The following is a 144,179-nucleotide window of genomic DNA, read 5'->3' as shown; positions in this document are numbered from 1 at the left end:
CTCAACCATCTGGCCAACTGAAACCAGGTTCTTAGTGATTTTTGGAACATGAAGTGCATCTGCCAAGTACTTCGTTTTGCCATCCTGCATAGCCAATGGCACTTTACCAACCTGCGTAATTGGGTGCGCAGTATCATCACCTGTTTCAACATAACCTGGCTTATCCAAATTTCTAACATCATGAAACCACTCACCATGACTGGTCATGTGGTTAGAGGCACCTGAATCAACATACCAAACATCATTGTAAGCTGCAGCATCTCCTGACATGGAGTTAACCATATGCTGCATCACAAAAAGGTGCTCATTTCTGTCGTCACCATGCCCACTTGATGATGCATAGTTGCTTTGCTGCAACTTCCCACTTTTGATGTCATTCTGCTTTTTATAGCATGTATTCTCCTTGTGTCCAGGCTTTCCACAATAATAGCATTCTGTGCTGCTATTTACTTGCTGGTTCCTTTGCCATGAACCACGGCCTCTTTGGCTCCCCCTGCCTCTAGAACTACCACGTCCTCCTCCGTAGGACTGGTTTTCCTGTTGTTGCTGTTGGTTCTGATTTCCTGCACGGCCACCAAAACGGCCTCTTCCTCTACCTCTGCCTCTACCTGTATTCGAGTAGAAAGCAGTCTCTTGAGAAGTTGAGGTGGCTGAACCACCATTCCTTTGCTCTTCACTCAGCAAGAGAGCAATAAGTTCCTGAAAATCAGGAAATGTTTCACGGACTCCAATGGATGTCCGAAACTGTGCATAATCTTTCCCAAGACCATTCAAGGTCACGGACACTAAGTCCTCATCATCAACAGGTGCTCCAATGGAGGCAAGAGAATCTGCAAGGCCTTTCACCTTCAAGGAATACTCATTTATATTCAGATTTTTCCTTTGCACATTGTGCAACTCCTGCTTTAGCTGCATCTTTCGTGCTTTGGTATTTGTGCTATACAGCTTCACCAATGTATCCCATGCCTCCTTAGGTGTCTCTAGATCCTGTATATGCACAACCATAGAATCTGAAATGCTAACAGACAGCCAATACAGGCATTTTCTGGCTTTTTCATGCCATTCTTTAAAGGCCTTCAATTCAGCAGGAGTGGGAGCAGCACCCAAAATTGGTTCTGCAGTTTCACCACTGATGTACTCCCAAACTCCCTTTCCCATAAGGAAGTTTGTCACCCTGAACTTCCATGCTTGGAAGTTGTTCTTGTCAAGCTTCTCACTGACAATGGTAGATAGATTCTCAGACATTTTACAAATCACGAATTGCAACAGCAACGTGTAAACACAGCAAATGCCTCACAAGGGCAACTAGCAAAACTTCTGCAAAAAGCCTCACAGGGGCAGATCTGCAACACTGACGAAAGTGGTATTTCACCACATAGTCACTTCCTAGTGACGATTTTGCATCAACAGGCAATAGGCATGAATCTGCAACTCCCAATATCTCTGCACACAGGCATACGATGCAATTTCTGTGGCACCTTTCCACCGACTAGCCGCGCAGTGGTCGCACAGTGAAAAACAGGGCCTTTTTCTGAGTGCCTGCGAAGAACTTCCGCCTTCAAAACGGGCCCCGAAACGACCTCAAATCAAAAAAATAAAGTCACCAAGGGCTTCGAGCATATACTGCGCTCTCGCCACACCGCGAAGGGCCTCTCAATCTGAAACAGTGCACTCCTGCACTTCTGGCTGTGCTACCTGCAGAGGTTTGCTCCCAAACTCGAAATAGGAAAGCAACACTGGTCCTCTTACCAGGACACCACAAACTTGGCTTGCTTTCTTGAGCTCCTTACCACGAACAAGGCTCTGATACCATGTAAAGAATAAGGGAGAGAGATAGGAGACTCAAGTTCAGCTTTCTTCACAACACACAAAAGAGAGAGGACACAAGGTTGGGGGGTGAAGCCTTTCTTCACTTTTGCACACAACAACAATACAATAGAAGAGGGAAATACCCTATATGTCAAACCCTAGAATACGTGGTTCATATGTGAACCCAAACCAAAAACATACGTGGTAGTCTAACTACACCACGAGTACAACTAACATAGGCGGTGACATAAATGATAGTCATCCAGGAGATATATCGGGGGTAGAGCTTGATATCTCAACATACACGAGTAAGCCTCTTGCACAGAGCACTAGACCATCTTCATCATGGAGCTATCCACATCACACAATTGATGATACACCATTCATGACTCTGGACGAGATCCGTGAGTGGAAAGAGAACCTTCTTCAACCATTTCTTGCCACAGGGTATGTACCAATGTATGATGCCGACTCGAGCCTCATTGGCCTTGATAGATCAAATGCACAATCTTCAGAGGTTAGCATGGATCAGTCGTTTCTGATCATGCACATTCCTCGATAAGCCCTCAGCATGAGGCACACTTCTTGGTAAGCCCTCAGCATGAGGCACATTTGGCAGTAAGCCCTCATCATGAGGCATATTTGATGGTAAGTCCTCAGTATGAGGTAGTCTCATCTACATTAGCACAGTCAGATTCATGCATGAATTAGCATTTGGCACCACATATGCCTCAGGGACATCTTATGAATTTTCAGTTGTATTTTAGGCTTCTAGGCCTTTATACTATTAGCTCCTTTTCGACGAGCCTATGATAGCTGCTACATCCCATGCCGATGGATGTTTAGCTATGCACACATCAAACGACCTCCATCTATTGACAGTTGAGCATATAGGTTGGACAGGTTGCCATACCTTGTCATTTGTACGGGCCTCTTATTCAGTAGAGCAGTGTATCATACCTACACCTTCAGCCCTAGATTTTCAGCCCCTGGATCACTCTTCCTACACTGACTATGTGGTCTTCTTAGACCCCACATCATTTGACAGAGATTATACTTCTACTGCAGCATACCTCGCACATTGATATCAGTTCTTTTGGGTTGGTGACACTCTCGTATGTCACAACCTATAGGATCACATCGCCATAGCTACATCAACTAGCTTCACATTCGGATGCCTCTTCTTTAGAGCAGCTGCATAGTCCACAATGACTCATGACATGTTCAGCTTTGACATGTTTAGTACGCAACCATACATGTAGACATTCACACAATCATCTTTTGATCGACCAGTCTTTGATCCAAGTGGACTTGACTTTCTCCATATTTCCTTCCTCTTCCTTTCGGCTTATCTTCTGGGTTTTATTCCCAAAGGCGAAGGATGAACCACAACTTCCATGTTATGTATAGGATCGTAAGTTGTACTCATTGTACATGCTTCTGCTACGTAGTCAATGTGATCACATATGCACATACTACTCTATTTTCTTTCAGTTTTCTTTGTAGTTTTGGATGCTAGCATAAACACCAAACAAAATCCATAAAAAGGTCTTACACATGGACCCTCTACTTACCCAATGCAATTTAAGAGGGGGTGTTAAAGATAGTGTAAATTGCACTATCCGCATAGGGCATAGGGGCAAACCCTAACCCTAACCCTAAGGGGTTCACATGTATATCTTCATGTTCATTGTTAATACACTTAGTGTACAGGTAGCTATATCGTGTGCACTCCTCTCTCTCTCTCTCCCTCTCTCACTTCCGCTATCAAGCACCTCTAGACATAGCCCTTTCAAAGTTGCTTTGGGAGAAAAGAAAGGAGTTAACAAGGCAAAAACTAATTGAGATTTCCATTATAATAAATGGTTTTCTCAAGAATGCCAAGAGACACACTAAAGGGTTATGGCCACCACCAACTTTGAGGAAAGAATATCAGTAAACTTAAGAGAAACTTGTTTTGAAAAAAGAGGAGAAATCATTTACTTGCAATGGCAGAAAATAACAACATATCCAACTTGCACATAATCCAAAGGGAGTTTGGAAAGGAAATAAAATGCAAGTCCAACTGACAAAATAGAGCATACTAGCATGAAATACACTCCATGGATCACTATCTTTGCCTCCTTTTTTGAATCAAACCTCATACAATTGCTGAGTGCAAAAAAGGTGAGAAACTTTGTTTTTTACAAGACCTTAAATGAAGCTCACAAAGAAAAGCTATACATATCTTTCAACCTTATGGCACTAATTGGTGTATGCTAATTTGAACTAGGGAACCACCAAGATCATGCTATTTTTTGAGTTTGATCCAACATAGTTATAGAGATAAGAAGGATAAGCACATCTTCTATTTATAGCATAGAAAAACTCCTTCTCAATCAAAAGATATGGCCTTTGAGATTCTCTCTTATAAGATGAAAACATATCCAAAATATCCCTTTTAATTGCATGAAAATGCACTTGGATAGTGGTAGTATAAGGTTCTGTTAAAACAAAGGTTGTAGGTTCAAATCTTGGATAGAGCATGTCCACTTTTAGCCGGAAAAAGTTATCGAGATCAGAGGCTAGAGACTAAGTATGGCTACGCTCAAAGGCCATAGAGAAAAGGAGATCACGAGGGCGAAGGGATGTCATAGGGGTGAACAAGGAATTAGAAGTGGAGGGAAGGAAAAGGGAGACTATGACACAAGGGGAAAGGGAGAGGGGGAAGAGAAGCATATACATGATAGGAAGAGGAATGTGGAGATGTAGACATCAAGGGAAGTGAACCATACTTTATTGGAAAGAAGGGATGAGAGGGAAATATCAAAATACTAGCTAGGTGGCTTTACAAGAATGAGCGTCTCTCATCAAGGAATAGCCCCTTCCTTTTATAGCCAAAAGAGGGGGTCTCTCCACATTAATGTACCCTCCCACATGCATGGTGTGTGTGGAAAAGTCTCCCATGTGGGCTAGGTGGGTACGCACTCTCAATTGTGTGCGACAACCCTTTGCCTCAATTTTCCACATAAATCAAGCCCCATATCTCAAGTCTATGATACTCCCTTGGTCTCTTTCCAATTTTATAATATGTTCAAACCTCTAGGAGGACAAGTGGAGGGTTGGCACAAGGAATCTTGCCACCTCATCCTACTTTCCCCATTATTTAACTAGCTCTCTTTGTCCTTTACCTCCCCCACATGGGCCTATCCCATATGGAGGGAATAACTCAATATAATAGCCATCTCCACCCATTTTATATTGCTTCTCCCATGGACTTTGAGCCATATCTCACTTAATGCATCCTAGGTGGAGGGGTGGCACATGGAGGAGCCATGCCACCTTGCATTTTATAATATTACTATGATGGATTATGTACAACACATCTTATGTGTCCTCTTCCATGGAAGGGTGGCACATGGTCATGCCCTGCCACCTCAACCTTGGGCCCTATGCACACCATATTTTATTATACTATTGCCACATATACAAACACACATACATATTAATGCCTTTTTCCTTAGACAATTTTATCCATAACAATTCCCCCCCCCCAGGCAGGGAATGCACAGCATTTCCATGCCTGGGACCATCACGCACAAAGAAAGGCTTGAGGTAACGCTTGTTGATCACCTTCTTGCCATATGGTTCATGCAGCTCGTGAACTTGTACAGACCCATTGCTACGTTCTTTGATGACTTTGTATGGACCAGCCCACAGTGGCAGAAACTTCTTATCCATTTGGTGGTCCAATCTATTATCAAAGCATAGCACAACATCCCCCTCAGCAAAGTGTCTTTCCCATCCCTTGCGAATCTTAGCATCCAATCGGGCCTTTTGTCGATTCTTTTGGATCTCTGTTTGATGTAGTGCAAGGCGTCGGGTCTCATCTAACTTCTCAAGTTGTACCAATCTGGCCTCTACATGTTCATCTTCTATCATCCTCTGTTCCTGTGCCAATCTCAAGGCCGGAATCTCTATCTCTAGTGGTAAAACTGCCTCAGTACCATACACCAACTCAAAAGGGGTGTGACCTGTAGATGTTTTATGAGTGATGTTGTAAGCCCACACGGCTTCAGTGACCTTCTGATCCCATTGGCTCCTATTCCCTGCGGCCATTTTTCCCATGGTTTTACAAAGGAGGCCATTGGTCCGCTCTGTTTGACCCATGGATGCTGGATAGTAGATGCTAGAAGTGTGATGATCAATGCCCATGCGATCCATGAGTAACTCTACTGCTTCATTTAAGAATGGACTCCCATGGTCAGAGACTATCTCCATGGGTGTCCCAAACCTTGTGCAGATACGCTCAAATATGAAACTTGAAACTGCCTTGCCATTTGCAGCAGAGAGAGCGATAGCTTCAGCCCACTTAGTGACATGCTGAGTGGCTACCAAAAGATACTTCTTTTTGCGGGCAGTCATGGGCAAGGGCCCGACAAAATCTATTCCCCACTTCTGAAACGGATGGATGGACATCACTGGGTGATGTTGCCCGGGACGCAAATCCTTCCTACCAAAGAATTGACATGGTTCACAGGTTTTGCAATACAAAGTGACATCCTTGAACAATGTCGGCCAATAGTATCCAGCATGTAAAATCTTCTTAGCTGTATAGTCACTGGCATAGTGGCCTCCACAAAATCCATCATGATAATGCTTCAATACCTTAGGCACTTCATCTGCATCAATGGCCCGTCTGAGTACCCCATCCATGCCTTGACGGTACAACACCCCATCAAGGAGGGTATAGCGCCTACTATCTCTGCGGATCTTCTTTCTCTCATAGCTAGTACTTTCTGAAGGAAAGGAGAAAGCGGTCAAAAACTTGTAGATACCACCATACCAAGGATCCCCAACTTCTATGGCTGCTACAAGGGTTACATCAAGGCACTCCTCTAAATCAATCAAAGCATTCTTCAAGTTGGAACAACCCCCTTTTACAATTTTGAAGGAAAAATCATATTCTTGTAGAACTGCCAACCATTTGGCCAACCGGCCCATGGGATTTGGTGATTGAAGAACCTGCTTTGCAAGACTAGTACTAGTGAGTATAAAGAAAGACTTTCCAGCCACATAATGCTTAAATTTCTCAATGCAAAACACCAAAGACAAGGCATGCTTGTCGGCCTCTGAATAGCGTCGCTCAGTGTCGAGCAATTGTCGAGAAGCAAATCGAACGGGATACATGAACCGATCTTCCCCTTGCTGGAGAAGAATACCTGCCAGAGTGTGCTCACCAAACCCAGGATTGATATAGAAGGTCTTTGACCAGTCTGGATTGCGTAGAATGGGTTCTGAAGCCAGAGCATTCTTGATTTGTGCAAAACCAAGATCACAATCTTCACCCCAAGAAAAATCAACTCCATCTTTTAATAGCATAGTCATGGGCCGTGTCAAAGCAGCATACTGATCAATGAAGCGGCGATAGTATCCTGCTAGATTGACAAATGAGCGTACCTGACGTTTGGTTGTAGGTGGGGAGAGTTTGAGGATGGCTTCTACCTTCTCGGGGTCAGGCTTGATGCCCTCGGATGAGACAACATGTCCCAATAACCTCCCTTGAGTGGCTCCAATGGTGCATTTCTCAGGGTTGAGACTGCCATTTGCATCATTGACCCTTTGGAAGGCCAATCTAACCTTCATGATGTGCTCCTTACGTGATGAGAATATAGAGAAATCTTCTGAAAACACCTCCAAGAAATCCCCCAAATAAGGAGCAAACACCATCTACATAAATCTTTGAAAGGTGGCAGGAGCATTGGTGAGGCCAAATGGCATTACTTTGAATGCAAATGTCCCCCAGGGTGTGGCAAGTGTGGTTTTAAGCACATCTTCCTCGGCAATTCTGATTTGATAAAACCCAGAGTAACCATCACAGAAAGTATACATCTCATGACCACTTACCTTCTCAAGAATGAGGTCTTGAAAGGGTAGAGGATGATGATCCCTCTTGGTGGCAGCGTTGAGCTTCTTATAGTCGATGCAGACCCGCCACTCGTTGTTTTTCTTTGGGATGACTACCACTGGTGAAACCCATTCAGTATTGTGAACCGGAACAATAAACCCAGCCTCTACAAGCTTCTGTAACTATGAGCGCAAAGCGTCAGTCTGCAGGGGCCCTAATCTTCTGAGCCACAGGCTTTGCATCAGGCTTGAGCTCTATCTTGTGCTCTATGGCAGTCACATGGCGAAGGTGGTGGTAGCTAGTTGCAAAGAGGTCAGGGAAATCTTTGAACATTTCAAGAAACTCATCTTTCTCACCTGGAGTGAGGTCTGGAGAAAGCATTGATTCGAGCTGTTGAGGACTAGCTGTTATCTTTTCTGCTGGTGGCAGGGTCGGAGACACCCCCATCATGTAAACTTCCTCCTCTGAGAATTCCTCCCCCCCGTCTGATTCTTCCATGGACTCAGACAATGGACTCAGACACTGAGGATGAGAGAGTATCACTGTCATGCTCCTCTTCTTCTTCCGGTTCCATGGCACCAGGTTGCACCGGGATCTTCTCCTTGGAAGCACCAAAAGACATGTGTCCTGTCTTCCAATAGCTGACTGCATCACTTTTTCTCAACCATGGTCTCCCGAGTATGGCTGGGTAACTTCTGCCTGTATCTTCAATGTCCACTACATAGAAATTGACAGTGGTGGTCAGCCCGTTGATAGTGATGGGCAAATCCTTAATGACTCCCATGGTGGCGAGTCGTCGACCATCTGCTACCTTGATTCGAGTGGAGGAACGCCTTGTACATTTCAAATTCAATTTCTTCATGATGCGGGGCACCATGATATTACATGCAGCTCCCCCATCAACACACACATTTTTGACACGGCAATTATCTATGATGACATCTACTGTGTGTGGGTGCCGATCAATTTCTTCAGAGATAGAAGATACCTCTCGTACCTTTCCCTTTTTCTTGCTCTTCCTTGTTGAGAGACCTTGCTGCAGCTCACGTCTCACCTTAGGGCTTAATGCTATTAGTTGAGGGAGTGTGATGCTCAAAGAACGATGAGCAAGGTCTTGAACGACCGAATAGTCCTCTTGCCCTGAGCCGATGGGAAAATCCGAGGGTGACCAATTACTCCTGCGAGATCTTTTGGTCTTCTCTGTTGGTGGGTCTGCCATCTCAGCATCTGAGGGCTCTGAGAAGGACACCTTCTTCCTGGGGTCGCGGGATCTGCTGTTACTCTTTTGCAGGGGCTCAGAAAATAGAACAGTCCGCAACCAGAGCAGTCCAGAGAACTGTCCGCAACCAAAAGTCGCAGCAATCCAGAGAACTGTCACACAGGTGAGCGCAGAAAACTGTCCGCAACCAGAAATCACAGCAGTCCAGAGAACTGAAGTGCAGAAAACTGTCCGCAACCAGAAGTCGCAGCAGTCCAGAGAACTGTCGCGCAGGAGACGCACGAATCGAATGCATGCGCAGTAGCTTAGAAAGAGCATAGATGATATAGTTTTGTTGATGTAACCCGTACAAATAGAAGATTCGCCACCAGCCGTGGAGAATCATATCCCAGTAGCCACACCAAAACTTTTAGCCGGAAAAAGTTATCGAGATCAGAGGCTAGAGACTAAGTATGGCTACGCTCAAAGGCCATAGAGAAAAGGAGATCACGAGGGCGAAGGGATGTCATAGGGGTGAACAAGGAATTAGAAGTGGAGGGAAGGAAAAGGGAGACTATGACACAAGGGGAAAGGGAGAGGGGGAAGAGAAGCATATACATGATAGGAAGAGGAATGTGGAGATGTAGACATCAAGGGAAGTGAACCATACTTTATTGGAAAGAAGGGATGAGAGGGAAATATCAAAATACTAGCTAGGTGGCTTTACAAGAATGAGCATCTCTCATCAAGGAATAGCCCTTCCTTTTATAGCCAAAAGAGGGGGTCTCTCCACATTAATGTACCCTCCCACATACATGGTGTGTGTGGAAAAGTCTCCCATGTGGGCTAGGTGGGTACGCACTCTCAATTGTGTGCGACAACCCTTTGCCTCAATTTTCCACATAAATCAAGCCCCATATCTCAAGTCTATGATACTCCCTTGGTCTCTTTCCAATTTTATAATATGTTCAAACCTCTAGGAGGACAAGTGGAGGGTTGGCACAAGGAATCTTGCCACCTCATCCTACTTTCCCCATTATTTAACTAGCTCTCTTTGTCCTTCTATACCTCCCCCACATGGGCCTATCCCATATGGAGGAAATAACTCAATATAATAGCCATCTCCACCCATTTTATATTGCTTCTCCCATGGCCTTTGAGCCATATCTCACTTAATGCATCCTAGGTGGAGGGGTGGCACATGGAGGAGCCATGCCACCTTGCATTTTATAATATTACTATCATGGATTATGTACAACACACCTTATGTGTCCTCTTACATGGAAGGGTGGCACATGGTCATGCCCTGCCACCTCAACCTTGGGCCCTATGCACACCATATTTTATTATACTATTGCCACATATACAAACACACATACATATTAATGCCTTTTTCCTTAGACAATTTTATCCATAACACCACATACGCAAATTGCCACATCATCAAAGGTGCCACATCAGTAATATGCCATGTCATCAAGATAGCACCAAAACATCGAACACATGGCAAACTACCATGTCCTCAATGATGTTATCAAGGAGGGCCACATCATCATGAGATGCCATATTAGCAAAATGATACATCATCATGAGATGCACCTCAATAAAATGCCATGTCATCAAGAAAGCCATATCATAAAGAAGCACCACATCATCAAACACATGGTGGATTGCCATGTCATCTTCTAGAATGCCAATAAGCAAGGTTCCATGTCATCATCGTGACATGTGAGCATACCACATCAGAAAAATAACACATCATCAATGGGAGCACCACATCAACAAACACGCGTCGACATGAGAATTAAACATGTGGCAAGCACACAGGTTTGCATGTGGCAATCAACAATGATGCCACATGGCAGCAAGATGAGGAGAGAGAGGTGCACAAAGAGAGAGAGAGAGAGAGAGAGAGAGAGAGAGAGAGAGAGAGAGATGGGGATCAGAGAGAGTGTAGTGGATAGAAAAGAGAGAAAGGGGAGAGAGAGGGAGGTAAAGAGAGAGAAGGTGAGTCGAGAAGAGAGTGAGGAGTGGGGAGACAGAGACAAAAGATGGGAGAGAGTGTAGAGAGAGAAAGAACAATTAAAAAAAGACTAAAAGAAGCTAAGTAGGATTCTTAAGAATGACAAGGATATTTACACAGGAGCAACAGAGGAGCTTTCGGTGGTGGAGGCATGATCTTCATAAGCCCTATTTGTGGAAATTTAAGCCCTAGCAACCATACCAAAACTATAGTGGGATTTTGAAACCACCACAAGATAAAGAGTGCAACACATATGCATGCTTTGCAACCAAGATAGGAAGGAGGGAGGAGGTAGGGGCATGACGACAAAGGTGAAGGGAGGAGGGAGGAGGTAGGGGAGTGATGACAAAGGTGAAGGAGAATAGGGAGGAGAGGGAGAAGAGGGAATGGGAATATTATGAACATCAAGGGAAAAATCATAATGAAAGTGAAGGAAGAATTGGAGGGGGAATAGTGTAGACATCATGGAAGAGGGAGCATTTGGAATGGAGGAGGAAAAGGAGGGGGAGGGAGGGCATAAAGATCATGAAACAAGGAGAAATGGAAGTGTGGCTAAATACATGAGCATGATGTCTATACAAGAAATTGGGTGTCTCATCAAGCGATAGCCCCTTCTTTTTATAACCAAGAATGGGGGCTCTCCCAATAAATGCATCCTCCCACATGCATAATGTCAGTGTGGAAGCATCTCCCATGTGAGCAAGGAGGATGCACACTCTCAATATCCTTGCCTCAAGAAACAAACCTCCTTATCCTAAGTCTAAGATATCATATGGATCCCCCTGTATTTCATAATATGCAAAAGCATCAGATGACAAGTGGCGGGCTGGCACAAAGATGCTTGCCACCTCATCCTACTCTTTCCCTTATTGAAATATTCTCTCTTGGACTATACACAACCACTATAACCCACATGTAATGGATGATCCAAGATCCCTTTTGCTTCTACTTCTCATCCATTTTATACTATATATCCCATTGACCTTGAGCCATATCTCATTTAATGCTTGCATGGGACCAGCTAGGTGGATGTGTAGCAAATGGAGATGCCTTGCCACCTCAACCAAATTTGCATAATATATTATTATTGCCTTGGACTATGCACATAACACACCTATGGGTCCCCTTACTTGGAAGAGTGGCACATGGACATGCCTTGCCACCTTAGGTCCATATCACACAATAAACTATACTCCTAGTTCCATATGGACACTTATAATCTTAACATATCACACTTTCTTGGTAACTTTTTCCTTATAACACCACACACACACACACTTCCTACCCCTTCCTCCCCTTTGTTTAAACCTTGGCTCCCTTGTCCCCCCCCACCCCAAATTAACCCCCTCATTCCTTTCTTTCTCTCCTTATTTAATTTCTTTAATTTTTTTCCTCGCCTTTTATAATTTTATAATTTCCCCTTTCCCTTCTCTAATTTATTTTCTAACTAAACTTAAAACCCCCCTTACTTTCCTTTTTTTATAATTTCTTTTTCCTTGCCCCTTATTTGCTCCGTTATATTATTCTTCAAATTTTTAATATTTCTACTTTCTTGTAATTACTTATTCTTTCCAAAAATTTTCTTTATTTTTATTGTCGTTAGCTGTGCCACAGTTCCACTGCCCAATATTATGATGTACGTCTGCAGCTCTACACTCCTTCTAGCATGCCCCACCCCTTGATTACCGCTCTGTGCAACCACCATGGACTCACAGGCTCATTTTTTATGATAGCATACATTTACATTTAATCCCCTCCTTCCCTCTCTCTATGTATTTTTCCCTTCCCCTTCTCTAAGCTTTATAAATTTTTTAATAAATTCCCCCCCCACCACCCTTCTTCTTTCTTTTCTTTAATTCTTCCCTCCCCCCTTACATCATAGGTCCCTAATTTCCTCCTCCCTACATTTTTATGTCCCTTCCCCTTCGTTAATTTTTCATATATATATATAATTTTTTTTATAAACCCCCCCCAAACCCCTTTATTTCTCCCTTATTATTATTTTTAGTCCCCTCTCTCTTCTCTAGATTCACTTTTTCTATAATTCTTTCTCTACAATCTATCCCTTATTATTGGTCACTTTCTCACTTTTTACTCCCCTCCTTCTCTAGATACCTTTTCCTCTCCCCCCCCTTTTTTACATTATCCCTCTAATTTCTTTCCCCTCAATTTCTCCCTTCTATCCTCCCTTAATTACTTCTTGTAGTATCCCTTAAATTTTCATTTACAAAACCCTAAATACCCCCTTTTTTCCCCCTTTTTCCCTAACCTTTTTCTCAACTAAATTCCTTTCCAAAATTCTTTTTCATAGAAAAAATCTCCTTCCTTTAAAATTCCCATGTGCTATACATTAATTATTTGTATGCTCTAATATTAAACCTAGATTAGTAAGATGCTCACAATGATCTACTTTTTTCATATTGTCTCTTGGTACTTTTCTAATAGTAATTTGGAGTAGAAACTTCACTCTGACATTTTCTCACCGCCTTGATTAGCACTAGTTTCTATTATGACCCTGATAACAAGGGAGGAGTGTTTATGACACCTATCTTCCCAACTAAAGCTAAAGCTGGTTCTTACCATTTTTCTTGTTTGATGGTGGCAAGTATGCAGATTCTCCTCTTCAATAAAAGAGATGCTAGCTAGGACTTCACCAGCTTTATACATTCTCGTACGTCTTTTTACCTACTCACTCAAACACTTCCTTTACTATTTAATGTTATATTTTTTCTCTTCCCTAACTCCTTTGTCTTTTAACTATGCAAAAGGGGTTGTTGTCTTGTCTACCACACACATGTCCATTTCCCCTGCAACTTTGGACAGTTGCACATAGTACATTTTTGGTCATCAAGGCTTCTTAGCCTCTTGACTCCTTTCTTAAATTTGTTTTTTTAACATAGTTACATTTTTTATCTTTGCAGAAATACTCTTGGGATACTACACTCTAGTCCAAGTCACTCAACACTCCTCTCCCCAATCCCTCTCCTGTGACTCAAGCAGTACTCTCATGCTTCCAAAAGTCTGAGTTCTTTTCATTCACTAAAACACACAATCTTGAGGCTCTTGCAAAGAACATTCCTTTGCTCATTAGAACACTTTCAATTAATGATTGGATCAAGCCTCTCAAATTTTCATAAAGCGAAAGCGATGGCACCCTCGCCAGACTTGAAAAAGTTGCCTCAAACCTAGCCGCTATCAATCTCAATGGCACAAAGGCTTTGAATGATTACCATACCATCCTCCCTAGCCTCACCAATGACATCCTCATCCTCAATGGTGCCTTTCCCTCCCCATCCCTCACGGGTTAAGCTCCTGCTAACTCTAGTTTTCACAGCTTCATAAATCTTGACCTCCTTTCACTTGAAGACAAGGCTTCCTTTGAAACTCTCTTAGTCCCTCACTCAACCACCAAAACCCCTACACACACACACACACACACACACACACACACACACACACACACACACACACACACACACACACACACACACACACACACACACACACACACACACATGCACACACACACACATACACACAAATGAAATAATTCATGATAGTTCATGTCAAGAGTGAATGTATAATATAGACGAGTCCATTAACTAGGGAGGTATCATTAATGCATGGCTATTCATATACCATGCATATGGAAACCCGAGCATGAATAATGGAAAGAAATGATAGAGTGTCAGAGAGCACTTCATCAAAGAAAGAGTGTTACTTGGTGACATCACACTGCAGCATTGTGATAGCAAAGGGAATGTTGCAGACATCTTTACCAAACCACTCGGTAAAGAGCTATTCGAGAAACACTGACTAGCTCTTGGTTTGACATAGAGGAAGGACATTCCCATTAAAGGGGTGTGATGGAATGTAATGCTCAGTCCTTCTTTGATTCCCTAGAATCATCATCTTGAGGGAAGGCCTACTTCATGATATTGATCTTGAGGGAAGGTGTTGAGAGTTCATGCTCAACATCATGTGATCATGTGTGCATAGCACCATCACGTGATCATATGTGCATAGCACTGACCTTATAGAGTGCTATAAAGGAAAGGGTTAGATCCCCTAACCCTAAAAGGGTTTGTATATATTCTATTTTTTTAACTAAATCTAGTGTACAGTTAGTCATTTGTGGTGTGCTCTCTAGCTGTGCCCTCTCTTCTCATCTCCACTCTTCTCCTCTCCCCTCTTCATATTTTGTCAACTCTTTGGTCCAAGATTTGCTTCCCTCAGTTTGCAAGGCTATACTAAGTCTCTTGGAGTTGACTTGAATGCACCCAAAGCCTTTAATAGCATTCATGAGATGTTATGGTTCGCTTTTGTTTGCCGAAGCAGCATGCTTCGCAAACTTTTCCAGGAAACTATAGCTTCGGAATCCCAATTGCCATATTCTGATTGCTGAGATCTAACAAGTACTTGAAATTGACATGACCATATCTCTTGTGCCATTTTGCAGATAGTGGCATCTGTTGCATTTGAGCTGACATGGCATGCTTATCTGGTACTGAAGCTAGCATTCTATATAAGCATCCTTCCTTGACACCTTTTGCTACTAGCTGACATCTTTTGGATTTATCTCTGATAGTGCATTCATCACTGTCAAAGTTGACTTTGTAATTGTGTTCTATCATTTGACCTACTGACAAGAGGTTTTTGCTGAGCTTCGAAACATGGAGCACATCTTTCACTAATCCTTTTGTACCAATGAAATTGTTCATAGGGATAACACCTGTCCCTTGAACTGGATTCAGTATATTGTCTGCTGTGTAGATGACATTTTTTTGTCCTTCTAATGGTTTCATCTGTGTGAACCATTCCTAATGATTTGTCATGTGAGATGATGCACTATTGTCGATGTACCAAGGATCCTGTTCCACTTGGTCGACTTGATAGCTAAAATCCTCTTTGGGATTGAAATCAGTGTCTAGGTACACTGTATCAGTCTGATGCGATTCCTCGCTTGCAAGAAACATATTCCCATGTTCATTTGCAAAATGACTGTGACTAGAGTGTCCACCACGATGATTTCCTCTGCCTCGGGAATTCCCTCGATTGCTATTGGATTGACTGCCTTGGTGGTACTGCTTCTTGCAGCAACCTCTTTCATAGTTTCCAAACTTGTGATAGTAGTTGCACTGAATATTTGACACATTGGTGGATGCATTCCCTCGTCCTTGGAATCTTCCTCGATTGGAATGATTTCCTCTTTGCTGATTTTGATGTTGCTGAGGATGATGCTGATGCTGATGTTGATGCTGACTTTGATTTTGTTGCTGATGATGACCACTTTTTTTATATGATCTACCTTTGCCTCTGCCTCTGCCTCTACTTTTGTCTGAAGCTGTGAATGCCTGATTATTAGAATGACCTTTACATGCTTGAATGGCCTGAGTCCTGAGTTCTTCATGAAGTAGGACTGACTGAAGTTCTTCCAATGTCAAAATTTGCCGTTGGGATGGCAATACTCTGGACTAGATTCTCGTATCCTTGTCCTAGTCCATTCAAAATGACTTGAACCATTTCTGTGGGGTTCATAGTCTCTCCTGCTGCTGCAAGTTGATTGTTGTAGTCTTTTATGCAGAGTACATAGGCATAACCAGTTTCACTGCTATTGCGAAAACTTTGGTTGATCTGGTTTCTCAAGGTGAGAATCCTGGATGTGTTCTTAGACCCGTAGAGAGCTGCGAACATATCCCATGCTTCTTTTGATGTCTTGACTGAGTTGAGTTGTCCTAGCATGACATCTTGCACATTCTGCTTGATCAAGTGATAGGCATACTTGTCCTTCTTATCCCCTTCTGTTTGAGCTTGGGCAATGGCAGGATCTGCTATTGGTGCGGAAACTATTTGTGTAGATGTAGATCCTGATGTAGATCCTATTGCTGGTGCTGTGACGATAGATGGAGTAGAGCTACTTGTGGCTGGATCGTCCAATGGTCTAGGTGTAGACCCATCGACATACTCCCATTTGTCTTGAAGCACAAGAATGGTCTCCATTCGGTATTTCCATGTACCGTAATTGTAGTTGTCTAACTTAGCAGATGCCTCCAGATTGAGGTTGCTAGTCGACATTGTGCAAGAAATGTACCCAAAAGTGTCGTGAAAATCTTTGTATGAATCAACTGCAGATACATTGACTATGCCAAGTGAAATCTCTGTATCGTCGGTGAAGATAGAACTGCAATATATAAAATCTGATCTGTATTACAAGGCTTGTGGCAATGATCTCGGGAATAGCCAAGAGGCTTTACAAGGCTGAAATGATGTGCACGATGCCGTGAGATAGCCGAATAGGCTTTAGAATAGTGGCATGTGTGTGTGAAATCAAGTGCTATTTGCCCACTGAATCAATCTGCAATGCCTCTGAACTCTGAAGTCTGCTCACTGAATTGATGAATGTAAGGTTTCACGTAATGTAATGATGTGAAACCAAATGTGAGCATATGGACTGTAGGTACTAGTCGGGAATTTTGGGCATGGCTTAGATTGGCAACTTGGGGAAATTCAAAGCGTCCCCTCTATGGCGATCTAGTCTACTCTGATCTAGATCTAAACCAACCATTGATCAATGAAAGAACAACAAATAATTCATTTTCTTTTGTTCTTTCTAAGTGCTGGGTCAGATGCGTTGATGTAGAGGCAAATGTGCATGAAGGAAGTGGTTTTGTCGGCGAGGCCCAAATGTGAGTGTAACTTACACCAAAATGTGTGTGTGATGTGACGAGCGCGTAGAGCACAAAAAAATGAGCGACTTTCCTTTTTGGAGCGCCCTCAAATTCTTCCTGGATCAAGAGATAGGACTTGATCTATGTGGAGGGGCAAAAGGAGTGCAAATGGTGCTCAATGATGATGTGTCCCTGTGGGTCACATGCAGTGATGGTGTGGCACTGTGCCTAACAAGAGGTGTGCTTGTGAAGCTATGTGCTGAGGTGGCAGAAGTGGTCACATGCAGTGACTGTGAAGCACTGTGTGTGCCTGCAGAGGTCAGTGCTGATTGGGCTATTGACGTGGCACAAATGATAATGTCAGCAAGGTGATGTGGCAATGATGATGTGGCACTGATGATGGGGCAAGATGATATGTCCTGATGATGTGGCAATGGTGACGTGTCTTGATGATGTGGTTGCCACCGTGGCAAATGACATGTCAGTGCTGACGTGGAAGTGTGGATAAGATGATGACATGGCCTACTGAGCTGGCAAGGGTGATGTGGCAGCCTCACGGGGCTGCTGACATGTCAGATAAGGTTGACATGGCACTTGCAGATAGGTGTGCCATGTGGCAATGTGTTGGTGGTGCCACGTGTGAATAAGCTAACCAAACTGTGGTAACCCAACCTGAGGTTCAGGTAACTAGCCCTATCCTCAAGTTCTGCCATGTGTTGGAAGGAGGTCGACCGGAATCTTATAAATTCTGACAAAATCTCAAAGATTCTGTCTTCTTCTTCATTGGAGCTCTGCGATGAGACGTTGATGACGGTGTTGAAGGTTCTAAGCCGTTGCTGAGCTGATTGGAAGTAGGTAGTCGCTGGAGACTACCTTTCAAGAATATGGCGACCATTTGTTGGAGATGCGAATGCGTGTTTACTGCGTTGTTGAAGAAGCAGATGACTGAGGACCCGTGAGGCACTGAGGAGCATCAAAGGTCATAGAAGTCATTATAGAGTCTGCCTTTGGTTGCTTGGAGCAATCATGTGTGCATGCGGGTTGGAGGGTATTTGCAAGGTGGGGGTAGCTAGGTTGCACGTACTTAATCTTCCAAGATTTGATGGGTGGGAGTTTTGAAAATTCAAAATTCGTGGGAGTAGCAAAATTTTCAACCGTTGGTTTTCCCCCTCTAGTGATACACGTCAGCAGAATTGGATATCCCTTGGAACAAGTGCAATGTGGCCTAAATTGTTTCAAAACACAAATAGGCCAAAGGGCATACTATCAGGTTTGATGCTGTGTATTATGAAATGCAATGACCTTTGGCATGGTTATGAGCCATATAGCAAGAAAGTGCATGGAAAAAGAAACAATTCAAAATTATAAATAGTGTTGGATTTATTAAAAGATCTTTGCACATGCACAAATTGCACATTTTCAACTTCTTCCATTTTAGGGTGAATCTAGATACCAATACTAAAAACTACCAATGTTTTAAGACCACCATGCAATAGTCCCACTAGTTTGGATTCCAAAATTTTAATCCATTTTGGTTTTCAACAAATAAAAAAAAAGTTACGGAGCATGCCCTCAAATGGGTGTGCATCGCTTTAGCACAACATTGGAGGTCCATTAATCCATGGCTAATGTTCTCATTTAGGTGTGTCCTTGCATTGAGGAGAAGCTCACATAGTGTACTTTTGAATGATTACTTGGTTGCATGTATGCACATAACAAAATTTTGATATTTTTGAGTAAATTACTATATCCTATAGTCTTCAAGATCCATGTTTCCCATGCAACATAGCACTTGTAATGCCTTAATGGTCTTGTTTGAAATCCTTATTCCTTAAAATTTTGGTCTCATATTCAAGTTTGAAATGTGTACTACAACTTGTTGAATTCCGTTGAGCAATGCATAAGTTATGGGTCATGCAAGATACCTATATATAAAAAAGTCCCTGAACCTCATTAAAAAATGACTACACCCAAACAAACAATGACCCGGCATTAATAATTCATAGACAAGTTGGTTGGGTTGCAAGGCAATTGTCCAATTGACCAAACTACATACATACATACATACACACACATACACACACACACACACACACACACACACACACACACACACACACATAGTCACTTAGTGTAATATGTCTATATCATGTGCATTCAATGCTTCTTTTCTAAATCCCTATGTAACCTATTTTTATCATTTCCTTACACCCCCTCTGTAAATTTTCTAAAAATTTTATAAATACCATAATGTAAATATAATTTTTTTCCTAGAGGAATTTACAATGTCCTTATGTCAGAGATACATTACTACTTTTGGAGTCATTTTGGAGGCAATATGAGAGATATAGAATGTATCACACATGTCATTCAAGTCTACACACATGAAAGAGAGGTACAAGAGTGCAAAAATAGGCAACATGCAAGTTTCAACCCTACTGATAGTGCCAAAAGACTAAGAGAAACAGAAAGTAAACAGGCAATGCATGTATACCAAAAGTAAGAGAGACAAATAGCAAAGAAGCTTAATTATGTGTCCATACAAGCCAAGTTCCAAGACTAAAGAGATGTGCAAATTAACTTGAACTATGCAAACAGCTCCTGCAAGCTAAAACAAAAAACGTTAATAGAAATTCTTCATCAAAGATTGTAAACTTTTATAAATGACATATATGCTTCAAAATGTCACAAAAACCATATGTCAGGATAAGTCAAATTGACAAAATATTTTATGACAATACATAACAATTATTTCTTGCCAAATACAAACATGTAGAGCTTTTCTATGTCAAAGATTGGGAACTCTATGAATTGTATATATCCCAAGCTTATTAATTGCTTCTGTGTTTTTGTTGTTACAAGAATTTAACAACACCATGGTTCTTTTCCACATTCATAGAAGAATATAATAAAAGAAAGTCCAACAATGTTCGACGAGATTAGAGATCAATGTAAGCACAAAAGCATAGCATCCAAATGCAAAGGCCAAAGAGAGAAATAGAGAGGAAAGCATCTAGAATTCAAGAAAATACAAGAAGAGTGCTTACTCATTGCAAAATGAAAATGCCAATAATAGCATTTCAAAATGTCACATAGTAATAAGCACTCTATCAAAGATGTCCATGGTACATGTTGGGAGCTTCTGGAACTTTTTAAATATAAAAACCCCTTTTGTGTATTAACTTTTGGGTCTTAATTATATTCTTATGTATATATAAATCTGTAAGTAATGGAATTAATAAAAACCCATTTGTTGAATTCATGTGATAGGGTTACATATGATGAGTGACTCCGAGAGAGAGAGAGAGAGAGAGAGAGAGAGAGAGAGCACATATATAATATAGTAAAACGTACCAATAAATGAAGATATATATTCAGCATCGAAATAAGGGAGGTGCTCTAAAATTTTAAACTAAGGATATTAGATTATATCAGCCAGTCCAAAGAGAAGAAAAGTCACTCCAAAGAGAAGAAAAGCACACATAATCTTTGTAACTCTTCTTAGTCCTTTATAATTTAAAATTAAATCTCGAATTAAAAATGTTTGAATTCCATTTATTAGTTTTAAAGGGGTTCTCTTGTGAACATGGTATCGAAGCGTCTATAACCTTTTGAGAAATAGCAGGAAATTTTATGAAGGAGCAAGGCTCAAGCTTCAACTCGTTTAATTGCTCCACGCTTTAGGCATGGAGATCTGAGATCTCAAGTTTCAAAATCAGTTGTAGTATGTACCATGTTGTACCATGTTGTAGTATGTACGATGTTGTACCCAGTTTCAAAATCAGCTGTAGTATGTACCATGTTGAGCTGAAATTGTATCTAATCTCTAAACGCTAAAAGTATGTAATGATATGTGATCGTGCGGCCTTAAAAGAGGAGGAATAGAGATTACTATCACTCGAGGAGCTGGGAGAGCGTGGGAGTCTGGTACCCCTGGGAGAAACCCACATGGTAGCCACTGAGCCAGGCATAGCCAGGTAGAAAGAGACAGTACGGACCTCCCCACGCTTATCATCAGCTCAAGATCTCAGCTTAGCATGAGCTGGAGTTGCAGTTTCATCCCTATAATTGTGTAGCACTGCCTTGCCCAAGTATTACGATCGGCAGTCGTGAGTTTGACCCTGCTTCTGACGCCCAGCTTCTCACCATGGCTCGTCGATCCTTGGTCGCTTCCATTGCTATCGCCCTTGTCATAGCCTTCCCTGTGTTCCATTGCGCCCTTGCACTCAAGAATTTCACCGCCTACAACTACCTCTCCATTCAGGGCCCCAACAGCACTACTGGCTACAATACCGTCTTGTGCTCTAAGCCTGCCCAGGCCCAGCCCTTCGGATTCGGCCTCACCTACTGCTTCGACATGCCCCTCCTTGCCGAGCATAATCTCAGCTCGCATCTGATCGGCCGCGTCCAAGGCACGTACGTTTTCATACAGCAAACTGGTGGCGCCGTGTTTGTTTGTGAGACCTTCAGGATCAATAATACGTTTCCCATAGGAACCTTCAGTGGAATGGGTTTGGAAGAGATTGGACAATATAGCGGTAAGCCTATCGTAGGAGGCACAGGCCACTACGCTTTTAGAAATGGAGTTGCTTATACTACTCCCCTCAACAGGGGTGTCGACAGCAACAATAATACCTTCTTGTGGTTTCAGTATAGGTTTACGTTCCACAAGGAAAAATAGCTAGAAGGGCCAGCTTAACTTGAAGCTGGCAACGCAGTACGACTCCTTTGTTTTTTTGGGTTATGTATTTTACGGCATGAGGTAATGGCTTCTGGATCACAATTGTGATATCAGAACAGAAGATCGGTGGGTGGCTTTAGTGGTTGCCGGTTTGTAATAAAAGCGACATAGTTTTGGCTTCTGCAATCTGCTTTGAAGTCTAAGATGTTCCGATGGCGTTTCTCTCTCTCTCTCTCTCCCATAAAGTGTCTTCTCTGCTCGGCAGTCTAAGATGTTCCGATGGCGTTCGTCTCTCTCTCTCTCCCATAAAGTGTCATCTGTTTCTTTAAGGTAGGTTATGAAATCTCCTATGTAAGAGCACCCATGGCTACTCCAAAAATTTGGTTTCCACGTTAACAAAAGATAAAGTTTCATACATAAACATCAAATTTGTAAATAATAAAGATCAAGCTTTTGCAATGACATTCAATCCCTTACCTTAGCAAGCATCAATTATTTAGAGTGACCTTCTAACAAGTGCTAACATTCCAAAAAATTGAAATAAAAAGGCTAAGCTTTTCCGTTCCATGCTTCACTCTATATTCGAGAGCATGCACCATTACATCATTAGGCGATTCAAGCATTAATCCATGGCATTTAAGGTATGCATAATTAGGAAGTAAACAAGTAAGTCTTATTATCCATGCTGTTTTTTTTACTTTGTTGCCCACTATGTTCTTTTAGTTCCTTGTGTATCTACATGTGATGAGTCCCTATACCTATGTTTGCCCCCAAATTGTGCAATCATAGTGCTATAAAATGATAAGTTTTATTATCCCATGGTGTAATTTTCTTCATTTGTTGGCCACTTTGTTCTTTTTCAATCTAAACATTGCTTCATCTTCATTTCCTTGTGTATCTAGATGTGATAAGCCTACACCGCTGTTTGGCATAACATTGTTCAAAATACACATCTCATAGTGTTATAGGATGGTGTTAATAACAAAATTAGCTAAGGGGGTTCACTACTAGAAAACCATACATAAAACATGCATTCAAGAGGTAATCATAAAACCTTTGCTTATGTATAGGTGTATAGGTATTAGATTCCCTTTCCCGTATGAAATTTATCGTAATAAGACAATTTTATTGTGAAGAATGTATGTGTCAATGTACGAATAAAGTGCAAACTTGTAGATAGAAAAAGGCATAATGTGATCGAGACATATAAATAGAAAACTGTAAACATAAATCTTGGCTCAAAAAACAAGCATACAAGGGTGAGATCCATCCATTCCAGAAAAAGAAAGACAAACTCATCAAATACTTATATACATATTTTAGTTTTGTGTTCCTTTGGAACTTTTATTTTTGGATTTTGATAATATAGCGAATAGAATCCACATCAAGGTCCAATCCCTAGCAAGTCACAAGTCAATCAAAAGCCTTGAGTGATATTACCAACTCTTGGCAACTTATAAGAGAATTTACACAAAATAGAAGACTTAATCAAACAATAGGTCAAGATTATATGATTTGGCACATTGACCAATTTATGAACGGGTCTCTAGTGAAATTGGTGGGCCTGATTATCAAAAGAAGCTATGTTAAGCAAAAGAGCATGCAAACTATTATGGGATTATTAGTGAAATTTAAAAACACATGTGGACAATGCAATACTACAAATTCAAACTCCAAAGCTTGGAGGCTAGCAACACAAAATGTTTTTAAAAATAAAGAGCGTCTTTAAGTAATGTCAAATTTAAATATTTAAAAAGGCAACACTAAGGGTGTCACCAGGGGAATCACATTACATGATTTGCAAAACCATACCCATATCAATGTAGAAGTACACTTGTACCACAGACTTGATACCTAAAAGCGATGCCTTGAGTTTCATCTCCTTGCCTTGCTCTCATCCATCTCCCTCAAATGTAGATCTTTCTTTCCAAGTCTTGTCCTCTTTCCTTCCATCTCTTGCCTTCCTTCCCTCTTAGCATTTTTTTCTCTTTCCGTCTTGCCCTCCCTTTTGCATCCTCTTTCCCTCTTGGCCTTTTCCATCCCTCTTGCTCTCCCTTTTGCATCCTCTTGCCCTACTTTTTCTATCATTGAGGATTATCATTGGTCTGAATTCTAACTTATATTTATTACTCCTTTATTGATTAATCTTGAGATCTTTATTGATATGCACATGGTTTCCTCTACTTGATGTTGAGGCAAACTTGAATGCTTTTTTGCTTAGAGATTAACTAGTAAAGACCATTTATTCACTACGTTCTCTAGAGATTAGTTCTCATAGAACCTATAGAGGTCCCTATGATAATCATGGGATCAAATGAGTCTCAATGCTAAATGGCCATGTAGACACATATCTCTAGAAAGGAAAGAAGCCCATAGAACCTCGATGAGATAAATTGACTATGAGAAGTTAGTAAGTTTCCATAAGTCATGGTAGAATTGGTCCATCATCATAATTAGACTCCATTAGGTCAACATCACAAGGTACAATGTGTCTTGTAATTTCCTCTCTCACCTACCCAGCAATGTATAACCCATCCCTCCTCACATCCTTCCTCAGTCCTATCTTCAAGATGAGGACAAAGGTGGAGGCACATATTGCAATTGATATCACAATCAGAGGTCGAAATATTATTAATAGTGTGCCCAAAATAACATTTCATTGATAGATGTGCTAGTCGATGGATGTCTACATGCCTGACATCCACATTGAGTCGAAGTATTTTATATTTTTTAAATATTTCATTTATATTTGAAAAATATCATCAATATTATCCCTTTACTAATTTAATTTAAATGTTTTGTGGGAAGCAACATGAAGAAAAGTTAAAAAAAATTCACTATCAAATTAGAGATGGAGTTTAAAGTAGGTTGGTGCCACACTATGCTACTCATGGAAATGCAAAAGCTCTTAAAGATAGGCATGACAATGCTATTTACATGTAGATACTGGGTCCTTATTAAGTAACCCCTATTTTTAGGTTTGTGCATCTTTTGGACATATGTTGTTACTTTGACAACACTTTTATGCTATGTTGTGGTACTTTTGGATTTTTTAATGATTGGTTGATTTCAAGTGAACATTAACCTACTTCTCTTATAGGATTTATAGGATTTTCTCTCTTAACTTTTGTAGGATGTAGTGTGTTGGAAAGATTGTTAGCCTTAGGTTACCTCAACCAATTTGGGTCGAGACCGTGCATGGTTACCACAACTAGCTCAAATGGAGACCACGCATGCAAGCATGGGACCAAAATAACTCCAAACAACCAAGTGGCACATCCCTAATGTACTAGAAAGGTCAACACAAGGGTCAACTTTAGCTTGGGTATAGCTAATCGTGGAACTATTTTCGGGGCCATTTTGCCACTTCTTTGCCTGCAGCCCATGCAAATCATAGGTTGGCTTAGAGAGACCACCGTGCTAGTTTTTGGTGTAATAATGAGATGCAATCTATCATTCTAAGCATCGCCTCAATGCAGTCTTTGGCCTGACCACCTGTCATTGCCAAGAACTCAAGGTTGTCTTAGAGAGACCATCGCGCTGGTTCTTGGAGTTATATATTTGTGTACCAAGGAAAATGTATTCCGTTGTGCAATCAAGCAGAATGCAATTGACGATATGGCCCTTGAGGGGTCCCCTTTAGGGGTAAGGGCCATATCTACGTGCATTATACAATATCCAGGATGCCATTGGATAGAAATGGCATGTCGATATGGGCCTTGCGCCTAAAGGGGACCCCTCAAGGGTCATATCATCAATTGTATTTCCTGAAAGTTTAATTGTATTTTTCTAGATGTATCTCCATGCAACCACAATGATGGGGTCATTGGATTAATTTTAGCGCTATTTTGGTCATAAAGCAAGTAAATTGTAGTCCTTCTTTCCTGGTATTTTAGTCCTTGTTGCAGTAAATATAAACGATAACAAAAGTATAATTTATCGAGTGAAAATTAAGCAAAAGAGATTACAATGTACATTTACGTCCAATAACAGGTTATATAAAAACTATCAACTTATACCAAGCAAAAATTGAACAGAGGATCTTACATTTATAAAAACTCAGCAATTGCTAAGAGCCTTAAACAAAAGATTACAGGTAGCGGCATAACCATTCAAATACAAATATAAAAGTTAACAATAGTGCATACTGACAGCCTCAAATCGAACAAAAAGAGATTACTTAAATGCCTTATCCAGTGGGCCGAAAGATCATTGAGCTTGCCCAAAAGATTACATCCAGCCATTGCTGAGAGCTTCATCTGAGCAAGAGGGAATTTGTGCAACTCAGTTTTCTGCTAGTCTAGCTTGTTGCATTAAAACTTTTTAGGGAGCCAAAGGAGGATATGATGGAGAGGTTGAAGACCCCATGCACATCGCCTGTGGGAATGAAGGGTCTCCACTAATGCTAGCATTTCTACTCCATGTGAGTGCAACACAATCACCTTGTATGAGAAGGCAAATATTATTGGGATCACAGAGCATTGAGGGGGGGACCAACTAGGCATGCTGAAGACGAGTGGGTGAGCAGAAGATGAGCAGGGGAGTAGATGCAGTGACGAGAGTTGGAGGAGGGAGCATGGAGCAAAGTAGAGTAGGGGCAGAAAAGAGCTAGAGGAGGGGTGTGGAGCAAAGTAGCAGAACATGGGCGGATCAGAGCAACGTAGTAAAATGCCAAATGCCACGGATCTTATATATATTATAAAGTATGAGCCATTGCGGTGGATCCCGAGGTTCCACCCATATTAATTGTAGGCCACCACAATGGAATCCCCTAGACGGGCTAGTAATCATGAAGAAGACGCCATGTGGTGCCACTCTAGTGGCTAGTAATTAACTTAGCCATGACAGACGTGGCTGATGAGCGCCACCACCACCGGGCAATAATTCTCATTACCATGTCTAATCACTCATTACCATGCACTCTAGTTCTCTACTGAGCATGCGAGGCCGGTGACTAGTAATTTTTACTACACTTGTAGTGATGATGCATGCTAAAGCATGGTGGTGGGTGAGTGGTGGCACGGTGGAATCATAGCCACAACAGACATGGCTGATGACAGCCACCACCATCAGGCATTAATTCCCACAAAAGTAAATCATGAAGCCTTATCACTTCTAATCCCTCATTACCATAATTTACTAAACTCGTAGTAATCATGCATGCAAGCCCGGTGGTGTTAACTAGAAGCTGAGTAATTGCAGGCCATTGTGGTGGCTGGTAATTAACTGATAGCCTGGTGGATCTTAGCCACCACCACAGACATGGCTGGGAATCTTAGATGCCACCACCTCTAATCATTCATTACCATGCAAGTCAGTACTGCCGCCTTGAATTGCTCAAAATTTGGGCCAACCACCACATACAGTGGCTCTCACCTTGATAGTAGTCGGGCTACAATGACCGAGTGGCTCTCACCTTAACAGTGTAGTCGGGCTATAAACCGTTATTCCATTCTCTTAATCGTTTTCTCTTATATCCTTCTCAAACGTTTCGTTCTCCCTTGCAATCTCAAGCCTCCACTATTCCATTTCCTTCACTACTTCATCTTCTATCCCTCTTGAGCATTTCTTTCTTCCCTGCACTCCTCTTGCAACTTCTTTCCCCTCTCGTAATGGACCCTGCACAGTCTGGGAGCTCCTCACACAATATTTCCCCCCCGTCTACAGCACAATGCTAGAGCCCCTATAGGCTGAAATATGATGGATTTACAGCCATTCACTATGCCTATATGGTCAAAGTGATACATGAACATCGTGACATATGGGAGCTCCTCTCTCGCTATTCAAAAGCCCAATTTGGATGCTCTCTAAAACTTCACAAGGATGGTTAAGAAGATCACAATAGATGTTTACACAACTTGCCGTGGCTTTTGATAATTGTGAAAAGCAGTCTGTCATCTTGTGAGATTTGCAAACTAGAGTGGAAGTCTTGGAAACTGCCCATGAAGATGTTTTTTAGGAATTTACAAAAGTTCAACAGATACTAAGGTATTCAGATGAAGCTGTTGCACAGGGTGAGCAAAAAGTGGAGGAGATGAAGAAGAACATCCATAGCCTTAGGATGAGGAAGGAATCAAGAAGCAACTTCATCATGTGCAGAGCAAGACTGTGGTATTGACGGCCGTGATAGTTAAATCAAATGCCTATCTTGCTATGCAGAAGGGTTTGAAATGAATGGTCTGCCATACCCCCATCATAGATGATTGCTGTATCCAATGGCTTGCATGCTACCACCCTATGCACGTTTTTTGCTTTGGGGTGTGGGTGCATACAGAATCGCTATGAAGAGAATGCCACTTGCCATTGCCCAGGACAGATCAAATGTGCCTGCCTGCTATAGCTATCTATGACAAGAAAGTAGATGATGTAGCTCAATTTGCCATTTGGGCAAAAGATCTTAAAGACAAGGAGCTCAAATTGAAGAAGGCCAACAAGACCGAACTTGATTGCGAGGAAAATGAGCGTGAAGGGAAGAACCAGCCCCCTTCAAGAAAGGAGCAAGAAGGGCCAAGCAACCAGGAAGCTCAAATCAAGGAAAGAGGAAGTGGCATGAAGGAACCAGCCCCATTCTGGAAAGGAGCAAAGAGGGCCGAGCCTACAATCAGGGAGCTCAACTAGGAGTCCTCAAGATGTAATCTGAAGTAAAGGAGTCTTTGAGATTGTAATCTATGTAATCTGTGTGTAATCTATTGAATTGTTAATCTTCTCTAGAGTTTACTTGGGCAATGTTTTCTCGACTAAGTGACTAGATAGTGTCATTCGATCCATGCCAGCACGATGATAATAATGAGATGAAAGATTTCAATTTAACATGTAATGTGAGACGAAAGATTTTGATCATTAGATCACTAATGTGAGACTAAAAGATTTCGATTAGTGAACTATTGTACCACGAAACATTTCAATTAGACAACTAATGTGAGACGAAAGATTTAGATTAGACAACTAACATGAGACTAAAGAATGAGAAGGTCGGGCTCAATGAACTCTCTCCCTATTTAAGTGGAGTGCAGACACAACTAAGAGCCCATTACGAAATCTAGCCCCAAAACTTTGTACACTGATCCAAACTATGTACACCGATGAGACACAGATCCACCTATTGCTAATCTATGGCATAGCCAAAAGACTTTGGAATGCTTTTGTTCTATCTGAAAACGATGTTGGATGGCATCTTCTTAGAAACAGACCCAGAGAAGGAGGAAAATAGCTACAAGGAGGACATGCTTTGGTGGTGGGTGTATTACCTAGAGTTGGCACAGATGATGATTATTAATTTCCCTGGCTATTGTTTTTTCTGCTCCTTTAAGGTAGTTGTCAAGCTCATGATGTAGGTTTAATTTTTGGTAGGACATGAAAGAGGCTCAAAGATGTATAGAGCCCAAAGAGAAGGATCAAGAAGACTCCTAGCAAAAGGAGGAGATACTATGGGTGTATAAGTCGATAGAGTCAAGCAAGCAATGTGTGAAGAGGTCTACCATAGTGCAACAGACTAGCCTCTAGAGCTGGGAGATGCTTGCTATAGAGAGGTTGATAAGAGACATTTCTTGGACTTGTGGATATTCTCATGGTGCTCATAATACTTGATTTTGTAGCCCGGTGGTTGAAATCTAAGGGTTAAGTATACCCAATCTAAAGGGCACTAGCACTGTGCAACAAATTTTAGGATAGCACGGCAGTAGTGTAGGGATAGCATGGTAGTAGTGAAGGATTAGTGCAGGTTATCACTAATGCGTTGGTTGGTTGCACTAGAATATGAACAACCACCAACGCGGCGGTTAGCTTCTATTATTACAAGATGAATGGATTCATTATGGGAAACCAGCGCGGTGGTTGTTGGGATATACTAAAAGCAAGCATGGGATGAAATCTGATGGTTAACAAAACGATAAACAATCTAAATGGCACTGTTTTAGTATAGCATTGTGCAACAAATTTTAGGATAGCACTGTAGTAGTGTAGGGATAGCATGGTAGTAGTGTAGGATAAGTTATCGCCAGTGTGGTGGTTAGTTTGCACTAGGATATGAACAGCTACCAGTGCGGTGGTTTGCTTCTATTATTACAAGATGAATGGATTTGTAGGATGTGTATATTTGTTATGGGAAACCAGCATGGTGGTTGTTGGAATATACTAAAAACAAGGATGGGTTTTGCCATCTGGGATTTACAAAAACAATTTAATAAAACTAGCACGGTGGTTGTTTGGGATATACTAAAAAGAAGCAGTCTCAATACAAATTCCATTTTGTAGGACAAGTGGACATATTGTTTCCCTGCAGCACTTGAGACTACATACATTTTCTTAGTACTATCTCAGTCCTCCTTGTCCACTACTCCAAGACACCCCAAGATGTGCTCATGCGTGTCTAAATCCAATTTGAAGACACTCTTGCCCTTCTTTCATTGTGGCATAGGTTGCATTTGGAACTTAATATCTCTTACTAGATGAGAGTACAGACATGTTGTGGACTCTTATGTAGCTTCCTAATTGCAGCCTCTCTTGGATGTTTTTTAGTACCAAAAAGCTCCGACTACTACATCCCACTTCTCATATGTTGTTCCCTAATTATCCTTAAATGTTTCCTCAACCTTGTACTTAGGTTTTGTGCACCACAACAAAATGTATGGGTCATCTTCCTCATTCTCCCCAGAATCAGTGATAATTGCAAAGTTATCCCCCTCTTCCAGATAGTCAGTGACGTCATGGAAAATCTCCCCAAACTGCAGCGAGTTGTTTGTCTCTCCATTGTTTGTGACTCCATCTGAACATAGAGGAAAAACTTGAACTCCATCCCGTGTCTTCATAGTTGCAATGTTCTCACAATCATCATGACCCCCTATGATGCACGCACTCTAGAAACAAGAAAGTTTTCTTGTTTTAATCAGTTGGTTGTTTGAAAAACCCCATATGTTGTGCAGACCATGAACTACTTTAATTTTCTTGCAATCATGCCGGCTTCTTCTTTGCACTTCATCCACTTTCACTTCATAGAACACTCTGCATACTATAGTATTCTTAAAGCTTTGTTTATTGTATGTTGAACAGGGATGTTTTTATCGAAGGTATAGAAATATAGTATTATAATATACTGGCGAAATTTTTCATAAATTATTTTTAAAAGTTTCAAAGAATTGGCGAATTATATCTTTTGTTATAATTTTTGTTTCAAAACTTGGCTAAATATTCTAAGGCATTTAAAAAACTTTCAATTTTCACAAATATACTAAAAACTAGTTATATTGAAAACTCTGTCTTTTCCGTTTTACATAATTTCAAAATACATGAAATAGCTAGCATTTAGGATACTGTAGAGTATGCAAAACATAAAATTGTTTAAGGATAATGAATTTCCTTCAAATCCAATGGGAAAAGAAATTTCTCAAAGTCTAGTTTAAGTAGTCCAAAAAAGCTAATTATAGCCTTTTCTTTTACAGCTTGACTTCTAGAGTGCTAATGCTCTATCATACGGAAAGCTACTAACATCATAAGAACAAGAGTATAATCTCAAGCTAAGATCTAAGTTATCATCTAGCTTATTACGAAGCTTATTCTTCAAATAACCGAGAGTACTAAAACGCCTTTCATCCTCAACTGATGAGCCAAGAATAAAGGTTTGACATAAATTTGCAAGCTTGAAGTACTCAAAAATGTTATCTTGTAGAAATGTACTGCGAGAGAGCTCGTTCCAAAGCCGAACCATCGAACCTTGCATTTGAATATTTTTCATTAAATTACTTTGCTGGTGCATGACTTCTCCAAAAAGGGAAGACTGTGAATAAAGCTTTCCAAAATCCAACAAATCATTGTACTTTATATTGTCCATGTCAATGTCCCGTCCAAAGTGTTTTTTGAGCGCATCTAAATGATTCTTCAGACCTGCTTTGATACTTTCAAAAGATCCATTAACCCAAAAATGTGAAAATATGATGATAAATGCTTCCATTAGGTCATTTCGTGAAAACCTACTTCTAATCTCATCTACCACTGCACTTGCAACTTCACTAAGAGCATTTTCCACTATTTGTACTTTCTTTAAAAAAGCCTCTTTTTTAATGTATTGTAGTCTTTTGTGTCGTTTGTTTTCTCTCGTCATCCTGAAAACCTGATTGTTTGCACGAAGGCAAACATATCCTTCCTGGTCACATGTTAAAAGTGAGGAATCCCCATCTAGGTCTATTAAACTTTTTCAATCTTTAAACAATTTCTCTAGGTCTATTAAACTTTTTCAATCTTTAAATAATTTCTCGTCTTTAAAACTGGAGCTTGACTTCTTATCGTATGCTATTGTTATACTCAAATTAGTGAGTTTTATTGCCTTGATATATTCATTGATATAAATATCCTTCAATTGCGACATTTTACTCAACATATTCATTTTTTCTAAAAGTAAAATAATTCCACACAATCCCAATATCAGATCTATGTTAATCAGTTTATGATACAAAATATTTACATTTTCAACCTCTTCTTCTGTCTCCATGTGCATTAAATAGACCAAAGTCTTGTATTCATCCCATAATCTTTTCACTGACTGAACCAAAAATATCCATCTAGTATCCACATTCTTCAAAATCTTCCTCCCTTTTGTACCCAATGCTTCTGCAATAACTCTAAATTGATTGTATCTTTTTGGACTCTTGCAAAAGTAAGAGTATCTTTTTTTAACCAACGTCTCGATTCGTTATACTGATGGAAATGTGGACACAACTTTGAAAGCTAGATTTATGCGATGAGCCATACAATATATCCCAACACAGTAAGGAGCATATTTTGTTTCTATTTATATAAAGACCATTCTGACAACCTTACAAGACTGAAGCACCATCACATGCAAAACAAACAAGTTTCTTGACCATCTCAGACCCTATCACGCCTCCATACTCTTTTAAAGCTTGAATCAAAACTTGCACTAAGTTATTAGCATTGGATTCTGAATTAAGTTTGTGTACATGTACAAAATATGATTCTCTTATTGTTTTCTACCACGTTCAAATGCATTCCCAACCACGATGTAGTATCCACAGCTTTGTCCTCATTAATATCATTTGCATATGTTGGGTTCCTTGCGCATGCTTCATTAAATCGAGCCAAGACATTCCCAATGTTACTCTCTACCCATAGCATAACATCACTGTCCCATTTTGTGATCCCTACAAGGTGTTTCTTGTTAGAATCCAATTCTACTTGACGCCTTGTATTCAAAACATCTTTGCTATTTAGAGTATGCAATCTAAAAGTGCTTTCTATGGTCATCCCCATCTCCTTTGTACTCATGTTATTTATCTCTACAAGCTCATTTCGAAGGACTTAATACATACTTCCGTTGTCCTTTAGATAACTCAAAATCAATAGCCTTACGCTTAGATCCTTCCATCCCTAAGCCATATGTAGGATCAAAACAAAAATAGTTCTAAATGTTCACACTTTGATAGCCATATGGACTAGCATGCAGAGTCCTTCACGGGCAACCTCTTCTAGGAGGACTATTTTACTTTGAGTTTGAAGGGTTTCTCCCTTTTTCTCAGAGGTTTCTATCGGTTGAGATGGCACTATCAGCCTCAATCCTTTCTTTTTGGCTCTTGAGCTTTTCGTGCATTGCATGATGTATCCCGTATGGAGCTTGCGCTAACGGTTTTTCTTTAATACTTAATAGAAGTCTCTTTTTACCCAAAAAAAAAAAAAAAGTTCTAAATCTAAGAAATGGAACAACTTTATCATAGCCCAACATACATGAAATTGATATCAACTTATTAAAAAAAGAAGGATCACATCACATCATGCATACCAAACAATAATGCATATGTATATTCACAACATAAACTTTAAGAAAATAAATAAGCATATATTTCTGCAAGTTGTCAGCTAAAACTAAGGAACTTGGTCCTAAGTCGTGGTGCCTCTTAGCCCCCTGCCTTGTGAGCGCAGGAACCAGACACCACTTCCTGAACCAAGCCCTTCTTTCATGTTTGAAATCATAATGCTACACTACATAAAGCATGCCAAGCCAATTTTAACTTACTCTATACAATGCACCAATAAATACAATAAAAAAGAAAGAGCACATCACAGACAATGATGCATATGCATATTCACAACAGGAACTTTTAAAAAATAAATAAGCATACATTTCTTCAGCTTGTCAACTAGATCTAAGAAACTTGATCCTAGGTCGTGGTGCCTCTTAGCCCCCTGCCTTGTGAGCGCAGGAACCAGACACCACTTCCTGAACCAAGCCCTTCTTTCATGTTTGAAATCATAATGCTACACTACATAAAGCATCCCAAACCAATTTTAACTTACTCTATACAATGCACCAATAAATACATTAAAAAAGAAAGAGCACATCACAGACAATGATGCATATGCATATTCACAACAGAAACTTTTAAAAAATAAATAAGCATACATTTCTTCAGCTTGTCAACTAGATCTAAGAAACTTGATCCTAGGTCGTGGTGCCTCTTAGCCCCCTGCCTTGTGAGCGCAGGAACCAGACACCACTTCCTGAACCAAGTCCTTATTTCATGTTTGAAATCATAATACTACACTACATAAAGCATGCCAAACCAATTTCAGCTTACTCTATACAATGCACCAATAAATACATTAAAAAAGAAAGAGCACATCACAAACAATGATGCATATGCATATTCACAACAAAAACTTTTAAAAAATAAATAAGCATGCATTTCTTTAGCTTGTCAACTAGATCTAAGAAACTTGATCCTAGGTCGTGGTGCCTCTTAGTCAACCTGTCTTGTGAGCGCAGGAACCAGACACCATTTTCTGAACCAAGCCCTTATTTCATGTTTGAAATCATAATACTACACTACATAAAGCATGCCAAACCAATTTCAACTTACTCTATAGAATGCACCAATAAATACATTAAAAAAGACTTGCTACCCATGTGACAGTAGATCTACTGCCTACATGTCAGCCTTAATTCTTTCCCTACTGTAGTCAATCCTCTACAGCTACTGGCTATGGTGTATGAAAGACCACATAGAGATTACACATACCAGTTTTTAGCAGCACCCAAGCTTTAAGGCATCTCCTTCTGGAACCATGGATGTTGGTGACGGACAAATTCCGCTACTTGTGCCGATGGTTGTGGAATTAGTTCACCTTGCTTCCCTATTCCTTGGCTAGATTGAGAATGTTATGGTTATGTGTTGTGTTTGCCTCCATGGTACCTCTTGCAGACATGAGAAACTAGGTCCACACAAAGGCCTAAGATTAATCCTTATACATGCAAGGGAGATAACCCTTGAGGGGGGGTATGTTAGGAGCTTGGGGAATCACGTTAGGAGCTTGGAGATTCAGTGCTACGGACGAATCTGCAAGGTCGGTGGAAGCTTAGGATAGATGGCAATGCAGCAACCTCCATCTCGAAGCACGAGCACTCGCACACATAAACACACACCATTATGCACGCACGCACGCGCACATGTACACAGACATGCACGTGTGCATGCACTCTCGCAGGTGTACATGCACACTGGCACATTAAAGATGCATTCAGTTTTCTTCAATTGACTTGCATACAAAGAAAACTTGAATGTGCATCCGCAGTGCTGCTCTGAATAATTCACAATTATGCCATGCCAAATCGTTTTTAATCCCCAAGCATGACCAAATGAACAAGATTAAAGAAAAGCATACATTTTTATCAATGAAAAGTCAAACATAGAAAGTAGAAAAAAGAAGTTAGTGCGTGTACCTCTTTACAGTCTTCGTTTTGCTTTTGATCATACAAAAGAGGAAGAACGAGAAGAAATGTTCATGGCAACAATCAATGGCTTAACACATGCACACACATGCACACACATACACACACATACCTTACATGTATATTCATAGTTCTTATATATGCAGAGATGCTAATGAAGAAACAATTCCATACCCTGCAGCACCCTTGCCCACTCTCGTTTTGTGGCACTCCATTCTTCTAGACATCCAAAGCAAGATTGAGTGTGCCATCAATTAAAGTACATTTTGATTGCAAAGACTTTGTCTCTAGATTAACTGTTTGAGCACCATCTTCTACAATCTCTCGCATTGTTGCCAAAAACCCAGACATCTGTTGCGTAGGGATTTCTGGCCAAGTTGAGGAAAGGTTTTTCCAATCTTGGTTGTGACCAAATGAGGATTTCTGGTCTATTCCCATTGACACAGAAGCAGGAAAACATGTGACCATTTGAGCAGAATCCAAGAATTGCTCACATTACTGGAAAGATAATATGGAACATGACGACAAAGCAAGTGAATTTCACATTTTTCTGGCAATTGAGATGTTTAACCTGAGATAATCATACCAGTCCCTTGTTTCACTTCCTCTGTAGAATTGGCTGGCTGCCGACAAATCCTCACCATCCCAGCTTGGATAGATGTGAAATCTCACATCCCCTTTGCAAGCTTGCTCATTGGTTTCTGTATCAGAAAAAAAATGTGTCAATTTGGTCAGAATCCAATGATTGCTCATGATTGCCTTAGATGCTCAACTAATTAGTGATTGAACTTTTGATTTTATCATGCGGTGTACTGATACCTGTGCTTTGGCGTCTGATTGATTTAAATCCGTCTCCAGAATTTTCTGCTAATAGATTCTGACCAGTTAAGCTTGGATATTCCCGACATCCCATGTTTTCTTTGGAAGGTTGGTTGTCAACTGCTGTGTCTGACTGCAACAAGTGGTTATGAATATTATCTCCACTCTCCTGCGACTCATTTGAACTTGAGTCAGCTGCACACACTAAACGTGGAAGAAGCTTCTGTGTGGCCAACAGACGCGATGAAGGCTTTTTGGAGACACCCATTTCAGGATCTGATAAATGCTCCAAATCCATGTTTCCTCATTTTGAAACCTAGTAATCTGTGCCCATTGATAGCCTTTACATATCAAAGATTAAATTGTTTCTTTGTTATATGTAAAAGGATCCACTGTGGTCACAGCGGGCACTGGTACAAGGAGAGTGAAAAAGAGATTATGAAGAGTAGACTGTGTGCAGGGTCACTAAATGCAGAGCGCAAGAGGATGTATTGAACTGCAAAATGATAAAGTGGCGCTGGTACAATTGGGTATTACCCAAAAACCTAGCCAGTTCTAATGTCCTTACCCGAAAAAATCATGTCCTCAAATTCTGACTGTCAGACTAGCAAGAGCTCCAGTAACAGAGAATGAAAACCCCCATGTATTACATAGCTTGAATCTGAGCCTGCACAAGGCCGGATTAAGTTTTTTTAATATAGGTAGAACAATCCTAAGTGATCTTCTCGTTTGGAAGGATTCTTATCATCTGGTAAGCCCTTGCATTTGAAAATGTCATCATGTCTAGTCAATGGAGAGTTGAATCTGGGCATGCTGACAAAAGATTGTTGAGCATATGCTGTCTTTCAATTAAATCTATGCTGTCTTTCAATTAAATCCACTCTCAAACCATGCTCTATATCAGTGCCTGCAAAATCACTATCAGCAAAGCCTTGGGATTAATAAAATTATGGGAGCTGCTGCTGTCCACCAGTATATGATCAAAGTCTTGCTTTAATATGTCTCTGCTTTGAATATAAGCAGTACAATCTCAACAGAGAACGAAGTAGTATGTGCCATCATATCAGTTGTGACTATAGGAAATTACCTGCCTAACTGTCACATCCAAATGACCACCTGCACATAGAAGTCATTATGTACAGCATCCAAGAATCTTATTGTAAATGTGCATACTTGTTTTCCTTTGTAGGATCTCAAGAAGGCACTTCTATTCAAATCAAATAACAATACCTGTCCATCCCACTATCCAGAAAGAGCCCACTTTTGAATACTAAAAAAAGAGGTTATAAAGCATGTTGCGAAACTTAGCTCAAAGTTGCAGTTTGAATCAATTCCGGTACTAGTATGCATTTAAAGAGAAAAAGGAACACAAGAAGAGCAATACACTCACTTGAAATATAAAGAATTATCGCAATACCAACATGCACGCTTGGCAAGAGCATACAGTAATATTTCAACACATTCAAATGGCTTGCGTTGCCTACACCAAAAGGTTCTTTGTCGCAAGAGGTGTGAAAGACTTACCCCTGAAGATTGCCTGTAGGGCCAATTGATGTTGCAACATAAGATTGAAGGGATAAGGGTCGGTTAAGGGTTTCTTCGTGCCAGGAGCAGTGATGCTGGATTGTTTTAGCTTTGCACCCAGTTGTTCTGCATCCAACTCGTCAAGAACTGCAAGCACATGCTTCAACTCCTCCCGCTTCTCTGGTGGCATCAATAAATCTTTCTCCAGATTTTCCTTACAATATTTTTCGAGAAGATGGTCTGCTCTATAGAACTGACCCCTCTCATCCTTCACCATTAAATCGGTAAATTTATCCACGTGCCCAGAAGCCTTAAGAACCACATAGGGAGTGACGCAAGGGCAATCCACTTCCAGCATACCCTCCTCCAAAATGAAATGCTGCAGACAATCCATTTGCAAAACTCGATTTCATCACGGCACATTCATAGCATTAAGGGTGCAGAAATGGGCAAAACACGAGTCGCTCACACAAAGAAGACGGAGGAAAGACCTGGCGCCAGAAGGCCAGCACATTTGCTTTGACCGCGCAGCCCGGAGGACCGTAATCGTACAACCCCGTGACACCCCCATAAATCCCAAAAAAAGGGGGGATGAAAAGGCGTCTCTCCAATGTGTCGTTTACATCCTTGCGAAACGATTCCGCGCTGCCAACTCCATTCCCCACGCCCACCTTGGCGGAATACTCCTTGGAAGCATCCTGAAGCTGTAGCTTCAAGTCCTGGAGGAGCTTCACGGCCTCCTCAATGTCAGCAGGGTCAGCCTTAGAAGGCTTGAGAGATCGCACAAGGCCCCCCTGCTTCTCGATAGCTGCCTGCTGAGCAACCAAAGAGAGACGCAAAGTCTCGGGCTGGTCCGCCGGAGCACCCATGCGAACGGGTGGGATTAATCCAGCTGCAAGCCAAAAGAATCAACTCCTGCAAATCGAATCAGCGACGCAGAGTTACAAAGGGATGCCAGGAGCAAGCAATGAAGCCGAGAGGGGACTCAAACAGAAACTTTGACGATCTCTTACGCGAATTGGGGCCAAATCGCTACGATAATGAGCTCCCAGGAGCAAAATAGCTCCGATAAGCAGCTCGAAAGGGGACCGTGGCAATCTGTAGGGGGATGAGGGGAACTTGAAATGATTCTTGCCGGGTAAATTGCTGCAGGAAGATCGATTTGAATGCAAAACTAGCGAGGCGATGCGATGCGATTAGTGCCTCCCTTCCCACAATAGCTCCACCTCCCCTTTGCCGTTGGATCTCACCCTTCAGATCTCGCCGCGTGGACGCTCGAGATAATAGGGTTTCCTCCTTTTTTTTCCCAGGATTATCCTCACTCCACATGTGGAAGCTTTATCCTTTTGTTTACGCTCGAGAGGTGGCTAGTGCTGCCCGTCTTCATCACCCACTTGCTCACTCTCATCACCCACACAAGGGTCCATTGGTTTGAAAAATCAATCCTCATCTTGTGCACAATAGCAATGATAATAGAAGCTGGAAAGCTATTGGTTGACCTCACTGGACTAAATTTTATGCTCTTATGGATTATTACATGTATTTCCCTAATCATGCGACCAATCATGTCTTAACATCATAAAATGCTCAATTACATCATTGAAGAAATTAACCAACAATAGACCATGAGTGAACGGGATTATTTTTATACTAAGTAAATGAATACCAAACAATACCACTTTTCCTTAACTACAATCTTTGAAAACACACTATTTTAGATTCTTGAGTAAATCACAATAATATGAAACTTGGTGTTGCCCTCTACCACTTTCAGTCTCCATTCAGGTTCTCATTATAAAGCACGTGCACTAGAAATGCATGGTATGCTATGAATTTGGCACTTACCAATATTAAACATAATATTTTTTGAAAAGAATTCAAAATTTTATTGATTAGTAGAAAAGGAGAGAAGGGGGCAGGGGGAGGGGGAGGACACCCCATCCCTCTTATTTATGAGGGTCAAAATTTTAAAGCTCAATTTATTCACAACATCTTAGCCCATTGTGCATCAATGTTGTCAATGTAACCTACTACAAAAGCTATTGAACAAAAACGATGTGCATTGGCGCATTAGCAAAGGCTTCCTCGCCCATCAGCAAAAACGATGTGCATTGGTGCATTAGCAATGACTGATGATCCAAAGGGTGGCATTTCCATGAAGATTATGGACATAGAGATCAAGAGAGAAAGGCTAATAAAAAGCTAGAGCACACGTCTTGATAGGACAAAATGATGCCCACACGGGGCTGGATGGCTAATGTGGGTATGGGATTTGGTTGGGAACGTGGGTGGGCTAATATAGACATGGTAGAAGAGGGGGTTTCTTGATTCTTCCTTTCTTCCACTGTCACCCTTTGCTCATTCATCAATGTGCATCCCTAAAGCGAGCTGGGAGAGAGGGGATTACAACATGTTATGTATCCCCACAGACATTGGATTATATTAGGACAATCTCTAGGGACATATCTTACCTTCCTTAGCACTCCATGAGGACATCTAGAGGTGCAAGTAGCTAGGAAAGGTCTTGCTCATATGGGACTTCAATGCCAAGACCAACAACATGTGTGTGTATGTGTAAAAATAGAAAGAGAGGATGTCCCCCTATACATTGATACATACATTTAAGTATTTGCATGTGGCATTTTAGTTTAGTTCATTTCTTCTTATTTGTTGTCATAAATCTATAGAATCTTCCACTATAGAAGATTGTGAGACTGGATAGATGGCTTAAGTGCTTGAGGGGTAGATTTATATTTAAAGCCTCTATTGACTGGCAAGTTCTTTGCATTGTGATAAATTTCTAAATATATAAATGTATAGAAGTACATGATGAAATTAAAGTTAGATTTTCACACACACAACTAAATATGTGACTTACTGCGTATTCACTACTCTAGCTCTATTCATTAATTTAGTTTAATTTTTACCTACTTTTCGCGATCATAAACTGAGACTAAAGAAATACTTAAAATATCTAACAAAACACCTTCTACCAGGCCATTATAGAAAATTTCATTCTTTAATTTTGTGTCATTTTAATCATTTGAATCTTCTTGCTAAGAATCTACTTGTTGTTTCTGTTTACCTATGTATGTAGTGTCCTTTCATGTTCTTGTTGAAGATAGAAGCATGAAGAGATATATCCCTACTATATGACTTGATGAGGGGTAGACATACTGCTAATGATGGGCCTACCATAGGCTTAAGTTAGCCAAATGTGCATTGGATATAAGGGCACAAGTCTTCTTTTGGTGCTTAATTGTATAGATCTAGCCAAAATTTTAAATTGTATATATAATATGTTGGCGAAAGTTTCCAAATATATTTATTTATTATATAAAACTTTGGCGAATTTTCATGGACTTTATTTATAATTTTATAATCTTAAAGGCTAAACCTAGCTCTTTTTTGAATTTTAGTTTCAAATTGTGGCGAATATACTAAGCTTTTATTTTTATAAAAGCATATAAACTTTCACAAGGCATATAAAACTTTCGCTTATTAACGAAACTAACGCGAAAAAATCATCCCTGCCCCTATGACCATTAAGGGAACGGAATATGTCATACATCAATCCAAAATCCACATGGTAGCGACAACAACATGTGTCACGCTCCTGAGAGCATCGCACAAACCATGGCCTGCATCGCTCAAATGACCTCTACCCAATCCTGAACTCCGGGTGCGCCTCTACAAACTGAGTGTACAACTCAGTCTGGGTACACTCCAAAAAACATGCACCATGCTCAATGTACACACCGCGTGACACCCTCTTCCGCAATGCCTTCTTGAACACTGAGGATGCTCTGCAATGCTCCTCCCAAAACTATTGTATGAAGGACCTAGTGGAATCATCCAAGAATCGATCGCTGTGAGGTGCACGACCACTTGAAGCCCAAAGAGCATCAGTCTCACTATCCTCTAGACTCTGCCTCCTAATCATGCCTGCTCGCAATGTGCGTGGTGCAATCTGAAGAAGACGTGAAGCGGTACGCACATGGCCTATCATATGAGGTCTACTAATGGCAGCCACAATAGCACGACGTGCTGCCAAGGCATCATTGGAGTTCCCATGCTTAATAGAAGTATAGGAACGTCGAACACTGCTAAGGACCTCGCTAGATACAACCCTATCTCTATGTGCACCAAGACCAGCAAGCCTCGTACACTCTACCAAGTCAGGGTGATCAATTAGGGACGTGAGAAGAGAAGACTGCGAAGTTGGCATGAGGTCACAAAAAAAAGACTGCACAATCTTGCTAGTACGACGACGGATAGTGGACTTCGGCAAGTCACGTCGTGAAGCAACACTGCTGCTGCAAGGTGGGGTAAGGGGATCAATGGGAGACGGTAGGGTGGACGGGGGAAGGGAGGTGCCAAGGGGAACGGGGGGAGGGGGAGGGGGAGGGGGAGGGGGAGGGGGAGGGGGGAGGGGGGAGGGGGAAGAGGTAGAGGTGGAGGCCAAAATGTAGGTGGCTAGGGGAAGGGCGGAGGCTACAGGTAGGGGAGCGGATGAGGATGGGGGGACAATGGAGGTGGGGGTGGGGGTGGTAGAGGTGGAGGTGGGATGTAGAGGTAGAGTTGGAGGTGGATTGGTGGTGGCAGTGCGAGCTCTAGCTCTAGAGGCTCTCTTGCGCTCATGAGCCTTCCGCTTACGCTCCTCTTCAATGAGATTTGGGGGGGGGGTTCCTACATCTTTCACGTCTACTAGCTCTACGGTTTTGAGAACCCATTCTCAATGAAAGTAGGATGGAAGGTGTGACAAAGTGATGAGGAGGCAAGAATGGCTAAGAATGGGTGAAATGAATTAAAACGTGGTGTCTTATAGAGAGCCTCAACTCATCCACTAGATTGCTCTTAGATTGCTCTTCATTATTATTGGTGGAGAAGGTGCTAAGATTGAAATAGCCTCTCACAGGCGCCACACACATTGGAGGGGGATCCAAGAGGATAGTTTTGACCTACCCCATCCGCCACCATCGTTTGATTTTATTCCACCTTCAAAAACCTCGATTGAGGTATGCTATGCCCAGGTCATATACCTCGATCGAGGTATTCAATGCCTCATGTAGGTATAAACCTCGATCGAGGTACACCTCGGTCATAGCACATACCCCTCGGTCATATACCTCGATCGAGATATTCTATGCCTCACGCAGGTCTCATATACCTCAATCGAGGTATTCTATGCCTCGCACATCGTGATGTGTATACATGTGGCTGATGTGGCACCATGCATGGTCATGATGTGGCAATATAGTCTCTTCCATGATGTGGAAAGGTGATGTGGCATGATGAGTTGGCATTCATGAGGTGGTAGATTGACGTGGCAAATTGAGGTGGAGGGATTGGTGACGTGGCAAGGTTGACGAGGTATGCCAAGGTGGCAAGGTGTGATGACATGGCTCATGATGTGGAATGATGAGGTGGCACATGTGGCAGCACATGTGGCAATGTAAGGTGACATGGCAAGGAGTGATGTCACATCTCCTTGATGATATGGCACCACGTGGTCTAACAACGTGGCATGGTTGCAAGGCAAAAATAGATGACTCAGCCTTCCACATGGGCAGCATGCACACTCCAAAGGCTTGCCACTAGGCTCGGTGATACTCCTAGCCTACCTCACCAAGCCTAATACCAAGCCTACCTTGTCTTGGTATTAGGCTTGGGTGGCCCTTTTTCCCCCACAAAAGGGAGATTTCACTCTTGGAGGCCATATTGTACGTTTCCCTTACTCAAATTTAACCAAAATTTTTTCCTTTTCATCATGCAGAGGACTAAAAATATTGACATTTTTGAAATGTTTGGTCATGTTTGAGAATTACTAGATTTATTTTTAATATTCTTTATTGATCCTTTGAGGAGTAAAAGTAAAAATTAAACTTAAATCTTCCTAAATCTAACCGTTGGATTTATGACTTGATGATTCAACCACACACCCTTATGTGCCTACTAATCTTTCACCGAATTGGATTTGCTTAATTATTCAAAATACTAAAAAAATGTGGTGTGCTACTAAAATGCATGTATTTTATGACTTTATTTATTATAAATAATTAGATAAATCATTCAAAAAATTACCAATAAATCAAGTTAAGCTCTACATAATGCAAAGAGACCACTTACAAAGTTTCAATAACATTTAATCTAAAATGAGTGAGAAATTTAGAATTTAATATGACACTCTCTGTTTGTGACAAACCTGTGACCACCCTGGAACCATGCCGTGTGACACAAAGAAATTTTTTGTGTGTGCATTGAATTTTCGATCAAACTATACGATTGTGTGCACAATAGCAAGTGTGATGTTGTGTCAGAAGACTTCAAAGACTAGATCCATAGGGAAGTAGGTGAGATTTGCATTTTTATGTGCTAAAAAGCTTGTTTTTCCACCTCTTAAGGATTGGGGAGTGAACAAAAAGTGGACACCCTTAGCTTGCTACTTCCCAAAACAACTACGTTGCATGAGTTTTATATGTATAAGTACTACCTAGAATGTAGAGTCTTCCTCAGATGGGTCATCTACTATGCACAAGCTTGCAAATTCCTCAACAACAACAATGTGAGCAGCTTCTTTTTGTTTCTTGTCTTCCCTCTTCTTCTTTTTCATGTCATCTTTCTTGTAGAAGCCAAATTGCTCCTTATGTCTGAGTTTCCTGCCGTAGTCGCACTACATTTTCTTGGTTGCATGCATATGCTCTATCCTCATCTCTGACTTGAGTCTAACATTGCTCATCATCCAAAAGTGCCATAATGGCATCTCTTCCAAACTCATGTTGGCATTCATTCTAAGTATTTTTGACAATATCGTTATAAACTAGGGGGCGACTTGAATGTTCCAATGGCCTTCAAATCATCATCCTCAACTTTGAACACCTAGATTAGTTAGTTGATGAAGGATGGAATGCATATTATTCAAGTGATCTCGTAATGTAACTCCTTCCTTCATCTACAACCTGAAAAACTCTTGCCTAAGAAGGACCTTGAATTCTTCAGCTATGTACTAAAGAGCGTGTCAACAACAACCCAATTCTCATGGTCGATTTTAGAAAAATCTAAATGATGATTGAACTTGGTACTTAAAGTACCCAAAATCCCAAGAGCTCGTTGGTTCTTATTTTTCCATGCTACTATCTTATCAGGGAAATTTTGAGCTGACTTGTTGGTCGATTTCTTATCTAAACCATAGATCACTGCCCATAGACTTTTCTCCATGAAATATAACCTCAAGATGAGCTGCCATGCAGAAAAATTTGTACCCATAAAGATCACAAGCTTGGTTGTTGAATCAAACTTGGATCTCATTGCTTCTCTTGCTCTCATATGAACTGTCAGCTCCCTTTCACGCACTATGTACAACCAACTTATTAGAAGTGTGTATCATTTACATACTCATCAATGAATGAAAGGAAACAAATGTAGCTTCTACAAAGTACATCAAACTTATTATTTCATATAGTGAGTTGGTAGACTCATGAAGTATCCTCCGTATCCCTAGGTGGCTTGTAGGAGGATCTGAGTAACATAAAGAGAGCTGTCATGACCACTAACAAGCTATATGACTGAATCTATCAACTGACCTTCCTCGCAACGAGCCATAGCATTGAACATCAAGGAAAACAAAGCAACAGTCAAGTATCATGCACTAATAATCACGGCCAAGTAATCCTAGGGGCAGGTAAAGGTAACCGCATATAGATGAGTTCGTGAATAAAGTAATCATCCCTTCTTGAAAGTTGACGGCCCCTAAATAATACTCAGTGCATGCCAACCATGCATATAGCCACGTGTCTCGATGTTCACCTCCTATAATTTGTCTATCCAAGAATCCATCTCTCCTTTTCATGCATTTGGTTGACACCTAGAGGCTTCTTGCATTTGTTGACACACTTCTTGCACTTCATCCATCTCTCCTTTTCATGCATTTTGTTGACCCCTAGAGGCTTCTTCCACTCTACATCCAATTGTGAGTCACATTGGTTCTTGTGTTGGCCAACATCTTTGATGTTGTGAATTCTAGCTGTTTTATATTTGTTGTAGAGGTAAATAACGTAGCTAATGTTGCCCTCTTTATAGATGATCTAAGCTAGCACCTCTTTCATTGTGCATACCATCTCTCAAGGCCCTAGTGTACATGCAACTCCTAGGTACTATTACATTCATATTAGGGTTAATCCAACTAGTAATATCACATAGAATCAATGTTTTAAGACTTCCATACTATAGCTCCATAAGTTTATAATGTGTTTATCATCACCTTCCAGTTTTAGACAAAACTAGAAAAAGTTATGGACTGTGTCCTCAAATGTGGGTGCCCAATTGCAACACAACAATGTTTTGGTATCATATTAAGTATAGATTAGCTCAGACCCCAAATTTGGTAAAATCCATTAAGTTCATATAATTCATGGCTCGAACAAGTTAGACATATGTAAATATATTCCTTGAACATCACAAAAATGGGCTACACCCAATCACGCTTTAGACCTACATCAGATTTGTAAGGAGTGTGATTGTTCACAGTTTGATGATTTTACTTTCATTTTTATCAAATATCAATTGCATAAATGCCATATATTGATTTAATTTTGCTATTCTCTAGATTGCAATTCGTAGTCTCACACTCTCATAATCGTGTCACAAGGTATATCTATTGCCACTAATTATTGTACTTATATGTTGATACATTACCAATTATGCAAGGGTAGTAGTTTTCGTAGCTCCAAGATTTATATGATACCTGTGTAAGACTGGCTATTCCTAAAATAATATGCACTTATGTAAGAGTAGTACTTCAATACTATAGCTCATAGGCTTAGCACGTAAGTGAGACTCATTGGAATATATTTAAAAAACTTCCTTTCGAAAAAAGCCAAGAAAATTGTTTTCATTTCTTTTGAGAGGTGGTAAGAGGTCAATTTCATGTAGCTCAGCAAGTGCAACTTCTGGCATGTTGGTGAGTTGGTTGATGCAACTTCTGGCATGTTGGTGAGTTGGTTGATGGTGATGGGTGACATGATTGGCGAGACAAGCCTAGATGGGTTAGAGAATGTGCGTTACAAGGCTGATCCTTGGAATGAGGGTGGTGCGAGTAGTGACAATATGAGGGAAAATTCGTACCTGGTGTTGTGGCCACTTGTTGAGTTCCCTTTCATGCAAGAAATTGCTCTTAAGGGGCCGTATGGAATGTGACTTGTGGAGCGTGGGAGATTCAACACAGAAGCATTCAAGAGGTACTAGGATGGACGATAGAAGAGAATGCCGTTTCCAGTATACTTGCTGTGATGAACCTGGGCTTGGATGACCGTGTGATAGGGTGTGATGAGGGTGCAAAATAAGATATGTGTGGTCTTGAGCTGATGTCGCAGACATATCCACTGCCTAAACTTGATGTGGGCAAGCTTGGACGAAGGTCGAGTGTTGTGCAAATTCACTCTCAAAACATAGGTTTTTACATGAAATCATTCAAAATCCTAATTGATATTCTAAAGACTGTTTGAAATGGGAGTTGAAGCCTCACCGCATAGATGAGCAGAAATGCTAAGTTCCCAGTAGCAATCGCCAAGTCCAAAATTCAAATGTAGAATTGCAATACGCTAGAGATGGGAAAAATCATCTGGGCGAGACCTTTCCAATCCGCTTTCCACTTCATCACCTTCAACAACAGGTTGGGATCTCTGAGAACAGAAGGTTTGCAGGCACAGTGCAGGAACAGGCAGGCAACAATCTGCAACCTGATGGATGGATCATCGCCCAAATTTAGGTGTTAGTGTTGACGGGAGAAAGAGCTTTAAGAGTTCTGCCAGTAAATGCCAACGTTCGTGTTGTTCCCGCGAGGCGTCCTAGAAAAGAGCTGCCAAAGTTTGGCTGCGGTGTGGCGAGGCTTGCCTGTAGTCCAGCATATGAAGTCGCATTTTCACGTCCATTCACCCTGAGAGTAGTTCCATTCAGCGTAGGAGAAGCTCCACTTCGTTCTCTTGCTGGTGCAGATGGCGGTGGCTATGGCTATTGGGACCGATGCCAGTCTAGGCTCCTCACCAAGGAAGGTTGGCAAATATGCCAGTCGGGCGGAACGTGGGCAGCGCGGTTTTTCCCGAGCTGTGCGAGTGACACGGAGAGGTGACGTGGTGGAAGACGAGGAGGCCAAAGTACAAATCAACATACGTACGCAACTGAAACATATACATACTGCGTCACTGTTGCAAGTACGGCGTCACTGTTGCTTGCAACAACAACAAGCATCTCCATTGTCTTTTGCCCATAATCCCTCCCGAGCCAATGGTTCAACGATTTAGTTCTTGAATGTGAATTCGCCAATTTCGTCACCCGAATCATGCAGGTATGCATTTTCCGGTTTTCTCCCTCTTCAAGAATTTCTGTGGAGATTTTTCTGTGGACTGTGTGAGAGAGAGAGAGAGAGCGCGCGGGCGCGCGAGAGAGAGAGCGCTCTGATCGCTTTTTTACCGGATGCGATCGTAGATCAGCTCATTGCTGACCTTCTTGCATTGGTAGGCTTTCTTGTCTTCTGTGGATTGAGAGCAAGAGAGAAAGAGAGAGACGGAGAGAAGGACAGAGAGATTGGCAGCTTGGTACAGCTGGTCGCACTTTTTGCTGCGTTTGAACGGATTTGTATGAATTGAGAGAGAGAGAGAGAGAGAGAGAGAGAGGGAGAGAGAGAGAGGGGGGGAGGGGGGGGCGTGCGGGGGGGGGGGTTTACCGGATTTGCAATTCAAAGGTTCCTCATCACGACTTGATGTTCTTCTGTAAACTTCCACGACGTAGACGCATCTGTCAGAAAGGTCTCGCGATGCATCATTGTCAAGTGAAACAGCATATGGCCTAGGCGACACCATATTCAAGTATATTCTTGAAGCGAGAACAATCAGCCAAGGGTTGACGTATAGAGAGACTCATTCGAATGATCCGGCATTTTACCGCATTAGATACAAAATTCCAAAATGGGATTATTGGGCAGCCTGGTTATCTTGTTACCTTTTGGTGTATGTCAGTTGATTTTTGCATATCAGGTGCCTCCTCCAGCTGAACAGGTAAAGTGCCTTATTTCCCTACTCTCTCATCTTTTGATAAGAGAGATCATAGTGCCTGTACAAGGCCTTCCTTGCCCGTCACAAGAAGCGGCCTTTAGTAATGCCGCAAGAATTGCACCTCACTATTTAGATCTGGTTGATTGAGGGTCAACGAATCATTGCAGGCAGTAAACGAAGCTCTGAACCCTCTGCAAAATTGCAATCCTCTTTTTGCAATGAAAATTCCAATAAGCGATTAGTAAAAAAAGGCTACAATGCAATAATCGGTTTGCGTAAGACACCTGCTAATCACAAATTGCAAAATCGATGCGGAAAAAAAGCGTGCAAATTGTAGACTATTAAGTGTATCCCGAACCGTAGTTATCACCCGCAAGGGCCACATGCATTATGAAACCCCAAACATGTTGCAAGGCAAAAGTAAACGGAACATGCCTCCTTTCTTATAGAGCGCGGCCACATGCCCTGCGAAACAGACCAAAATCAGAGGATTCAGCCGTATAATCCTGGCCACATGCACATGAGAGACCCCCGCTGAACAATGGAAGGTGAATGGATGCAGAACGGAGATGCAATCCTGCCTCGAACTCCAGCCAACAGCCACCCAGCATTGAATGGAGGTGCCCAAAACCCCCCTGTATTCATCCTCCAAACCTTTATTCTCCCTTTTGGCATGCTCTGCATCAAATCGTGTGCGCTGCAGACTATACATTTTGGCAGGTGTCAGCTCTTCCTCTCTGCTCTGAATCTGCAATCTGCCTAGACCAGCGTGCCCTGCAAAGCCTCCTCTGCTCAAAATCTGTTCACCTCTGCAAACAACAGACGCAGACCGTTGAACACATCCAATATTGGAGGTTTGGAGGCCTGCATGTGTCCACGCTCTTCAGTTCTCATATGAAATACATGCTACGCCTTCTATGTAAACGTTTTCTTTCTTCTTGTACATAAAAGAGAAGTATATGAATTTTTAAAATAAGAGAGAACTACATGAACAAAGAGCATAAGTTATCATGGGGAGACTATGGAATACTTTCCAAATCTCAATCTCTGTGTAGTAAATTCACTCTCATATCTCAATTCTTGAAGACTCCTCCGAGATGACACTACTACCTTGAGCACTTCTGATAGCCTATTTTAGGTAAGCAAGAAACCGTGTATATCCTAAAAAGTATGGACTAAAGCTCCTATCTAAGCATTACCAAGCTATGGCCTATAGCGCTTAGTTAATCACATGCTTCACCATTGGGATGTACCTCTCCCAATCTATTGTTGTCTTGAGATATATTTTCTCAACATATACTGTAGTATGATTTATCCTTATTCGTTGCCTAATAATTTAAGGATGATTAACCAAGCATAGACCAGGTTCCCCAGATTTGCTCAAGTGGCAGAGGATCAGTGTATTAGGCCGCTTGGGCAAAGGCTGGACCATTGACCCGATTCCAGTCACGGCGGGGCAGGAGGGGGCGGTAGTGTCTCCGGTATGTGGAGGCTGGCCTCTCTGCGAGGTGCAGTGGGATCCGAGAGAGTGGTTTTGTCCGTTACGCACTAGGAGAGGGTTGTGGGGATGTCCTTCTTGTACATGACACACATTGGGCGCCCCCTTCAGCTGGAGGTAGCAGCTTGGACTCCCTCAAAAGAGCGGCATCGTGTTGAGCAGCAGATGCCCTAGGGGGTTATTTCCAGATTTCGGTCACGCTTATGGACCAGCCGTAGGTCATGAACTAGGTTGCGGTAGGCAGCCTTTCCATCATGGCTCTAACTGCAAATCGGACCTGAATCCTCACTATTATCCAATTGGAGTCTCAATAGCAAGGTTGTGAGCTTGTCCAACAATTACGCAATCAAGTGATGGCAAGAAAGAAAATATGCAATTATCTCCCTTCTTACATAATAGATTTGTGGGAAGAATGAATAAAAAAGTGTGCTTTTGGGTCAAATTTGGAAGGAGTGTTTTAGTCCTTTAGATCAATCTAAAGTCAAGGGCCTAAAATTGTACATGTGGCTTAAGGAGAGCTCACAAAAGTTTTGCTTTTCTAGAAAGCACGTTTCAAACCCTTGGATCTTCATAAAGATCAATGCCTATAATCATGACACATGGCTTAACGAGGGCTTAGAAAAGGAAAACTTCCTTCTAGGCTGCCTACCGTAAAGATTACATATGTCGTCTGGATGGTTGTCGCCAGAGGGTTGTCCATCACTCCTTGGCTGGGGATAGATGCGCGATGATGGGAGCTGCCATTGTTCCATGAATAGGGATATGGAGATGATCTCGCATTCTCTTGGAGCTGCCATGCAACACAAAGAATTTTGGCATGGGGCCCTTTAGGTCGTAGCCAAGAGATAGAGGATGCAGTAGGACTTCATGGAGGGGGTCACGCCTTCTCCATTGGTCGAGCCTCTACCAACTTATAGGAACAAGGGTCAGAGGATCTTCATGATAGAGGCACAAGTTGCAACTCCTTCCTTCCTGACAACGCCTCGTGTCATTGCTAGAGGACAGTTCTTGGGAGACGGTGTCCAGCATCACTACTTGGAACATCTGGGTCGCTCGTTGCACTTTGGTGATGGGAGGCCAGCAGGTCCCCAACAGCCACCCGAGTTGCTATCTGGCAAGACCTTGCACACCGTACGGAACCGCGGGACGCCATGATCTCGGATGACCATTGATAGTCAGGCGCATTTTTGCAAGGCTTGGTCTGCAAGTGTCTTCTATGTATTCACCGAGCCAGGGATTGACTAGATTCCCTAGGTAGTGAGCTGGGTTCTTTGAAAATAGGCTGGTTTGATAACCAATCCTTTTCTAGTGTTTTCTTCCATGATTAGCTTCGCACGGCGGACGATTGATTTGTTTGGTTGTTTTTTTGTCAAGCATCAATAGAAAGTTCTTTTTTTCTTGGGAAAAAAAGCATAGACCTAGTTTCCTTCCCAAGAAACTACTTGTCAAGAGTGTTCAATCAGCTTTAACTTCGAGCTTGGGTCACCAATTATATCACTAGTCATTCTTTAATGCCGCACTCCAACGTTGACTAGTGGATTGGATATTATCTTACCGTTCTTGCAAGTCACATTCAATCTCATTGCAGCTCCTATCCTGGACTTCTTACCATAAATGACCAAGGTATACATTCATATGATCAGATTACCTCTTGGTCTTGCATTGTTGAATCTAAGAATGGTAACAGATAAATCAATTTTTTAAAAAGTTACTATTTTACCTCACTAATGATTAGCCTTTTGGCAAAAGCCATTCTAATTTGACCTTTTTTTAAAAATCATAAAATGCCAAAGTCAAACTTAGCCCACTTGGCCTTTTGACCTTTTACCGCTGCTTGTTTTTTGGAATTACTGAAGGGGATCAAGGTGGTACCATATGAGCAGCACGAGTACTGGTACGTGTGCCGTATGGAGTTTTTTAAAAAGGTACATGAGCTAAGTTACCTTTGTAAATTATTATCCCCCCCCCCCCCAAAAAAAAAGTAGGGAAGGAGTGAGAGATAGGAAGGCATAGAGGGGGAGAGGGAGAAGGACAATATACTAGTGCCTCTAGTCCATAGAATGCAATGATTAATCACCATCAACAATCCACATAAAGAGAGAATTGGCAGCTCAAAGAGAAGGATTTCCTGGTCCATTTATGAGGATGTAATATCTTTAGGAGGGGAGTATGTTACATCTCTGGCCAACCATGGGTTGTCAATAGCCAGCCTTACGGTTAGGGGAGACCCTAGAGAGTGAGGGAAACAGCCCAGCTTGAAGACCTAAAGGGTAAGGTTAGGAAATACCGTCTGGATTAAACATTTTAAGGGTAAAAAGCATTCATGACATATATAGCCATGTTGTGGGCTTGGGCCATGGGCATTGGTGGATATATAGAGCCATGTTGTGGGCTATATATTGAAAGTTATATTTTGGCATGAGGGCTTGGGCCATGGGCATTGGTGGATCTCAGCCATAGGCATGGCACCATGGCAAGCAAGTCCAATGCCTTCTTGTGGAGGGGATGCCCATTTTATGGGACACGGATGTTGATTGGGCTAGGTTCGTTGAGGGTTGAGTTCCGGATGGTGTTGCGCATAGTTCAGTTTCTAGTATTTGGTTCGGTGACAATGATCAGAGCACTTGCTTGGCGAGTGGGGGAATAGTAGTATGTCAGGAGATTCAGGATGCCTCACTACCCTCTAGGTAGTGCTGTTTGATTTGGTTGAAGGAGAGTGTTTGTGAGATATAGCTAGCATCAGAGCCTCACACATCTGGGTAGTGTGTTGTAGCCTTGTGATGGGCAGACAGTGGATTCGGCTCACATCCACCCTCATTAACATATTGCTAGACATCATATTTGTGCTCAATTTGGGATGAGTGTCATTAGCAATTCTGTAAGGCTTGCCATGAATGAAATTTCTGCCTTCTTCACAATCGAGGTATCTGTTAGTTATAGAGTTTACCACATTAGCTATTGCCCACCAGCTCCAAGCAATGGCAATCTCAGTGGTAGCTGTATAGCCTCAATGCATCTCGCTGACAAATTTTTCATTGCTTATGGGGCATTGCTCGCCTTAGCTATTATGCAAGTAGAAGAGGTGGTGTTTTTTATTGTAGGCTTAAAATTAACCTTGTGTAAGGTTACTCATGTGGTTAGTTCTTGGGTGCAGTGGTACTCATGCGTTGGATGTGGAGATGTACCTCTTTTCCCGTCTCCTTGCTGACCCATTATTTTGCAAACAAAACTTCAGAAAATGCTTGCAATCTGCCGCAAAATTAGTTCATCTGATATCTGTAAAAATTGCCCTGAGTCTGGACTAGACTTAAAAGCTGCAACAGTAGCTTAAGCCCTAAATTGTCTGCAAGGTAACCTGCAAAACTCTAAATTCTTAAAGTTCTTACAAATGTCAACTTGTTTGTCTGCATAAGGCAAACTTGAGACAAAAGTTTATATATTCTTCTTTTTTTGGTCTGTAAAATTTGAAGTAAATACATAAATAAACAAATAAATTAGGAGGCTGCTACTCCCTGCTTGTCTAGCTGCTTTCCCTGCCATCTCCTCCCCCGCCTATCTCCTTCCCCACTGCATGCTCCCTTCGCCCTGCCTTCTTCTCCCCCCCGTGCGATCTCCTCGTCTCCCCACGTTTCCCCTTCCTTCCTTCCCGTGCCTCCCCGCACCTTCTCCTTTCCCTCTGCGCTTCTTCTCTTCTGCCCCAGTTCCTTCCGGTGTGCTGTCGGACTCGTCCTGCCCTCCTTTTTCCACCCGTGGTTGCCTCATTGGCTGGCTGGTTGCTGTGCCATAGCTGGCTGAAAGCTGCCCTTCAGCCACCTGGCTTTTTCTCGCCATTTCGGCGCCTCTTGGAGCTGTTTTCAGCCAGCTGGCCTGGTTGGTGAGCCCGGCTGGTGGTTCCAGTGCAGCCCACAGCAGCTGGAGGCTGTTCAAAGGGTTCTCTTTGCAGCCCACACAGGTTTTCGAGCAGGCTGGGTGGAGTTCTGGCTCAGCCTCTGCCCTTACAGGCCCTGGTTTTAGGTCTCGAAGGCTCATTGTCCCTTCTCTTGAGTGGTGATTCATTGGCTGGGGGATCAGCCTTGTTTGTTTTGGCTCCCTCCTTGGCTCCTTTCGAGAGGCCGCTTTCTTGGAGATTCCCTCGAGCTCGTGGCGAGCCTCCTTCCTTGGCCTCGGGCTCTTTTGTTGTGCTGGCCCTTCCTGCCAGTTTTTGGAGGGCTGTTCTCCCTCCCTTCTTGCTCTCTTCCTTTTTCGCCCCTCCTTTTCTTCTTTGGAAGTGGAGAGTTTGTGTTTGTCATTCATGGGGTTCGAGTCTTGGCATTGACCCTTGGTCTGGCAAGAGGGGCTCAAATTGCAGCATCTTTGACTCCCCAAATTGTTAAGATTTGCCTTTTCTCAGAAGACAAACATCCTCTGCTACCACTGATGCTGCTGTCTACCATGCCAAAAGCTCTCCCAATGTGAAACCTTCTTCAGAAGCCAACGTTAAAATCTTGTGCTCAACTTTACTCTTTCATAAGCTCTCCCTATCTCCCTCTCTCTACATATGCACTAGGGCCCAGGACAAAGCGTCGGGCTGGACCCCCCCGAAGGTTTTTATTCATCAGAGAGAAATTGAGTACAAGAGTTCAGCGTAGAGCTGTCTCTACAAATCCCAAAACGTGAATCCATGCTACAAGAGCTTCAAGCTCATTTCAAATTGGCAACATGCCACTTGTCTAAAATCTAGACTAATGTCATGTGCACGGATTGGTATCTGATGTGTACTGGGTACACAAGACTAGCTCAGGTAGCCTGGGGAGGCTTAGAGCTAGGCAGGCTTGATTCTCGGGTTGAGTGGCAAGGGTACGGACTATTTATAGGTCTTCGCTATTTTTGGCGCTGGGGCCCAAGTCTATAAAAGGGGCCCAGGGGGTTCAGTTCTCGGTGTGCCGATGGGAGCAAGTTTCGTTCCCAGGTGCTAGGTCTGTTCCTGGATTGAGTCGCGGACGCGCGCCTACATCTTAGCGTAGCCCAAGGCTCAGTGGCAGATCCCAGGCTTCACAGCACCACCTGGTGGTATGGGACATCAGGCTGGTTTGGATCTGATTGGGGAGTTCGTGCCAGTAGCTCAGCTCGTGGCTCGGAGGGGACATCTCCTGATTCGGGATCGCATCCCGTAGATGTCATGGTTGGGTGGTGAGCAGCCTGCTCAGTTTCTCACGTTGTGTGTGTTTGTTTTGCAGATCAGAGGTTTCAGGAGTGCTGGGATGTGTCAGTTGGTATCAGAGCCAGCTCCTGAGGTAGGAATTTCTGATGCAAGTACTTTGGATGATTTCTTCCTCCAGGTATGCCCTAAAATTCGAAATTTGCTGCTGCAAATTCTGCTTGGTTCATGGGTTATCAGGGGTGGTCAGGATGTAGGGAAAAGGTAGGAGGAAGAAGGAGAGTGTTTCGAATTTACTGAAGGGTTTAGGAGAGAGAAGGATGAGCATAGCTGGGAGAGAGCGAAGGTGCAGGAAGGAGAGGCGATAGAGTAGTTGAGTGCAGGCGTGCAGATCGAGGCTGATCGGGGCTGCGTGGGAGAACACCGAGGCGTGAGGTTGTGTTGATGCGCCATGGCTAGAAGGAGTTTCGGCCAAGGCAGGGAGATGCGCAAGGGGCTGGAACAGGGTGCGGCCACCCTGTGGGAGGTGCTGCTTTTTTCGAAAAAGCACCACCCTCCAAAGTTGGGAGGGTGAACCTTTCTAGGAAGCAGGGCTTCCTAATTTGGCTGCCCTATTCCCTATATAGCTTGGCAAAGTCCCAAGCTCAGCCATAGCCTTGTGCAAGCAGCCCTCCCCGCCATCGTCGTTGATTGCGCCATCAGGTTTCGGACAGCCAGCGTCACTTGCCGTACTCCCGCGCCAGCTTCCGTACATTTGTGTCACCAACTGTACGGACTGCGTCAGCATCCATACAGCTTGCGTCAGCTACCGTACGCCCACGTCAGCAACTGTACGGACTGCGTCAGCGTCCGTACAGATCACGTCAGTAATTATACGGATCGCGTTAGCAACCGTACAGCCACGTTAGCCATCCATACTGATTGCGTCACCTGTACGATCAGCAGGAGGATTCCGTACTGTATGGATTGCTGCAGAATTTCGTACACTGCAGCCTGCAGTGAATTCAGCAAGAGGAAGACTTCGGGTTTATTGCGCCCGCGGTTCGCCAGTTTCTAGCATCCTCTTCCGTCAGCATCTCTTGGGACGGTTTTTCTCTGCTCCACTCTCCTTTCAACTTCGATTCCCTCAGTTATTTCTCTCAGTTATATTCGTTTCAAATCAAATTTAAGATATGTCTGATTCTGCAAATCCCGAGTTCATCATGGGAGATCAGGATTTGGATTACACTCTTGTGGGAGAGGAAGACCAGGGTCTTTATGATGATCTGATTACGAAGAAGGCCTTCAGTGAATTCACCATTGCTCTGGATGGAAAATTCGAGCAAGTTAATGCGAATCAAACGGGGTTGACATAGCAACTCCAAGGGATTCAGGCGACTCTCACCCTTCTGGCTAGCACTGTGCAGGCACTCACGCATGTGGATGCCATGGCTTCAGTGCTAGATCCGAACATAACTCCAGATCCTTTTCCGGGAGATCAAAAGTCTCGAACTAAGGAGATGGTTGACACTTGGTTACACAAGTGGCAGGTACACTTCCAGTTCCACCCGTACCCAGATGAGAAGAAAATCCAGCTTGCAGCCGGTTTCATGTCAGGTAAAGCGTTGCTATGGTGGAAGGAACTCCAACCTAAGCCGGATACATGGATAGATTTCGAAGGGGTCTTCAAGAAGGAGTTCCTGAAGAAGGAGGACGATTATGATATCGTTGGCAAACTTAAAGCCCTCGATATGTCAAAGCTGAACTTGTCATTTGAAGTTTATCTTCAAAGGTTTCGGGATCTGCAGACCAGGGCCACAAAGATGGATCCAGTGACCTTGTTAGGTTTCTTTGTGGATGGTTTGCCAGATTCGTACAAGTTGCAAATAAAGAACAACAAATGCACAACGTTGCAAGAGGCCATGAACTACGCGCGTATTTATGATGATACCATGGCCGGTGCAAAAGCAACTACAGTTTTCGACACGAGTGGAAAGAACAAACGAAAGTTCTTTCAGCCTACGACTGGTTCCGGGGAGACGAAGTCTACGGACAACGCCTCCAAGAAAAACTTGACTCAGGCAAAGAATGGTCGAGCTCGTTTCCTTCGCACATTGAAGCTAAAGAAGGAAGGACGTTGCTTCTATTGCGAGGAGCGGAGCCACACCAAGAATGAATGTCCAAAGCGCAAGAATCAAAAGTTAGTGCTTGGACCGAAGCTCCAGGCGGGTCCAGGTACCAAAGCCAAGGGAGCGAACCAAGTTTCGATGACATGTATTTCTGTAAATGTCATTACCTGCCCACTTTCTTGTAATTGCACTTTCAATACTTCGTTGTTTGGTTCCCATGATCTTTTCCGAGTTTATGGAGAAGTTATAGACCAACAGGTTCACATTCTCTTTGATCCGGGCAGCTCTCACAACTTTGTTAATTACAAATTTGTGCAGAAGATGGGGCTGTCCACAATACCTAGCGATCACACCTATGAGGTGCAGCTTCCAGCTGGGAAGCAGTTTTGGGATCGCAAGGTTGAAGCGCTTCCGATCCGGATTCAAGCTTACACAGGGGCTCTCACGTGTTATGTTATGCACCTGGAGCATGTAGACTTGTTAATCGGAATAGAGTGGTTTAAAACCCACAATATTCAAATTGGATGGACGGAGCATACACTTTCTTTTGTAGATAGGGACACCCAATTTTGTATTCAGTGTGATAAAATTCCCTCTTCTCAGGAACCTATTGTATCTGCGATGCAGCTTCGGAATATATTAAACACTTCTCATTATGATGTCTATCAGTGTGTTTTGATTCTGCTTTCTGCATTTGTTGTCTCTGTAATAAACAAAAATGATTTAAGTGTGTTTGAATACTGTGAATTGAGAATGTTGTTAGATAGTTGTCAGGATGTATTCCCTGCTCAACTGCCGGAAGGTTTACCTTCAGAATGGGCAGTAGATCATCGCATAGACTTAGTCCCAGGGGCTCAACCTATTAGTGTACCACCTTATAGGATGAGCCATCTAAAGGAGGATGAGTTAGCTACCTAGCTACAAGATTACCTGGATATGGGCTATATACCTCGTTCCGATGATCTGATAGACCGTTTGGCCGGAGCGAAGTATTTCACTAAGATTGATTTGCGTACGGGTTATCACCAAATCCGTATTTATGCTAAACACATAGATACAACCGCATTCTGAACTAGGTACGGTCATTACGAGTTTCTTGTATTACCTTTTGGTTTGACCAATGCTCCTGCCACATTTCAGCAGATGATGAACGATTTGTTCAGGGATTTTCTGGGCAAATTTGTTGTACTGTTCTTAGATGACATCTTGGTATATAGTCGAACGCTTGAGGATCACATAGGACACCTCCGGCTTGTCTTAGCTATTCTAAGACAGCATAAGCTCTATGCCAAGATGAGTAAATGTGACTTCTTTATGAAGGAGATCATTTACTTAGGACACAAGATTTCTTCTGAAGGTATTAGCATTGATCTGGATCGTATCCAGAAGATTTTAGAATGGCCTATTCCTCAGACTGTGAAACAACTTCGTTCTTTCCTAGGATTTACGGTATTTCTGCGGAAGTCTGTGCGTGATTATTCACATATCACGGCACCCCTGACAAACATATTGAAAGGTCGTGGACGCAGGTCTACCCAGCCAATCTCTTGGAATGATGCAATGAACAAGGCTTTTGAAACCTTGAAGTTTTCTATCAAGGAAGCACCTGTTCTTGCATTACCCGATCCTACTCGGCCTTATGTTTTAGAGGCAGATGCGAGTGATTATGCGATTGGGGCAGCTCTATTCCAAGAGGGCAGACCTGTAGCTTTGGAGAGTAAGAAGCTAGACGACACCTAATATCGTTGGCCCACACTAGAAAAGGAACTTTATGCTGTAGTGCATGCTCTTAAGGTTTGGAGACACTACTTGTATGGTTCAAAGTTCCTTGTATTGTCTGATCATCAGTCAATTAAGTATGTGTGTGATGGATCAGAATTGAGGGGACAGAAAGCTAGATGGGCAGAATTAATGCAAGATTTTGATTTTGAAATACGTTATTGTAAGGGTTCGTTGAATCGTGTGGCGGATGCCTTAAGTCGAGTTAAGTTTGTAAATGCTCTATCATTTACGGAAATATCCTTAGACCTATTTCAATCCTTGAGAGGGCTATACGCAACTGATAGTCATTTCAGTTCTTATTGGCAGAGAGTCCATGATGGGAGCTCCATGGTTGACCAGGACTCAGGGATTGTGCCACCTACGGTATAGGCGACGGAGGTCAGTGGATGATTAGGAACGGCTTGCTGTTCCGAAATGAAAAGATTTGTGTGCCTAATGTTCTGGACCTTAAATCCAAGATTCTCTGGGAGTGTCATGATGCTCCTAGTGCTGGACATCCGGGTATACATAGGACTCTGTCTCTTGTGAAGCATACCTTTTATTGGCCTAAGATGCGTGCATTTATTGAGAACTATGTAGTAGGTTGCCGGATTTGTCAGGTTACTAAGGCAGAACGCCTTAGAAGCGCGGGCTTATTACAGCCATTACAGATTCCAGGTAATAAATGGGAAAGTATTTCCATGGATTTTATTATTGGTTTGCCTCGAACGCGCAAGGGTCATGACTCCATTTGGGTCATAGTCGACCGTTTGACAAAAATGGCTAGATTCTTACCTACTAGAACAACTATTTCAGCTATTCAGCTGACTCACGAGTTTGTGGACCACTTGTTTAAGCTGTATGGTTTGCCATCTGACATAGTCAGTGACAGGGACTCAAAGTTTACGAGCAACTTTTGGACACTTGTTTTTGAGAAGTTAGAAACTACTCTCAGTATGAGTTCCTCGGATCATGCACAATCCGATGGCAGTACAGAGAAGGTTAACCAGTTGGTTGAAGACATGCTTCGGGCATATGTATCTAAGAGAGAGTCTTCATGGGAAGATTATCTACCTATGATAGAATTTGCTTACAACAGTGCAAAGCATTCTAGTACTGGGTACAGTCCTTTTATGCTTATGTACGGGTTTCAACCTAAGTCACCAGTTATGGTTGGGTTAAAAGGAATTCAAAATGATGTTGCTAAGAACTTCTTGCTAGACATGCAGGAAATGTTGCAGTTTGCCAAGGAGTCTATTAGAAGTGCCCAAGATCGGGACAGATTTTATGCTAATAGACATCGTTCACCTAGAGAGTTCTCTGAAGGAACGATGGTATATTTGCGAATCCCTAAGGAATCCAAGAGCTTAAGTACTGGTTTCGTTCCGAAATTATCCCCCAGATACTGTGGCCCATTCAAGGTCATTAAAAGAATTGGACCAGTTGCATATTGACTACAATTGCCTCCTGATGTTAAAGTCCATCCAATCTTTCATGTTAGTAGACCTAGAGAGTTCTCTGAAGGAACGATGGTATATTTGCGAATCCCTAAGGAATCCAAGCGTTCACCTAGAGAGTTCTCTGAAGGAACGATGGTATATTTGCGAATCCCTAAGGAATCCAAGAGCTTAAGTACTGGTTTCGTTCCGAAATTATCCCCCAGATACTGTGGCCCATTCAAGGTCATTAAAAGAATTGGACCAGTTGCATATTGACTACAATTGCCTCCTGATGTTAAAGTCCATCCAATCTTTCATGTTAGTAGACTGAAAGAAGTCTTGGGTGCGGATGATCAACTTGTTTCTCCTCACGAGATAATAGAAGTTACAGATTTGACTTTTATTCCACACGAACCTGAGTGTATTCTTGAATTTCGTGACAGACAGATTCGTAATCGATCTATCACGGAATACAAGATCAAGTGGAAGGATCGTGTTGAGGAGGATGCAACATGGGAGACATTACAAAACCTCCAAAGAACATTTTCGGGTTTTTTAGCGAACTCAGGAGTGAGTTCTTAGAGGAGGGGGAGTATGTCATGTGCACGGATTGGTATCTGACGTGTACTGGGTACACAAGACTAGCTCAGGTAGCCTGGGGAGGCTTAGAGCTAGGCAGGCTTGATTCTCGGGTTGAGTGGCAAGGGTACAGACTATTTATAGGTCTTCACTATTTTTGGCGTTGGGGCCCAAGTCTATAAAAGGGGCCTAGGGGGTTCAGTTCTCGGTGTGCCGATGGGAGCAAGTTTCGTTCCCAGGTGCTAGGTCTGTTCCTGGATTGAGTCGCGGACGCGCGCCTGCATCTTAGCGTAGCCCAAGGCCCAGTGGCAGATCCCAGGCTTCACAGCGCCACCTGGTGGTATGGGACACCAGGCTGGTTTGGATCTGATTGGGGAGTTCGTGCCAGTAGCTCAGCTCGTGGCTCGGAGGGGACATCTCTTGATTCGGGATCGCATCCCGTAGATGTCATGGTTGGGTGGTGAGCAGCCTGCTCAGTTTCTCACGTTGTGTGTGTTTGTTTTGCAGATCAGAGGTTTCAGGAGTGCTGGGATGTGTCAACTAAGTCCTATTACATGCCACTAAGGGCAACTTTGGAGTCTTCGAAGCACTTGGTCACGCGAACGGCCTCCTAGATGCTTGTTAGGCTCCTGTAGCGCTTAGGAAAAATAACTCTTCCTAGTACCTGCAACAATTAATTAAAGCGCACCACCAAGGCACCCATTGATTGTTAGCGCTTTGCATGCAAATAACACACTGTGGACTAATTCTAGTCATGGTGGGCGTCCCCACTGAACACATGTGCACATATAACAAATATATATATATATATTTATTCTCTGGTTGACTGAAGTCAACACTCTTGATTATAATTAAGGGGCTTTGACCAAGGGTCGGGGCACCTTAATTATAGTCAAGTCTCTCCAACCGAAGTTGGCACAACTCTCCAACCAAAGTTGGCACATCTTGGTCAACCGCAGTTAACCTTCTTGGTATAAACCAAGTCTTCCTGACGGAGATCAGGCTTACTTGAACGAAGTCAAGTATCTGTGAGCGTAGTCAATTCTTTGACCAATAGAAAACTCTTTTGAGCATAATTAACCCAGATGGAAAAACTCTTTAATTATGATCAAATAAATGTTCAACTGTACTTTGACTTAGGATATTCACATTATGGTGACATCCCCTCAGCTTTTATTCTGTTGACCTCAATTGAAAAGCTTCCTTGTAAACATCCAAAAGCTATGGATGATTGGACAACATGTCTTCATCCATCCACTTGGCATCCAATGCCGTATAATTCTTGAATTTTACAAGGTACCTATAAAATTACTTGCCCTGAGGGCCTCTGCGTACAGTATGGTACACGATCTGCTCTGGCTGAAGGACCTCCTCTAGCTCATCCACTTCTGGTGGATCCTCTGATATCGCCTTTGTAGGCTCTGGCCCCTGAAATTTCTTTAGAAGACTCACATGGAATGCATTGTGAATCCTCCAATGCTCTGGCAATGCTAACCTGTATGCAACCTCATTTATTATTTTTGTAACCCTGAAAGGGCCATAGTACCTGGGAGATAACTTTGCATACATTTTCTATTTTCCTTTGAACTTGCGGAGCCTAGCTTTCTTGAACTTTAAGAGTACCCAATCCCCTTCCTTGAGATTTAATTGTCTCCTATGCTTATGTGCAGCTCTTTTATGCTTCTCTCCTGCATCCATATGCAAACTGTCCCAATCTTGAAGAACATGATCTTTAAACTATTTGGGCATGAACTGCTGATAGAAGGCTTTCTTGAAGCCCTTCCACCTCTTTGGCGCTGACCCATCTGTGGTCTGTGCACTCCACCATGCACTAGCTGTCGCTGTCAAGTGCAAACTGACCATTCTCAACTTGGAGGATTCTGAAAACTTTTTTGTACTGAATGCAGCATCAAACTGCCTGATGAACTACAATGCTTTGTCTGTATGACCATATTGTCCATTATAGGTCATAAACTTGACAGATTTACCTCCATCTTTGAATTCCTTGGTCTCTCTTGAAGACTTTCTCTTCCTAGACTTCTTGTGTTTTCTTCTTTTCTTGAATGGTTTATCTGATAAAGAAGAAGATACAGAAGCCGAGCTCGAGGTAGACGGTGAAGGACTTGGAGATCGGTGATGATGCCTCGATCTCTTTCTGCTATGAGACCGTCCCCTATGAGATCTCTCTCTCTCTAGCTGTACACGAGAGTGTGCCTCTGGCATTGGCACATCATATGCTGCATTAGGCATAGTTTTTGCTTGAAACAAATGCTGAGCTCTTGGATCCCTTCTGAGAATTTCCATCTCCTGCATACGAGTGCGTAGCATCTGCTCAAATTCTTGCTGATTTTGCTGCACACTTCTTTGTCTTGGATGCGCATCCCTATCTTGTGAATCCCATCAGATAGGCCATTCTCTTATAACTCGTCTGAGATCTGCAAGTTTCTCACACACACTGTGTATGCAACTGATGTAAGCAGCCTTTGCTTTTCAGAGAGAAAATTACCTCAACAAGAGGTGTCTTGCATTCACAACTTATGCCAGTGCCGGGCTGTCAACTCAAGGCATAAAATCAAAGCTGTGTGCAGATTAACTGGTTCTGGTTTGGTTAGTCTGCAACTAGACTAACTGGAGTAGTCCCAGTCTGGTTACAGTGACCAGACTAGTCTGGTTGGGTCAACTAACTGGACCTCTAACCAGGGTTAACTAAGCAGAGTTAACCACTGGTTTGTCACATCAGCCTGCCACGTCAGCGCCATGTGTCAGATCCCTCTACCACGTGTCCTCCTGTGCCACGTCAGCCTAAGGTTCCAAACCTTGGCTGATTGATCAACGTCGCGCTTCGCGCTTGCGGCAAGGCGGAATTCCCCGTACCTTCACGACATCCTACCCACATCGTATCTCTGATATGATCCTTCCGTCGAGCCACGGACCTGCTCCACGTATGCCTTCATGAAAGCCTCGCTGATCATTGCGTAGATAGAAAACGGGACTGCCCACGCAATCCATAAAACAAGTGCCCCATTTGCTCTTATGCCATTCGTCTTCGCGTTAGCATCAGCGTTCGTCTTCCATTGGTCGTTCACCCACAGACCTCAGTACAAGACGTTGCTTCCCCAAAATGCACTTAACGCGTCGGCATCTTCGTTCAACGCTTTCTCGTGCCATTTCAAATGCCTTGCATCCCTTTCTGATGGCACGTCAAACTTCCATCTCCATTGTACCCTCTGCGATCATCTCGTCGACCTTCCAAGCAGTTGGGCAGTCGGGCTATGAGCAAAGTCCTCGTTCATTCTCCCATCGTCACACAGGTGCAAACTGTCTTCTCTGATCGTGATTGCCATAGAAGGCAATTCATGCCTTGCTCTGATACCAATGAAACCTTCTTTAGAAACCAACGTTAAAATCCTGCGCTCAACTTTACTCTTTCATAAGCTCTCCCTCTCTCCCTCTCTCTACATATTCACTAGGGCCCAGGACAAAGTGACGGGCTGGACCCCCTCGAAGGTTTTTATTCATAAGAGAGAAATCGAGTACAAGAGTTCAGCGTAGAGCTGTCTCTACAAATCGCAAAACATGAATCCATGTTACAAGAGCTTCAAGCTCATTTCAAATTAGCAACATGCCACTTGTCTAAAATCTAGACTAAGTCCTATTACATGCCACTAAGGGCAACTCTGGAGTCTTCGAAGCACTTGGTCATGCGAACCGCCTCCTAGATGCTTGTTAGGCTCCTGTAGCGCTTAGGAAAAATAACTCTTCCTAGTATCTGCAACAATTAATTAAAGCACACCACCAAGGCACCCATTGATTGTTAGCGCTTTGTATACAAATAACACATTGTGGACTAATTCTAGTCACAGTGGGTGTCCCCACTGAACACATGTGCACATATAACCCAAAAAATATATATATATATATTCTCTGGTTGACCGGAGTCAACACTCTTGATTATAATTAAGGGGCTTTGACCAAGGGTCGAGGCGCCTTAATTATAGTCAAGTCTCTCTAATCGAAGTTGGCACATCTTGGTTAACTGCAATTAACCTTCTTGGTATAAACCAAGTCTTCCTGACCGAGATAAGGCTTACTTGACCGAAGTCAAGTATCTGTGACCGTAGTCAATTCTTTGACCCATAGACAACTCTTTTGACCATAATTAACCCAGATGGAAAAACTCTTTAATTATGATCAAATAAATGATCAACTGTACTTTGACTTATGATATTTACATTGTGGTGACACAATGGAGCGGAGGATGGACCGATACTCCTTCGGGAGCCCCGAGAAGCAGAGTGTCGCCGGGATGCAGGGCACATGGTGCAATGTCATCAACTATGAACAGGTGGTACCAAGGGATGAAGTATACTAGGTGCAGACCAAGCGGAAGAGGGCTCTTCTCCACCAGGGCCAGGGTGGTGTCAGGGGAACTCAACTGGAGAAGGAAGATCCCTCTCCCATGGATGGTGACTTCCTGGATGTTACCCTTTAATGATAAGCTCGCCTAGATCTAATCACAAACCTGGCTCCTCGAGGACGTTAGTCCAACTATCCTGCCCAAAACTGCTCTATCCTGAAGGGACTTGGGGGCATCTGAAGATGAAATGCTTCTCTTACTCAATCTCCTATAGATCACACAATGCACATATGTGCCTCTCCCTGAGGGTACTCCCTTAGCTCGCCTACTCTCAATGTAGAGTCGATGTGATGAAACTCGAAACTAAGAAATTTTCAATGACGGGGGAGGTGAATCCAAGTATACCCTGAAGGATCAATAAAGCCCTCATAAAAAATGTGTAACAACTATCTCTATAGAAGCTGAGCTTCACTGTGAGCTCACTCGGCTTCAACCAGGTTCTGAATGTGAGTAGCTGTAGGAGGTGACCTGATTGACCTCATGATACCCAAGTGGGAGAAATGGCGCGTCAACGCTGTACTAGAAGGGGGCTAATCTATCCATATGGAGCCCTAGTCTCTAAAACCACTTGCCTGTGTGTGCATACCAGCATCTTTGATCACGTCGAGTGCTTGTGAGGTGCTAGGGACATAGAAGAGGATAATGCTAGCCATGGTAGTCTACGTCGCCTTGAAGTGTAGTCGCTGTATCCTTTGACACGGTACATATTTGTGATGACCTGGAATGCCGCATGAAGTTGTAGTGGAGATGCTCCAAACTCAGCCTGAACGATCTGGTAAGGAACAGACGGTTTACTGTGTATCATCCGTGATAGCGTGAGAACCTAGAGACACTCTACTCGAGCCCACTCTGCATACAAGAGGTCCGGCCCCCAACAAGGGCTACCTTACATGTTTGCTGGTCGGATCAAGGAGTCGAAACGGAGGGCCTTGGTCTTGGGATCTTGAAAGAGTGAGTGGAAGCACTGCCTCTCCAACTTGGTTAATAGCTCAAACGGGCTTGCATCGCCTGCCTTATCGTATAAATTAGGCCAAAGAAGAGAACCCCTAAGTACATGCATGATGAAACAATCTTGACCAGTGACCCTTCGACAGTGGATTGCTCTCTATGTATGGTTGCTCGGGATGTGTTGAAGATCATAACCTTCCTCGTGACCTCCAAATCATGTGACTCATAAAATGGCTGTAATGCATCTAAATGTCTCTGGAGGCCCTCTATAGAGGGAGGATAAGAGAACAATGCCATCTATGTACAACAAGATCTGAATCGATGTATTTGCAAGAGAGCCCCCCGTGTCCTCATAAATGTCTCGAGCTCATCTATGTAGAGGCCAAACGGGGCTGGTGAGAGAGGGCACCCGTGTTTGACCTCAATACTACTCATGATCCACTTTGTCCATCTAGCACCTATTCGGACTCTGCGTGAAACTCCCTCATAAAACACCATAGCAGCCCAAATGGTCTCTTGGTTGTAATACAGCTCCCGTAATAATCTAAGGAGGCGGGCCCTCGGTATTGTGTTCAAGGCTTTCCGAAAATCCACTAAGTAGCAATAGACCCTGAAACCAGCCTCAGCAACATAAAGGGTGGTAGGATCCATTTAAATACTGCATACACAGTAAACTCCTACTCAGAAACAAGACACCAATTGGCCCCAAACGTTGGCGCCCCTTGCGGCATTTATTTAATATTCATTTGAAGCCAAGTGGCTGATTACAAAGGTCTCTGGGAAGCTGCACCACAGGCAAACCAACACCCGCAGACTCCCCATCCAGCCCACCCTATAACTCCCTCCTCAACGTCAAACGGTGATAGGACAAAACCTGTATCAAGTTTTTGAGCACTGTATATACTTGTGGGTAGGCACATAGTTGTACACATCTAGGGTAGGTGTGGGCTTTTGGCATTTGTGGATTTTTCTTTCGCAAGCATGATGGACTAATGTATAGTTTTTTGAGACAATAAAGTATGTTTTGCAGGGACTTCATGGGAAATGATGAAATGCAATGTGGTTGTACCACATTTCCAAAGCAAGTGTATCCAGTGTCTGGTCAAGTGAAAATGTTTTTGGGATCATGTAAAATCAAGTCATGAAGGGTTTTTAAAAAAATTTTCATGAGTCAATGTGGTCTTGTGCCCACGTCAAGGGGCTTTTCATGTGTGTGTATGGGGGTGCATGCAAGCTTTAATGTGCATGCTAATGTGTGTGGGAATTGTGTGACGAAAGGTCCAAAATGTGCATTTAATGTGCCTTGGGGGGATATTTGCATTTTTTAATGGGAGAGTGGTAAAAAAAGGCAAAGGTAACGTGGCATATATCAAAGAAGCATGCATGCACGTGGCTACGTGAGGATGATGGCTAGGAGCTAGGAAACGTGGTGGTTACTGGAAGAAAAAAAACGTGATGGTGGCTTCTGGAAAGAGCCGGGGAGGCGACTCGATTGCAGGTTGGGGGAACTCTTTTGTGTGGGAGAGAAGCGTCGTCACTACTGCGCTCTGGATGAAAGAGAAGGAGAGGCCTCTGGCTTGGGGTACGCGACAGTGTGGTAATTCTCAAAGGAGCTTGGTGAAGGCGGGCGCAACAGTGAGCTCGCAGGGAAGACGTGAGCTCAGGATGGTGGGGGCGGCTGCGTGGAGAGAGATGGCATGAAGCTCACGGACTGGGAACTTCAGGACTTGACTGGGGGATCTCTACAAGGAAGCTGGAGAGTCGTGGAGGAGGCTGGTGGTCAGAGGTACTGCTGATGGTGTGAAGGATTCACGACGAGGTGAAGCTATGAAGTGGCCGGTGTGGAGGACTTCCTGGTCTTGGGTGGTGGGATTGTGATTGCAGAATCTTGGAGTAGATGGGCTCTTGATTCTCTGTGAGAGTAGAGAATTTTGTATAGTGCAGGAGCATATATCAGCACGGAATGTAGCTGCAGTGTTCAAACACGTGAAGGTGATGATGAACGGGGTGTGATGATCTGAAAAAAAGCATAGGGCTGATGGACGATTAGCTGAGCGGAGAGCTAATGGGCTGATCGATATGAAGTGCGAGTCGCTTATTTTTTTTGGGCTGTGGGTTTGTTACCTTTAATCACGCACAAGTGTGCAGGCTGCATGGGGGAGCTTAGCTGGAACAAAAGACAGGTTGGGAGTTGTCGCTGCTGGAAGCACTCGTGATGTGGCTGCTTACAATTCTGAGTATGACGTACAGCTTGTGTGCAGATGCAATAGTGACTGAACGGAAGTCATGATAGAGACTTTGATCGTTGAGGTTCCATGAATCTATAGGTGGAGGGGATGACTCGATGGATGAGCATTCTTGGGGGTTCTTTGTGCTGCATGCATGAGGATTCTGTACGAGAAGCATAAGTACGAGTTGGTTATTATATACAAACTGCTGAAAGGAGGTGTTGTAGATACATGATGTGTGGTTGATCTGTCGTACAAAGAACGACTGTGTGTATGAACAACTCTTGGTTGACACAGAGCTACAATAAGTCAAAGCCTTCTTTCCCCTCTTTCAAAGAGTCGGTGTGTTCCTGTGTGTGTTCTAGTTGGATTGTGTGGGAGATTGACTTGTTATTTGTGTGCTCTGGGTATCTGCTCTGGAACCTGGTTCATAAGCTCATCATCTACGAGCCCACATTGCAGTTGATCCCTATGAAGTCTCAGCTATTTGACGTGGTGAAGTACATAATTCGTGGTTGTCTTTCCTTTTTTTTCCTTATCAACAGTGAACAGCATCCAATCACCAGACAATCCTATATCCTCAGCCAACCAAAGTATGCAATAGAGACCCCAATAGCATCCACTGTCTGAACCACTCCTGCAATTGCACATCCAAGTGCCCAACCGGCCAAACATGGCTGAACAACTGCAAGACTCCCTGGCCTCCCTGGCCATTGCCCAACCGCATAAATCAACCCTTCTTCCTGAGGAAAGAAACCCAAATGCAATAACTAGCCAACAACCAACCTGGGAATGGCAAAAGCAGGTAAAGACAAGCCTTCTTCTACCTGAAATCCACAGAAGAAAGGTCACCTTGGCTAGAAAACCAAGATCCTGCGGAGATAAGTTGATTCTGCTCTGGCACAACCCAAGAGCAGCTTAGAAGCGAACACCCACGCCTGGAAAGTTACCAAAACCAGTCACAACACCCAGAAAGCTCCAGAAAATCAAGTCGAAATCTCCTGCAGAGCCTGAAAGCTTGAAAAGGCAAGTCGCATTTCACTTGGAGCAGCTTGGTCAAGCACTCCTGAAACAGCCCTGTAACCAATCGCAGGCACTTGGAACAGCCTGGAAGAGCCCAAAAGCAAATCACAAATTGGAACAGACACCCTGGTAGAAATGGCCACCTGCAATAGGCTCCTGGATCAATTGCGATTTGCTCTGGCAGGCCCTGGATCACCTGGAACTAGCCTCTGGGTAAAACCGAATTTCCTTGGCAGGCCATGGATCACCTGAAATTGGCCCCTAGGTAAAAACGAATCTCCCTGGCAGGCTCTGGATCACCTGAAATTGGCCCCTAGGTAAAAACGAATTTCCTTGGCAGGCTCTGGATCACCTGAAACTGGTCCCTAGGTAAAAACGAATTTCCCTGGCAAGCTCTGGATCACTTGAAACTGGCCCCTGGGTAAAAACGAATTTCCGTGGCAGGCTCTGGACCACTTGAAATTGGCCCCTAGGTAAAAACAAATTTCCCTGGCAGGCTCTGGATCACCTGAAACTGGCCCCTAGGTAAAAACAAATTTCCCTGGCAGGCTCTAGATCACCTAAAATTGGCCCCTGGATAAAAACGAATTTCCGTGGCAAGCTCTGGAAGCTTCAAACTAATGTTCTGGCTCCTCTGAAACTGATTTGGTCAACTGCCTTCAAAAGAAGGGCTCCCTCCCCTTTTAAAGCCCTAGAGAAGGAAAGGTTGTGGATGGGGTTGAATGGCCATGAAGGAGGGTCGAACGCGCTGGGGGGGCGCAAATCCGTGCAGGGGGTGTAGAATGGCCGCGAGGAGACAGAATGACGCAGGGTGGTGCATAATGGCGCAGAGGAGGCAGAAGGAAGTGGGAGGAGTTGCAGAATGGGTCGGAGGCAACAGAGAGGCCCAGAGGAGGCAGAGATGCTTGCAGGGGTGGTAGAGAGACTGTGGGGGAGCTGAGAGGCTATGGGGGGGTGAGCAGATCGGTGAGCTGAGAGGCTACGAAGGTGGCTGCAAAGCGGTGAGGAGGGCTACGAGGGAGCTGCGAGGGGGTGTCAGGGAGCTGCGAGGGGGTGCAAGGGAGATGCGGAGTGGTGAGTGGAGCTGCGAGACAGAAAGAAAGAAAGTTTATTAAAGTCTACGAAAGACCAATGGGTTTATGAGACTGATAGAAAACTTGATACAATGAGCAAAAGGGTGGAGCTACTAAGCGAGCATCCTAACCCATGCGAGAGAAAACTGTGTAGACACAGTCTCATAATAGGTGCAATTTGATCCAATACAATACAATAAAGAACAACACACACAAGGTATGAAACATCAAGGTACACCGGATGACGGACTAGGTAGTGTAGGCAAGAAGCCTATAATAGATCGTTGTTTGCTATCTGGAGTAGTCCGCCATGCCCTCTTGGCGGTTACTTTACACCTGATGAGCGCCACAGTAACCCCTCTCGGCCTCATCCCAGGTCTTAAAATAGATTAAATGTGAGCTAGTGTGATTTGTGTGTTTGTCCTTTGTCAAGTGTGCCATGTCTCGGTCTCGGGGTCTCTGTCTCTCTTGCTATCTGTGATTGGGGGAACAACATGCTTTGGTAGGAAGAACTATGTGATCATACTTTGAGATGGACCAGAGAAGGCCTCCTGCCCCTGTCTTTGTGACCTGATGAGATGCTCTCTATGTTGGATCGCCTTGTGAATGAAAGCTCCAAAGCACCTCTGGTTGGGATATGAGAGGAATCTGGAGAGGCCCTCAAATCTGTCTCTGAAAAGGAAGTTGTATCGTCCATGGATGTCGTAGTAGATGGGGCAACGGAAGGCAAAGTGCTCCTCTGACCCAACCTCATGCCGCTCACATAATGTGTAAATACAGCTCTCTCTAGGGATCCCCTCTGCTCGTACGCTCTCCGATACAGAGTTTGTGCGACGACACATGAAGTGCCCAATGGCAATGCTAAGTGAGTGTGGTAGGTGGATCTGAGTGTACCCTGGCGGGATAATGAAACCCTCCTCAGAGATGTGTAGGGAGTGGTGCCGATAGAAATTGAGCTTTCCAGGAAGCTCTATCTGTGCCAACCAGGTCCTAATTGTAAAAGATCCTCTTGGATGATCGGATTGAATTGTTGCCCCAAAACGGGACAAACAAAGCGTCAATGCTGTACTGAAAGAGTGGCACCCTCTCTATATGGAAATGCAATCTCTCAAACCATCTGCATGTGTGTGCGTACTAGCATCTCTAGTCACCATGTGCTGCTAATGCCATAGAAGATGCCACGGCCAACCAAGGTAGCTTGCGTCGCCCTGTAGTATAGGAGCCATAATCTCACACGCGGTATAGACAAGTGATAGTCTGGAATGCTGCATCTAACTGCAATGGAGATACCCCGAACTCAGCCTGAATGATCTGATGAGGAACAGATGGTTGACTGTGGATCATCTGTGATAACAAGAGGACTTGTAATCTCTCCACTTGAGTCCACTCTGTATTCGATAGGTCTGGCCCCCAGCAAGTGGTGCCATACATGCCCGTAGGTCGGACCAAGGAGTCGAAAAGGAGAACCTTGGTCCGTGATGTATAGAGCTAGAGGAGATCTTGGTTAATCTCATCTCAAGGGATCAACGCAGGCGGTGCATCCATGCTATACTAAAAGGGGGGAAGCGCATCCATCTGAATACCATGATTGACATACCATGTGCATACCATGCTGTGCTGACCCCGCTCTTTGCTAATGTATGGATAACTCTAGTTCCAACCTTGGAAGTCTCTAGTGGGTAAGGCCCAAATTCTGTGGAGGAATATCACTGTCTGAATGATGGCATCAATCTAGAGTGGTGTCATGGTGGCGAACTTTGCCTGTACAATTTGATGGGGGACTGAGGCCTTATTGTTAATCATCCTAGACTACATTATCACTTGTAATTGCTCAAATCTCCTCCAATTTCTCGCCAAGAGATCACTCCCCCAAAAAGGTGCTGCATACATGGCAGTCGACCTCACTACGGTGTCAAAAAGCCAGCCCTTCGTTGGTGGATCTTGAAAGTGCACCTGAAAGCACTGCCTCTCTAGTTGGGCCAAAGCTCTTTGTCCTCGTGTGAGTCATGCCTTGGCTGCAAGGATCATTGTGAAAACTGGCCCTGTGAAGGCTGCCCCCAAGGAGGTATCCCAGATACCGAGCAAGGGGGAACGAGCCACAAAAAGAATGAGCAAGGGGAAACATTGGTGGGCCTCCTCAAGCATGAAATCTCCCTATGGCTGACTCAAATAGGCTCATCACCCCCCAAATCATGTCATACGAGATTGTGGGATAGTGTCAAAGGCCTTTCAGAAGTCTACAAAGCAAGGGTAGACTTTATGGGATCTCGACTTCGCCTCCTCAATGATAGTGTGTAGGGTGGAGTGCTATCTCCGGAACCCTGCTTGTCCTAGAGCCCGCTTCCCATGTGCCTCAGCGTAGCCACTAATCTCCCTCTCTAGTACCGATCCATAAATCTGTGCCAAAGTGTGGCCAATCATAAGAGTAGTGTAGTGTGCACGGTATCTCCTGCTTTGTGATGTTATGGCATACAATGTGGTTGAACATCCGCGCTAAAATTGGAGCCAGGATTTCCTGCCTTATGCGCGAACTGCTCAGTCTGTAGCACCTCGTGTGAGCTCTCCGGTTATGGAGACGATGTAGTGCAGTCTGTACATTCTATGGATTGGGCAAATGGCAAGTAGTGGCTTGGGTAGAGGACATAGCAGGTGGTGCTTGCATCTAGACGTCATAGAGTGAGCTCGCATATGTGTGCCAGACATCTAGATTTGTGATTGGAATAGGCCGTTTTCCCTCAGATAGAAGCCCCCAACCAATGAAGCCGACAAAGTGCAGTTTATACATTCTGTGCAGTGTACAAATGACAAGTAGTGGGCTTGGGCATAGAGGATATATGAGGTGGTGCCTGCATCAGGACGTCATAGAGTGAGCTCGCATGTGTGCCAGACATCTAGATCTATGATGGGAATAGGCCCTTCCCCCTCAGATAGAAGCTTCCACCGAATGGTAGGATCCCCCCCTCGAAATGATTGGATCACCTCATCCATCTGTGTGTGAGGAAAGCCCGCCTCTTACGACGTGTTAGGTCACCATGAGATCTGCTGCACCTCAAGTGTCGTGAGATGGCCCAACTCTCTCTCTCTCTCTCTCTCTCTCTCTCTCTCTCTCTCTTTGTGCCTCCCCACTCAGCTCCTCCACCCCGCTTAGCTCCATCATGCCTTGCACCTCCACCCCGATTTGCTCCACCCCACGCTGCTCCACCATGTTTAGCCCCACGCTGCTCTATGGGCCTCTAGCCATGACGCTCAGCCTCACATGCGACGCCCCCTCCTTGCTGGCGCACCCTCAGCCTCATCCGTGTCGCAATCCCGTGGCTGTCGCGACCCCCTCGCAGGGGTTGTGGCATCACGTGCTGCTTTCGCGGCACCTCACAGCCCCTCTTGGGGACACTTGCTCGTGCCATGAGCCTCACAGCCCTCTGTGTGGCTTCTGCGTATCACGTATCAGGCCCCAACTGAGGAGCTGGCCTTGTGCCTTAGGCAGCCAAGAAACAGCCAGACCATCTGTCCTAGGGTGTAGCAATCACCCTAGGGCCTGCTTCAAATAACGTGTGCCTCCAATCGGACCTGTCCAGATGATGGGCCTGCCACATCCTTCCAGCCATGATCAGCCTGCAAGAACACTCAAGGATTTGTAAGGAACACAGCTCCAACACACACCATTGGGAGCCCCTTCCGTCATAAAACAATGGAAGGTATGAAGGGTAGTATGCCCTTCCCCCCTCCATGAATTTAAGCAAGAATTTCAACAAGATTTTCAGCACCATTTAAACAAAGAATAAGACAATGGCCAAAGGAGAAAAAGGTGATCCAAAATCCGAGGAGGAGAAACCATAGAAGCAGCTCACTATTGATGATGTGAACAAGCGTAGCAACCATAGTGGCCTACATGTTGACAGCACTTTCACACAAAAGGCAGCCAACAAACCCCCTTCCCAAACAGTTTCTAACTCTACATCCGGCTCCCAGCCCCCACATTGTCATGATCATCCCCAGGACCACCCTCATGATCCTCTACACAATCTTTGGAGGTGACTACCCCGCTATTGATAGTGTTAGAGGGAGTGCCAGAATTTATGGTGTCATCATGAGTGTCTGGATCAGGTAGAGCCCCTCTCAGCCCGACCCACTACTACACACCCACAGTATGCCTCATTTCTGTCCCCCCTACCCCTCACTTAGGCCCCCTCGCAGTCGATCCCGCCACACCCACACTCCAGATGTCCACTCACCATGCTCCATTGCTGCCTCCCATCATCCATCCCCCCTTCACACCTCACCCGTTCGCACTTCATGGCCGCACAATCCCATTAGACTCCTGGGACCATGTTCTCCTAGAGATACACCACCACGAGAGACCATCTCATCCATAGCCTGAGCCAGGAGATATTGCAGCTCCGGAAGGAGATGGCAGCCGCAGTGGCAGCCCCACACCGTTGACCAGCAGTAGAGGCTGTTGAGGCACAGATAGCCACCATGTAGTCAGCTATTGCAAAGACCTCCAGGTGTGTGGATGTTGCAAAATGGGAGCTTGCGAAGGCCACCGTTTCAGCCACCATTTTAGAACAGCAGTAGAGGGCGAGTAAGGCTCTCAATGTCAGAGTACGTGGGATACCTCGCACAGTTATTGCTCCCATAGATGACACGATCGGCTTCATGACTTCCACCCTTGGGGTTCAAGTACACGCTATGGAGGGGGCTTGGTGTATTGTGAGGGACCTCAAACACGAGCAGCATCTCATCATCCGCTTCAGAGATGCCAGCCCTTCTTATAGTAGTACGCAGACACTCAGTTTTACGTGCCCACCCAGAGATCCACCTAGATGAGGTTCTTACACCCCTCCAAATGGAGGATATGCGCACCCTTCTACAACGAGAGGTGGCCCGCAAGGAGGGGAAGTGGGCAGTAGTTCGAGAGGAATGGCTTTTGATAGGTCGCTGATGGGCATCTGGTGGCCCTCCTACATAGGGGGAAGGGTCTATGAGATTTAGTGCACTGAGACCCTAACTTGTAGTGTTTGGACCTGCAATGGTACTTTATGGTCGGATGCAGGGAATTTGACGGAATCGTACACAGGTCGGGACATAGCCTATTACATAGAGACACACCAAAGCCTAGAGCTCCCTTTACCTATAGTGAGTGGATATAAATGGGGGACAGCATATCGGGATGAGACCTAGGATACAGGAGAAGTCCAGGATTAGGAGGAGTTGGGGTGCTTTACCGATCATCTCTGACTGGGCCGATCTCTATCGAGAGAGGAGATTCATATGCTAGATTCTTATGGGTCCGGATACGACGATCTCCCAGTCAAGACCTTTTTATTGCAGTCTATTACTTTCCCCCCTGAGACCTCACATTTCGCTAGGGATCTACGCGAGGAGGCTAAGACCTCGCCATACGCAGCCTCTACCCCGACATCATGGATTTTTCGAACCGTGGGGAAGTTCTTCTCGTTAGAGACTTCAATGCGAGGACAGGTACACGCCAGGTATCACTTATGGGATTTTATGATGATTCTATCTTGCTACCAGATGTTGACATGGAATGAGGCTAGGATTTCTTGAGTCTCTTCAGATAGACAGGCCCCAGTCACAGCTTATGGACATGCGCTACTATACATGGGTAGGATACATGATCTTGTCATCTTCAATGGCCTGAGCCGTTGGCCCTTTTCGAGTGGGTTCACTTGCTTTCCCCACGGAGGGGGATCTAGCGTAGTTGACTACCTCATGGGGTCTCCAACCTTCACTTCACGTTACCGACTTCTCTGTCTCACCCCCACCTCTAGGAGCAGATCACACTTACCTGTTTTTTGAGTATCTCCACTCCACTGCCCACACCACACTATGCGCCATCACTTGCACACACCACCTACCATGACATACACTTTGACCACACACTCAAGCCCACACACTCCACTCGCCTCGCCGACCTGTTGAGAGACATACATCACATACCTTTTTTAGAGGATCAAGCCGCCTTGATCACATGATCCCTCCATGAGGCTGACCTACACACTTTTGCACACACCACACGATCCACGTGCTCTCCACGTCTCGGTTCGGTACCTTGCAATAGATGGTACGATGAGGAGGGTAAGGCTTTACGTTGACAACTCTGACTCAAAACCAAGCATCATCTTTCAGGAGAGGTAGAGATGATACATGGGTATTGCCGCTCGGTTTGTCGGAAGAAGTAGGCCTTCATCTGCTTGAATGAAGAGGAGTTACCCAAGATTTTGTTCAGTAACAATTCTAAAGACTTACAGCGGAGGTTTCTTCAACGGAAAGCCCCATCCCCTCTAACAGACATCAAAACCTAGCACTCCTACGCACACATATTATACGATGTCCCTAACCAACCAGCACCTGACCTCTCACATGTACTTCGTCCCACTTCATGCACGCTTTTCATGGCCGGTGGTGTCAAACAACAATGGCCAAGAGAAAGCTCATGAGGGTCTACGCACTGCGTTCATTGCTTATGGGATAGATACCCTAGCCCCCATCCTAGCAAAGCTCTTCAATGAAGCAATTTGCATAGGCTTCCCACACACTTGGACCCTTAATCCCATCACACCCATACACAAGGCAAGAGACTCAATGAGTCCTGAAAACTATAGGACTGTCATGATTAGACATGTTATGTCCAAGATCTATGCATTAGTACTCGACACAAAGGTTAGCCTGGCCGTAGAGCTTTGGGGTTTCAGAGCCTGGGGCTGGCAAGATTCTAGGTAGATCACGGGACCGTGGATCATATACTCATGCTCAAGAGGGTCATTGAGGAGGATAGGGCACAGAGATAGAGGGTGTATTGTTGCTTTGTGGATTTCCATAAGGCCCCTTCTAGTATAGCATTGAGACCCATCTATCCTACTCACATATCATGAGGTGAACCAGGTCATCCAAGAGGATCTCCTAGAGTTACATACATTCAGGACTTGGTTAGTACCACGTGAGCTCCCCGTGAAGCTCAGCTTCTACCGAAACCGCTACTTGCGGATTTCGGATGAAGGCTTCATTGACCCACCAAGATACACGTGGATCCACCTCCCCCACTGCATGAGGGTCTCGATTGGGTAGTTCCGAGTCTCATCACACTGCCTTCGCATAGAGAGTGGGTGAGTGGAGGGCATACCTAGAGAGGGATGCATTTGTACCCTGTGCGATTACTGGGAGATCGAGTCAGAGGACCATTTTGCTTTCCGGTGTCCGGTGTACTATGAGATCAGAGGTTGGTACCACTGTCACTTCAAAGACGGATTCAGCTCCCTTCTATCCTACCCAGACTAGCAATGTTTGGCAGCTTTCAGACATGAGGCTGTACGGCACAAGGAGCGCTTGCTCAGAGCACGTAGGTGAGACCATGGCACACATCTAGACACTGCTCAGACTATGATGATTGAGTTTTTCCGGTTAGACAGTATTGCTTAGCAGGACTCACAAAGGCGGTGACCACAGGGTCTCAAGCTAGAACCAGAGACGTGCTAGACTCACCAGCGCACTGTGGCACAGATTAGGCTAGGGGACCTTGCATCCATGCTTATTAGGCGTGACGCATGACCCATAGGAGTGACTGTGGCACTTGTTCGCCGCAGAACCATGACCAAGAGACTTCAGCAAGCTATACATATTGATAGCCACCAGCGCCCGATCATAGGATTTTTACCCCTGCGGCATTCTTACACATGAATGCCTCCCTCCTAGGGTTGACACTCTCGCCGGATTCCACTTAGAGTGTCTTTTTCTCCTCTTTTTATGTACCGACACCGTCATGGGCAAGATTCTAGATTTTTATTGTATGGACCTTGGGTGTTGATGCTTGTTTAGTGGCTCCACCCATTAGTTCATTGTATCAGGGTCTTTTGGTCTCATAAACCCTTTTTGGTCTTCCAAAGACTTTAATAGACTTTCTCTCTTTCTTTCTCTCACGTGTGAGCTAGGATCTCATCTGTCTATACTCGACATTGAACCAAGAGTTTTGAGACATCTTCCCAGTTGGGATATGTGCTGCGGAACGAGGTGTAGGAAAAAAGCGGAGGGATTTATATGCCTAGCAACCAACAAAGAACCCCTGGGTAACGCGCCAACCAAACAATGACACAAGAAAACCTGTTGCTTGAGGGGAAGTTCTCTGCTCCAGATGCATTTGAGGGAAACCTTCCACCAAGTAAGAGACTTGTGAAGATGCCAAAAATGATTCCGATGCTCTTGGATCCATGGCTGTGGAAGCCATATATTGTAGGCTTTCTTGGTAGGAGACCGCAAACGAGAAAGGCGAATACCTTGGAGCCGCTGATTAAACTTCTAATCTTGCAAAGAAAATGTAGTAAACATGCGGGGGACAGGCTGAAAAGGCTACAACAGCCTAGTGAGAATGTGCCCAATACGCATGTGATGCAAACCCAAACAAAACTATCTTTTAGCCTGAGGAAAAGAAAGTGTGAGGCCTTGATCGTCTAGGCTGAAGACACGCTAAAGGGGGGGGAAATACACAGCTCTAATGAATGCTCTGCAAACAATGTTATGCTCAAGTTGAGGTAACATGACCTTGGAAGGGTCAATTGGAATTTTTTCTTTGGAGGACCGACAATTGTAAATAATATGTATTGCAGATGGTCAAAGTGGTTTAATGTCAAGGTCGTTGATGAGAGTGATTTGCATGACTAGATGGGTCTAAAGGCCAAAGGCCTAGGTGTTCCTAATTACAAATTGTTCCTAGGGGAAAATGGTTTAAAGAAGGGATAAAAGGGGCACCTAAGTGGAGCTTTGATAAATGGACATGTGGCATTTTAGGCATCTCTAGGGAAGTTGGGACTTTGCAAGAAAAAGAACTCGTGCACCAAAAATGTATGGGATGATATGCGATTTTGATACATGAGCTTGACTAAAGAGAGAGGCTAGGAGGATAATGTTTGCAATCGCCTACGATTCTCCAGTTTGATTTCAGAATTTGTTTTGGTCATTTGTTATTTGGTATTAGAGCAGAATGGGCAGAGCGACACTGGGGTTGTGAGTGTAGAGAGTGATGCCTTGCTCAGTTGGACAAGTAAAATCAGCTCAGATATGTGAGGGTGAGATTCGAATTTACAGATTGATCGCACAATTGCAAAATACAAAAGCGATGAAGGAGGCAATAAACTACAAATCGACAGGTCACCAATTTCTTTGTCAGGAACTCATGAGCGAATCTTTGCAAAAGATGTTGATTAAAGCAGTGATGTTAGACAGATGTTGGTGGTTTTTGAAAAGAAAGAGGCACAGAGGCAGCGAATCAATGGGGCTGTTGTTGTGTAGGGCACTGCTTTGGCGCAAAGTTCAATGGTAGCTGACAAGTAAGTGTGGTAGGCAAAGGAGTTGAGTGTGCAAGCAAGTGTACTGATGAATCTAGGGATGACTGGTTGTAGAAGAAGGGCTTCCAAGCCTTCATTGGAAGGGCAATGAACGCCTTACACAAAAAGGACTCGGGAGTGTAAAATGGTGTGACATTGAAGATCGTTAAGTTTCGTGAGCACTAGTTTGGTTGGAAATGGGTGCACAAAGTTTAAAAAGGGGTTGATAATCAGCTGGTTTGTAAGAGGGTTTTGCATTGGAACAAGGGCTGAGTACTACCAAGGGAATCCAAATCAGGAAATTCATCGTTTGGGAATTTCTCTCAGTCATCGATGGGATCCTTTTTTTCTGTCCAAAAATGGACATGACTGGACATAACTTCATAGAAAACCAGTCTGGAGGCGCTTTTAGGTAGTTTCTGTTGTCTTGAAATGGCTTGACATGAAATTAAGGTGATCGGGAAGTTTTACGCAGAAGTTTGAACCAGGGAGCTTTCTATTTTCTTTTGTTTGAGTTCTGAAATGCCTTCAAGCCTTCAAAGTGCGGGTTTTGTGGTTATTTTCCATATTTAGAATCCCAGGCATTTCCCTATTATATGGAAAAAGAACTTGGCAAATGACAGCTTTATAACTGGAGTATGCCTGAATAGCAGTGAGTGTTGGATTTGGGTTATGCAAGCTGTGATTTCAGCTTTGGATAGCTTGTGTTTATTTAAAAAAAAAAAAACCAAACCAATGTAAACAGTGTTAAACTCTTTAGATTCAAGAGTTGAGACTTGATGGATAAAGGGAAAGCAATTGAGATGAAAGTTGAGGAAGAAGCCTCATGGGTGGATCCCATAGAATCAAGAGTCCGGCCGGCAGAAAAGGTGTCGTGCCCTGTGGTCCATACATTGTCAAGTAGAATCAAGTAGGATTGAGCAAACGGTTACCTAGTTAGAGCTTCGTATTTAGGGGACTCTAAATTGACCAAGCTTGCTCATGCAGATATAGCCCTAGGAAAGGCATGGCATGCTAAGAAGAATCCAAGATGAATGATGTGCAATATGTTCTACGAGGTAAACAGGATTTGCCTCAAGGACCGTTAGTCTCAGTGTGGCGGAAGTTCGAAAAACTCCAAAAGAGTTTTTATTTCTTTGTAGGGCATGGTAGCGTCAATTGATGATCTGTCAACTAGCAGTGGCACTACCCAAGATGGAAAAATGACCAAGTTGGCTGATTAGATTGCAGAGTTCTTTGATTGTTTTGGGGATGAGTTGCCTTATGGGTTACTTGCAGAGCGGAATGTCCAACACAAGACTGAACTTATCATGGTGCAATATCTTGTAAATAGGCCTCCCTATAGATTAAGTTTTATTGACGAAACTGAGGTGCGAAGGTAACTAGGAGAATACCTCAAGCCGGGCCGGATTCAGCCCACCAATTTCTCGCCTTTCGCTTCGCCTATGATATTAAAAAGAAAAAAGATGGTACCTTTCGTCTCAGCATAGATTATAGTGGATTGAACAATATCACTATTAAGCATAGATATCCAATGGCTCGGAGGGATGGTTTGCTAGATGCATTACATGGAACTATAAATTTCAGCAAGATAGATCTTGAGAGTGGCTATCATTAGATCCAAGGGCATTCCAAGATAGTACCTTCTTTGATTGAGCATACCTTAGATAAAATAGCTTTCCTATGGGGATAGAATCAACAAGAGAGTTTTAACACCATAAAGAAGGCAATGGCCTCAGGTCCCGGTGTTAAGAATTGTTGATCCCCAGAAACCATTTTTCCTAGAAACAATGCAAGCGGCATTGCGGTAGGGGCGGTTCTTCTCCAAGAGGGATGGCCAATAGCCTTTGAAATGAATAAGCTTTCTCCCTGTTAGCATAATTGGACAACATGAATAGAGTTGTATGTTGTTATTCATGCTCCAAAGTTTTATGTGGATGTGGACCATGAGACTCTACAATACTTTTGTAAACAATCTAACTTGAGTGGCCGCCAAGCTAGGTGGGTAGAGATCATGCAAGAATTTAATATGAAGATTCGGTACTGAAGTGCGAAGGAGAATAAGGTTGCTGATGCATTGTCATGCATTATGCATAATATGAGTTTCATGGTAGTAGAGAATGCTCTAATGACCGAGATAACGAAAACTAAGAACGTGGATGAGTTTGTCCAGAGCCTTTTGCCTAAGGCTAAGGGGATAAAACCGGGGAAATAGCCGATCTAGCAACTAGAAAAGGCCAAACTTATGCAAGATATACCATAGCAGATGGTATAATGATAAGGTAGTTATACCTGTTCAGAACGATCTTAGGCAGAGGTTCATTCGACAATGCCATGATAGCCGACATCTAGTTGTTGGAAAAACATATGATCTCATGAAGCCGGATTTCTTTTTGCCAAAGATAAAAAGCATATCCATGAATATGTGACACGATGCTTCTCGTGTGAAGTGAGTAAGGTAGAGTGGGTGAAGCCACCTGGCCTTTTGCATCCCTTGGAGATACCATTAAGCAGACGGAAGAGCATTTCCATGGACTTTATAGTTGATCTGCCTATGGGAGACTGCTAGTGCCCCGCAAGTGGCAGATTTGTTTATTAGTCATATATTTCGTTTGCATGGGTTACGCGGATCCACAGTGTCAAACAGGGATGCTTAAGTTACCAATCCATTTTGGACTGCAGTGTTTGAAGCACTAAGGATTGAGTTGGGAATGAGTAGTGGGGATCATCTGAAACGGATGGCCAGACAGAGAGAGTCAACAAGACTTTCGAAGGTTTGATTTCAATGAAACAAGTTTTTCTTTTGTTTCTATCATACCGGCCCTCCCAAAGGTATTGTGTTTCCATCATATGATTTTTCATGGGTTTGCCAATGAAGACCCAATATTGCACCTAAATGATCTTGAGTATGTTTGTGCAATCACTGCGATTGCCAATGTATGCAGATGAGTGAAAAGTTGGATGTAGAGATTTATCTTTTCACATGTTATGGTGGCTACGTTTTGTATGATTGCAGGTTATTCAGGCTCAAGGAGGTGCAGAATACATGGACCAGAACATAGTTTTTAATCCAAACTTCAAATTGGGTCTCCGTGGATGGCATGGCAATTCTTGTGCTGCATTTGTAGCTGGAAAGTTCCATGATCAAGGAGGAAAAAATATGGAAGACGAATCCTGCTGTGTTGTAACAGAGAGGAAGGAAACTTGGCAAGGGTTAGAGCAAGAAATATCAGCACGAGTGAAAGCAAATGTGAAGTACAATGTTGCAGCTGTTGTGCGAATCAGGAGCTCTTTACATTCAAAGGCAGATGTGAAAGCAACCTTACGACTAGAGAGTCCTGGTTCGCCTACGAAGTACATCTTCCTTGGAAAGTAAGTTATTGCATGGATGAGCTTGTTTGTTTTTACAAGAAATAGAGTTGTGTATGGCATTGGTTTTCAAACCAGCTGAAGAACATTTGATTTATTTTTTCCTCATGCACTGGTACACCATAAGGAAACAAAATATGAGGAAGCATACATTGTTAAGCAATTTGTGCCGAGGTAGGGTGGGTCAGGATGGTAACAATCTTGCTGTTCTTATAAGATCATCAAAGCTCAATGGCTGACCGGATCGTTCTGGGTTTCCCATAAATTTAATTTCTTATATATTACCTATTTTAAGGCCTTTGTGATTTCTTGTACTGGTTTATGTGCATGGAAGGGGCGTGAAAATCCAATCTGCAGATTTTTGAAAAGTTTTCAAGACCACTAGTGTGGGGCTACAGGGTTTGGGTCTTCTTCAAATTGTCGTAGCGCTCAAGCAGTTTCTTCTAGCCATCATCAGGCTTTCAAACATGCCAATAGGATTTTCCTATCTGTAGGGGCCAAGAAGTACCTTGTTTAGAGAAGCAGTCACAAAAGCAGTGAAGTGAAATGCTGAATGCGCTTTTCTACTCAATGTGATGGTGTATCGTCCTCTTCAAATAGCTAAATATTGATTGGGTGCATCCTAGTGTGTCTGCTTTGGGCTGCTGACTACTTCCACTGTATGAAAAATGTTTGGACAGGTAGTGGCAAGATATTTAATGTTTCCTTAAATAGATGTATCCACCACTGGGAAAATATATTTAGCTTTAAGATTGAGCCCTGCCTTTGTAGGCTTGGGAACTTCCTTACCTTGCCTACTACATTTTTAAATCTTATTCGAGTGCTGTAGCTTTTGAGGAGTCAATTGGTATGAGCACCAAATCATTAAAAGGGTGAGCATGTCAACAGGGTTAGAATCCCTTTAGAAATAGAGATCAGGCTCATACGACTCTTCTGACAAGCTATGCTTTTGAAAAGTCTTGTTACACACTGCTCATGGAGCTTGCTGTGAACCTACATTGTTTTGTTGAACCCAGCACTTAACAATCTTTCTTCTCTTTTCCTGACATGACATTAGCTGATGGTTGCTGGTATACCTCCTCTGATAAATTGCCTTTACGACAGGCATAAATTGACATCCATCTAGTGGACATGCATGGAAAAGAACAAACTGAACGCTAGCCATGGTTGCTGCGATTCCTCCTGTACTACCCTTGGCAATATGCCTTGCTTTGTACTTGCCCACATTGCCATCTGCCTTGTATTTGATTTGATGAACCCATTTCCAACCAAAGGCAAATCAACCTCATTAATGGTTGATTCTTATGATAAAGTCATGCTCCTGCATAGCAAGCTGCCATTTAGGGTTGTCCTTTGGCCTTGAGTCTGGATTATGCATGATGACGGATTTACATGCATAACCTCTAGGTGGGTTTCATGACGAGGTGGGTCCGTGTTACATGCAAAAGAGGGAGGGTCCTGAGCAGATAAGAAATGGCTAGGGGTGTAAGGTGGGTGGAGCAGAGGAAATGGTGGGGGGCTTATCAGAGACTGATGAGCAAGGGTGGTGAAGGGGCTTGGTGGAAATTGGGGCTGAGTATGCAGGGCAAAAGGGGAGGCGTTGACTGGAGTAACAGAGGAGGTGCTCAGCAAAGAGGAAGAAGAGGGAGGATTCTAGAGTTTGGAAAGGAAGTGGAGGATTGTGAAGAGGCTGTGATGGAGGATGTGTTTTGCAAGGCACATAGTGGAGCTGGGGGCAGGCAGTAGACAAGGCTTTTGCAGAAGCCCACAAGGGGAGTGAAGGAGAGCTGAGGCCGATGAACAGAGCAGAGAGGTGAGGGAGAGAGTTGGGGTGATGGCAAGTGGAACGTAGGTAGTGGGGTCATGAGAGTTCTCTCAACCCACTTTACAAGACTGCCAATCTTCCATTTAGGAAAGGCGTATATGGAGCTGGTTGAGGTTTAATGGAGGATGCATGAAATTACTGATGAGTCGATAGCAAAGGTCTTCACTTTGTACTTTCAGTTCAAGCTAATTTCTCATCCATGGTGCATAAGCAACTAGATTTGCCACTTGTAGGTCAGTCACACACGGCTGTCTTCTTTGGCCTTTCTCTTCCTGTTTGTGGGTGAGGCCATGGTCACTTTTCAAACTTCAATATATGGATCTGATGGGACTCAAACTTGCGTGTATGCTGAGGGGAAAAGAGGGGGGGGGAAGCTTAAGGACTATTCGGATATCAATTGTAAGGTCAGTTAATCTGAGAGAGAGGAGGGGAGGGGGGGGGGAGTTAAGGAGGATTTGGATATTAATTGCAAGGGCTGTAACCAGTTTACATACAGTATTCGTTTCTGGGTCAGTTGCAAGAACAATTTGCATGGGGCATGACATAGATGCCACATGACGGGGGGGGGGGAGCTTAAGGACTATTCGGATATCAATTGTAAGGTCAGTTAATCTGAGAGAGAGGAGGGGAGGGGGGGGGAGTTAAGGAGGATTTGGATATTAATTGCAAGGGCTGTTACTCTCACATAGGATAGATGAGATAATTGGATCTTTTCGAGGAGAGGATCCTACTATTGCATGAGGATTTCTCTTTGAGGATAAGCCACCCATCTCCATCACAAATCCGGGCGTCTGGCACATGTACACAACCTAGCTATACCACGTCCCGATCCAAGCACCGCCTGATATGTCTTCTCTACCAAGGCCATCTTGTTCCCTTCACAAAATGTGCGAGCTGCACTGAGCCAACTCCACAACCCGAAAGCCTAGGACCATGAGGGGTGGTGGACAGAGTATTTTGTACATGGGCAAGAGGTTTTGGGGATTGGTACTAGAGAAAGAGAGATCAGCTCCTACACAGAGGCACATGGGCAGCTTTGGGACATGCTGTTTTCGGAGGCAGCATTCCATTCTTGACCACATAGTCACTCTACGGGCTGTCATTGAGGAGGTGAGATCGAGATCCTAGAAAGTCTACGCCTGCTTTATAGACTTTCGAAAGGCACATCCTCGATGATTAGGAGAGTCCAGAAAATGCACATCCTCGAAGATATGATTTGGGGAGTGATGAGCTTGTATGAGTCAGCTAGAGGGAGAGTACGCACCCTTGGAGGCTTGTCAGATTGGATTGAGAGCATGATTGGAGTGAAGCAACACTACTCCAAATTGATGCCATCTTCCACACGTGACATATGTTCACAAGGTTTGGTCTTTGCTTAGCTCAAGACTATCAAGGGTGGAACTAGAGTCATCTAGATGATTAGCCGAGAGCGGGGTTAGCACGGCCTGGTACGCACACATATCCAGATGGTTTTCTAGTTAGGGCATTCAGATGGACCGCCTCCCCTCCTTGCAGTACATCTTGGATACCCCATCTGTCTAGATCTCACGAGATGAGATCAAGCGTATCATACAGTTGGATCTACTCCAGCTCTATAGATTGCAAACTTAGGGGGCAGGGGACCAAGAGTCCCCCACTAAGATGCAGTCCTACCGTGCACTGAGGATTGCCACTAGACAGATGTGGGTCTCGTTCCATTAGCTGAGCATCAAGGCGAAGAAAGCCCCATGCATGCTTATATGTAGGCTATGCAGATTGGCAAGATAGAGATAGACGAGCACTTCCTATGTCCTTGCCTAGTCTACTACAGATTCGAGGACGGGGTACCACTATCTCTTTTAGGAGGGGCATGGTTTTGGGCCACTATCCTGGCATGACCAGGTTTTTGTTGGCCTCTATTTGATGGAGATGTGGCGACACAGATTGCAGCAGATTAGATAGTAGGAGGTGACAATGCCATGGGAGTTGACAGTGCACAGGAGGTTGACTGTGCATATCGACATGTGTCAGACTTTTATGCTTTCGAGTTAGTAGCCTCAAGATATAGTGGAGTAGAGGAGGAAACAACCGACATGAGGATAACATGAATCGGTGGGAAGAGACGGCGCAGAGCAGTGGAGCTAGGGACACAGAGAACATGCACGATGCAAAGGTTGAGACACACAATGGAGTTCCAAACTATCCCAGCTCTACTTAGAGGGGACCATTCGAGCCGAGGCATCACTCTTGATATGGCCCACCGAATATCGAGATCATGGAGACTACGCCCCCCGCTGCAATGAGAGGTGACCCGATAGACACATATATGAGACATCTTTGCAGCCAATAGGAGCCACCATGGCACCTGGCTATGTATTTTGAGTATCAGTTTTCATTATTAGCTTTTAGTACTCGTTTTTGAGTTTGAGTAGCATAGCACTCAGCAAGGACCCTAGCAAGCCCTTTCCCTCAGCCCTCAGTGGCTTCTATGAGTTACCTTTGGATTGTACGTTGTCTCATAGTCCCACAAGGCCTCCCAAAGGCATTTCTTTTCTTTCCATTATAGACGTGCACATACTTGAGTGGACAAATGCTACAAGATTCGATGGAGCATTTCATCATCGCATATCTGGAGCTAGATGCATAGAGGCACTCGATGGCTCCAAAGTTCACCCCTCTCACACCATGGCTAGTATTTGGACAGACACTACGCAACTTTGATGGTCATTTGGTCAAATATGTAGGGGTCTTCCATGGCTGCCTCCCCTCAGAGGACTCTTTTCTTAGGGAACAGAGAGGCTTTCCCTTGTTCTCGAATGTCACTACAGGTTTGAGGTGGCATTTTCAGCCTCAGCCTTGGATCTTTGCCAGGCTTTTTTGTTGAGTAGACCCTCTCTCGGTTTTTCTCATGTTATACATGTTGTACTTTGCCTTGAGCACTTTGCTTTTGAGGCTTTTTTTCATACTTAATAGAAGTCTCTTTCATGGAAAAGAAAAAATAAATCTGGAGTGTCTATCATCTAGATGTGCTCACTCTCTACAATTATAGACACTTAAAACCACTCCAAAATCCAAATCCATAATCATCTTCCATTTCATATTAGTGAAAAGGTCCCAAGTGCCCTGACATCTAGCATGCAAAAATTAATGCAGGCTGATAGTAGATACAAAGAGAGAGCAAAGCATAGCTAAGAAGATTTCCTTGGCTGATTTATTGAGAAAGATGAGCATTGTGCTATATGGGGTCTGGAAATACAAAGATAGAGAGGAGTCTGGAAACACAGTGGGTCTACCTCTGTTTGAAAACGATATAACTCCATCTCCTTGCTAGAACTGGCTGTGACACCGGCAGCATCTGGCTTCTTGGCATTGAATGTATCTTGTAGCAGCACTGGGTATTCATGATAACCTTTACATTCGAAAAGTTTCAATTTTGATTCTAAACAGCTTCGGTGAAGGCTAGGGACAGCCTATCACAAGAGAGGGACTTAGTTGCACGATCCAACTGTATAGGAAGTTCTGAAATTATGGTGAAAAACTAGATGGGTCATGGTGTCGTTGGGTAGGGCATTAAAGAGGGACCCATCAGCTAAAGGAAACAATTACATTGCAGACTTTTATGGGCTTGGTACTTATGTCTATTGTACTTGGTCCTTGAGCACAAGAAGGCGGCAATGTGCCATAGCCAGTTCATTGAATCTTATACTGTTCTGGGTCCCATAAACTGTATTGTGGAGTTTTGTTCTACGATTGTTGTAAATCTTTTGTGATTCATGCACATAGTTCTAATTTCACATACATGTGAAGTCCACAAGGTGGCTCAGATCTAAGGTCTTTAGTATCGGTGAACAAATGAACTCACCAATGAATGATATATTTAGGACTTATTCTGGGGCCCTGCTAGATACACATTGTGGGAATTCCCTCTATTGTTTGAGCCTGGATTAAATTGTTCATAGTTATTATGCAAATTTGCTTTTGCTTCCACAAGAAAGTGCAACAACTTTCCTTCTGCTGCCTCAGTGAAGCGACAGTCACCCCTTAATGCGTTTTTTTGGACTTTTGGTTGTAGAGTTGATGCTTCTAATGCTGAATGGCTTAAGCTACAAGGAAGCTTTTGTGTTGATGCCATCCCAGAGAAGGTCATTTTTTACATAGAAGGGCCTCCTGCTGGTGTAGATATTCTGGTTCAAAATGTAGATATTAGGTCTGGAACTAGAGAGACCTTGCAAGCTATGTATAAGAAGGTATCCAATTCTCTTTACAAGCATAAGAAGATTGTTTGTTTATGGAATACATGTTTTATCTCATCTATTCACAATATCTGACATGGTCAAATATTCTATCTTTTGCTGCAGACTGATGAACCTGATTCTCCTCCGACAGAGTTGGAACTTGTGTTTAAAAATCCCGATTTTGAACAGGGTTTAGAGAACTGGTACGGTAAGGGCTGTAAGATCTCTATGATGGAGTCTCAAAGAGAAGGAAAAAATCCTCTGTCAAAAGGAAAATACTTTGTTGCTGCCACAAACCGAACAAGTGCGTGGCAGGGTATTGAGCAGGATGTGACTGGGCGACTGAAGAGTAAGAAGAAGTATACAGTTTCAGCTACAGTCAAGATTCGTGGAGGAATGCCTTCTGCAGAAGTTCTCGCTACCCTTTGGATCAGAAAGCAAAACCAACAAGAACAATATATTACCCTTGGGAAGTAAGAAATCGGGCCTTTTGAACCTCTTATTCAAATGTGTTTTGTTGTTTTTTCTACCATAATCAATGACACGTGCATGTGGCTATACATATGTATGCATTTGGAAGATCTTTATAACTTATGCTGATGTTGTGAGTTCAATTTTGAAAGGAAAATATCTCCCAATTTCTTTTTTTCTCAATGACGTCTAGTAAGTTATGAAAAATAGCCCAAGAGCAAATGCTCATGGTAGATATACAGCATGCATAGCATGGGAAACAAAATACCCTGAGTGGGTAAACAACCTGCCCATAAGAAGAGCTAGTAAGGTTGGCTGAAAGTGTCATCTCAAACCTGTGGTGAACTGCGAGAAAAAAGGGGAGCCACTCCACTCCTTGAGGAAAATAGTCCTGGCAGAAGACTCCCTGCATGCTCATCCAAATGCCCATTAGAGTATGTATAATATCCTTCCAAATGCTAGCCAATGAATGTGTGAAGGGGAGCCATCTAGAGGCTCTATGCATCTGGATCTCCAAATATGCCACACTAAAATGCTCGCTAGAGTCTCCCAAAAAATATCCACATGCCCATCATAGTCTATATAGTATCTACCCAAACACTAGCTAATGTGTGTGAAGGGTGGACCTGGGAATGATCCAGAGCCTCTATGCATCTGGATCTCCAAATATGTCACATTGAAATGCTCGCGAGAAACTCCCAAAAAGTATCCACCAAGGCATGTGCAGGTCTCTAAGGAAAGTGGGGAACATCATCCAAAGAGCATGAGTCAACTAAATGTCATCAAACTGAAAGAGACCAAGAAGAGCCATGCCTTTGATAAAAGACTTAAGGCCCTGAAAAAAAAAGAAAGAGACAAGCCACTGAGTCCCATGTCATCAAAAGGGGAAGGGAACAAAAGTGCTCAAGAGGCTAGTAATCTCCTTCTAGAGAAACCTTGCAAACATTGCTGAGTGGACTTCTCAGTAGAAAGGAAAGTAGGGGCTGGCCCAACCTGGACTTCCACAAGTTTACTCCAATCCCTCCAAGAATAGAAAGTCAAAAGAAAGAAGTGATTTTCCTATTGTTGAGGAATTTCCAGAGCCTTCTCCAAAAGGATTTCTGCCAAGTCTTTAGAAATCTGAAAATTCTTCCAATGAGGAGCTCTGGGGGGCTTCCAGTTCCTACGAAAGAGCAAAAATTTTATTGGCATTATTAACCATGTAGAGAAAGAATGGGAGACTTTGATCGCGGTTCCGTGCATCAGTGCATTCCAATTTCCCACTCCCTGGCATCCCACTGCAAAACCTTACCAGGACACCTCCATAGAGACTAATCCTTCATGAATACGAGGGAATGTGATCCTGATTAGGGTTTGGATACCACGTGAAGTTTCAAAACACTGCTCCACATGACCAAAGACCTTGACAAGCAAAAAAACGACGTCCACAACGATATCCTCATCCTTGGACCTTGATAACCTGCCCCTAGAGTGACAATAAAAAACCAAGGCATTTGTGTCTAAACCTCATCGAAGTTATATGACCTTAAGTGGGATACCTGACCTCATAAAGCCCCAAGCCATGTAGAGCGATGGTGCGGCTTGTCATCTTTAAAAACACCAATCCAAGGATAGGGCCGAATCAACTTGCTCAATTCTCCTTTCACGTCCTTTTGAGGTGACTTACTAATTGAAACGTACGATGCATCCGGAATGTTTTTGAAATCCTTCCAAGAACCCTAGAAGAAGGGTCCTCTCTCCCATTTGGACCACTACATGTAACAAGAAGTATCAAGAGGTCATCCATGATCATCAAGTATGCTGCCATTCCACATGATAGGTTGTCCAATGAATCTCTTCTAGAGAAGAGGTGGGGACACTCCTAAGATTACTTCTGAAGCTGCCCTAAGCTTTTAGGATGGCAATCATAAGAAGAGAGGAAGGAATCTTGAGATGCGCTGATGCGAAATCCACCTGGCACTATCCATCCAATCCCCATCCGTGGTGGAAGGAGAGAAGGATTGTATGCAATGAATAAAGAAATCTTTCCAAGGCTCCTATCTTGGTAAATCCCCCTAATCACAACCTTACAAAGCAAGGCCCCTGCACTGCAAGTTTGGATCAATGATATTGGGGCCCCCTTCCTGCCTGGGGTGAATTAAAGTCTCCCAAGCCACCCTAGCTCTAGTGTCTGCCAAACCATCTAGCCCACTGTACAAGAAATTCCTTATAGGCATTTTGAGTTGAGGGGTGCATGCATTCCCTAGAGTGGCACCAAAAAGAAGAAATAAGGCAGGGCTGTAGCCATTTGCTCACAGTGTCATAGCCGATGGATCAAGAGGATTTACGGTGGCAGAGGTCAGATTTATTGGAAGGTTTTGAAATAAATCGTAAGCCCTTCTATTCGAAGTCAACCATGAATGATGATGATGCTTCCTCAAATTACCTCACTAGTAGCTGGTGCTCTTCTCTCAGTTTGAGAGGGTCTCCTGGGTATTGTAAGCCCATCTCTCGGTGCGAGAGGTACCAAGGGTATGAGATGATTACACGAGGGTAGCTCTTGATGGTGAGGGTCAAGTGAGTAGAACAGGCCCCACATAATACAAGCGTCAATTTAGAAATAGCCTTTTATTGCGACAAACCACGCAATGAACAAGGGTGTGCACATACATGAGACTAGTTCTTGATGAAGAGGCAAATACAAACAATCAAGGCGTGTTCTCACGAGTGCTTAATTTGGATGACAAAGACCGCAAAACTGCCATCAAATCGTGAGAGTGGGGGAAATAACTGATGGTTAGGTTAATATGCCTTATAGCCACTTAAAGTAAAAGGGATAAATTCAGAAGGGCTTATGGTACCTCACCTACTGTTTTCTGTCGAGAAAGAGCTCATAGAAGCTGAAAACAGATTTTTGTCAAGATCCATCGATGGAAAAAACATGATTCCATTGATTAAATTCTTTCTGTCAGCTTCTACCTCGAAATTCTTCTAGCTATGGCTGCCCTTTTTTGTCGACCTTGCTGTGATGTACTTCTTGTGCTTGTGATAAGATATGGGCTATTTGTCCTCTTTCAAAGACATCTTCTTGTAGGGCGTTCCGATGCTGATGTTGCTACTCAGTTTGTCTGGGCTGCCCTCTTTTTGCTTTGTTTGTTGCAGGTCTTGTGTGATGCTTTCGTTTGGAGTAAGTGCTGTCACAGATTCTTTCTCACGAGACTGTTCTTTACAACACCACTATAGGCTCTTCATGACATTTCCATTCTTTAGATTGGTGCGACAGCTTCATTTCTTTTTTGCATGATTTTGTATGAGGCTATTACAAGATTTTATCTTGGACTTTTGTATTTTGATCATACTCTTTGTAAAAAAAGTGAAAAAACATTAAACTTTCATGTTCTTCCTCTTGGTAGTGGTGATCAAAGCATTGTGCCAGATCAGTGGATATCCTACATGGGTTTTTCAGAGAGGGACATGTGACTCATCATGTAGAATGAGAATTCCATTGGGCACTTTAGGCTATATGCAGTGCTCACCAGGCTCAATAGTTGGTGCGTGGAGAGTCATCAGGGTGCTGACTTCATTGGAGCGTCACACCATTACCAAGGATCTATGGGGCACTTGCAAATGCACCATACATTAGACACAACCATATGTTTGGATGGCTGTAGCAGATCAACCAAGGAGAGAGTGAGAGACATGTGCCTTAGGGACTACTCAACTATAAGACATCATGATAGGAGTGAAGAGAAGAGAGAGAGAGAGAGAGAGAGAGAGAGAGAGAGAGAAGCCTATGAGATATTGTAAGCGGATTCTCTCATGTAGGGGAACTAGAGATGTTTGAGCACATTTCTACATGTTCAGTGTAAGCTAAAGAGTTGAAAATAAAACAAGAATAGATGGGGCCATATTCCCTCCATATCCCATGACTCGGTAGAGGTATGTGATCACCTGGAATGAATATGTCATGCTGTAGTCGAGGTGCCCCGAACTGATGTGGAAGTGACAGCTTATTGCTGATGATCCGTTATAATAAGAGAACCTGGAGCCTCTCCACTTGGGCCCAATCTACATCTGATAGATCAGGCCCCCAGGAAGGACTTCCATAAGCCTCTTTTGCTTTAAGTGTAGGAACATTGGAGCTTTCAATAGAGGGGTTTAAATCCTCCAAACACCATGTGACTCACACATCTTGCCAAAAAGAATCTCAACACATTTAAGCTTAGATGATTTTCTGAATCCTTAAACTCTTGTATTTAGTGTTACTTAATTCGTTTTCTATTTGTACTCAACAGGCTTTCAGTTGTGGAAAAGTCTTCTGTAAAAGCCATCAACCATGGACTAATGGATTATAGGTCCTTTGATTCATTTAAAACTTTTTGTGAGATCCTTGAAGATCCATGACCATTATCTTCCCTGAGATTGATACAGTTGTTGCATATTCTCCAAACACCTTTCATTACCTATGATGTGCAAGTGCAGTCTTAGCAATAATTATGGTATCTATGATGGAATCTCATACAAACTATGCAGATGGGCCAGCCCAAATAGTTTCCTAGCTAGGATATTGCAGTTGTAGTTATTTAATTCAGTGAATAATGCTTCTAACCTTTCTGCAATGGTCTACTTTTTTGAATAGAAAACGTGTTCCCGTTTGAGATGTACAATTTCTAACCTTTCTGCAATTGTCTACTTTTTTGAATAGAAAACATGTTCCCGTTTGAGAATGGAACACCTTGTTGATCCTCATGAATCTTCATGGATTATTACTAGCTGGACTGTCTAAAATTAGAGCGATAAAAGGTCTTGAGAACATCCATATTGTGCCCAATGTAATCTTGCCACGTCCTGCCTATCTGAATTTCCTTCTCAACTGTGCTGGTGAACAACTGATTGTATTGTGAAATCAAATATTCATATTAAAAAAATCTCTATATCATATTATCTGTAATGGGCTTACATAATCATTTTGTTGCTGTTTTCCCCCGGTAAGTCTATGTAATGCACATTATTTGAAAGAGATTGCGGCAGTATACTAAGAACAACATGTAAATTGTTCTGAAATAACATGCTTTTCTTCTCCAATTCTGGTTTGACTAGAGTCGTTGCATCATCAACTGACTGGACCAAACTAGAAGGCCGTCTCCTACTGAATGAAGCACCTGCAAAAGCAACTGCATACCTAGAGGGTCCACCAGCAGGGACGGATATTCTTATTGACATGTTCTCCATTTTCTCAGTTGTGAAGTCTCCGCCTGTGCGACCTATTTTTGAGGTATGTCTCTTCTCTGTGTGTGTGGGCGTGCGCGCTCTCATTGGTCAGATAGATTACAGTCTCTACTTGTCTTATAGTGAGATTTTCTGATCTCGTACTTGATGATTCTTCTTTGGGGATGGCATCTTTTTAATATTAAGACATATGGATTTCATCCCCAAAAAAAATCGTGTGCTCATTGACAGCTTCTCTGTCTTCTAACTGTGAAGCCTTTGCTTGTGTGGCATATTGTATTGACATATGCTATGTCCAATACAATTTGTTGGAATGCATACTGGTGAAGGGGGAATATACATGCAGGCATATTGGAAACTCAGCATTCAAGAGTTCTATAAAAAACCATTTTGGGGTGGTTGACTTGTCTTGAATGGGCAAGAAGAACAAGTTAGTGATGCAAAGCCTCAGAAAAGGGCTGAAGGAAATGCACGGTGGTAAAGATTTTCTGAACGACAGCAAACTTACATGCACATTGTAGAAAGAAATGCATGCCATAGAGAATCTCTGATATAAAGATACAGAACATTGAAGTAAAAAATGCCGGATTGAATGCTAATCGGAATTAAGCAAAATAAAATCTTGGAAATTTTGAATGCAAATATGCATTATTCTTAACTGGTAAAAATGAAGATTTCAATTGAGCTAACGGTATTGAAAATTGATCACAAAAAGAAGCAAGAGGACATTTCCATTCAACCAAGTTAGTGGCAATGCAATGGTTCAATGGAAAGAGACATCCAGTTATGTGAAAGTGGTGAAGAAAGGTAACAAGTCTGCCTCGTGAGAGGAATCATATTTGCCACTGTTGAGTAAGGATAAGAGAAGTTTCTTATGATAAAATCCAAGTGAGGAGGAGGCCGCATGCTATTGAAAGCTTGCTGGTTGGGTACTTAATGAAGAAATGGATGCTTATATTTTCTATATTGGAAGATTGACAGACAACCTTAAGGACGCATGGTTGAAGAGTTCACTAGAATACAATGGAACCACTAAAAGGAATCTATATAGAATGCTTATGATGCATGCAATTTGGGCTGTTCTTTCCCCATGATAGGCAGATCTCGGTATTCTCTTAGTTCCCCCACCGGCTCAGCAGGGTTTTTAAAGGAGTGTTTGCCTCTAGGAGACGTGTTTCAGATGATGACCTCACCATGTGGATTGAGAGCTCTATCCTTGACCCCCACCCCGCTGTCAAAAGATCACTCTGTCGCAAGGATTAAAGACAAGTTAAGATAAATCAATGCAAAGATGCATTGTGGGGACCTTACTCCCTCATGTGACAGGTTGAAGACTAGTTTTGAGTACACCGTGCATTTGGGAGACCACATATAGGACTCACCTTCACGCGGTTGTTCTACTTCAATCCACCTTGTGAGAGTTCTGCACAAGTTGTGCTTCAAGGAAGCCCAATACATGTATTTATTTTTTATGAGGGTAGTTGAACTCTCAAGTCCCACGTCCTTTTGAAACTGCTCTAGCTCATCTCTGGAAGAATTGCATGTTCTCATGGCTGGTGGAATGGGACGAGGATTGGTTGAATGGGTAGCCATTCACCTATCTTTGATGGTCATACTTTGGAGAATTCCCTAGTTTTTTGAGAGCTTATCTCTGCTGCAATCAATCCTCCTGCACTGAGAAAGGTGAGAGAAAGATCAACTTGGAGCCAAGTGCTAAAGGGTAGCTTCACCCTAGCTGGTGACTCCATGGGAATCAAAGACCATTTGAAAGAACCACTTCCCAACAAACGAATGCCTGAGACATGCGGAGAGATGTCTAAGGAAGGGCAGCAAGCATCCAGTCCCTAGCGTGAGTCTTGGAAGAGTGGGACCCATGGATGCATGCATGCAAAGAATGTAGTGGAACTCTCAAGTTCCACATCCTTTTGAAGCTGCTGTAGCTCGTCTTTGGAAACATTGCATGTTCTCATGGCCGTGGAATGGCAGGAGGATTGGCTGAATGGATAGCCATTCATCAATCTTTGATCGTCATACCTTGGAGGATTCTCTAATTTTTTGAGAACTTCTCTCTCTGCATTTGAAGTATGAATTTCTAGGGATTCATGCACAATGTGGACAGATAATCTACAAGAATAGATATTTCATTGCTGTTTGCATATTATACTATAACTACGTTATTTCTGTTTTCTTACTACAACAATAGTTCAATGGCTTATCAATTGCCTTGTAATGCTCTGTCACAAAAAATCTAGGCAGGATGGTATTGGCAGCATTTCCAAGCTGAAGGGATATCTTGAATGATTCGTTTTAGAGTTGGTGGCCTGACAGTAATATAGATTCAATTTTTTGGCATTGGTGGAGCTCACCCCAATTTAACTGTGCTGTCTTTCAGTTTTTTTAAAACTACAATACACGTCTCTACTTTACAAGTAATGTGTCTGTCTCTGAGCAATTTCATAATGCTCATCTTATTAACTTTCATTATTTTGCAGGAACCTGAATTTGGAGTAAACATTGTAGAGAACTCTAATTTTCTGCGTGGCCTGACAGGCTGGAGTTCTCTTGGATCCTGTTCCCTTGGTTTAGGTACTGGAGCTCCATTGATTCTTCCACCTGCTGCAAGACAATCTTTGGGAGTGCATCTGCCTGTCACAGGGTACTATCTACATGTAAAAAATCGGAAATACATTTGGGAGGGTCCGTCACAGTCCATAACTGAAAAGATTAAGCCATATGTTCCTTATCAAGTTTCTGCTTGGGTACGGATAGGTCATGGTGGGGTTGGACCACAAAAAGTAAACGTAGCATTGGGTGTGGATAGCCAATGGATGAATGGAGGTGAAGTAGAAGGAGACCCAGACTCATGGAAGGAAGTGGCAGGCTCATTTCGCTTTGAAACAAAACCACAAAATGTGTTGCTTTATGTTCAGGGTCCCTCTGCTGGTGTAGACCTGATGGTGGCGAATCTGCAGATCTTTGCAGTTGATAGAGCAGCACGGTTCGCAATACTAAAGGCACAGACTGAGAAGGTGGGCTCCAATAACCACAAATCTGGATTTTAATTCTTTTTAAAATCATTGTCTTTTTATTTTGAGACATCCTTTTCAAAGGTGAATTATGTTTTTCATGGAAGGGACAGAGTCTTGCATGAATTTAGATTTCAATGAAATACATTTTAGAAAGAGCAATGCATATCAAACCAAAGTACATGCCTTGGATGGGCTACTAGATGCAAATATATTACATTTTTACTGTGTCACGTTGATTCCACTCCCAAACCCGTTTCTGAAGCTACAACGGCCTCAAAAGAATGTGCTACCAAAGACTTTTTGTAAAGCACTCAGCAGTAACATTACAACTCATCCAAAGCACTGCTTAAGGATTCCCATCCATCTGTAGACCTTCAGGCTTTAAATTTCTTAACATAATGGCACTAAAGATCAAGAGTGGAAACTATTTTTGTTGTGAGCATTGATTCAAGACTGTTGTGCTCATGATTTCATGAATTATGCTCACTTCCGTGCTCAGGAAGGTATTTGTTATAGTCTTCTTCACCAGCATAAGAAGGTTCCTTGGTTTGACTGAGCATCCCTGCAGCAGTTGGAGTAGTGTCATGTCGCTCTTGGACTGTGTATTTATAGGTGAGGATAATCTCTACTCTCTTGAGGACGGTTGTGCATGGTTCTATAGCCATTCCCATTGTTCAACTTGGTTGCAGTAAGGGATCCCTCTAAGACAATGTTTCTTTCAATTAGTCCATTGTCGTTCCCTTATGGCATTAGAGCTTCAGAGATAATGGTGGATTCCTTAGACGGCATCACTTAGACTAGAGAGAGTCATAGGGACCTCTTTACAAAATTATATTACTAATTCTCCCTCATTATGTTATAGTCTTCTTCACCAGCATAAGAAGGTTCCTTGGTTCGACTGAGCATCCCTGCAGCAGTTGGAGTAGTGTCATCTCGCTCTTGGACTGTGTATTTATAGGTGAGGGTAATCTCTACTCTCTTGAGGAGGGTTGTGCATGGTTCTATTACCATTTCCATTGTTCAACTTTGTTGCAGTAAGGGACCCCTTTAAGACAATGCTTATTTCAATTAGTCCATTGTCGTTCCCTAAATGGGATTAGAGCTTCAGAGATAAATGGGGATTCCCTAGACGGCATCGCTTAGACTACAGAGAGTCATAGAGAACTCTTTACAAAATTATATTACTAATTCTCCCTCATTATGGAGGGATTGAGTGAGCTTTGATTTGCCAGCATTTTTGTCACGATCTATGAAGTATTCCTTTCCTAATACCTTAGACTTACGGATGGTGGGATGAATGGACACTTGTGGAAGGGTTGACCATGAGGCACAACCTTTCACCTTTCACAAGAGGCATATACATATGAATAGGACACTACTACTTGTACTATTGTAATGTACCCTCTCATCAAGGGTCACACCCTTCACAAGGGGTACATACCCCTCTGCACATACCTTTTGGAGCACACACCTTTTCATATGTGGCTCTTCACTCTGAATATAAGAGTGGCCTCATTGTATGGATCATACACTTGAGACATTTCAAGCAATACAACTATTCCTTGTGCTCTGCTATTTTTAGTTTCCTTAGCACATTTATAATGATAGAATAATAGGATTTCTTACAGTGGTATCAGAGCAAATCTCGCTTTTGCCTGTAGGAAATTCCCCACCTTCTAGTGCCTATTGGATACCTCAACTTACGCTTGAAGGTGATCCATGCACTACTATTGCATGGAAGAGATGGAGACGATGATGAAATTTTCACCGACAACCCCACCTAAATCATTAAGTGACCTCTCTATCCACCTCACACTACCAGATGATGTGAATGGACACGATTAGTCTCGTGCCCTTTCATGTGCTGGGCTGTCCCAAACCAAGGGACACATCCTTTTCGACAATAGACGCACCTTGTTGATGAAGAGCCATGTCTCTTCCCTTAAGGGGCACTTCTCCTAGTGAAAAGGCACACCTTTTCACCTAGGGATGCATCCGTCCGTGAAGGGTCAGACCTCACTTGAAGGGCCACAACCCCTCATATGGGTTGCACCTGTTCGCGAAAAGACACCTTTTTATGACTGGACACCCTTCTTTACAAAGGGACACCGCTCCAAGGGTCATACCCCTTAGAATAGGCACACCCAAGCACTAACCCTATATGAAGGGTACCTAGGGCACCCAACAAGGGACAACTAACCCTTTATTCCAAAGGTCCAAGACCTTAATCAAGGCATAGCTTTAACTTCAACAACCAACCCCCAAAATCTCACGGGCAAATTGCGACTTTGTTTCTGCCTGCCATCGCATCAGTTTTCTACATGGATCTGTTCCATTCTGCCACGACCTGCAAGCAGCCCCTTCCCTTCTGATCTAGCCACATACATCATCCCTGTTATGGCCCACAACCAACCCAGTTGCTGGCCAATTTCAGTGCCTGCCAGTCGCCTTTTTCCTGTCAGAAATTGTGCCACTTTCAGTGCCCTGAATCACCACGCAATTCTTCCCATCTGCTCTACAATCAGCCGATTACCAGCATGCTTTCAATTGCTCCATCAATCTGCTGGTTGTTTGCCCTGATTGGCTACCATTCACAGCCGGTTGTGCCATCCTCTGATTTACTGAATCACGCCACAGTTTGGGCCTCAGTTTTCCCCTGATCTAGCTTCTGCAAATTGTGATAGTACAACTTCCTGTGTGCCCTGATTGTTCTGAGAATCCATATCTGCGTTAAAACCCTGTCGAACGTGACAACAGGCTGATGCGTTTCTGCCATGACCTTCTGCTATGATAAACCCTAAATTTCGAATTTGGAGCCAGCACATTTGCCTCTTTAGATTTGCCCCAGTTCACAGTGCCAGAAGCACCCACCCTTTCTGCCTCCTGTTGATTGTGGATTTCCTCTACAAGTCAACCTCCAGGAATGGCTTTCCAGACATAAATTTCAGGCCCCAGCAGTTCAATAAAGTTTCAGATACTACCCTATGCCAGCCAGCTTGCTTCCACCATTTCTGAGGATTTTGCATCATAATTATATTTGCTGTCCTTCATAATATTACAGCAAATGAAAACCCCCTCATTAAGGCATGGGTCCCCTTGGTAATGCCCCTCAAATTCCCTCAAGGACACCTCCAGCATCTCAAATCACTCAATATCGTGCTCAAATTGCTCAACCCACCCATTTTGGGGCCTTTGCATCTTGCGTATTTTGTATCACATGCACTTCGACCATATCCTTTACCTGCTGCGAGAGGCACCTCAACTTCATTACTTCCTCCGCATGGTACAAGTCATGTGGAACATGACATGCTGATATCAAGAACACGATATTCCCCACGATTTTGCTGTCCACCTGTAACTGGCCTTCAGGAATCAAAAGGGCAGTAATCCTCGTCTACTCAGTCATAAACCTCATAAATAGCCACAATGCAAGCTTTAATCACTTCAACCACTTAACAGTACTTAGAAATAAACTTCAACAACAATGGGGAGGCTAGAATGCCCCTACTCAGTGAAAATAGTACACAATACACCCATTGGCCCCAAATGCCTTGGCACCCCTTTCGTATTTATTTAACGCTTTTGAATGGAAATGCTTTACACCAGGGGCTCACCCCTGTACCGTTCCTCTCTGCAAATCCTCTGACTATCTTCTGGGCATCTATTCCACAGTGCACCACTAGAATCCAATTGGCAAGGCAATCTTAGGCATCCACTTCTGACTTGACCCAACCGAAAGACATCAAAGCATCCAAACTGACATGCAACTGCACTCACCTCAAGGCTTTCACATGCAACAACACTGTCCCCTACCCTTTCCAAGGCACACCCTTGCTTCAGAGTGTTTACTTAAGCCTGTGGGAGCCAAAAAGGACTCCAAGCACACCAAAAACCCTTCAAATAACTCCAAGCTCACGAAAAACACTGCAAATAACTCCAAACTAAAGAAAGACAAACAAAAACAAGACAACAACCATGTACCCGCTGTCCGTGGAAGAGGGGCGAGCTCTGTTCTCACACCTATCCCTTGTTCAAGTTCCCAGCTAGGTGCAGGTATCTTCCAACCTCCGGGTAAAGAGAAAATGGGAGAGATAGAGAGCGGAAGTCAAGCAAGAAAGAGCTGTAGAGGATAAAAGCCAGCAGATCTGCCCCGAAGTCTCTCCCTTAGGATCTGCGCCATAAAAGCCTCCCTGGGAAGCGTTCCTATCGGGGAATCCTCGTCAAGGCCTCCTCGGGGAGCACACCCGCTTCGAACTGCACGCCAAAGAGGCCGTACAGCTTTATGGACTGTCCGTACAGCAGATGAACTGCCTCGGGAGTCATCCCCAAGGCTGCACAGCAGCTGGGCTGCCTCGGGTTGTGTGCAAGGGCTGAGGTAGAGGTCAGAGCAGCAGCATGCGGGTGCAAGAGCAGCAAATGCAGGTAGGGAGAGCAAGAACATGCATTGAAATCCACACATAGAGCTTTTGCAGACTGGAAATGCTCCACGAGGGTGAAGGAGAGAGATTGTAGGTTGGAGGGAGTGCATGCATGCCACTTGATTGCCTATGCCTTGCCCCTAGGGCCTAGTGGGTGCACTTAGAAATTGCCCCTAGGGACTTTAGGAAGTCTGCACTTCCTCTAGCCAGTCCCTCCTGGCCAAACTATTACTAGACTTATCTGCGGTTAACCACGGTTGAGTTACAAAAGACTTTTCATGTCCCCGTGACATCACCTTAGTCCCCAAATATCCTCTCAAGCAAGGTTCCCCTTCCCCAGGATAGTATAATCCTATTTAAAGAATTCCCTTCTCCTGGATATCCCCCCTCTTCCAACTACAAATTAGTTACCCTCTCCTAGATTTGTAAACTCTGCAATCAACCGCATCCTTTCACGAGCATAACAACCATACATTCTTCATAAGTGTTACCTCCTTCAGGACCCCCTTTGCTAGACTTCCATAGGTGGTTACATCTTGCATCCCTTGCCTCGTCGAACACGAGCATTTTTAGGGAGCAGCCCAGACCTTCTTCCAAAGATGGTACAGATTCGAGTATAGCACCTTTGTGCTCTTCTTATAGGAAATACATATATGTCGAATTGCTCGTGCACAAACTCTCTGGTGGTCAACAAAATGAATCCAAACAATCCTCCTGATGTTACTCAACATAGTCAAGTGCAACTTAAATAACAAATCTCTCAACTTCAAGACATCATCGCCAACCTAGTCCATAAAGCCCAACAACTCCAACATTGCAAGACCAGCTCACATGTCGAAGATGATGTGCTGCCACTTGACGATTAAGTGGAGCTAATTGCACCAGAGGTAGAAAATGTTGGACTTCACGTCCTCTACCATCTACTTTAGGGTTCTAAAACTAAAAGACTTGACATTAGGTTATTGGACGCCTACGTAGGTGAACGAAATTGTCCAATGGCTCACCAAATTGTGCATCATTGTTGACCTTACCAATTGGAAGAAAATTTCACCAGCTACCTCCCTCTCTTAAAGCATACTATATTCCTTTGGTGGCAAAGATGCTTAAAGGACGGGAAAGGTTGATCACATGAGAATGTTTTGAATACATGCTCCATAAGCAGTTCATACCTGCCAATGCGGATTTCCAATCACGATCAAAACTTTAACAATTGGAGTAAACTGGCTCCTTGTCTGCCTAGATCTTGGCTCTGGAGATAGATGGCTTGATTGATGATGATCGGCTTCATGCCTTCATCTCAAGCCTCAATCCCTCATTATGCATTGATGTCCTGAAGAAAACTTTTCCACCACTACTGACGATGTTAGTTACGCAGAGCATATTACGGACTTCCAAATATAGGGAAGTAGGGTTTTAATAAATCTAAAAACTCTACATCAACCAAAAGTTGTCGCCCTCAGGATGCCCCAAAATTCAATAAACAATTTGGTAATCAAGGTTCTCGATAGTCTCACAGATCTCAACACATTACAAAAATCCTACATTGGTTCCCAACAAAAGCACTTCTCCAAGGAGATGCCTCTACCTCTTCTCAAAGCCACGATCGACACCACGCAAGTACATTGGTCACTATTCTCATCCTTCCTTGCTAGTTCTTTGGTCCAACGACTTCTCCCACCAGATAGAACTTGCCAATGGAAAACTTTCTTGTGCAATATCAAGGTAAAAAACCAGCCCTTCTACATTTAGCATTGTACGGACAAGTACATTTTGACATCATGCCACTTTGACTGTACGATGTCATTCTCAAAAGCAGTGGCTCTAGGACGGCAACCCGTCAATCAATTTATGCAACCACATAATTCAGTTTGTCCAAAATAGGAAACTTATCTAGCTAAATAGTTCTAGGGATCCTGCTTCAACACCAACAACCGATAAGTTCAAATTGCACTTTTGTTGGTTACCTCAATAGAAGACACACTAAAAAAGGATTCTCTTGAGTATCTTAATGAACCATTTTTCCTAGCCTATTTGGATATTTTCCCACAAGAAGCAGTTACCACCTCGACGACCAGTGGATCATGCAATCAACCTTCTTCTAGGAAGTACACCACCGTCAAAGCCTTCTTATCGGGTTTCTTTCACACAACACGAGGAAATCCAAAGACACTTTATAGAATTACTCGACAAAGGTCACATCTGGTCTAGTCATAGCCCTTTGGGTTCTCTTGTGCTACTTGTGGAAAAAAAGAACAAGTCTATGCATCTTTGCATCGACTACCGAGCACTAAACAAGCTCACCATAAAGAACAAGCATCCATTGCCTCACATCGATGACTTATTTGATCACTTGTGCATGCAACACACTTTTCAAAAGATTGGTCTACATTCCAATTATCATCAAATTTGAATACGAGAAGGCAATGAGTAGAAAACAACGGACATTATGAATGTTTGGTCATGTCTTTCAAATTAAATAATGCCCTGGCAACATTCATGGCAATTATGAACACCATCTTCAAGTCCGACCTTGACAAGTTCGTCATCGTCTACTTGAATGACATCTTGATGTACTGCAAATTCTTGCTCAAGCACAAAAACATCTACAATAAGCCTTTGAAGCTATCTGATCCAATTCTTCCTACATCAACATTGAGAAAACTGAATTCTTCAAAGCCCAACTTGAATATTCACTACATGTCATTTTAGCTCAAGGCATCTCAGTGGATTGCAAGAAGGTTGAAGTAATTCGTAATTGGCCTACTATAAAGAACATTCATGATGTGCGCTCTTTTTTCAGCTTGGCAAATTTCTACCATATCAAGGTTAACAAATTTTTTGAGATTGCAGCTCTCATGTTCGAATTATTGAAAGCACTGCTGTATTTCAGTGACTTCCCAAAACATAGTACAGTTTCCAATAGCTCAAGCAAGCACTCTCTACAACACGTGTTATGGCTATTGCTGACCCAAACCTTCCATTTAAGGGCATGATTGATGCTTCCGACATAGCTACAGGAGCAATCTGCAAATAGGAAAAATTATTGCTTTCAACAGCCATAAACATTCTGATATCCAAACCAGATATCCAGTTTATGATAAGGAGTTTCTTGCTATTGTTCATTCCTATCGCTCGTGGAAACATTACCTCATTGGAGCCAACTCTGTCGTACTCTTTGAAGTATATCTTTTTGAGAAAAAAAAGGATTATATTATAAGTTATTTCCTTTTGCCGCAGAGCCCGATGTAAACAAGACTTACAGGTTACTTAAGGCAACTTATTATTGGCCTCAGATGAAAAGTGATGTCATCAAGGTGGTTACTTCTTGCTTATCTTGTCAACAAATGAAAGCAAGCAAACAACTTCCGGCAAGAATTTTGCAATCGCTTCCTATTCCAAATGAAAGATGGGAAAGCATCTCTATGGATTTTTTACTACGTTGCCACGATTCCCCAGAGGAAGCATCTAGATTATGGTAATCGTTGATCAATTGTCTAAAATGGCACATTTTGTTTCCTGCAAGAGAAGTGCTCAAGCTTTCGACATCGCACGATTAATTTATACAATATATCTTCCGATCCCATGGATTGCCAAAGAACATCGTCTTGGACAGAGATCGCAAACTCACTAGTCATACAATATATCTTATGATCAATACAATATATTTTCCGATCTCATGGATTGCAAAAGAACATCATCTCCAACGGAGATCCCAAACTCACCAGTCATTTTTGGATTCCTCTTTTCAAATCTTTGGGCTCAATTTTATTATTCAATACAGCCTATCACCTAGAATCAAATGGACAAGCTAGGAGAGTTGACCAAGTCTTGGAAGAAGTTATATTCAATTAAGATTATCATCTTGGGAAGAGTATTTGCCGATAGTACCAATAAATTTCGCACTTCAACATCGAGTGGCCCTAGCTGATCATCTTGTTCAAGAGATGCAAGTTCTACAATATTGATGTAGATGCCCTGGTGCTGATGAGGTTGATGGTAATTGTCCCAAATGCTAGAGGCCCAAGTTTTTTTTCCTGAGGGCGAAAAAGGAGCTGCTCTCCTCCCCGGCTACCTCCCTGCTCCTAGCCTCTCCTTCCCCTCCCTCAGCCCCCTCACAGCTAGCCTCTCCTAGCCTCCTACCCCCGCCCCCTCTCAGCCCCTCTCCACCACCTGCTCCCTCCTCTCCCTGCCCCTTCTCAACCCCTCCCTGCTTCCTCCCTCCGCTCTTTCCCCGCCGCTACCTGCCCCCTCCTCCCCTCTCTGCCCCCTCTTAGCCCCCTCCCCCGCTACCTACCCCCTCCTCACCTCTCCGCCCCCTCCCCCGCTACCTGCCCCCTCCTCCCCTCTTGCCCCCTTTCAGCCCCCTCCTCCCCCCCCCCCCCCCCCCTTCGCCCCCCTCAGCCCTTCCCCCACTTCCTCCCTCCTCAGCCCTCCCCCGCCTTCTCTCTACCCCTACCCGCCTCCCTCCCAACCTCTCCCCCTCCCCGCCCCCTTTCCTACTCTCCCCACCTCCTTCCCTCCTTAGCCTCCTCTCTCTCAGCCCCTTCCCCTCCTCCCCTTAGCCTCTCCCCGCCCCCTCTCTCTACCCCGTCTCCTATCCTTATAGTCCCCTCGTTTCCTTGCAGCAGAGTCCCCTCCTTTCCTTGCAGCAGGGTCTCCAAACGGAGCTTTTATCCGTGTTTAAATCGGCCTTCCCACCTGGATTGGCGATGGATCTTCAATCAACCAATCCTATCCCGCTTCCAGCGGCTGCGAAAACAATCACATTCTCAGGAGACAAGTTGCAGTAGTTCAAGAAGGATGTAGAACTTGAAAGTTCTACTACTTTGATCGCACACATTTATGGATCTCATCCTTCAAGATCACAAGCCAAAGACTGGATGCTTGCGGCGCTCCCTTCAGACCTCACTCCTCGACTCAAAGCTGTTCGCTTACTTGGGCGAGGTTACTTCTAGTTCACCGAAGGCTGCAAGCGCCGTGCCCAAAGCCGGGTACCGGCAATTGGGACATAGAAAGATTTTCTTTGACCCTTTCATACTGGGCGTTGCTCAGAAATGGCATGATCTTGTAAACCTGCGAGGGCCTCTCTAGCCGGAGATGTATCATCAAGTGCCTGGCCAAGGGGAGGGGCTACCGCTGAGCCAAGGGGAGAAGTTGCAGCCATGGCTGCATCCGGAGCACTAGCGTCCTGAACCAAGTAAGCAACCAGGACGGGAATATCCAAAGCTCCAAAGGGTATGGCATTCTAGACAACAGCCTCCTGATATGGAGGGTGTGAAGGCTGCACACGAATGGTAGCCGATCTAGGGACAACAAGTGGAGGTTCCGAGGGAGCGCTCTGCCAAGGAAGAGCACTTGTTTTTATGTTGATGATTGGGCCTTCAATAGAGGAGGATCAGTTTGCGTTGCCCCTGGGGTTTCCACTTTGGATCACTTTCCGGTGGTACTGATGGTTTCTGAGCCGCACTTGAGAGGTCGATGTGCCAGTATTAGAATTCTTCATGCCCTTTATGTAGAGGAGGACCTCACAAAGAAAGCTTTGCAGATAAAGTCTCTCACTTGCAGGGTGGAGTGCCTACGCCGTCACATATGGCAGATGCACTCTCCAATATCAGTGGCTTCACCATCTGCTTGCGAGTACAAGGAGACGTGAGATTCTTAGACGAGAGATTAGTGTTCGCCAGCAATTGGCAGCCTTGTAGAGGGAAGAGCAGAAGAGGCCTCACGATGCTTGGATTTAGGAGTGCCTTGCTGCAACAAGGGCTCACCAACAAATTTTGATAGATTAGAGAGCAAAGTATGCCTTTCATGCACGAGAGTCCTTTTGGATCCAGATGGGAGGTGGAGTCAAATCTTCTCTACTCATGGCCCTAGACATAGTAGAGTGAGTATTTCTTAGCTAATTGACTCAGACGGAGTTTTACAATCAGATCTAGATACCATCATGCACATAGCTACATATTTTTATCACTTCCTTCTCTCAGCAGATCCTGGTAGCGAAGCCACTGATGATGCCAGACAGGTCATATGGCAATGTATTCCTATGTTGGTGAAACTAGATATGAGGCTTTATCTTGATGCACCTTTCACCAACATAGAGTTCAAGTCTGCGCTTCTTACCTTTCACAAGTAACAGTGCCCAGGTTCAGACAGACTCACACCTTCTTTCTTCCGGAGCTGTTGGGATATGATTGGGGATCACATTACCTCAGCCTTGCAAGGTGTTTGGGACTCCGGTGAGATGCCTGACTCGCAAACAGAGGGTCTCATACATCTTATCCCAAAAGGAGGGTGCAGAAATTTAGTTTCACTGTGGAGTCCTATCACTTTATTGGGCTCTTGCTATAAAATCCTAGCAAAAGCAATCAGCTTGCGTTTGCATCCCATACTTCCAAATCTTATACATGATATGCAGACGGGATTTGTTCATGGCCGAAGCATTTTCAATAATATATTTTCTTTTCGGGAAGCTTCAGAGTGGTCCATGCAGAGTGGACGAAAGATAGCCATTCTACTCCTAGATTTTGAAAAAGCATATGACAAGGTAGATTGGGACTTCTTGGAGGGAGCCCTTCATCATTTTGGGTTTTCACATGCATGGATTAGAGGGGTTTCATCCTTGTACAGATCAGCCCACAGTCAGGTACTTTAAGGAGGGGTCAGGGGACATAGATTTCAGATCTCCAGATCAGTCCGTCAGGGATGCCCTTTTGCCCCTTTTCTTTTCCTATTTGTGGCTGAGGCGATGTGTTTCTGTGAATCAACTGCAGGTGGTTTGAGCATCCATAGGCTCACCAAAATCTGAAGCCGATTTGATCAACGAAGCAATATATCAAACACACATCTGGGGTGCCAACATTTGGTTGTTTCTGACAGTTCAGTAAAGGCATAACAGATTTTTCAGCAAATATCACACCTCTACTGACAATAATCTTGCCAGTGAGTTGCTGATATAAATGGTAACCTTTACTCTCAGAATTGTAACCAATGAAGATACATTTAATTGCCTTGCCTTTCAACTTATATGATCTTTGAGATGGTAGATGTGCATAAGCAAGGCATTCGAACATTCTCATGTGTGAAGTGATTGGCTTACAACCTGTCCAAGCCTCATAGGGGAGTAATAGGCTTCAATTCCCTTGTTGGTGACCTATTCAAGACATTGTTTGCAGACATAATAGTATCCAACCAGAATTTGTTTGGCAAAGACTTCCCTTCATCATGCATCATGCTATTTCCATCAAGTTCTATTTTTGTGTTCTGCAACACTGTTTTGTTGAGGTGTATATGGCACAGTACATTGCTGAATGATCCCACGAGATTCCAAGAAATCTGCAGATTGTTGTGATATATCCTCACCTCCCTTCAGTGCAGAGTGTGACCAGCTTGTATCAACTTGCATTTTCAATCATGGCCTCTCTGAAGCATGGAAAGACATCTGACTTGGATTTCAAAGGGTAACCCAACTAAGGCATGTAAAGTCATCACAAAAGTGACATCCTCCTATAGAAGCTGTCCACACACCATTATGCATCAGATGCAACTTGTGGGCTGCACTTAGTCTTCCTTGGGAAAGGAAGGCCAATGCATCGTGACAAGCATCCCTCACAAACATGTTTTGACAATGCATGCATCTTAGGCATAATTTAAATGACTGAATCGATTGTGTCTGCAATGACTGAATCATCCACTGCAAGTGTTTTGGAGTTAAAAAATGCCGAGCTATGCAGGGCAGAGCGCAGCCTGAATGGCAGCTTCGAACAGGGCAGAGATGGAACCAATAGGATGGGCCTGAGCTAGGTGGCGATTCCAAGAAACAGTTTTGAAAGTGAGGGCAGATACAACTGAAGACGTGTGCCCACAGAAAATGCAACCAGCTTTAGGGCGACAGGCAGATCTAGTCAGGGAGGCAGGAACAAATCGAAAGTGCCACACCAAGGTGACCTGCTCTGAAGCCACTGTTGGGAAGTAGAATCAGGAAGCAGAAGCAGAAGAAACAGCACCAACAGTACCAAAACATGAGTACTACTGTAGGATAGCCCTAGGACTAACGGTCATACACTGACTTAGTGTACTAACTGTCCTATCTGAACATACTAAGACTAAATAGTACTAAACATGCTATATAGTAAAAAATACTAATTGGCCTACAAGGCCATACAGGGTAGATATATGCTACAGTGATTTGGCATGCATTTCTCTTTTTTTGGCCTACCATACTTCTTTGATGTGCGGTTATGTGATATAGGAGACTTCCCTGGCTAGGAAGAGTGAGTGTAAAAGAGAGCATGGAAGCAGAAGCTGCACAGCATTGAAGATTTAGGGTGGATGGATTGACAGAGGGTAGGCAGGGACAAAGTGATGGCAGCTGGTGAAGGGGAGAACAAAGTGATGATGGTTGTGGATGGGCACATCTGGACAATGTAGAAAACATTATGAAAGGCACAGCAGTGAGGTGAATAAGAAGGGATAGCTAACTGAGGGATAGATGTAAATTCTGGCCTCTTATGATAGGTTTACATATGTTCACCTCCATAAGCTAATAACAGTTTTTTCTAAAATTAAGATACCTGAGCTACGTGCCTCTGTTTTATAGACAAAAAGATGCTGTGCAAACAAATGAGAAATGTCATCCTGCCGTCAAAATCAGAGTGTATGCTTTCCTGCTTTAAAATCAGCTAATGTCAACAACTTGAAAACAGGGTTAATTTCTTCTAGCACATTAAAACTCCAAAGCTGCAGTAGCAATTTGAATCTTTTGTATGAGATTGTCTGAAACATTACCTCAAAACTTGGTAGGAGGTTTTTTAGCACATTAAATACCCAAAAGCTGCAGGAACTATTGATAGCCATAAAGTCTTTCAGGAGATTCTCTGGTTCAGAGGATATCATTGAAATCAAAACTAGACGAATAAAAACAGTGAGTTGTGTAGTTCACTGCAACACAATGTTTTGTAGGTCATTATGCAAATTTGTTTGTATTATATGCTTAGCTACCATGTCTTGCAGATGAAAAGTGTCCCCCTCAGGAGAATTTCTTTCGAGTTTATTATCTCCAAGAGTTCTTAAAAACCCCATGCTCATCACTTGAATGTATCTTATCTCTGAATTTTGTGTGTCCTAATCCATCTTTCACAAGTTATCTTAGCCTTTCAAGCTATAGCAGCTAAAGTGCAGATTTAGTTTAAGATATTGTTGTATTAACCATATGAGAACTCACAGAATTTTGAGATCATCCAAAAATGTTATGCACACCTGTTCCCCTGTATGGAGCTAATGAAATATATTCACTGTGTTAACCTTTGGTGTTGTTTTTGTAACAGGTTCGCAAGCGTGATGTAGTATTACAGTTGAAGGAGAAAACTGGGCTTCCATGTCAAAACAAGATTTTGCAGATTAAGCAAACAAAGAACAGTTTTCCACTTGGTTCTTGTATAAACAGTTACAGCCTTGAGAATGACTCATACATCAATTTTTTTGTGAAAAATTTCAACTGGGCAGTGTTTGAGAATGAGATGAAATGGTACTGGACTGAAAAGGAACAGAACAAACTTAACTACAAAGATGCAGATGAACTCTGCAATTTCTGTGCGCAGCATGGAATTCCAATTCGGGGACACTGTCTTTTTTGGGAGACGGAGGGTGCAGTACAGGAGTGGGTGAAAAACTTGACCCAATATGAGTTGTCTGGAGCTGTGCAAAACAGGATCATTGATCTAGTCTCAAGGTATAAAGGAAAGTTCCAACATTATGATGTAAACAATGAGATGCTTCATGGGTCATTCTATAAGGATCGATTGGGCCCAGATATCTTGCCATACATGTTCAAAATGACTCACCAATTTGATCCTGCAGCCAAGCTTTTTGTAAATGACTACCATGTGGAAAACGGGTGTGATGCAAATTCTTCTCCAGAGAAATATATTTGTCAAATCCAGGATCTCCAAGCTAGGGGTGCACCTATTGACGGCATCGGTTTGCAGGGACATCTTACTACTCCAATAGGGGCTATAATTGGCACTGCACTGGATAAGTTGGCCAGGGTCGGACTTCCTATATGGTTCACGGAGGTTGATGTGGCTTGTTTCAATGAATACTTGCGAGGGGATGATTTGGAAGTGGTTTTGCGAGAAGCATATGCACATCCAGCAGTGGAAGGCATATTGCTTTGGGGGTTCTATGAGACTGCCATTCATAGGGAGCATGGGCATTTGGTAGATGCAGACGGAATTGTCAATGAAGCAGGAAAGACTTTGCTAGCATTAAAGCAGGAGTGGCTTTCAAACTTTGAGGGAATGACAGATGATATGGGCTGTTTCTGCTTTAGAGGTTACCATGGTTCTTACACTGTTGTAGTCCAAACACATTCAGGCATTGTTCGAAAAGAATTTGAGATTGATAAGGGTGACATAGCACTGATTGTGGATGTACAAATTTGAATTGGGGTCGCATCAATGTACATGTTTCCTTGCTGCAGCCTGAATGGATAATGTCTTTATTATGCTTTCATTTATTCCTAGAAAGATGTATTAATTTCTCGGCTTCATTCATGAAAGCCTAATAAAAAATTACATACATGGAGCTTTCACGTGGAGGTGAAATATGTATATGTTTATGGTACAAAACAGTGGAACTATTTCCATCCATTTTTTAGATATAGATTGCACACAAATTTTGTCATCCACTTTAGCGTGGAGTAATTTTCTCATATACATCTATATATACCTTTGAACTAAGAAGTCCATGAAGTTCATTACCCCCAATTTCATGTCACATCTTTTGGTGGAGATGCTAGGTATGTTTGGCCGAGGATTTATCCTACCTTAATTAATTATCTTAACCATATGTGGTTGCATGTTTTTCCTATACATCATTGGTTGCAATCGATGTGATCTTTGGAATTCAAACATAAATCCTAGCCATAAGCACACCTCATGCCTAGAGAGTACCTATAGTGAGAAGAAGCTTTGTTGATTACATTCACTCACAGTGGATTCAAGTTCGTGGGTGGTCAATTATGTCTGATAATTAGGTTGATGGTCATATAGTGGAAGCATTTGAGGAAGTAATTCTACACAACAAGTTGGTTCTAATTACTAAGGCTCTACATTTGAGTGGGGGTTGGTTTTCTAAGACCTTGGTTTTTAATTTATTCTTCTCATCATGTTGAAGATTCTTATGTTTTGAGGGATCCAAGGAGAGGACCAAAGTCTTATCTTTGAGATTTTGTTGAAGGGTGCCATGAGTAAAGACCTAATGTCATACATGAGGAACTTTGCATTGCAACTAAGAAAGAGATGTATTTACAAATTGAGTCATCATTCATGAGTACCCAAACTTGAACTACATTTTCTTCATAGGAGGTGGAATCGGTTAAGTATCAAATATCCCCCAGCTTGGAACATAATATTACTCAATTGATGTCTGAGTTTGGGGGTCTAAAATTGCATGATAAATGTAGGTCTACTTAGAATGCCTAAAAGTGAGAGAGGACCTCAAGATAGAGGTTGGTTCAATCATTATGAGAGTCATGAAAGGTTCACTATCACAATAAGTGCCCTAGCTTGAATCAAAAAGAAGAAAAAATATTTTTAGCATACAAAGAGTATTAACATTATAGCCTACACATCAGATCTTTTGATGAGGATGTACATGTATTTCTTTAACAATCTATTGTACTTTTGGTCTGGGAAATGCTTCCTCCATCCAATGGTTGTGGACACCAAATCATGGTACTATATTCTAGTGCTTTGATTCATCCCATTACCTTTCTCTTTTGCAATAATGTTCCTTTTCAACATAACCAATAGGGTTTTTTTCTTCACATAGATGAACAAGTGCGAAGAAAGTGCAATGTATGTTTGCCCCTACCTCTCATTTTGCTCTTCTAGTCTCCTCACCTTGTATGTGGAAACCCCTAGTGGAGTGAAATTTTTGGCGACATGGCACGAGGTTGATTGATGGTTGAATGGTAGCAAGCATAAGGTATCATAGTATGTGCCAAGCTCCCCTTGTGTGCACAACGATTTAGGATAGTGGGGCCATTGACACACTTTGTAGAGCAATCATTATTCTATGGGAAAGATCATCAAGGTTGCTTTGGTAGGTTTGATTGATGGTCTTTGCTCTAATAACACTTCTTCGCTATGCCCCTAGGTTGTCTGAGCTCAATTTTCCCTTTTCCCTTGTCTTTTGGATTTCATGGCTGGGGTTGCTCTTGCATTGGTGGTCATGCTTCTTCTAGTTGTGACTGCTACTCCCTTGGTTTATTTGGTCATTTAGGTAGTTTGTCAACTATCCCTTCAAGAATGGTTGATCTGAGGTGGAGGGTGGCTTCAGATCGATTCACTACTCCATGCCAAAAGGCATAAGTATGCCCCCATTCACTGTGATTTCTTCTTCTTAGATTTAATATTTGTGACTTAATCATTGATTTGCAAAGTCACTAGCTTTTGGTAATTTTCTTTTGTTCCTCTTGTTTCCTTGGGAGATAGGTGAAATGAGGCCCTTTGATCTCTCTCGACTACTGCACATTCATCTATTGATGAATCTTTGGTGGGGTGGGCATTGTTGGTGGTTGGACATTTGGCTCAATTTCTTTGGATCCTCCCTTGGGGGACACTGGGATCTTTCTTGTTTGTAGAGCTCCTCATTCAATGTTGCTCCATTTCTAGATATGTTTCTTATGCAACTTTATTTTCTATTTCATATGCACTTTTTGGGTCTTGCCCGAGGTTGATTGATAATTCAAAGGTGGCAAACATGAAGGTATCATAGTATGTGCCAAGCTCCCCTTGTGTGCACAGCGATTTAGGGTAGTGGGGCCATTGACACTTTGTAGAGCAGTCATTATTCTATGGGGAAAACCATCAAGGTTGCTTTGGTAGGTTTGACTGATGGTCTTTGCTCTAACAAGACTTCTTCGCTTTGCCCCTAGGTTGTTTGAGCTCAATTTTCCCTTTTTCCTTGTCTTTTGGATTTCATGGCTGGGGTTGCTCTTGCATTGGTGGTCACACTTCTTCTAGTTGTGACTTCTACTCCCTTGGTTTATTTGGTCATTTAGGTAGTTTGTCAAACATCCCTTAAAGAATGTTTGATACTGAGGTGGAGGGTGGCTTCAGATCTATTCACTACTCCATGCCAAAAGGCATAAGTGTGCCCCCACTCACCGTGATCTCTTCTTCTTGGATTTAATATTTGTGACTTAATCATTGATTTGCAAAGTCGCTAGCTTTTGGTACTCTTCTTTTGTTCCTCTTGTTTCCTTTAGCACCTTTTGCACTAGCATTTGGGGCACGTAAGTGTCAGTTGTATTCTCTCATATAGGAACCAAAAGAAACCATTTTCCATTGCATCTTGACCTCTTTGGTGACATGTGATGGGTCCTATAACCACACATCTTCAATAAATTGTTCACCACAATTAATTGTGGAAGGGTTAAGGGACTAATCGTCCATGTTAGAGAGATTTGGGGTTGTGGTGTTGATGGTTATCTCTTGTCTCTTTGCTCAAAAGATATTTGTTTGGGCATTATAGAGTTGATGCCTTTTAGGGACATAATTGATGGATTCTAGGGCTATGTTCCAATCCAAATCCATGTTCCAAGGGAGCCCATACAATTTGTTTAGCCCTACAACTGGCCGCTACAAAGTTAGTGGTGCATTTAACTTTTGCTCTTTTTCTTTCTCTAGAAGTAGGTTGGCTGCCATGTAAAGGTCCAGGTCTTCAAAGAAAAGGATGCGTTGTTACTATTTTGGTCTTGACTTAGCCCTCACCTTGGGTATTTAAAGCTTCGATGGGCTAGCCCATACTCGGTTGTAAAGAGGTTTTATGATGGCACATTTGTATTGGGCATGTTATAGGGCAAGATGTCCAAGAAATCAATTAATGGTTTCTAAATTAGGCCCTAATTTGGGACCATTCTACCATTCCCGCTTCATGATGAGCAACCAAGGTGCTACTGGGGTCATTCCCTTGCTCTTTTTGTGGCCTTTAATTTTGGTGGCTAGTTGGATGCAATTCACTCAAGTTTTGGAAGCTAGGGGTTTTTGGATTTGACTTTGGATGATGTTGAGGCAAGAGAGTGTAGGATGCACAAAGCTCAACGGAGAAGCGTGAGCTCAAAATTTTGGAGGGCCTATCTATGGGGGCATTTAGGGTTTGCCACCTCAATGGCCTATCAACAACTATCAAATCACTGCCTTCCTCATGCCTTTCTTTTCCATCATGAGGTCCTCCCTTATTATGGAATAGTGGTCATTTAATGATGTACTTTACTGGGAGATGACCCATTTTGGGCCTTTCCTTCATCATCTCACCTAAGTGCATCATTAATCTTAATTTGATGTGTGATGGCCCTTCGGGATTAGTGCTCATGGGTGACTTTTTGTGATTGCCTCAGTGAATTCTATCCAAATGAACTACACTTATGGCCAAAATAGTTTGATCTTCACCCCATTGATTTTGCCAGATTAGGAATTCCTTTGTCACGATGTCAATGACCAAACTGAAGAATTGGATCCCTTTGGACATAATTTCAATGGGAAACCCAAATCTATAGATGGAATTCTCATATAAGAATCTTGTAGTGCTTTGGGCTATGTTGTCTCTCAGGGCTTTTTCTTTGGCCTATTGAGTGACACAATTAATCGCACCAATATAATGTATGTTTTTTGCCAAGTTACATGCACACTTTGGATAGATTGATGAAATCCAATCCCCATTTTAGGAATGATTCCCATGGGTAGGTAAGTTCTATTGGCATCCGATCTTGTAAGGTTGGCCTTCCAACTCATTGACATGCACTTTGATTCTTGCAATGTTTTGTGCACACCTGTGTGTGTGGTGGTCCACCATAATCCCATAGTCGGCATCTTTTGTACTATGACTTTGGTGGAAAATGACCACCAGCCATATGTTGACGGGCTTCATCAATGATGATTTCTCTTTCATGTAGATAGATGCATTGCCAAAGGACCATGGCCACCCCTTTTTATTACATGTAGCTTCCTATCAGCATATACTTCTAGGATTTGACTGAATTTCTTCATCATTCATCTATGCTTGCACCTTCAAGGAGCATCATTGTTGATAAGTATTTCATGTTCTCTTTGTTCTCATCTTCATACATCAAAATTTACAACAAGCTAGTATTTTCAAGAAGATTTTTGTTTTTCTCTTCACTAGATTTCTTGTATTCAATTCAAGGCAAGTAATCAGCTCCATAATGTGATGAATAAGGTTTCTAGATGTCTTGGAGCTGAACTTTGAAGAAACAACATCCACCAAATCAATTATCATGGCTTCATGATTACTTTGTTGATCAAGTTATAAATTCTTAATTATCTACATGGAAGATGAATGGGTTGCCTAAGAAAATTCATGGACATTTAAAACCATTCTTAGGGTGACTCAGCTAATTTTTGAGTAGTTCATGTCCACCGATGAGAACATTCAACTCATGTAGTAGATTAACAAATCCAATATCCCTTTGGGTTGAGCATTACGAATGGTTCTTGTCTGAGTAGTTCATCTCCGCTAATGAGAACATTTGTCTCATGTAGTAGATAAAACAAATCTAAGTTCTATATGAGATCAGCCAAGATGGAACCAATCGCCATCTTAGATGCATACACATGCACATGGGAAGGGTTTCTAACAATTGGGCCTTAATAGCAATCACTTGCAAGATCCAAACTTTCTCACTTCTAGCTTTGCTCCATCCAGGCATCCTTATTGCTCTTTTGAGTTGATGAAGTGGTTTGACTACTCCCATGAACTTTTTGGTGAAGGATCTATAGAAGCTAAGGAAACCATGAATGATAATTACTTTCTTGTTATTTTTTGACTCCATCTTGTGGATGACATTGAGTTTTGATTTTTTTGGTCATGATTCCATCGCAAAAAATTATCCCTCGGCAATACTCCTAAGGACATATAGAGCACACACTTGTCGATTGAGGGAAATTTGTGTCTCGTTGCATTTTTCTCAGGGTCTTACAATAATCTTTGCAAGGCATTGCTACACTCCCTCGTGGAGTTAGTGCTATAAAAATTAATTTTCATTGTGAGGGTTCTAAATCATGCATTTCGTGAGGTTTTAGTTGGGGATGCCCAATTAAAGCTAGGTTTTTCCAAGTCTAGGACAATAGAGAGATGCATCTATAGAAGACAAGGCTAATCAAGGTGGAAGTTGAGTTTATCTTGTCACACAATGTATTGGAAAGCCTTGATTTGATGGTTACATTTACAAGTAATGATAGAAGATAAAAGCAATAATCAAGGGGAGAGATTTGGAAGACCACCCACTAGAGGTCAGATCAAGTCACCAAGCCTCTAAGGATTCAATGCAAATCAAACCCAATCACCAATACTCTAAAGATCCAATGCATCAAGAAACTTAACTTTTTAGGTCTTTTAATCAAACTTATTTGGATTTTGATTTTGCCTATTCAAGCTTTCAAGTCTTGAAATTTCAAAGGCATTTTCTAGGTGCTCAATGCCACACATTTTGTGCTTCATTAAAATTAAACTCAAATTGATTTGAAAATAACATTTTTAGCAAAACAATCTAAATTCAAGTATCACATTAGACAAATACTTCTTAAGTTTGGAGATAAAGATTATGTCATCTCCCAAAGCTAAGCCTCAAAAAACCCTGCCTAATAATACTTTCAAGGAATGCAAGTTCCATATTAACCTTGTGCTGGTTTGATTCAAGACTCAAGTTTCTAGAGTTTACATAAAGTCATCCATTGGATCTTAAAATTCAAATCAAAATATGAAAAGTTTGGAGAAAAGTTTGGATGCCCTTTCCAACTAAAGCATTCAAGTTGCAAATATCCAACTACACTCTTTGAAGTGTCATTTTGCTCATTATTCTTACTTTCAAGTATTTCATTCAATTTTAAATTTGAAACAACGTGAATGATGGATTCATAATGGCATGGAAAGTTCTTGATACCACTTGATCTTCAATGGCAATAATCATCACATCTAACTAACTATATAAGGATTTTTCGGCTAGCAATAAGCTCTAGAACATTATGTCAAGTGCAACAAAGGTACCAAACAAGATAGGATGTAGAAGGATATTATCACTACATACTTGAAGGGCATGTATTAAGGACATAGCTGTGTAGGTGATGAGATTTACTTTTACAGAAGACATCTAGACAAAGTGGTAGACATATATGAATTGAAGAGATTGGTAAAGAAGTTGAATTCACAATTGACAAATATACATGCAAGAAGGTATGGAAATTTGAATTACATGTCCATACTCATAGTAAAATCATAGAGGTTAGCTCAATGCTAGCAGATCTAGAGTTTGCAAATTTGGAGTAGTTTAGCTCCTTCATTTGAAAAAGAAATGTAAACATCAATGTCAAGATATGAAAATTACATCAAATGAACTTAATGCACTTTTCTCTCAAGAAGAAGCTAGAAGGAATGGAATCACTATTGATAATATACCTAGATATCCGATGGTAACAATGTACTCAAACCCTTAATGTCAATCACAAATTTTAGCAAAAAGAAAGCAAGAATTTTCATAGTTAACATAATCACAGGCAAAATTAGAAGCTTGTTGGATAGTTTTGAGCTTCTTCATGTGACATCACAAAGAGCTTCCTTGTTCTTTTTCAAAAATTTCCCATCCGACCAAATTAGCCTCTTCATCCTTCTTGATACATCTCAATTCATGTCATGTTCAGCCACCACAAGGTCTTCTTTCAACAATGCATTTCCATTCTCTTTTGGAGCAAGTCCACTAGGTGAAATCATGGCCTCCCTTAATCCTTCAGTTCTTCCCATATTAGAGTATAATATTATTGTGATTGTAAGCATATTTATACTTATCTAAAAGAAGGATGGAAATAATATTTTCTTAAATCCCTCTTGCATGAGGTGTGAGGATGTGGGTGTGTGGTATTAGCCGGAAAAGAAATCAGGGCTAGAGGCTAGAGGCTAAGCATGGCGACACTCGAGGGCCATAGAGGAAAGGAGTACGTGAGGGTGAAGTGTTATCATGGGAGGGGAAAAGGAATTAGAAGGGGAGGGGATGAAGAGGGAGACTATGACACAAGGAAAAAGGGAGAGGGGGAAGAGAAGCATGTACATGGTGGGAGGAGGAATGTAAAGTTTTAGACATCAAGGGAAGAGGACCATGCTTTATTTTGAAAGGAAGAGAAGGGAGAAATCAAAGCACTAGCTAGGTGGCTTTACAAGAATGAGTGTGTCTCATCAAGGAATAGCCCCCTCCTTTTATAGCCAAGAGAGGGGGCCAATAAATGCATCCTCCCACATGCATGGTGTGTGTGGAAAAGTCTCCCATGTGGGCTAGGCGGTTACGTACTCTCAATTGTGTGCAACAACCCTTTGCCTCATTTTCCCACATAAATCAAGCCCCATATCTCAAGCCTATGATACTCCCTTGGTCTCTTCCCAATTTTATAATATGTTCAAACCTCTAGGAGGACAAGTGGAGGGCTGGCACAAGGAATCTTGCCACCTCATCCTACTTTCCCCATTATTTAACTTGCTCTCTTGGACATTCTACACCTCCCCCACCTGGGCCTATCCTATATGGAGGGAATAACCCAATATAATATCCATCTCCACCTATTTTATATTACTTCTCCTATGGACTTTGAGTACTTCTCCCATGGACTTTGAGCCATATCTCACTAAATGCAGCCTAGGTGGAGGGGTGGCACATGGAGGAGCCATGCCATCTTACATTTTATAATATTACTACCATGGATCACACCTTATGGGTCCTCTTACATGGAAGGGTGGCACATGGTCATGCCCTGCCACCTCAACCCTAGGCTTTATGCACACCATATTTTGTTATACTATTGCCACACATACAAACACACACACATACCATCACAGAAAGTATACATCTCATGACCACTTACCTTCTCAAGAATGAGGTCTTGAAAGGGAAGAGGATGATGGTCCCTCTTGGTGGCTGCATTGAGTTTCTTATAGTCGATGCAGACCCGCCACTTGTCGGTTTTCTTTGGGGTGACTACCATTGGTGAAACCCATTCCGTATTGTGAACCAGAACAATAAACCCTACTTCTACAAGTTTCTACAACTCTGAGCACAAAGCATCGGTCTGTAGGGGCCCTAATCTCCGATACTTCTGAGCCACAGGCTTTGCATCAGGCTTCAACTCTATCTTGTGTTCTATGGCAGTCACATGGCAAAGGTGGCGGTAGTTAGTTGCAAAAAGGTCAGGGAAATCTTTGAACATTTCTAGAAACTCATCTCTCTCACTTGGAGTGAGGTCTAGGGAAAGCATAGATTCAAGCTATTGAGGACTAACTGTTATCTTTTTTGTAGGTGGCGGGGTCGAAGAAACCCCCATCATGTAAACTTCGTCCTCTGAGAACTCCTCCCCCCTGTCTAATTCTTCCATTGATTCAGATACCGAGGATGAGAGAGTATCACTGTCTTGCTCCTCTTCTTCTTCTCGTTCCATGGCACCTAGTTGCACTGGGATCTTCTCCTTAGAAGCACCAAAAGACATGTGTCCTATCTTGCAATAACTGACTGCATCACTCTTTCTCAACCATGGTCTCCCGAGTATGGCTAGGTAACTCCTACTTGTATCTTTTTTTTTTTTTCCATGAAAAAGACTTCTATTAAGTAAGAACAAAAACCCGCGAGAGCAAGCTCAAGGCGGAATACATCATGAAATCATGAGGATAAATAAAAAATCCCTCAGAGTGAGGTGGAAAAAATCCAAGGCTGAGGCTGAAAGTGCCATCTCAACCCTGTAGTAGATTCAGAGAAGAAAGGAGAATCCTTCCATTCCCTGAAGAAAGAAGCCCTCCTAGCTGAGGCTGCACAGGAGTCCCCCTGCATACCCGTCCAAATGGCCATCAAAGTGTGTACGATGTCTGTCCAGATAGTCCAGATACTAGCCAATGTGTGCGAGGGATGAACCTGAGTACCCTCCATAGCCTCTGTGCATCTGGCTCTCCAAATATGCCAGGCTGCTATGCTCGCTAGAATCTCCCAAGAAGTATCCATAGAGGCATGTACAGCTGTAAAAGGACGGTGTGGTACCACATCCAACGAACAGAACTCAACCCGATGACGTCGAACCGAAATGGCCCGAGAGGAGTCAACTCCCTCATAGAAAACCTGAGGTCCTGTAAGAGAAAGCCAAGCCACCGAGCCCCAAGTCATAAAAAGTGGGGAATGGGCAAAGTGACTGAAGATCCTGGCTATCCCCATCCAAATCAATCTCGCCTGTCTACAATCCCATAAGCAATGTTGAATAGACTCCGAAGCAGAAAGGCAACGAGGGCAAGTAGGGTCGGCTCCGAATCTGGACCTCCAAAGGTTCACTGCAATCCCTCCATGGATAGAAAGCCAAAAGAAGATAGTGATCTTTCTATTCCTGTGGGATTTCCAGAGCCTCCTCCAGAAGTACCTCTGCTGATCCGCAGTAATACCAAAAGTCTCCCAATGAGGAACTCTGGAGGGTCTCCAACCTCTACTACTGAGCTGAAATCTCCTGGCATTACTGACCGTGTAATGAAAGAAGGGGATGCTCTTCTCTCGATGCCCCAAGTCAATCCACTCCCACTCTCCGGGGTCCCACTGTAAATACCTGATGGGAACTCCTCCATAGAGCCAGAGCCTCCAAGACCCGGTGGAGAGTAGCTGGGGGTCAGGGTCTAAGAACCACTCTGAATCTGATCCCTGCATCAAAAGACCTACAACCCTGATAGGCTGAAAAGCAGACTCAAGCAAGATGTCCTCTGTGGACCTGAGCAATCTGCCACCATCCTGGACACTAAAAACCAAAGTATCCTCCTGTGCATCTCGGAAAGCTAAGACCTGAAGCGGAACCCCACCTCTCGAGAAAGTACCTGCCCAAGTGGAGGAAGTGAGTGGCATATCATCTGTGTCTATCCAAGCCTCTGGAAGGGCTGCCTCAATCTGCAAGATCCTCCCTGCACTCCCTCTGAGATGTCCTGTCAACCTTGATTTGGTTTCCTCTGGAAGCCTACGGAAAGCTTTCCAAGATCCTAAAGAAGAAGCAGGTCCCCTCTCCCACCTGGCCCACTGCATGTAGAGTGAGGCACCCAGTGGCCTGCCAAGATCATCTAAAATACTGTCGTTCCACATGATGGGCTGCCTATCAATCTCTTCCCGGGAGGAAGAGGAATCCTCCGAAGGGAGCTTCTGAAACTGGCCCAAGCTTTCAGAATGGCAACCATGAGAGGGGACGAAGGTGACCTGAGGTGTGCTGTGGTGAAGATCCATCTAACACTGCTCATCCAGTCTCCTCCTGAGGAAGGTGTGCACCTCTGTATGCTGCTGATAAGAAATTCCTTCCATGGTTCCTGTCCTGGCATAAGTCCTCGCACCACCATCTTGCAAAGTAAAGCTCTGCACTGTAAATTTGGATCAATAATATTGAGACCCCCATCCTGTGTAGGGAGGATGAGGGTCTCCCAAGCCACCCTGGCTAAGGCATCTGCTGTACCATCAAGCCCACTCCAGAGAAAGTTCCTGATCGGTCTTCTGAGTTGAATGATGCAGTCCCTAGAACGGCACCAACATGAACATATAAACCAGGTTGTGGCCAAAAGGACCTGGTTAACCACCACAACTCTAGAGGCAAGATCCAACTTGGCTGAGCTCTAAAAGAGAAGCTTCCTTCTGATGCTCTCCAACACGGGAGCAAACTGCTGCGTGGTAGAAATACCCAAGCCGACCTGGCAGCCCAAATACCTGATAGGCACACCCCTCTGAACCCAGGTGAACCCTATGTCAAGCCCCCAAATTGGAGTGTCCTCATTACTGATCCAAAAGCCAATGGAGAGGCATCCAAATAAAACGTTGTGTCATCAACCAACTCACTGTCAAGTAGCTCCTCTTCTCTTCTAATGGGAAGTCTCAGCCCAAAGATGTCAGCTTGAGATCTAACATAGATACTCATAACTTCGGCCACGAACAGAAAAAGGAAAGGAGCAAGGGGGCATCCCTGACGGACTGATCTCGAAATCTGAAATCTCTCACCCCTTACCCCACCAATAAGTACCTGGCTATGGGCTGATCTGTACAAAGAGGAAACACCTCTGATCCAAACATCAGTGAATCCAAAGCGAAGAAGGGTGCCCTCCAAAAAACTCCAATCTACTCTGTCATAAGCTTTTTCAAAATCCAATAGTAGAATGGCAAGATTCTGGCCACTCTGCATGGCCCACTCTGAAGCTTCCTAGAAAGAAAAAATGTTATCAAAAATACTTCTGCCATGCACAAAACCCGTCCGAGTGTCATGAATAAGATCAGGGAGAAGTGGCTGCAATAGGAGGCTGATAGCCTTGGCCAAAATCTTGTAACAAGTCCCCAGAAGTGTGATAGGCCTCCACTGGGACAATAAATTTCTGCTACCTCCTTTTGAGATAAGGTGGATGAGACCCTCTGTAAGCGACCCAGGCATCTCGCCAGAGTCCCAAATGGCCTGCATGGCTGAAGTAATATAGTCTCCAATCATATCCCAAAATGCAATGAAAAAAGACGGGGTGAGGCCATCTAAACCTGGGCACTTGCCCTTGTGAAGGGCTGAAAGTGCAGTCCTGAACTCTGTGTTGGTGAAAGGTGCATCGAGTAGAACATGCATATCCGGATTCACCAACACAGGGATACTCTGCCAAATAGCCTGTCTAGCATTCTCTCTATCGTGTGTCTCAGGATCAGCAGTAAGAAGGGTGGCATAGAAATCTGAAGCTATGTGTAAGACGTCATCAGGCTCTGTCTATAAAACCCCATGTGAGTCAATAAGCTGGGATACACTCTCTCTACTATGTCTAGGGCCAAGAGTAGAAAAAAAGTGTTTATTGACTCTACCACCCATCTGAATCCAGAAGGACTCCCGTGCATGAAAGGCATACTCTGCTCTCTGATCAAGCAATAACTGCAGATGAGCCCTTGCTGTAGCAAGGCGCTCCTGAATCCAAGCATCTGAAGGCCGTTTCTGCTCTTCCCTCTGCAAAGCTGCCAACTGCTGGCGAACACCAATCTCACGTCTGAGAATATCTCGTCTCTTGGTACAAGCAACTGAGCAGTAAAAGTCGCTAATACCAGAAAGGGCAGCGGCTACATGTGATGGATGTGGCTGCCCACCCTGGACATGAGCAAACCATATCTGTAGGGCTGCCTCTGTAAGGTCCTCCTCTGTGTAAAAGGCATCTGGAATCCTGATGCTGGTAGACCGGCCTCTCAAGTGAGGCTCTGAGATAGCCAACACAACAGGGAAGTGATCTGAAGTGGAAACCCCCGCAGCAATGCATACCGATCCACCTCTGTCTAGTGCCCAGTCATCTACATAAAATCTGTCAATGCATGCATGAATAGGCATCTGTTGCCTCCTGTTCGACCAAGAGAACAGGAGGGACTGTGGCTAAATAAGAAAGGCATCATCACACCAAGTATCTCTGCCACAGAAATGGAAAAGGAAGGCATCCCAAGCTGCTCTCTCCAAAGAGTGAAGTCCGCCTTCTGTACCCCCTTTTTTGTCTGACGGTAACTCGACCAGGTTAAAGTCACCTCCAATCACCCATGAATCCACAATGGGGGCCCAGGAGAGCAAAGTCTTCCACATAAGGACACGTTCCCCTCTAATGTTGGAGGCATATAGGTTAAGGAAGCCAACCTTACACCCTCCAATCAAAAGAATAATCCACTGAGCTCTAGAGGGGATAATGACTCCGTGCCCAACAACTAAGGGGAGAACCGACTGCGAAACTGAAATAGAAGTGCCTCCCCTGGTGCCCAAGGCAGGCGACCAAAAAGTATGGCCAGAAAGCAACTTGCCTGACTTGGCACAATCTCTATAATCCAGCTTGTGCTCTTGAATAAATAATATATCAATGGAACCCCCAGAAACACCTGGATGAAGCTGATCCCAGATCAGCTGTCTACGGCGGCGATGTGGGATGTCACCTAGGCCCTGTATGTTCCAACTGATAATCCTCATCGATGGGAGGATGTAGAGTGGAACACCTTACCCGACCTAGTGGCGGAAACAAACCCCTCAACAGGGGAAGACCTCCTGCTCGAGGAGGGAGGGATGGAACCAAGTGGTGGAAAATCAACAGCGGAAAGAATCCTGGCACCTGAAGAAGAAGCCCTGTCAATAGGAAACCCAACCACTGGCTCCCCAAAAGTAGCGGGCACAAACTCCTCCTCTGGGAAATTAGAACTCTCTGCCAAGGCTGAAAACGAGTTCCTGTGGAGCAAGCCAGACACCAGAGTGCGAAGGATCCCTTGTGAGGGAAGAGGATCAAAAGTGTAAGCTATCCCCTTCACCCTATCCACGGGAGGAAGTGAGGAATGCTCTCTATCCTATGTCTGCCCAGCCGCGGAGATCTCTCCTGCCTCAAAAGGAGCATCTGGCACTGCTGGATCTAAGGAAGAAGCTACAACTAGGGAGGAGCTCGAAGCTTCAACGTCTCGGACTGTGCAGGGTGAGACAGGAGGGATAGCTCGAGGTGAAGCAAAGTCTACTAAGGTACCCTCGTGAACTGAAGGAGGGACCTGCACACATATTGGAACCCACTGTAAAGCATCGCGTGTGCCTGAGGGAGGTGGGGGTCGAGGAGCAGGTGAAGGACCTGTACCATCTCCCTGTCGAGGCCGAGGAATAGGTGCTGGACCTGTACCACCACCTAACTGAGGAGGACTGCCAAGCGAAGGACGAGGAGCAGAAGCTGGACCTGTACCACCCCTCTGTCGATGTCGAGGGGCAAGTGCAGGGTCTAATCCACCCCCCTGTCCCCCTGTCGATGCCCTGGGGCGGTAGCTATACCAGAGGGCTTCTTAGGCCTTTTCTTCTTCCTGGGGCAATCCCTGGCAAAGTGACCCGAGGTCCTGCAAATCCTGCACTGGTCCTGCCTGCCTGAAATCACCACTCTCTGGCGAAAAAAGGAACCATCCGGGCGCTGGATCATAACGTGATCCATCTTGAGGTTAGGATCCTTGCAAAGGACCCTAACTCTAGGAACCCCATCAGCCTTGGTTGCCTCTGCTGCAGTCAATGGCAACCCAGAAAGGGGTGGGATCTCAGCAACTGCGCCAAAATGCTCCCCAATAACAGAAAGAAGTCGATGGTAAACCTGGGGAAGCCCGGGGAACCTGATGAAGAGCGAGAAGATTTTCTTATCTGCCTCTACTGGGTCAAAACCAATGTGAAAGGCTTCAAAGAAAATCTTCCTGTGTCCCAGGTGTAAAAACTCAGCCTTGAGCACAGTGCTCGCAACCTCTGGAGTGTCAAAAACAACCTGGAAAAAACCTCGTCCCAGAAGATGGACATCTAACAATCGAGGAGTGAGGTCTGTGGGGAGAGCCGCAAGCATCCAGTGGCTTGGGATCTGGAGGGGTGAGACCCGAAGATGCGTGCTAGCAACGTGGTAGAGCATTCAATCTCTACATCCTTCTTGAGTTGCTGCAACTCGTCTTTAGAGAAAGTGATAGTTTTCACGGCCGGTGGAGGTGTAGGATTGGCTGACGGGGTATCCATCACCAATCAAGGTGGGGAGGCCGACTCTAACAAATTAAACGCTCCTTGCATTCCAATAAGCTGCGGGAGAAAAGGGGGCAAAAGGAGGGGAAAGGAGGCAAGGAGGAAGCAGGGGGCAAGGGGAGGAGGAGAGGGGTTGAGAGGGGAGGGGGCACTGGAGGGGAGGGCTGAGAGGGAGTGGAGAAGAAGGAGAGGGAGAGAGAGAGGAAGGAGAGAAGGGAAGGGGAGGAGAGGGGGGGGGGAGGGGGCGGAGAAGCAGGGAGGAGGCGGGGGCGAGCAGGCTGAGAGGAAGGGAGAGGGCTGAGAGGAAGAGAGGGGGCGGGAGAGCAGGTAGGGAGGGGGTGGAAAAGCAGGGAGGGGGCGGAACAGCAGGGGGGAGGGGGCAGAAGCAGGGGGAGGGGGCAGAACAGCAGGGGGGAAGGGGCGGAACCAGGGAGAGGGGGCGGAACAGCAGGGGGAGGGGGCGGAACCAGGGAGAGGGGGCAGAACAGGGAGAGGGGGTGGAACAGCAGGGGGGAGGGGACGAGGGACAGGCAGGGGGAGGGGGCGGAGCAACAGGAGGGGGGAGGGGGCAGAGCAGCAGGGAGGGGGCGAGGGACAGGCTGAGGGGAGAGGGGAGGGACGGGCTGAGGGAGTAGCAGGGGAACAGGGAGGAGCAGCAGCAGCTCAACTTCACTCGAATCGATTTTGCATTCTCTCCTACTTGTATTTTCAATGTCCACTACATAGAAATTGATGGTGGTGGTCAACCCATTGACAGTATACTATATGTGGGTGCCGATCAATTTCTTCAGAGATAGAAGATACCTCACGTACCTTTCCCTTTTTCTTGCTCCTCCTTGTTGAGAGCCCTTGCAGCTCACGTCTCACCTTAGGGCTTAATGCTATTAGTTGAGGGAGTGTGATGCTCAAAGAACGATGAGCAAGGTCCTGAACAACCGAATAGTCTTCTTGCCCCGAGCCGATGGGAAAATCCAAGGGTGACCACTTACTCTTACGAGATCTTTTAGTCTTCTCTATTGGTGGGTCTGCCATCTCAGCATCTGAGGGCTCTGAGAAAGACACCTTCTTCCTGGAGCAGCCCGGTCAACGGTTTGGAGAGGGGTTCGAGGTGGTACGACTTCTTTTCCCAAGGTCAAGGATCTCTACGTCAGAATCCTCAGTGCCTGATTCACTTAGGAGATTCACCCTTGGAATATTGGGACATTCCATGCGATAATGACCCTTCTGGTGGCACTCGTAGCATACAACATTAGCACTGTCTCTAGGAGGGTGGTTGGCTTGATTTCTGATGCCCACCATCTCAAGCGGAAGATCATTCAGGGCCTTGGCTAGGTCATTGACTCCAGGTTCTATTGCAGGGGGGGCCTCTTTAGCTGGAGGGGCCAAGGGAGTAGAAAGGAGGGGGGCTCATGGGCGAGGCTGGGGAAATCTTCAAGGCGGAGGTTGTGAATATACACCTTGTTGAGGGTAAGCATCTAAGAGAGGACCATACATTTGAGGTGGAGGTGGTGGATACATCCCTGATGAGGGGTGGGGGTATGCCCCTGAGTTAGACCCCCCAGGTTGTTGTTGCAAGAATTGAGGGGGTTGCGGAGGGACAATCGTCTTCTTTGAAACGGGGTCAAACTGAACTTTATCAAACTTTTGAGCAATCTCATGTGCTAGCACCATAGTTTCTGGATTTTCCCATTTAAGCTTGAGGTAGAATTCGTCACTTGCTCCTGCTACAAGGTAGCCCAACACATGCTGATTCATTCCAGCTCGAAATCTGGCATTGTCCTCCTGCATGGCAATTAAATGGTTCAGGAGCACAGCTACTTGATCCACATATCGACGCGCCATCTCACCTTCTGACTGCTTCAAGTTTGCCACCTGCAGGTACACATTCTCCGACTCCTCTTCTTTGTCGAAATACTCAATCATCGGTGCTGTCAACCTTGGCCAGCTTTGGCGAATGTATTCGGCCTGCTTCTCATACCACACTTCAGACAAACCCTCTAGAAATGTGGGAAGAACCAACAGCCATTTGTCTTCAGTAAGAAACACGACGACGCTTGAAGGCCACAAGATACTCATTTGGATTTTCTTCAACCCGTCCACAAAACACGGGAATGTCGGCCATGCTTGGAAGATGGAAAAGAGAGAGGCAAGACGAGGCTTATCTATGGACAAACAATAGAAAGAGGAAGCTTGAACTGAAAATCGGGTGAACATACATCCACATAGCACACGTAGGCAGGGTAGGGTGTGAATGGTGTATTGTGAAATACTACACGGGAAGAATCTTCAGCATAGAATAGCACATAGACAATCTTAAAAGGACCAACCCTCATGATATCACATCCATCTTTACAAGTGAGGTTTAGAGACACGGTGCTGCATGAGGTTGTTCATCAAGGCAAACAAGAATGCCATGACAAATGTCAACAGTTGGAGAGCTTGCACATCACCTTCAGCTTCTTCTAGTTCTTGTAGTCGCCATGCTATTGCTTCAAGGGGTGCGCGGTCTAGCATCCTTCTTTTGAACAATGTCCTTGAGGACCTTTCTGATGATCTTCCGAAGTCGGTAAACTCGTATCAAATATGCCCAACACTTACTTTCATGATGACCACAACCTTTGCATTCCTTACAAATGATCACCCTCCATGGCTTGCGGCTTTGTTGGGGTAGTGCTTTCACTTGCATCATGCGTGATTGAAGTACAAGCTTCACGTGCCAAGAAATCAGCAACTAGATTTTGAGCTCAAGGGATATGCTGAATTTTTACCTCTTCAAATTGGTTGCAAAGTTCCAATGCTTGTTGATGTCATGGAACCAAGCCTTTGCTCTGCACCTTCCACCTTCCATTAACTTGTTCACACACTAGTTGAGAATCTCCTTGCACTTCAAGTTGCTTGACGTGATGTTCTTGTGCCTTTTGTAGCGCAAAAATGAGCGCCGAGTACTCAACTTGATTGCAATTACTTGCAGGTGCAGACTTGCTATAACGATACTACTCACCACCCAGTGAAGTGAGCTTCACACCCATGCCAGTAGCCTTGGTCAAAGGTTTGTAAGCTCCATCAAATTGAAGGATCCAAGATGTCATCACACCAAGACTAAAATTCGGACACCCCAAGTTTCTCAGTAGTCCAAGATAGGTAGAAGGAGAGGGTGGGGAGAATTCAACAGTTGAGCCAAACGTTCAGCACCAAATAAACTTGCAATCCCTTGTTGATAGTTTATCTTTAAACCAAAAAGAATTACAACTTGAAGCTCGAAATGAGGCACAAAAGGTTGATTAGGTACAAATGGATTCCTTGGTCGAAACATTACCAACCATAGCCGAGGCCTAGAAACCTTTGTAGTGAGATTGGGAATAAACCATTCAAGACGAGCTTATCCACAGGAATTAACAAGCAGATGTGCCAAATCTCCTCCCAAGCTTGGGGAGCATCCCACCCTTCGATGAAGGACACCCTTTTAATTACCTCCGAAGCAGCGAGTAGCTCGATCACCGCACAATGAGTAGAATTAAAATCAAAGTTCTCCCAGTGTATCAATAGTGCTTCACCTTGAACCAACCATAGTGTATCATCCCACCCATCATTTCCTTGAACAATGCATTGGACAATCAGTCGTTGAAGGTCGACATGAAGATCAAGAAAGAGATCTCGCCAATTGGTAGCCGTAATGAGTGGAGGACCAGGCACCAAATCCTTAAACTCGTTAAGAAGTGATATAAATATCCACCCTCTTCGTGTGGCGTGCATTTGCGAAGTGGACTTGGAAAAGTTCTAAATCAGTGATCTAGTAGGAGATGTGAATAGAGTACATGAAATGAAGTACTTTTGCTTTTTACAGTAAGAGTAAACTCCCCATGATTAGAGAGTTACAATTCCCGAGATTTCAATATGTAAACAAAAATCATTACATTTTTATCACTTCCAACTTGTTGGCCCAATGATAAGTCTCCCTTTTGTGAAGGGGGAGGTCTTGGGTTCAAATCCTACTCTTTAATAAAAAGAGAGGAGAGGAGAGGAGAGGAGAAGGAGAAGAGAAAGAGAAAGAGAAGAGAGAGGGGGGGTGCAGCATTTGCTGTTACAGTTTTGCAGAAACTTAGAAAAACTATCTGCGACCAAAAGACACAGGAGCCCAGAAAACTATCGCGCGGGTGAACACAGTAGACGTGCGAATCGAATGCGTGCACACGAACTCAAAAGGAGCACAGATGTTACAGTTCTGCCGATGCGACACAGATGTTACAGTTCTGTAGATGCGACCAGTACGAGAAGAAGATTTGCCAGCCAGAATACACGTAGGAACCGTGAGCAGAAAGTAGGCAAACTGAAAGTACAGAAGCAGGGAGGCTTTGCAGCCATAGGGACAGGAAAGGTACACAGTTTAGAGGTGCAAAAGTAGAGAACTATGCACGAAAGAGGCTGCAGAGCCGCACCCAGTCGCAGGAGTAATAGGTTTTACACCACTAGCCATGGAGATTTCGATCCCAACAGCCACACCATTTCTATTAGCCAGAAAAGAAATCAGGGCTAGAGGCTAGAGGCTAAGCATGGCGACGCTCGAGGGCCATAGAGGAAAGGATAATGTGAGGGCAAAACGTTATCATGGGAGGGGAAAAGGAATTAGAAGGGGAGGGATGAAGAGGGAGACTATGACACAAGGGGAAAGGGAGAGGGGGAAGAGAAGCATGTACATGATGGGAGGAGGAATGTAAAGATGGAGACATCAAGGGAAGAGGACCATGCTTTATTTTGAAAGGAAGGGAAGGGAGAAATCAAAATACTAGCTAGGTGTCTTTACAAGAATGAGTGTGTCTCATCAAGGAATAGCCCCCTCCTTTTATAGCCAAGAGAGGGGGTCTCTCCCAATAAATGCATCCTCCCACATGCATGGTGTGTGTGGAAAAGTCTCCCATGTGGGCTAGGCGGTTATGCACTCTCAATTGTGTGCGACAACCCTTTGCCTCATTTTTCCACATAAATCAAGCCCCATATCTCAAGCCTATGATACTCCCTTGGTCTCTTCCCAATTTTATAATACGTTCAAACCTCTAGGAGGACAAGTGGAGGGTTGGCACAAGGAATCTTGCCACCTCATCCTACTTTCCCCATTATTTAACTTGCTCTCTTGGACCTTCTATACCTCCCCCACATGGGCCTATCGTATATGGAGGGAATAACCCAATATAATATCCATCTCCACCTATTTTATATTACTTCTCCTATGGACTTTGAGTACTTCTCCCATGGACTTTGAGCCATATCTCACTAAATGCAGCCTAGGTGGAGGGGTGGCACATGGAGGAGCCATGCCATCTTACATTTTATAATATTACTACCATGGATCACACCTTATGGGTCCTCTTACATGGAAGGGTGGCACATGGTCATGCCCTGTCACCTCAACCTTGGGCCCTATGCACACCATATTTTATTATACTATTGCCACACATACAAACACACACACATATTAATGCCTTTTTCCTTAGACAAATTTATCCATAACAGTGGATGCATGAGGTGGATCAAAATACTTTTTTCCCTTGCTTAACATAGTGAGACCTATGTGAAGGAGCATTATGCCATTGTCATTTTTCAAATTAAGGTGGTGATAGGGACCCTATTACTAAATCAAAAGAAGTATAAAGCTAAGAAATACATGAAGTTCATTACCCCATACTTCATGTCATATTATCCAAGGTTTGGTTACATCCTACCAGCTATCATTGTATTACTTTTCTACTTCCCAAAGAAATAGTTGATCAAGAATCTAATCAAGGCTAAGGTGAGCTACAAACTCCATTTTAGGCTAGGTTCAAAAATTGGATAAACAATAAAACTCTAGAAAGATTTTAAAGGCTCAATTCATAGAGCTAGCATGCAACATGGTCTCAGCATTAGAATCTTAGTAGATAGTGAGATAGTACTGAATGTTTAATCTTCACCCAAATGAACTAGAGAAAAAGTGAGAACCCAATTCTCAACTCACATGTCCATTCTACCTTAGTAACTTCACAAGCTTTGAAAAATCAATGTGTGGCATGGCCACAAGGATAGACTAATTAATAGGGTAGAAATTCCAATCAACCCACTTATTTTATCTTGTTGCCTTCACATGGCCTAAACGCTCAATGTGTGGTATGGCCATGGAGGCCTAGGCAAACTAATAGGCACCATAGCATCACCTCTCTTTACAATTATTTACAAGTTAGAGGAAATATAGGTGTCTCTCTAGTAAAGCTAAATTATTTATAAGGTAGAGGACATATAGGTGTCTCTCTAATAGAGCTAGCTAGTTCTATCTTTCTACTCTCCTCCCTACTCTACTGCATATTATGTGGCTATGGAAAAAATTTTGTATTTACATTTTATATTATATGCTTTGGGCAATACTTTTTGTTATGTGAGGACATAAAGCCCCAAGAGACTATCTAAAGCATCCCTTAATTTTGTGGAAAAAATGGGTAATTTTGGTTATGCCATTTTTGTATCTATTTACTTTAATAAAGAATCTCAAATATTCTAGATGAGGAAGCATAAGCCACACCTCTAGGGGGTAGATTATACCTAGTTAGTGTTGCTATCCTCTTTTCTATGCTTTTCGCTTCCTTTAAATTTATCAAGTGATGCTTTGTGTATAAAATAATTCCATCCTCCACTTTTAGTGGGAGTTTTAAAAATGCTTGGAAAATTTTACAAATCTAGAATAGGTGGTCTAGACTATAGTAAATACTCTATAACATGCATAGATTCACAATTAGTTATACCTAGGCTACTGTAGTACAAGACAAAATCTAAGAAATATGCAGGATATAAATTAGGCTATATCCCATCAAAGTAAGTCCTATTGGGTGACTTTTGTAGCATTACATCTCCATGAAAAAATGTAGTGGGCTCAAAGCATGCATAGGTGCTTCAAAAAGTAGTATCATTGACATTCCTTTGTCAAGTGCTAACAAATAGTGGCTAAAGGTAAGAACATGCTAGTAAGAGAGAATGGGTACTTGTTGAAGGTAGTAACATGCAAGAATAATGGGTAGTGGTTTGTTAATGTAAAGGATGAGTAGTGGTTTGTTATGGTGAAAAGAGTGGAGTACCATTATTTGCATCTCTTTTTGGCACGTTGTGTCGCACAATCATGGGTTTGTGTGTGTGTGTGTGTGTGTGTGTGTGTGTTTAAAAAATAAAACCTATAAACAACACGGCACACGATGCTCAAATAAGGATGGATAATAAACTTCTCATCTTATGGGTGTACATAAAATCTATATACAATTGGTAGAAAGTGTTGAATCTGTCAGGTAGTCCAAGCTCCAAGGTCAGGGTCCACTTACCTGCTGCCACCATCCAAGAAAACCATAAGTTAGAACAATATAGCTTTACTTGGGTAGATAGGTAATGCCTGTGCCCCTCGACTTGTTATTGCATTACCTAGAAACATGCACACCCTTCTAGATTCTAGAGCATTAAAAGAGTCATTAGGTAGAAAATGTAAAGGGAGATAGTCCACATCTAATGTGTGATTAAAATAGACCAAGGGATGAAGCCCCTTATTTCTTAATAAATCATTGTTAATGGGAGGTAGTCTACATCTTCTAAAGAAAAATGTAATTATGGGGAGTATACCACACTTATGATTGCCCAACAAGGACCATCTAGACACTTTTAAAAATTAAGGGGAAATAAAACAATTTTTTGAAGGATTTCTATAAATATTTGTGGTAATTAATTGATTAAGGCAGTCAATTAAAAGAAATTAAGGAATTTTCTTTGAAGGAAAAGTAAGGGAGAACATCTAACAAGGGATATTGAATGGATTTTTAAATAAGGCAAAACATTTAATGAAGGAAAATATAAGCATTAACAATTAAACCAATCGAGTTAAGGTCAAATGGAGAAAAGGGCCTAGGTACATTATTTTAAGGAAATACAACATACTTCTCTATTACACAAAGTATGTAAAACGATGCCCTTAAAATGCAAGCTAGAAAATTGTGAAAGAACACAATTGCTAATAGATCAACTAAACCCTTGATAAAAAAGTGTAATGGTACTTACCTAAAAATTACAACAAATTGACTAAATGAATTAAAGGAGAAAAATGTTCATTGGATTAAAAGAAAATGAATGAAAAAGTAATTAGAATAAAGAAATTCATAAAAAAAGACTATACAGTCTCACACTTAATAATACAGAGAGAGATTGAAATTTTTAAATAATAGGGGGTAATAGAGAAAAAATAAAGACTTAAGAGGGGTAAATATAGAATTTATACAAAATCTTCTATGTAATAAAGACCAAGAGGAGGTAATAACTTACTTAACGATGGAATAAAATTTTGAGAACCTATAATGAAGATAAAATCAAGGGCTAAGAGAATAAAGTTACAAAATAAGCCAGGGAATGAGAGAGAGAGAGAGAGAGAGAGAGAGAGAGCAAGGGAACCCAAGAGAGATAGAGCAAGTACTAATCAAGAAGCAACAGAGGGGACGGTGACAAAGAAGGTGAAGATACTTCAAAAGAATAGAGCGCAACTGAGTAATAGATTCCAAAAGCAATTAGAGAGCTATGTGAGGAGCAACAACCACCACTACGATTGTCATTGAGGAGTTAAGTGATGAGGTCCATCATGCATGCACCTCAAATGCATTTAAATAATCCGTACCTTAAGCTAACTATGAACCAAAGACAAGGCGAAGAATGACTACATGAACGTAATGAGCAGAAAAAGATGGTCACGACCAAACTTCACCACGCATCCAAAACCAAGACATGAAGCCATAAGAGGAACATCATATCTGAGGGTACTCACCACCGAGAAATCTAGCCAAGAGGAATATAGGAGTGCCATGCAACGAGATCAATATAGGAGTGGCAAGAGGAATATAGGAGTGCCCCAAGCAAAAGATGAATATTTCTTGAAGAGGTCATCTCTAATGATGGTACCTAAGGATAATTGTTTCAATGGACAAGGTGGCAACAACAAACCAGTTAGCTTGGAAAAGGTAGCAAAGTTTCTAGGTATCCATAAAAGGAACCTCTATGCAGCCAATGCTTGCATAGCATTAGAAGAGGATTGAGTCTTGCCCCTACAAACATGCCATAGACATCAATCTATAAGAGCCATTATCACACATGAGATTAGAGATCTTGTTTTTTATTTTTGGACACTAGAGACTTGAGTCTCCCCGAGCAAAAAAGATCTTTGTTGCAAGAGGATATGAAGACATGCTTTTATAAAGCACCTCATATATTTGTTTGATGAAGTGTCAGGTTCGTACTTTATTTTATTCAAGAAAAATAACATTAGTCCTATAGCACCTTCAGACACTCATAAGCACTTTTAGGTGGTACTTTTAATAGCTGTAAAGCACTTTTAGGTGGTTTTTTTAATACCTTTGAATCTTCAGGTGATACTTTTAATAGCTCTGCAACACTTTTGGGTGGACTTTTAATGGCACTAAAGAACTTCCAATAATTTTAAAGTGATATTGAAGTACTTCCAAGTACTTTAGTACAACTTGAAACAACTTCAGTGATACTGAAAGGTACAATTGAAAACACTTCAGTTTCACTTGAAAATACTTGAAAGCACTTTTGTGCCAATTTTTAGTTATAAAGGTCACCAAAAAGTGCATCAAATAGTTTAAAAGTACTTTAGGACCAAGGTAACTGACTTGAGGAGCATGTATAAGTACTTTAAATATTTCTTAACTACTTTTAGAAGTACTTGTTATAGGTTCTTAGGTACTTCAAAATGGTCTAGCTACACTTCTAAGTGGTCTAGAGGTACAATTGAGTGGTTTATAAGTTATTATTAGGAGTCCTAAAGTACTTGTAAATGGTTCTTGAGCTCTTCTTAGTGGTCCAGAAGTACTATTGATTGGTCTAAAGGTACTTGTCAGTGATATAAATATACTATTAAGTGGTCTAGAGGTACTTGTAAGTGGTTTTGTAGTACTAATAACTAGTTTTGGAGTACTATTAAGTGGTCCATAATTACTACTAAGTGCTTCTAAGTGGTCCAAAAGCTGTATTAGTGGTCCTAAAGCACTATTAAGTGGTCTTGAAGCACTATTAAGTGGTATTAAAGCACTATTAAGTGGTTTTGCAGTGCTATCAAATAGTTATTAAGTACTATTAAATGGTCTAGAAGTACTATTAGTGGTCATTTTTGAACCCTTTTGTTAGTCCTTTTTATAGATCAGGAAAGAAGCAAGATGGGCTTGTCAAGAGGCTAGAGCAGTCAAGGTTCTCTCAAATCATCTACTCATTTGAATAGACATGTAACATTGTTTCTAATCCACTTTCCTCATGTTGATTTTTTTCCATACGATATGTTTGAAATTAGAAATCGAATGAGATCAACATGGAAATTAGACTACAAATGATGTTCAAGTCTCCAAAAATCACTCTGCCCAAATTAACTAGATCTTTTTAAAAGAGAGAGCCAAATTTCTTGTGTGAAAATGGAAACGCAAATTCGAAGCGTGCAATCATTGTTGATGTTTAAGATTTGACCATAAACTAGAAGGCTTGAATTGGACACGTAGGCTTAATAGTCTAGAAGTACTATTAAGTGGTCTTGAAGCACTATTAAGTGGTTCTGCAATACTATTAAATGATTCAAAAGTATTGTTTAAGTGCTTCTATGTAATCCAAAAGTACTATTAAGTGGTGCTAAAACACTACTAAGTGGTTCCGCAGTACTATTAGATAGTTCTTAGGTACTATTAAGTGGTCAAAAAGTATTATTAATTAGTACTTTATAGTAACTCTAAGTGATCATGAAGTACTATTAAGTGGTTCTTAGTAATCCAGAGATATTATTAATCGATATTTGTTTTTTGGTAGGTGGAGCTATTTAAAAGATCGATTTGTTTTATGGTAGGTGGAGCTATTTAAAAGATTCAAGGCCCCTGCTCTCCACCATAGATCAAGATTTCTTAAAGATGCTTTGAGGGCCTCAAGCCCTTGTTTGTGGGCAAGTTGAAGGATCGATACGCTTGTTGCTATGTTTCATATGTGCAAATGATATTTTTAAAAGAATTGTCAATTACATGTGGTAGAAACAATTTGGACTCCATGGGACACTGCACATGTACGTTACTTGTGACCACACCAAGAGAAATTTTGTGTGAAGCTACAAATTCTATCTATTATAATAGCATCACAACTCTTTGTGAATCATAACTATGACGAAAACTGGTAGACGCATTGTTCCACAGTTATGAATGCTTAATGGGACTGTTTGTTGAATGTGGCATAAGAAGAATGGTGTTATGTCCTAATGGAACAATAGATAATTACTTACTCCTCCCTATGAAAGTATTTCAAGATATAGAGATAGGAAAACTTGATGAAGATGGTGGAAAAAAAAGAGAGGATCTTCTAGTGCAATAGATAAAATCTCCTAATTTTTTATCCTTATTTACAAAGCACATCAAGACTTCTTTTCAGCACAACTTCATTTGTATGTGGTAGGCCCAACAATATAGAGATTGTATTGAGAAATTTCCATGTGATGTGGTGGTCTCAGTAATTGACTTTATTGAGAATTATACCTTTAAAGAGTAAAATGAGATATAGTCCATGCATTGGTACAATTATCAAGTTACCATTTAAGTGCATGTAACATATGTGCACACTGATTCAAATGATGATTATAAACTGTCCATTTCTATATTTCAGAGGACAAGACACATGGCACCCTCTCTATTCAACATTGCTTTCTTTTATGTGCCCAATGGCCATAGACCGTGGACCTCCACAAGCTTGCATTCCCACTTATTCTCTCTCTATACTTCATCCTATTTAATTACCAAAAAGACTCTGTTCACCTCACTGTCACAAAAACTAGCCCTCATGACATCAGCCACCACATACTTCAAAGTCCATTTGTTTGGTTTCAGTTCCTCATGTGTAAGCTCTCTCTTTATGATAGCTTTAATTCCATCGTGTTCTTCTTTCCCATGGCCTGAAGCTAAACATTTCCAGTCCACTTAGGTTAAGTGCTAGGCAACAAAGTAGAAAGAGTGTTTCGCTTTGAACTAGGCCACACATACCCAATGACATTTTAGTGCAAGACCATGATGTTTACTTAGTTATTGATAGATGTGCCTTGAGATGTAGGAGGCATGATGCAAGAATAAGGCGTATGTAGAAAGTTATTGGTATTGTACTATCATTTCCATGGATAATGATGAAGGATCAAATGATAGCTCTAGTGATGATGAAGAGGATGTTAATACCCCCATTTATGCTAGTCACCCAGATGCCTTGAGTGCCGCATTGTGTTCGAGAGACCACTTTGCTATCAGTATGTCAAGTAATGGGGAGGAATATGAAGATTTTTACATTATTAACTGCTCTAAACAAAAGAAAAGAATATCCAAGGTGATGTCAGATAATTATTCTTCCTATAAGATCACTAGTAGTTATGGTGTTTTCCTCCAATCTTGAAATCATGAGACATAGTCCCATCCAGCTTCAAACGCCCAATCTAGGTTCTCTTCTCAACTTCACCAAGGTGATGAAATAACTTAACGTGAAGGAGGGATAGATTGTTTTTCATAATCAAAATGCTTCTGTTGATGCAAGCCTGATTAAAAAGGCACTCAACATCCCTAGAGGCAGTTCGCAAGCTTGTTACTTGGAGATCTCATGGAAGAAAAAGAAACCTTTAGGTTTATTTCCTGAAACTTAGATTAGTAGAGATGGTGGAGTCAAGGCTTCGAGGTTGTTAGAAAATGTTCAGGCTATTTTAAAGGAGATCGGGCATTTCTGGTAGGTTCAAGTAGGAGTAGAGCAGCTAAACAGATGCTCGGTCTCTTTCTCAATGGTGATCTCCAAGAGCATGCTACACAACTTGAAGAATGTAAAGGATGGCAAATCTCTAAAGTTGACAATTGAGACCATCAGAGTTGGGGTGCATTTGATGAGAACTTGCCTCGAAATAGTCTTTTATCGATATGAGAAGGAGACGAGGAAGCTATAGATGGAAGCCACCCATGCAACATCAACAGTAGAAGTCTTCTCCTCTCTCCTCTCTCTCTACTAGTGTTTCCCTCTCCATCACGTCTTCTCACCCCTCTCTCTCTCTGCAACATGAGAAGATCCTTAGGGAGGATGCAAAGGCCAAGGTAGAGCTAGTACAAGAATACTAGAGGTGGCAAAAGAGAAGGCCATGTAGGCACAACAACAAATACGGTTCCCTTATATCAGCCCACGGCACCCAAAAAAGTCCACGTGGAAGAAACTGTAGCAGAAGTCATAGAGATTGATAGGGCGCTGCCTGTGTTTCATGACACCTCCAAAGTTTCAAGAAGACTATTGGAAGGGAAAGCCAATCCTTATTATTAACCTTAATAGTGTATTATTGAAGACTTTTGACCCTAGAATTGCTAATTTCCCCTTGAATTTTAGCCTAAACGCTGTAGAGTGTGTCGGTAACAATGAGGTGAAACACTATCTATGGAAAGATGCAGAGTAGTTCTTGGTTCTACCAAGTACATTTGCGAATCTATTTATTTGGAGCATACGTTGAAGAAATGCTTTGAAAGAACAAAAGGTTTGTTGGCTGAGTGGATGGCATAGGAAATTTGTATGCTTGTGCCGATTTCAACTTTCAATCAAGCAAACCCATATTTTTTAAGCATCTCAGACATTTTTGGAAGTTGTAATCACAGTTCAATGGCACCAACAACTTTTTGGTGTGGATAACTCTATGTACAAGTGTAGTAAGAATCCCTCGAGCACGTATGTGATAGTCTCAAGGATGGAGGACCAATCTCTCGGAGAGTTAATGGGTTTCATGATGAGTGACCTCAGGCCATGGTTGCATAAATGCATGCTATCAATTGATCAGGTGGAATGGGTATCAATGATCCATTTAATGTGCTTGCATGGGCTAAAATCAGTTTGTACAAGAGCCTTTGCTCCAAGGAGGAATAACTTTATCTTATAATGAATGATTGAACATAGAAAAGAATATGGAAAGATGTCATAGGAAAAATAGAAGTCTCCGCTCCAAGGAGACAGAATTTTAGCTTATAATGAATGGTTGAACATGGAAAAGAATATGGAAAAGGCTAGTCACAAGAAAAATACGAGTTGAGGGGAAATTTATGTACCCATTCCTTATACATCTTTGTATATGTTTCCTTGACAAAACATGGGAAAATTTATGTACCCCTCCTTATACCATTTTGTATATGTTGCCTTGAGAATGTGTAAACATGTGAAAGTTTATGCATCCCTCCTTATAATGTAAATTGTAGAATTTCCTAATATAAATACAAGGAGTTGCTCACATTAATGTCCTTTAATGTGTAAACTACTTGGTCGTCATGTTTTCTCTTGCATCGTTTGATGTTCTCAATGAGTATAGTACTATAAAGTACTTCACAAAACCATTAAGAACAAAACAATGCTTTAAAGTACTCCACCTATGCCTTATACATTGTAATGTAAAGTATTGGGAAAATACTTTAATGTGTGTGCTTTAAGTACATGCAAAATCTTTTATCTACATCTAAAGTACTTTTAGTATGCTTGAGGAACTTTCCATTTACCTTAAAGTACTTTATAAGCTTTGCAAAGTGGTTTACAATACATTACAAGCTTGATAAAGTACTTTATGTGCTTTGTAAAGTGGTTTAGAAGTGTTTACTTTAAAGAACTTAATAATCTTTGTAAACTGGGTAGAAAGTGGTTCTATAAAATGGTTTGAAGTAAATTGGTCCTGTCAAGTGGTTTAGACACTGTTTCTAAGATTTTCCAAGTTTGGAAGTACTTTTTTAGAGAAGAGTATCTAGATCTAGATAGCACTTATAAACGTGACTACTTAACACACATTTACCCAAAACAAATCATTCATTTATGCATCATATACCCAAATCCAATCATTCATTCACTCTACCCAATGTCAAAGATGCATCATGTTGTAGTTGTAACTGTGGAACTTCGCTATAAAAATCATGTTGTAGTTATAACTGTAAAAGGCAACTTTAAAATTTTGCACTTATCTAACCGATGAAAGGCATGCTATTATGTAGATTTTCTTCAACCTCAAGTGATAACTGGAAAATATTTTCCTCTCCTAGTATGGGCTCCAGATGGTAGGGGCTAGATGGCAAGCGAATGG

General features: G+C 43.0%; 2 protein-coding genes across 3 annotated transcripts; one reads left to right on the top strand and one right to left on the bottom strand.

Annotated features, from left to right (window-relative positions):
- Positions 1–37,150: 37,150 nt before the first annotated feature.
- Positions 37,151–39,183, bottom strand: LOC147901678 (glycine--tRNA ligase, mitochondrial 1-like). The gene is made up of 4 exons (XM_087375084.1): positions 38,836–39,183; positions 38,345–38,723; positions 37,389–38,062; positions 37,151–37,230 (listed from the first exon to the last, which is right to left on the bottom strand). The coding sequence occupies exons 2-3, from the start codon at positions 38,700–38,702 to the stop codon at positions 38,037–38,039; spliced, it is 384 nt and encodes a 127-aa protein (XP_087231210.1). The 5' UTR covers positions 38,703–38,723; positions 38,836–39,183; the 3' UTR covers positions 37,151–37,230; positions 37,389–38,036.
- A 9,382-nt stretch (positions 39,184–48,565) lies between these two features.
- Positions 48,566–114,229, top strand: LOC147901677 (endo-1,4-beta-xylanase 3-like). Of its 2 annotated transcripts, XM_087374798.1 has the most exons (8): positions 48,596–48,686; positions 68,310–68,366; positions 83,958–84,313; positions 90,187–90,361; positions 90,473–90,822; positions 95,900–96,074; positions 98,521–99,057; positions 112,799–114,229. In XM_087374798.1, exons 2-8 carry the CDS (start codon positions 68,337–68,339, stop codon positions 113,912–113,914), a joined length of 2,739 nt encoding a protein of 912 aa, XP_087230924.1. In that variant the 5' UTR covers positions 48,596–48,686; positions 68,310–68,336; the 3' UTR covers positions 113,915–114,229. The 2 variants fall into 2 exon arrangements, with proteins under 2 accessions (XP_087230925.1, XP_087230924.1); XM_087374799.1 differs by lacking the exon at positions 68,310–68,366 and having other exon boundaries at positions 48,566–48,686.
- The last annotated feature ends 29,950 nt before the right edge of the window (positions 114,230–144,179 follow it).

This window comes from Dipteris shenzhenensis, chromosome 5 (assembly GCF_047967505.1).
Source record: "Dipteris shenzhenensis isolate YYH24624 ecotype China chromosome 5, Dip_SZ_1.0, whole genome shotgun sequence".
Lineage (NCBI taxonomy): Eukaryota > Viridiplantae > Streptophyta > Polypodiopsida > Gleicheniales > Dipteridaceae > Dipteris > Dipteris shenzhenensis.
This window is presented reverse-complemented; position numbering and strand designations above follow the sequence as displayed.

Excerpts from the sequence above, each read along its gene's own strand:
- LOC147901678 (XM_087375084.1), bottom strand. The coding sequence starts at position 38,702 with ATGCTGGAAGTGGATTGCCCTTGCGTCACTCCCTATGTGGTTCTTAAG. Across the intron at positions 38,063-38,344 it reads CCTACAGGCAATCTTCAGGG|TGGGATGGACAGGTATTGTT; the intron begins GTAAGTCTTTCA and ends CTTTCTGGATAG.
- LOC147901677 (XM_087374798.1), top strand. The coding sequence starts at position 68,337 with ATGTGGTTGTACCACATTTCCAAAGCAAGT. Across the intron at positions 84,314-90,186 it reads AAGTACATCTTCCTTGGAAA|AGTTGATGCTTCTAATGCTG; the intron begins GTAAGTTATTGC and ends TTTTGGTTGTAG. Across the intron at positions 90,823-95,899 it reads CAATATATTACCCTTGGGAA|AGTCGTTGCATCATCAACTG; the intron begins GTAAGAAATCGG and ends TGGTTTGACTAG.